This window comes from Lontra canadensis, unplaced genomic scaffold (assembly GCF_010015895.1).
Source record: "Lontra canadensis isolate GAN:19392208 unplaced genomic scaffold, GSC_riverotter_1.0 scaffold43, whole genome shotgun sequence".
NCBI classification, from domain to species: domain Eukaryota; kingdom Metazoa; phylum Chordata; class Mammalia; order Carnivora; family Mustelidae; genus Lontra; species Lontra canadensis.
The window spans coordinates 11,145,447-11,271,977 of record NW_022631037.1 but is presented as its reverse complement, the minus strand read 5'-3'; the positions used below and the strand labels follow the sequence as shown (position 1 = coordinate 11,271,977).

The 126,531-nt window shown below is 48.3% G+C and overlaps 4 protein-coding genes across 23 annotated transcripts; 1 reads left to right on the top strand and 3 right to left on the bottom strand.

The window, feature by feature from the left end:
• Window positions 1–4,712: 4,712 nt before the first annotated feature.
• On the bottom strand, window positions 4,713–8,478 carry GNGT2 (G protein subunit gamma transducin 2). Of its 3 annotated transcripts, none has more exons than XM_032871340.1 (5): window positions 8,364–8,478; window positions 7,936–8,056; window positions 6,837–6,926; window positions 6,023–6,122; window positions 4,713–5,651 (listed from the first exon to the last, which is right to left on the bottom strand). In XM_032871340.1, the coding sequence occupies exons 4-5, from the start codon at window positions 6,104–6,106 to the stop codon at window positions 5,526–5,528; spliced, it is 210 nt and encodes a 69-aa protein (XP_032727231.1). In that variant the 5' UTR covers window positions 6,107–6,122; window positions 6,837–6,926; window positions 7,936–8,056; window positions 8,364–8,478; the 3' UTR covers window positions 4,713–5,525. The 3 variants fall into 3 exon arrangements, with proteins under 3 accessions (XP_032727231.1, XP_032727232.1, XP_032727234.1); XM_032871341.1 differs by lacking the exon at window positions 8,364–8,478 and adding an exon at window positions 6,280–6,326 and having other exon boundaries at window positions 7,936–8,265; XM_032871343.1 differs by lacking the exon at window positions 8,364–8,478 and adding an exon at window positions 6,280–6,322 and having other exon boundaries at window positions 7,936–8,265.
• ABI3 (ABI family member 3) lies at window positions 7,472–18,065 on the top strand. 3 transcript variants are annotated; one of them, XM_032871323.1, is made up of 8 exons: window positions 7,472–7,598; window positions 13,159–13,326; window positions 14,371–14,547; window positions 15,904–15,989; window positions 16,137–16,232; window positions 16,431–16,585; window positions 17,094–17,231; window positions 17,533–18,065. In XM_032871323.1, exons 1-8 carry the CDS (start codon window positions 7,575–7,577, stop codon window positions 17,694–17,696), a joined length of 1,008 nt encoding a protein of 335 aa, XP_032727214.1. In that variant the 5' UTR covers window positions 7,472–7,574; the 3' UTR covers window positions 17,697–18,065. The 3 variants fall into 3 exon arrangements, with proteins under 3 accessions (XP_032727214.1, XP_032727212.1, XP_032727213.1); XM_032871321.1 differs by lacking the exon at window positions 7,472–7,598 and adding an exon at window positions 8,496–8,770; XM_032871322.1 differs by lacking the exon at window positions 7,472–7,598 and adding an exon at window positions 8,516–8,770 and having other exon boundaries at window positions 17,562–18,065.
• Window positions 18,066–18,321: 256 nt separating this feature from the next.
• PHOSPHO1 (phosphoethanolamine/phosphocholine phosphatase 1) lies at window positions 18,322–25,275 on the bottom strand. Of its 15 annotated transcripts, none has more exons than XM_032871328.1 (5): window positions 24,919–25,275; window positions 23,720–23,948; window positions 21,710–21,822; window positions 20,825–20,943; window positions 18,322–20,104 (listed from the first exon to the last, which is right to left on the bottom strand). In XM_032871328.1, exons 3-5 carry the CDS (start codon window positions 21,752–21,754, stop codon window positions 19,219–19,221), a joined length of 1,050 nt encoding a protein of 349 aa, XP_032727219.1. In that variant the 5' UTR covers window positions 21,755–21,822; window positions 23,720–23,948; window positions 24,919–25,275; the 3' UTR covers window positions 18,322–19,218. The 15 variants fall into 15 exon arrangements, with proteins under 15 accessions (XP_032727219.1, XP_032727225.1, XP_032727217.1 ...); XM_032871334.1 differs by having other exon boundaries at window positions 23,720–23,818; XM_032871326.1 differs by having other exon boundaries at window positions 23,720–23,962; window positions 24,940–25,275.
• Window positions 25,276–66,665: 41,390 nt separating this feature from the next.
• Window positions 66,666–119,820, bottom strand: ZNF652 (zinc finger protein 652). Of its 2 annotated transcripts, XM_032871319.1 has the most exons (6): window positions 119,507–119,820; window positions 79,157–80,353; window positions 76,329–76,476; window positions 75,866–75,981; window positions 75,275–75,419; window positions 66,708–67,219 (listed from the first exon to the last, which is right to left on the bottom strand). In XM_032871319.1, exons 2-6 carry the CDS (start codon window positions 80,063–80,065, stop codon window positions 66,708–66,710), a joined length of 1,830 nt encoding a protein of 609 aa, XP_032727210.1. In that variant the 5' UTR covers window positions 80,066–80,353; window positions 119,507–119,820. The 2 variants fall into 2 exon arrangements, with proteins under 2 accessions (XP_032727211.1, XP_032727210.1); XM_032871320.1 differs by lacking the exon at window positions 119,507–119,820 and having other exon boundaries at window positions 66,666–67,219; window positions 79,157–80,065.
• Window positions 119,821–126,531: the final 6,711 nt, after the last annotated feature.

The window sequence follows — 126,531 nt, the reverse complement described above, 5'->3', positions numbered from 1 at the left end:
CAGCAGAGCAAAAGGGGAGGGAGGAGAAGCCAAGGAGAATCACCGAGAATCATCTGGTGAGAAAGGCCTTCTGATGAGTGACACCACCATTCCCTCAGTCATCCCAGACAGAAACTTGAAGTCATGTGTGATATTTCCTTCCCATCCTGCCAACATTCAAGCAATCTCTAAGCCCTGAAAATGTTACCTCTTAATTATCTCTCCAACTCATCACCTCCTCTCCATCCTGACTCCACTTCCCCTGATCGTGTCTGAATGTCTGCATCCCGGTGATCCCCCTTTCTCTGGGAACTGCCCTTCTCGGGGTGACCTAAAAGTCAGCAGGGAAGGGAATTCCTTCCTCTCTGATCCTGGAAAGCAATTCAGCTTCTGGTCAGATGGTCAAGGTCTTAGAGGCCAACCGAAGGACTGGAAGAGACAAGGACATCTGGGGAGAGCTATGTGGCTGGTCCCCTTAGGGTGAGTTCAGAGACTGAAAATATTCAAGTGTCATGAACAGGTTTACCAGAAGGCTGCCCCCGGAAGAAGTAGTTCTTTTTTTTTTTTTTTTTCTTAACGATTTTATTTATTTATTTGACAGACAGAAATCACAAGTAGGCAGAGAGAGAGGGGGAAGCAGGGTCCCTGCCGAGCAGAAAGCCCCATGTGGGGCTCAATCCCAGGACTCTGGGATCATGACCCGAGCTGAAGGCAGAGGCTTTAACCCACTGAGCCACTCAGGCGCCCCAGCAAAAGTTCTTGATAAGACCTGGACAAGGTGACCCCTGGGCTGACTGGCAGTCATGAAAAAGCAACAGAGAGGCAGAAACAGAGGTTCTGCACAAGAGGAACAGTCAAGGCTTTCTTGACAGGTCTGTCTGTGAGCCAGTGATGGTGACAACCCTGAGCCCCTCATGCAATCCAGACCTCAAGGACAACCAGCCAGTTCTCTGGTGGCAGGTCAATAGAGGGGACAGAGTCACTGGAGTAGGGACTTACTCAGGAATCAGATTTGTATTCCTTGTCATGTTTCTGTCAGTGCTACTGTCTATGGACTCATGAAATGTCTTCTAGGTGGCCATGGTGTCCTAGACGTACTAACTCCACATAGAAGCCCTTCCCTGGGGACACCTGGGTGGCTCAGTCAGTTGAGTGTCTTACTTTGGCTCAGGTCATGGGTCACGATCTCAGGGTCTTGGGACTGGGCCCAGTGTGGTGGTCCCTGCTGAACATGGGGCTCCCCTCTGAGTGCGGGAATCCCCACTCAGCTTGTCTCTCTGCCCCTCCCCCTTCTTGTTCTCTCTCTTGTTATTTTTTTATTTTTTAAAATTTTTAAGACTTTATGTATTTATTATTTTTTCAATTTAATTTATTTATTTGACAGAGACAGAGACACAAGCAAGGGGAGCGGCAGGCAGAAGGAGAGGGAGAAGCAGGCTCCCGGCTGAGCAGGGAGCTCGATGAGGGACTCGATCCCAGGACCGCAGGATCATGACCTGAGCTGAAGGCAGATGCTTAACTGACTGATCCACCCAGGCGCCCAAACAAAATCTTTTTTTAAAAAAGAAGCCCTTCTCTGAAAAATAAGTAAGACACTAAGTGGAATGTGGGTCCTAGAACAGAACAGTGATGCCTAGTGAAAACATGAGGGAAATCCAAGTTGCAGTCTGGACTTGAGTTCCTGGTATCAGCCCAATGTTAATTTCCTCGCCTTACTACAAGGATGTGGTTTTATGAAACATTAACGTTGGGGGAAGCTGGGTGAGGGGGATACGGGAACCCCCTGTCCTAGCTTTGCAACTTCTCTGTAAATCTAAGGCAAGGGGTCAGTGCTGATGGGATTTGCGGACCTCACCATAAGTCCATCATCTGGGAGCCGCTGACAAAGGACTGGCCAGGCCAAGCCCCAGTGGGGTGCCGACTAGGAAACACTTTGCAAAGATGAGGGGCTATTGTCCAAGTGAAGCTGCTGCATGCTCCGTGCTCCATAGCGAAACGAACAACACATGGAGCTTCTCTTTGTCAGGTATGAACCCCCCCGGATCTCTGGGACAGGGGTGGGGCCGGGTGGCTTAGATGACACCTGGGACCTGCTCTCAGCGTCATCACTGGGGCCGCTGAACTGGCTGGGCACCCAGGGAGGGAATGTGGCCCCTGGGGCCATGATAATTCCTTTGGGGTAGAAGCTCAGGTTGCCTTCAGCCATTTGAGGCTCCTTCGGGCACGAGCAAAACAGAAGAGGGGTTCAGGGTGTTGGGCTGATGACTGACTTTGAGGCTTAGGGGTCCTGCGACTGTTACCCACCTTGGGGTGGACGGAAAGGGTATGGGAGGAGCCAACAGAACGCCCAGAGCATCTCTGGGTGCCGTGCACTGAGAAAAGGCAAGCAGAAGCTGTTCCTGTAAGCAGAGCCCCATCCAGGGTTCAGACCCCTCAGGAATAATGGTGTCCCCACAGGGTCAAGGGGTCCCACCAGCGCGATACCACCTGGAGGGAGCAGAACAAGAACTGGTGGGTGGGAGGAGAAAGGAAGCGGTAGCCTTGTGGCCTGTAGCCCACACCTGCTTTTCCTTTTTTTTTTTTTTTTTAAAGATTTTTATTTATTTGTGAGAGTGAGAGAGAGAGAGAGAGAGTGTGCACAAGGACAAGCAGGGGAAGCGGCAGTGGCAGTTCCTGGCTGGGTAAGGAGCCCCATGCAGGACTAGATCCCAGGATCCTGGGATCTTGACCTGAGCCACTAAGGCAGACGCTTAACCCACTGAGCCACCCAGGCGTCCCCTGGTTTTCCTTTCTTACAGCTAGAGCCATATGGAATGTTTACTATTTTATTTTTCAAAGATTTTATTTATTTATTTGAAAGAGAGAGCGCACAAGCAGGGGGAGAAGCAGCAGGCGGGAGGGAGAGACAGACTCCCCGCGCTGAGCAGGGAGCCGGAAGAGGGCTTGATTCCAAGACCCTGAGATCAGGACCTGAACTGAAAGCAGAAACTTAAGCGACTGAGCCACCCAGGTGCCCCACCCTTCCATCTTAAAAAAAAAAAAAAAAAAAAAAAAAAGAATTACTGTATTTAAATCTTCTCTTTCTCATTCCTCTTCTTTTCCCTCTCAAGTATATTGAGATTGGCTGAACCTATTTGAGGTTGCAGAAAGGTGAGTTGAGGGTCAGGATGGAATTTTTGGGAGGGAGTTGGGAAAGGAGCGGACACTTCCCCGGAGAGCCTGGATTCTGACCAGTGGCCCATGACCTCCCCAGCAGGCCCAGGGCATGCCCTCGGGCTGGGGCCTGCTGAGCTGGGCGAGTTTGCCAATCTAGGGGGGGTTCACTGTATTATGTTTAGTTTCACACACTTGCCATCTATCTAGTCATCTCCCAAGCCAGAAGCTCATCATCCCTGACAACTCCCCTCTCCCTCAGCCATCACTCAGTGAGATGTCAACATCTGAAAACTTCATTTCCCAAAGAACTCCTCACCCCACCTCCTGATCCAGACTTAAGACAGCCTCCCCCAAGCTAATGATCATCTCCTTAATTGTCTCTCTCTGCCTCCATTCTTTCTCCTTTCAATCTCCTCAAAAGCCAGTTTCCTTCTAGAATGCAAACATTGCCAACTGACTCCCAGCAGATGAAGGGGGATGACAGAAGACGCCTGTGCTTATCTCCAGCCCCACCTTCTCTACCAAGGATCTAGATCTGGCCCTCCAAAGATCTAGGTCTCTCCCTGGACAGTCCACTCTAACCTGGTTGGTGTTTGTATTCAAACCCTGGTTCCTACATCTTCCCCTTCTCCTATCTATACCTCTGTTGATATGACCACTTCAACCCGATTTGCCACACATCCATCCATTTACAACTTCAGTGTTTAGGATTTGGCTCTGGATATCACCTCCTTCTAGAGGCTTTTACTGGTTCTCCCTCCCAGGATGCAACTCACCCATCTGGTTGGTCGCTCTCCTCTCCCCCACAAGTCTTTGCCCTGAAAGCATTGTATCATGAGAGTCCTTCTGACTCGGTTTTTGAATGTAGGTGAGGTTTGGTGGGCTGAGGTCCGGAGCCAACGACCAAGAAAGAACTCTTGAGACGTCTTTGGTGCAAAATGGTGGTTTTATTAAAGCACGGGGACAGGGCCCGTGGGCAGAAAGAGCTGCTGGCCCAGGGTTGTGAGGGGTGGCGGGACTTGGGAGCTGGGGGTAAGGAAAAAACAAGGTTTTCAAAAGAATTTTTGTGTGCTAGAGAGGACCTACAAGATATGGGAGGCCTTGCCATTGTCAGGTAAATGTTGTTTTTCCCTCTAGGAAAGCATTGACAGTAAGACAGTTGGAGTTTCCTTCTGGAAGTTAGGTTTTTGGTAAGAATGCTTTTTTTTTTTTTTTTTTTTTTTTTTATACCCCTGGTAAATCGCTAAGATATTTGTAAACCAAGGGAGACTCCTATCTTGCAGGGCTGTGATCTCTAAGAAGGTTAACTATTTGTTTTTCCTTTTCTTTGCTTTAGGTCAGCGGGAATGTCACACAGATCCCACCTGGGGGAGGGGGGTGCGGGGTTACGGGGTGTCAGCTTATGCCCTGTTCTCAGCTTGCCCTTGCCTTCTGCGCCCTCATCACTTCTGTGGTTCCATAAGACTATAATCTCCTTGCTGACAAGGCCCAGGAATCCGTGTCCTCCTTAGCCAGGAGCCAGCCTCCCTCCTGCTCATCAAATCCTGTCCCTTGGCTGCTTCACGGGCAGATGGAGAACACAGTTCTTAACTGAGTTCACGGGGGTCCTTTAAGGCTTCGCGCATCTCCCTCTTGGGCCTCTGTGTGCCCCGTTCCTCCCCACGGCCCACTGGCCTGCAACAGTTCCCTTGGACCTTGCCCATGGCCCTGGGTGTCTGTCTGCCATGTGGCCCAGGCCGCTGATGGTCCTTTCTGCACAGAAGCTCTTACTGACCTCACTGCCAACTCTGTTCCCACTGTGTCAGCGCTGCTACTCTGCCCTCCCCAGTGCCCAGCACGGAACAGACACCCCACAACATTAAATAGAGCGTGACCTCATGACGTCACAAACTCTTTTTGTCCTCAGGCCCTCTGGGGCAATCTAAGTGACTAGGAGGAGGACCACAGGGTCAGACATAAGATGGGGAAGAAGGGCCTCCCCACTCTGGCCCTCCACCAAACGACTATGAATAGGAATGCTGGTTCCTAGGAAGAGAGTGGAGGGAAAGACGGGAGGGCTGTAGCGAGGGGTCAACGTCTCTAAGGATGCTGTCTGGGATCCCAGCGCGTGGCGGGCTCTTTGGACCCCACCATGGAATGTGCCACGACTGCTGAGCCAGAGGAGCTGTCCTCGAGAGCCTCCAAGGGGAGCCCGCAGTGACCCAGGTGTGGGGGTGGAGAGCTGAGGGCAGGAGTGGGGCAAGGCTCCCTAGTGCATGGGCTGGGGGTCTCCTCCTGCTGTGGCCGAGAGAGGGTGGAGAGTGTCCCCCCACCCCTGGGGCCCTGGGTTTCTGGGGAAGAGCGGGGTTGAGCAGGAACAGACGGTCAGGGTGGGGCGGCCTCCAGGGCCCTCAGCTTAGGGTGCAGCCACCTTTCTCCTTGAAGGGATTCTTGTCCTCAGGGATGCCTTTGAGGAGAGGGTCGTTTCCTGCTTCAGCCTCCACGTAATCCTTGATTTCCTTTCCCGTCTTGGAAATCTGTGAGAAAACAAAGGTTCCAGCCCTAGTTCATCTGTGGTCATCCACGATTTGCTCGGTGCAAGAAAACAGGTCCTGGACTGGGTGGGGACGGAGGCTGGAGAGGAGAGAGAGAGGCAGGTGGTGGGTGGGGGGTGAGGTCTCACCTCCGAGGGGCGCTGGGCTGGGCACGCTGTGGGGCTCGCTCCTGGCACCCCTGTGGGGCTTAACCCCAGCCTCCCTCTGCGGCCTCCCCTGGCCCAGAGGCAAACCTCCCTCTCCTGCCACTTGTGCTGCTCTCTCCAGCGGCCTCCCTCTCCCTTGGGGCCCTAACTCTGTGAGGACCCAGATGTGATGGAGAACAGAGGCAGGGAAGGGAAGAGGGGGCTCACCAGGCTCCTTGGGTTCTTGACTTCCTTCCTCAGCTGTTCTACCTCCATCTTCAGGAGCTCCTTCTCGCTGAGCTCCTGGGCCATCCTGCTCCAGAGAGACCTGCTTCTGGAAAGGATCCCACAGCTGGGATGGCAAATGCCCTGGGCTCCCCTGGGCTCCCTCCCACACGCTCCACACTTCAGCTTCCACCCACTTCCCTGCGCAGCCCCTCACTTCACACCACCATGAGACCTGGCTCTGGAGGAGAGGATGCCCCCAGTCTGATGGGGGAGGCACAGACTCTGCCCTCGGAGTAGTCTCTGTCTAGGGATGAAACAGGAATCAATGTGGAGAAGAAAGAGAAAAGTCTTTTTCAGTGAATAAGATTCGGGAAGCCAGGTTATTGTTCCACATAATGGCACAGGTAGAAGTTTTCAGGAAACAGCAGATCCTGTCAAGGGAGAGTGTACCCTAGTGGTTAAGAGAAAGGCTCTGGAGCTGTCAGATTCCACTTCTGATCCTGGTTCTGGCCCCTTCTAAGCTGTGAGGCTTAGGCAAGTCACTTAGCCTCCTTGAGTCTTAGTGTCTCTGTCTGTAAAATGGGTATAATAACAGTACCTACTTTGTGTGATTTTTGTGAATCCTAAGAAAATAATGCATATAAAATACTTTAACTTTCTGTATGGCACATAATGAATAATAATAATATTTTTATTGTTACAGTTACTGATATCATCATCATGAGGACAAGGTTATCAGGAAGGCCTGCCGGCTGCCCGATTTTAGTAATTCTGAGACTAAATCCCAACCCAGTGCAACCTCAGCCCCTCTCACCTGCCAAGAAAGAGTTTGCACTTCAAGTCTCTGGTCCCCGACTCAGGCAAGATGATGTCTGAGCTTCCCAGCTCCTCAGCTTCTGAAAGTCTTCAGATAAAGCAGATGGTTTAAAAGCCAAAATCTCTGATGCCTAAGCTGATCATGGGCTCAAGGTTCTAAGCCCATCCGCTGGCTTGAGCCTCCAAGTCCCCACTGCCACTGGAGCAGACACCCTGCCCCCTACAGCTGGCTCGCTCCTTTCAAGACCCCTCTGGCTTCTAGCCAGTTCTCACCCTCAACCTGACACGCTCTCCTCCCCGTGCCTTGTCTCGCAAGCCCTCCCCTCTGCTACCTCTGAGCCTGCGCTGAGACCGTTCTCCGTGAAGCAAGTCCTAGACCAGCTCCTAACTTCCCTCACCCAAGAAGCCTTGGTGTCTCCCACTGGAACCCCGTGATTACACCTTCCAAGCTTCTCCTGGTTCAATCTTTATTCAATAAAAATGGAGTCCTCGATAGGATGCTGGGCCTGTCAACCCTTGGGGCCATGGCCACCTCCAATGGCTGTGTCCATGCTTCTTGGCGTCAACGCCTCCGTATGAGCCTTGCCCTCACCAATCACCTAACACAGGGCCCGTATCCTCATATCTCTCTCCGTCTCCTTCCAGCCCCACCCATGGGCTCTGCTGTTTAATAGACACTGAGTTCCTGCTCAGGCTGACAGCTGCCCCATGGCAAGGGGACCCTCCCGAGAAGCAGATGCCTAAGAGATCAATACGGTTGGTAAGGGATCCTCTTTTTGTCCTGTCTCTAGGTTCACAGGAGGGGCTCTGGAAGAGGCTGGGAGGAGGCCTAGAGCCCACCCTGACTCCCCTGCTCCAGGGTCCAAGTCCCACTCACAACTGGAAGCGCTAAGAATTGAAGAGCCTGGAGGGTCCTAGTCCAGCTGTCCTGTAAAGGCAGGATAGGAGAGCTCAGACCTCTAGAGGCCAGCTTGGTGCTCTGTCCGCCGCTGTTTCCTAAGACCGGCCAGTTAACCTGGAACTTGAACCTGGTGCTTCTCAAAGCCAATTCCTTCCTGTTGTCTAATCCGAAACCCCCACGCTCTGGCTGGGCTTACCTCCATCAGGACAGAGCATGCGCACCGGGGCTTCTCCACGCACAGCCCCTCGGGTTTGCTAACACTTCTCAGGGGACCTCTGGATGTGTCTTCCTGGTGTCTGAGCCGATTCCTCTTGCGGCTGCATTGGCTGGTTTCCATTGTTGCTGGGCCACCCTCCAGTCCCCAGCGCCCCTGGTCTCCATATCCTATCCACCCTCCACTCCCCGGGCCCTGGGTGACTCATCCCTGAGCTTCCCAAGGAAGCCCCCACCCTCTGCCCTTTCCTCCCCTTCCATGAGTGGAAAATCCACCTCCCCCTCCCATCCCAAGCAGGCCAGCCCCCTTCCTCCTCAGTCTCCCAACCCATCCCCTGCCCCCCAACCCCGGCCCCCGCCCCACCAAACAGTTTCCTCTCCAGTCCCAGGGAGAAATCACAGCGCCCCGACCTTGACTTCCTCTGCTGGGAAGGGATTGGGGGGCCGGGCCCCCAGAGGGGCCCCTGGCTTCCCCCTTCCTCTGGGCAGGGGGCAGAGAGGCACGGGCCCAGGGAGCGGAGACTGACTTCCTCTTGTCCCGGAATGAGCCTGCCTGCCCTTTGCAAGCAGGTTTGGGTCTCTCACGGAGAGGAAACCAAAAGCAGTGGGGTGGGGTGGGGGGAGGCCAAGCGACCAATCAAGAGCAGGGTGAGGCACAAAACCGGCGGGATCCCTGGGGAGGCAGCCAGAGGCAGGGGGCCATGGCGGAGCTGCAGCAGCTACAGGAGTTCGAGATCCCCACGGGCCGGGAGGCCCTGCGGGGCAACCACAGCTCCCTGCTGCGGGTCGCAGACTACTGCGTGGACAACTATGTGCAGGTAGGCCAAGCGGCCCCCGCCATGACACCCTGGCCCCTGGGAGCCCACCTCCCAGGCAAGACCGTGGGAGCCATCCTGACAGGTGCTCATTCTGGGCCCACCTGGGAAATCCTTCACCCCAGGACTTGGCTTCATTCCGGTCCCTCCAGACTTCGGCCTCAACCCCATGCTACCCAGCCCCATCATGCCCCTTCCCTCTCCCAGAGCCTCAGAGACACCCAGGCACGCAGCGCTGTTCCATCCTGTTAGCGGGCCTCACACCACCTACATCTCCTTCCTGGGTCCCGCTCGGGTGCAGAGGCCCCTGATTTGTCTTACACAAATGCTGGCCTCATCATTCCATTTGCAGGCTGACCTCCCAAACAATGTCACAAACTGGAGAGGGACCAGGGAGAGAATTGTTTCCCTGACCTTTGCGCGACAGTGGGGAGACATCAGACGAGGCTGGGTCTGGCACAGAGGCAGGGGGATGGACTACATGATTGCTGAGAGCAGTCCACCAGCAAAAGATGGCAACCATGGCGTTTTAGAACCGTCTTCTAATTTTTTTTTTTAAAGGTTTTATTTGTTTGAGGGAGAGAGAGTGCAAGTGAGCGCAAACGGGACGGAGGGGCGGGGGAGAGGGAGAAGCAGACTCCCCGCTGAGCAGGGAGCCCCATGCGGACTCCATCCAGAACCTGGGATTGGGGAGCCTGGGATTGGGATTGTGACACGGGCTGAAGGCAGATGCTCAACCGAACGAGCCACCCAGGCACCCAGAACAGTCTCCTAAGTTGTATAGTTGTTCTAGGACCTTGAACACGATTTCTGGAACAAGGAAAGAGGGGAAAGGGAAACTTAGCAATGATTGAGCACCTCTGTTTTTTCATTAATCCTCATAAGCGCCTTATGAGGACAAGTATTATTATTCCTCGTTCGTAGAGGAAGAACCCACAGTGAGGGGAGGCCAGATGACTCGTCCAAGGTCACACGGCCTAGCCTTGGCAGAGCTGCTGCTGACTTCTTCTTTTTTTTAAAATGCTGGCTAAGTCAGCCCTTCTGGTTTTTTTTTTTTCTTTTTGTAAGATTTATTTATTTATTTATTTATTTATTTAGAGAGATCACAAGTAGGCAGAGAGGTAGGGGGAAGCAGGCCCTCTGCTGAGCAGAGAGCCCAATACAGGGCTTGATCCCAGGACCCTGAGATCATGACCTGAGCCTAAGGCAGAGTCTTAACCCACTGAGCCACCCAGGCACCCCAGCCTGCTGACTTCTGAAGCTAGGCTCTCTCCTCTCCACCTTTCCCCTTCCCTGACATGCCCTAGGACTTAAGGACAGTTTCTTTGCACTGGCATGCCCAGGGACCTCCTGGCTCAGTAAGAGCATTGAAAAAAATAATGAAAGTAGCAAGTGCTTCTGGGAAAATGACAGATGAAAGAGAGTCAGTGATGATACCAGTGAGAATGTTCTGCCCCCTTCCTTTGGGCAGGTATGTTGCCCAGATGGCCTCTTGTAGTGTTCCCCCAAGTCCTGAGAGGGGAGAACCACTCCCACTCCACAGCCAGGGAGCTGAAGTTCACCCAGACCCACTCCCTTTCCCAACGTCTCTGAGCTGGTGGCGGAATTGGGATTCGAACCCAGAACTCTGACTCTGGAGCCCATCCCCAAACCTCTAGTTGAATAACTGCTGTTCGTGTAGATGTTGAGTAACCCGCTTGTGGATGAGATGGACCTGGCTTGTAAGCCTGACGGGTTCTCTGGGCGCTGCAAAGCAGGCTTCTTCTACGGACAAAGAGAGAAGCGGTTCTGTGCACGCAGGATTTGGGGTCCCAAAGACCTGAGTCCGGTTGCCAACTTGGCCTCCTAGCAACTACAGGACCCACGGCAAGGAGGGTTACCTCACCTCTGATGCTTACACCTTCTCAGGGGGGTCATGTGGGTTAAACTCGAGAAGGTGTTAAAGCACTTAACCCAGTGCCTGTCCCTTAGGAGGGGCGGGATGCATGGAAACTATTACCGTTACTGCCATCATCATCATCACCATCATCTTCTGTCGGAAGGATGAAAGGCACATAGAGATAATGAAAGTCAATTCTAGCGAGGCGAGGCGGCCCTTGCAAAAACACGCAGGTCAGATTCCCTGGGCTCCTGCTTCCTTCATGTGGAAAACTAACTAATTGACCTTAGTTACCTTTCCCGGCCTCTCTGAGGATCTCCCTCTGGGGAGCAAATGCCTACAAAGGGTTTGGATGACTTCTCAGCACCATCCTTAAACAAGGCCTGGTTCCCACGCCCTCCGCCTCTCCCTCACCCCCTCCTTCCACCCCAACCAGGTGTCAGGAAACCTATGGGGAATGGGGGGAGGGCAGGCTGGGGTCGACAGCAGAGTTCACAGTCAGAGTCCATTGAGTTTACAGACAAGGTAATTTGCATGGCAAATAAGCAGTGAGCCATGACAATGGATCTCACACCTTTGTACCTCCCAACCTAACTCGGGGCCAAGCCCCAAACCAGGGGCCAGTAGGTACCCACCCGGCTCCAGCCTCCCCTGGCTGGGCCCAAGCAGACATGCAGACATTCTCCTGTCTGGGCTGACAGCTCCACATGGCAGGCCAAACAGGGGACAGTGATGGTGAGGTGAGCTGGGAAATCTGGGTGCAGACCAAAGGAGGAGTGAGTGGTCACTAGCCTGTTCTGGGCCTTCGTGTCCTTGCCTACTAAAGAAATATCTTGAGCTAGAACAAGACCTGCCTCTCCTTTCTGGTTTAAACATCCTGGGTTGATTTCTTTGCCTTTTCAAGGCTCTTGGTTACATATGCGGATGAGATGTAAATCGCATGCAAATGAGCATCCAGCTGTTGGAGCAGAAAGGCAAGGAAGGGCTGCCCAGAAGGTTCTGGGTCTGCCCTTTGACTCCAGCCTGGCTCAGGCTCCTTTGGAGGCACCCTGCCCTGAGAGGTTCCAGGTCTGCTCTCTGTAGGATAGGCTTTGGGGAGAACCTAGGGGCCTTTCACAAGGAGACCATGTGGTGCAGCCCTGACTGTCTATGTGTGGGCCTGGCCCAGACTTGCCCTGGACTCACCCCTATACCCCCAGAGAAGGCTACAGGCTAAATGGCAGCACCTCCATGATCCAACTTGAGATGAGGAAGCTGCCTGGGGAACCAAATGACCAGAGGAGCTTTGCTCTAGCCCCATGGTTTTATCTGGAACTGAAAAAACAAAAACCAAAAAAACAAAAAAAAAACTTCTTCTGTCTTCAGCCATTCCCTGCCCACCCTCCCACCGCTGACTGCCAGTGTGACTCTGGCCAGCATCTGGCACAGTGCCTGGTGTACAGTAGGGAGATGCCCAGCAAGTGTGTGGGTTCATATTCAATTCATTAATTAACTCACAAATGCATATTTATTAAATATTGTCTGTGTTTTGGGCACTCTTCCAGGGTAGATACAGAATAAGATAGGTTCTCTGCCCTCCCAGTGCTTACACGTTAGTCTGTGGGGAGAAATAGATAATGAAGTAAATAGATAATTTCCGATAGGTAGTGCTAAGTTCTATGAGGACAAGAGAACAGGGTAAACATGGTAGAGAGTCAATACAGAAGTAGGCTAGGAGAATCTTAGGGTGGTGATGAAATGTGTCTCTGAGGAGCTGAGACTTAATAATAAGGTTTCTAGAAAGAAGTACAGCAAGTGCAAAGGTCCTGAGGTAGAAACAATCTTAGCTTGATCCGACAACAGGAATCTAATGGCCACTGTGCCTGGAGGGGAATGAGAGGGAGTGGTAGAGGAGAGCCAGCCCTGTGGGGCCCTATATAGGTCATGGCTGAAGTCTGGATTATATTCTCAGCGTATTGGGAAGCTACTGGAAGGAATGAATCAAGTCACTCTTCTCTGGGCCTCAATTTCCTAATCTGGTAAAATGGACTAGACCATTGTTTCCTAAACACTGCTCTGCAGACTGGAGAAAGACAGGAGCACAAGAGTCCCCTGGGGGGCTTTTAAAGGCATAGATTCATCAACCTCACTCCCCAGGGGATTCTGGTTAGAGGGTCTCGGATAGGGGGGGCTGCCATCGATTGGTTTATTTTTAAGTTTGAAAGTACGCTCTTCTCTTTCCTTTCTACTATTCACCCTTTATTTCCAAAGGTCCCCTGGAGGTAGTGGGGTCAATCTGCAGCTTGAGTCTTGGAGCAGGGAGATCTTTCCCTCCCCTGGCACCCCCATTCCTCAGGGTAACAGATTTGCTCTCCTAATGTTCCCAGGTCCCTCTCAGGGAAACCACATCAAACATCTGGAGTTAGCGCTTTCTCCCAGTTCACCCCCCACGCTCTCCCTCTCCCATCCTACCCACCCAGCCTGCGATCTAGTGAGCCAGGCTGGCCTCCCACCAGAGCTGTGTGTATTTCAGGCCACAGACAAGCGGAAAGCGCTGGAGGAGACCATGGCCTTTACCACCCAGGCACTGGCCAGCGTGGCCTACCAAGTCGGCAGTCTGGCGGGACACACGCTGCGGATGCTGGACCTGCAGGCGGCCTCGCTGCGGCAGGTGGAAGCCCGTGTGAACACGTTGGGCCAGGTGAGGGCTGGAGGAGGGCTTCTTGCCCTGGCCGCCTGTCCTTCGTCCCCACTCCCCACTCGGTCGTGTCCTTGGGCAAAAAGTTCTTTCCTGCCTTCCTCCAAATGCTTGCACTTCCCAAGGGTTTTGAGCCTCCTTATCTCTGTGGCATGTCCCTGTGCTGAACCGTGCTGCCCTGCCAGACTAGGAACTCCTTGAAGGCAGTCCTTTTCCTTTCTGACTTCCATCTGAATTCTATCCTGCCTGATACAGCAGAATTTACCAACCGCCGAGGCTGCTAGAACAGGAAAGAGGCAAACGGATCTTGTTCCTTGCTAAACACAGGCAGTGACTTAATCAGTGTCCTCGTCCCAGAGCGTGTGTGTGTGCCTGGCAAGGTCATCTTCAGCCCTGAAGGCACCACGCCATGCCCTCCACCCCTGCTCGCTCCCCACCCATCTAGCGCACACACGCCCTCCTCCTTCCTTCCTGGATCCTTGGCTGAGGACTTGCCCCATCCACCACGTGCACCCGTCCCCAACACAGGGGCCTGGCCCGCACATCCCTGGCGTGTTCACTGTGGGCGGGGCCTTTTCCTCTCGCCCCAGCAGACCGGAGTTCCCACCCTCTCACGTGGGAGTCTCCCCACATGACATTCCAAGAGATGGTGAATTCACAGCTTTGTCCCTGCCAGAGAGATAGGCTCTCTGGCCACCAGGCTCTGCCACCCTCCACGTTATCCACCTCCGCTTCACAGCCAACCCAGTGCAGCCCCGGCAGCCCCAGGGAGCGGTGTTTTCTCTTTTCCTCTGGTTCCTGCTCAGCTAATAATAACCCTCATTCTCTTCCACGAGGAAGTTGCTCCAAAGTGGCCCCATCCTCCCCTGGCAATTCTTTTCCCAAACGCCGAGTGACCCTGGGGACAGCATTTACTCTTTCTCTGGACCTCACAGCCTCCCCTGGCCCCTAACCTCCCATCCCAAAGTCTCTATCCTCTTCATCTGGTTAGAGGAAGGGCGCGGTACAGAGCCTGGCCCACTTTCGCCTCAAACCCTGTCGTGGCAGATGGTGAACATGCACATGGAGAAGGTGGCCCGAAGGGAGATCGGCACCTTGGCCACGGTCCAGCGGCTGCCCCCTGGCCAGAAAGTCATTACTCCCGACAGCCTCCCACCCCTCACGCCCTACTATAGGAGACCCCTCAACTTTGGCTGCCTGGATGACATTGGCCATGGGATCAAGGTAGGGAGAGGGGCCCTCCTCCTGCCCACAACCCACCGTCGTCTCCTTTTCAAGGCTCCTTTCACCCCAGGTCCCCAGTTCTCTTCCCCATCTACATCCTTGTGTGTCCCAACCTGCCGCCCTCATCTTTTCTGACTCCCCGGAAGCCATCATCCTAAGCAGACCCCTCCTCCCCAAGCCTCCCTCCTTGAAGGTCCTTCCTGACCACCCCCCCTCCACAGCCAGCCTTGACCATGTCCTCGGGTGATCTGCTGAGGGTGCATCTGAGCAGCCCCTTCCGTGGGGGCTGGGTGCATGTGAAGGGGAAGAGGGGGAGGGGCGGTGTCAGGGTGTGCATGAGAATGGCTCCCCAGCCGCAGAAGGGCAACTTCCTCTGTCTGGAGGTTTGAGGTCACCGCACTGAGCGCTCACCCCAGAGCTGCTTGCTGTTGTGTGGGAACAGATGGGGGTGCAGCCACTCAAAGGGGGCCTGGTGAGGATAGGGGAGCAAGACACTGCCATTTCCTTCTCCCTGAGAGGTGGGAGAGGACACCCCCCCAACCCCATTTCCTCAGTTCCCCCTTGCCAACTTTCCAGATTAGATTAAAGCTCCCCTGGGTCTAACTGATCCCTGGAAACCCTTCCTGTCCGGCAACATCCAGACCACACCCCCTCCTTCAGGCACCAGTAAGTTCTCATTCCCCAGCTTCTATTCTTTATGACTCCACCGGGGTCCCTCTTATCTTGTGCCCAGTGGAGGTTAGTGGAGGACAGCATTCCCCATGTGCCCCACGCTGGGGGCACCCCACCAGTTACAGATGCGCTCCCTGCCTGTGGGCTTGGCCTGGCCATTTGCGCATTTTGAAAGCTCTGGCCCTCTCTGTCCAGAGCTGGTTCTGCAGGCCCATCAAAATGGCAGGTGGGGAAAAAAAATAAATGGCAGGTGGGCTCTTTCTAAGTGTGATGGTCCTCTCCCCCACCCCAACCTCCTCAGCCCCAAGTTCGGGTTGGGGTCTATCAGAATTAGAGATCACCAAGCTGGCCATGGAGATGCTTTGGGCGCGAGGTGACGCTGCTAGGCCCTGCAGAGGAAGTGGCCTTCAGACCGTGTCTGCTTCAGGTTTCCGCAGCGCCTGCGGCTGGGGACCAGAGGCTCCGGGGCCCGGGCGGAGGGCAGCCGGAGGGGGAGGCTGTGGGGTGGGGTGGGGTGGGGTGGGGTGGGAGAGGGGGCTGGGGAGTAGAAGTGGGAACTTGCTGTCCCTGCTCTCTCCCTCCCAGTTCTCCGCTGCCCCTCCCTTGTTTCCTTTGTGGGACCACGGGGGCTACGGGGGGAGGGGGGAGTCATAGACGTCACTCTAGCCCCCTGCTCCGCCGCAGGATCTGACCACGCAGCTGTCGCGGACCGGGACCCTCTCGCGAAAGAGCATCAAGGCGCCTGCCACGCCGGCCTCCGCCACCCTGGGGTGAGACCTCACGATCCTGAAACTTTCCTCCCCCACTCTCAACGCAGAGAAGCCAAACTTCCTCCTCCCCGCACCTGACCCCTGCTGCCGAAGCCTTACTTCCCCCAACTGACGACACCCCGCGCCTTTTCTCCCCTCCCTCCTCAGGAGGCCACCCCGGATCCCCGAGCCGGTGCTGCTCCCCGTGGTGCCCGAGGGCAAACTCTCCGCCGCCTCCTCTGCCTCTTCCCTGGCCTCAGCAGGGTGAGCCCCAAGAGTCCAAGTTGGGTGGGGGAGTGTTGAGGGGGCCTCCTGCCAGTTGTCAGGGTGACTGCTAGGGTCGGGAGGACTCTCATCACAGGCCTGGGGCGCACGACTGTGGGGGCGGGGCCAGTGGGGGGGATGCTGAGTTAGGGAAGGTGTCCCCCAACCTTGCCGAGCCCCGCTTTCTCTGGTCTTCAGCAGCGGCGAAGGCGTCGGTGGGCTCTCCACGACCAAGGGGCAGGCAGCACCCCCACCCCCACCTCTCCCCAGCCCCCCGGCCCCACCCCCTCCACTGGCCTCCGAGGTCTTCCTGCCGCCCCCTCTGCTGGAGGACGTGTCCCTGCCCCTGCCGGGTAAGGAGCTCCGCCCTCTCCTGGCTCTATCGCGGGGTCTCTTCTCACCTCCCTACCCTCTCCCTCTCCCTCCTATCGGCCCGCCTCATCCCAGGTAGGGGGTAACCGGAGAGGAAAGGGCCAAAGTGGGCTAACAACTTAGCACCTGCTTTCTGCCAGGTTCTGTGTTCAAGTTTCTCATCCATTTTCGCACTTGAACTTTAACAACCCTAAGAGGATCTTCACACACTGATTTAACAGCCGGAAGCAGAGGCTGGCAGGTTCAGTTGACTTGCCAGAGGGTCACCCAGCTAAGTGGCAGTGCCTCACTAGCCCACATTGCTCAACATTTGTGTGTTTGCTGAGAAGTTCTAGAAGCATCGTGGTGGAGGCCAGGATGGGCGGGGGCTGGAGAAAGATTACAGAAAACCGGTAGATGCCGGAGCGCCGACTGAACAGCAAAGTTTCTGGGGGGCCATTGGAGGGGGTCCCCTGTGCCACATCTGTAGGCTCTCCCTTTTCCCTCCAGCACCAGAGTTGCCTCCGCCCCTGGATCTGCCCCCTCCTCCGCCCCCAGATCTAGATGAATTGGGGCTGCCACCTCTGCCCCCACCAGACTTCGGCCCTGAAGAGCCTAGTTGGGTTCCTGCTTCCTACCTGGAGAAAGGTACTTGACTCCTGGGACTAGGGATGTCCCCCCGCCCTTCTACTCTAGAATCTGCAAAGGTATGAACCTGTTACACACACACCTATTTTCTGATGAACTGACCAAATATTCATCCAGGAGTGGTGAATCAAGCTGGAAAGACAGGCAGCTGACCTGGCAGAGTATTACTAAACTGGGGAGGGGGTCCCAAGAGCTTTGGAGCCCCACTCCCTGCAGCTGGGATTCCCCTTAGATGTTTCCTGGCATCCCCATGGTAGGGTGGGAGGCACGTCTCATGGAAACCCTTCCTCCCATCCCGCAGTGGTGACACTGTACCCATACACCCGCCAGAAGGACAACGAGCTCTCCTTCACCGAGGGGACCATCATCTGCATCACGCGCCGCTACTCAGATGGCTGGTGTGAGGGTGTCAGCTCGGAGGGGTCTGGATTCTTCCCAGGGAACTACGTGGAGCCCAGCTGCTGACAGCCTGCGGCTCTCTGAGCTCCCCACCCAGGCACAGCCCTCATCGAGCCCCTGGAGCTCCAGTACAAATCCAGTTCCACCGTCAAGGCTGGACTAGGCATGCCCACCTCTTGGCCTGGGAGCTGGGTCTGTCCCTTCCCCTCATTTTGGTGGGAAGGGGCCTCTGGGGAGAGGATGTACCCAAAGGCCTGCTGTGGACGGGAAAGAACTGGAGGCCAAAGAGTTTGGTGATCTTGTCCACAGAGGATCTCCCCCACCCCAATCCACGCAGGATGGGGTCTCCAGCTACAAATGTCCACTTCGAATAAAACTCTGATGACCTCCTTGGTGATTGCCCTGCAGGGCTAGGGGGCCAGAGAGAGAGTGAAAGGCTCCTGCTAATTATTGACCCCCTCTGCTCTGCCCAGAGCAGTTGTCTCTCCCCATCATTTTGGTCCTAAGTGCCCCCTGCACTAGACCCCTGACGCTGGGCAACTGCAACCTGTTCTTTTGCTTGTTGCTTGCTTTGTGTGTCCCAGACAGGGGGACCAACTCCCCCATTTATGTGGGGCTCTCTCAGGCCAGGGATCGCCTCACCCTCACCCTTCAGACATCGGCGGGCGGCGCGAGAGATCTCAGTCAGCTCTTCCCCCTTCACCTTCTTTATAGCTCGAGAACACCAAAGAGGGAGGAAGGGCTTGGCTTTCGCTGGCTCGGCTTTAAAACATCATGGCTTTCTGTTCCATACGGGAGGACGGAGGCGCAGACGGCCCAGCCCGCGGGGCGACTTTGGTAAAGTCCCTGGTCTCTTGCTGCATAGAAGAGGCTGGGGTGAGGGGAGCCACCGTCGCGCGCTTCGAGATCCCAGGCTGGACGGACCCGAGTCGGACAGTGTGCTACCTCGTTCCACCACAAGGCGGCGACTGTTCCCTCTGGCTTCCCCCCACCCCTTTGGGGATGCTGGTGGGGGTGGGAGAAGGGGATTGTGTGCGGGGAGGGAGGCCAGAAGAAAAAGGGTGTCGTGTGGAGACGCGCTAGGTGAAGCAAGATCTAGGCCTGAGGTCGTGGGTGCAGAGCTTCATCTCTCTCTGCTGGGATTCCGGCGCGACGGGGGAGGCTTTGGGGTCGCGAGTTCCCTTAGCAGAAGAAAGGGAGATGGGAAGGTTCCGCAGTTCAGGGGAGCAGTGAAAGCCGTGGGGACCGCTTCCTCTCAGTTCCGAGGACAAGGATCTTGGAAACACCGCTGCCTTCCCAGGGATGTGCACCAACCACCTCGGTGGGGCCGGACTACAGAATTTAACGTTGCAGTGAAACGGGGACGGGGAGGGGGGCAGAGAGGCAGCCGATTGGGGTTAACTGCATAGACAGGGACGGCTCCGAACTCCCTCTCCCAGCCCCCACGTGGACGAGCCCGGGATTCCCGGAATTTCCAGAGGGACATACCGAAGCGAGAGCGAGGGAAAGGGAGTAATAAAACTAGGTTTGTCTTTCCCGCGGTCCCCCACCCCCACCCCGCCCGGGCGCCCCCTGCAGGCCGCCGTCCTCAGCACGTCTTCAGCACCTGTTGCAGATGGAGGCGCACGTCGGTGGCCGTTTCCCAGGGCACCACGCTGGCGCGGAAGGAGCTGGGCTCGGCCTTCTGCGCCTCCTGGATAAGGCGGTGCATGGGGTAGCCGCGGCGCGGGAAGGCCACGTCGCCGCCCGCCAGCAGCCCCATGGGGCAGAAGTCGTTGGCGCCGTCGCCCACGTAGAAAAGGCGCTCGAAGTGCACGCCGTCGTGGGCCCGCTCGCGCAGGTAGTCGCTGAGCACCTTGTGCTTGCACATGTTGGCGGGGCAGCGCGCGCAGCTGTGCGTGTGGAAGGGCCGCAGCGCCAGCAGCCCCCGCGCGTCGGGCCCCGACGGGTTGCTGAGGATGCGACGGAACAGGCCATGGTGTCCCGCGGCGCGCAGCGCGCTCTCCACGCCGAAGGTGTTGGCATCCGAGATGAGGATCACCTCGAAGCAAGAGCCTTGCTTGGCCACAAACTGCAGCAGGTCGCTCATGCCCGGCGACAGGGGGATGGCCTCGTAGATGGCGCGCAGGTCCCGCGGTCGCACGCCCTGCTCGCCCAGGTACTGGAAGACTCGCTGCATGTACTCGTTGTAGAAGCCCTCGCGGTAGGTGGCCCGCAGGCTGTCGGGGAGCCGCTGGCCCGGCGCGGCACGCACGATGGAGTCGTCGCTGTTTTCGTCCACGATGGTCTCGTCGAAGTCGAAGGTCAGGAGGAAGCGCGGCGCGCCCTGCGCGGCCATCCCGCCGTCCTGGGAGCAGGGGGGAGAGGAGCAGGAGGAGGAGGAGGAGGGAGCAAGCGAGAGGGGGCGCGGCGCGAGCCGGCCCGGGAGAGGCTGGTTAGCGGGCCACGGCCAGAGGCGCTGGCACATCCAAGACCTGAGGAGGACCCAAGGCAGGTTAAGGTAGGCAGAGGACCCCACGCCGCCGCCCCAGCCCCAGCCTTCCCTGCCCACCCCCATGTTGGCACCTCTCAGTGAACTGTGCTGGGGTTTATCCCCGGAAGACCGCCCTCTTCCTGAACCCAGAAGGGCTTCCTTGGCACCTGTTTCTGCTAACTCCTCTGTGGGGCCACTGGGGCTTAACGGGGTCAGCTTAACGGAGGGGAGGAGCAGCTTCCAAGGGGTCACCCTTTTAGGGAGGTTTCTGGACCAGGCCGTTCTGGAGACTTCCAGTGACCCCCATTCTGGTTTGGAGCCCTCTCCACCCCCTTCTTCCCTAACATATGTAGGCAAGGGAAACCAGGCATTCACCCAGATGAAGCAGCCTCCTCATTCCCTTTTTGGGCCATGCCCAGCTGATAGGACTATGGACAATAAGGAGCCAGGCTCCAGGGAACACTCGTTGGTGTGAATGCCAGGTCTTCGGGCCTGGATCATGGCTAAGGGCTGGGCCTGGAGAGTTACGCGTCTGGACCTCTGCTCTGGCCAGAGAACTGGGTTTTAGCTCTTGGAATAACCAGGTCACTGGGTTGACCCAGAAAGGCTCTCTGGGAGCTGCTTCCAGCCAGATGGCACTGGGCAAGGGTCCCAGGATGGGACACGGCTTCTCCAGGGAGTTTTAGGGCCCTGTGCGGACAGCTCATCACTAATCACTTGCCAGTTCCCTGGGAGGAACACGTCAGCGGGTGGGGTTTCTGCCAGAGTCCGAAGGAAGCGGGCAGCAGAAGCAGTGGGACTTGGGGAGATAGAAGCTTCCCGTGCCAGGCCGCGACATACCTGGGAGACAGGTGAGGGAGAGGAGAGAGAGCAGCGTGGCTGTAAAGGCAGAGCAGGAGGGAGCAAAGAGTGGGCACAGGGCGGGGAAAAAGAAGGCTAGGAGGTGGTCATGCCAGGGGAGCCTGGAGACAGCACAGTGGGGATGCAGGGCTCCAGGAAGCAGAGACCTCGGGCCACAGTCCCACCTACAGAGGACGTGGGAGAGGATGGAGGCCAAGAGTGCAAGTGCGAGGCACAAAGGCAAGCGAGTGGAGGCCCCTTTTGCTTGGCAGAGGGCCAGAGAGCCAATCACGGACAATTCCAGAATACCCACCACACTGCCTTTCACCCTCCCGGCTTCCCACCTCAGTCAGTCCAGACGGAACCACTCCTCCTCCTGGCTTCTTCCTAACTAGCTCTCCGACACTCCTGTGAGGTTTGTGGCCTGGCCCAGCTTGTGAAATGAAGTCCAAGATCCCAGTGTCAGAGCTGGGGTGTGGACCTAGCTCTCTGCCTCCCTAATAGCACTGTCCCTTCAAGCTCATCCCTAAGAGTCACGCTCTGGTCTCATGGACATCCATCTGGGAGTCTTAGCTGCTCAGGATCCCTGGAGTTGAGGTTGTAAAAGCATCAGGACCCCACACCTGGGATGGAAGCTTCCAGAGATTAGTGGAGGCCCAGTAGAGATGAGGTAGGACTAAAAGGGGCTGGAGAGGGCTCCTTCCACCCCGTGATGGGAAGGCGGTTGAGGCCTTAGCCTCAGAGACCCCTGGAGGTACCCACTTACCCTAGACAGGCATCGGAGACCAGTGACTGGAAAACACCCGCTCATTGTCACTGCATCACCCTGGGCACCAACTGCAGAAGACTCCGTTGGCCTACAGCCGTCGTCCAGAGCTCCTGACAACCACACAAGGTCTGTTGGAGGGCGCCAGCAGCTAGCCTTGTGTCCATCACTAATGCCCACCTGATTCTGTCTCCTCAGCTGAGCCCCCGGAGCCACTCCCAGGGGCTAAGTAAAAACCCCTCAGATAAGCACTGGGCTCACAGAGGGCAAAACCCTTGCGAGGTATCCCCCTACCAATCCCCTGTGTCATTTGAGAGGTTATAGTAACTGGAGACCCAGTGAGGTCAGCCGACTTACTCAAAGGTAAGTGGCAAAGACAGATCTCAAAACTGGAACTTAGGGTCTGAGACCAGTGCTTTTTCTCTCCAGTATGATCCTGGCCCCTTTCCTGTGTCAGGGTTTACATGTCACCAGCACACATGTTCTCCCACTGCTTGTCACAGTTGCATGAATTCAGCAGATAAGAAGGGCCCAGAGAGGTTAAGGAGGCTGTACAGTGTCCCCGGGGAGACCTGGTTCATGAGCACCTGGCCACAGCCTTGGATGCTCTCTGCCCTTAAAGGGACAAGGGCAAATGTCGGGCTTACTGTACCACAGCTGGGGGCCGGGACCCCTGAGCATCCCAGATGATTTGGGACTGGCCTTCCTGGTGATTTCAGAGACCAGCAACTGGCCAGAAGTCAGTTTGAAATTTCTGCGGGGCTTTGCTATGTGGCTTTGGGGACAGGGATTGCCTTCATGGGGGTTTCACCCACTCAGCTACAGAGGGCACCACCTACAGCTCCCAGGGCCTCCCCATACCCCATCCCTGGCCCTCACCTTGGGGTTGAATGAGAGACTAGAAGCATCTGGGACAGCTCTGGAAAGATACTGAGAACCAGGAGACTAGATGGGGAATCGAGCAAAGTCCTGGCTGGTTGCTGCCCTCTGGTGGTCATAGCAGATGACACTGGAAACCCCTGACTTTGTCAAGGTGACACTCTTCCCAGACCATCCCAGACCCTCAAGGAGCAGTTGTGGGGCCAGGAGATAGAGATTGGGACCTCCCAGGAACAGGGCACAGGTGAGAGGGTGGGCCTCTGTCAACTCGGAGCTACCACGCCCTAACCACAAGTGTGTTGAGCCCTTTTGATATGGATGGAAGTGGGTCTCAGGCTCTTCCCGGAAGAACTTTTCATCTAGAATTGGGAAGGGCAGCCAAAGCTGAATGGGGAGAGGGGACAGAAGAAGGTGGGGGCTAGGGGAGAGGTCAAGGAGCCGATGGGTGAGAAAGCATGGGGACACTGGAATGGCATGTTTTGGAGGATGGGAAGGCTCTTCCCAGGCCCTATCTGGAGGGAGTTCCAAAGTCCCAGGATCCTGCCTGATAGCCCCTGTCTGCTCCTAGGCCCAGCGAATTTGAGGGGAAAGGCCAGCGGATGCCACTTCTGTGATAAAAGCAAGCAGCCCCTCGGCACACACAGACTAGAGCAGGGCTCCGGGAAAAGGGAGTGGGAGATGGAAAGATACACAGGCTCTTCAAGCAGCCACCCAGAGACCAACTTTCATCCCACAGAAAAGGGTCACTCAGAGACCAACTTTCATCCCACAGAAAAGGGCCTCCTGGTTTTGCCCTTGTTTCTTTTTTTCTTTTCTTTTCTAAAAATTTGGTGGAATCATCTACTGACTTTCAATCATATCCCAAACTTCTCAATCATTAGAGCAAAAAACATAATTATGGTTTTTTTTTAATCTAATAATACTATTGAGGGAAATCGGTTCAACATTTGTTGTTTAGTGAGTTGCCCTTGTTTCTTTTAGGCCCCAGAGCAGAAAGCCTGGCATCCTGAGTTTCTTCCCCCAGAAAGAGAAGGCTGTGCTGCTACCCCGCCCTTACCCCAAGAGTAATCAGTGGCCCCCCCCAGGCCCAACTGGCATCTGGGACTCATGACATTTAGTAAGTTTACTCACCTCTGGCAGCTTTGTCCTAAGTGACCAAATTCTTTTGTGGTCACCAAAAAGAGTCCCTCAGAGAAAAGGGGGACAGGATGTCTGAGCTTCTCTAGATGGCTAGAGCATAGAGAGGAGAGAGGAGTTTCTCTGGGGCGGCAGGGAGTCCATATTCTAGTCCCACTTAAAAGCGGTGCTTGCCTCCCTGATGCCACGTCAGATCACCGGATTACTCCTTGTTTCCTCCTGCCTTTGACAAAAATGCTTTAGATGACATTTGTGGGAATGCAGTTGGGGGAGGGAAAAACAGTTTGAAAGTCCTCCTCCCCTCCCCCGCCCCCATGAGGTGATGGGGAGCCCACAGGACAGTTCGGGGACAGTTTTCCCCAGGAAACATGGAGGGTAAGGATTGAGGTGGGGAGGGAGGGCCCTGCAGATACCATAGTTACAAGCCCCTGCCCAAGACCAGATCTTCTCTATCAATCACTAGGAACTGGATCCCACAACTAAACTGAAGTTTTCTCCATCTCCAAGACTGTATTCCCAGCTTCACCATGGTCTCTTCCTTCTAACCACCACCAGCAGCAAATAGGAAAAGTGGAGGCCCAGAGAGGTCAAGCTAACATCCTTGGAGGTCACAGAACATCAGTTGCAGAATTAGAACTTAGGAGTCCCTGGTGCCCCTTGGTGGAGTTGCAGCCAGAGCTCCCCCTCTTGTCCTGGAGACCCCCTTGGGCTGTGAGTAAGCTGGCCCTGAGGACCTGAATCCCTGGTGTCAGTGAAGAAGCTGGGACCAGGAGTCCCCTCTGGGCCCGCCCTGCCTGAGTGGACAAGCTGGAAGGGGATCCTCCGTGGACAGGGAGGTGGCAGCTGCCGGTAGATTGGGGGGGGGGAGAGATATTTTTAGAGGTGGCTGGAAAGCAGGCGTCCTGGCACACCCCCAGCTGGCGGGTGCTTCGCTCCAATGCGGGGCAGTGGGGGGGGGGCGCAGCTCGGGGAGCCCAGGGGACTGGTGGGTGGCAGTGAGCAAGGGGGCACAGATTCCTTCGCTTTGCCTGAGTCAGGGACAGAGGGATATCCCGGCACCTCGTTCCTGGGGTAGGAGAAAGGAGAAAGGCTCATTTCTCCGCTCCAGGGACTCCCCCACTGACACACGTGAAGGAGCGCCCTCAAACTCCACACAGCCCCCACCCCACACTGGGACCCCAGCCCTCCCCTACCTCGGGGAGCCCAGGACTCACGTGGGGAGCGGCAGCGGCAGAGGTCTGTCCCGGCTTAGTTTGGAGTGTAAAGTGAGGAGAGGGGCTAGCTAAGGTATTTGGGCGCAGGATGGGGCAAGGGGTGCTTACGGGAATTGGAGGGGACGCGGTGTCTTATCCACCCCTGGATTTCTGGGCTCCGGCTCACGAGTCCCTCCAGTTCCGAGGGGCCGTGGATGATGTGCGTCTGGGCCGTCCCCTCCACCTGCCCCCCATCCCCCCGGGCCGCCGCCGCGTCCCCTTTAAATGCCCGGGAGCCGGAGCCCGAGCCGCGGCCGGTGCTGCGGCAGCCGCAGCACCCGGGCCCACCGCAGTCCCCTCACGTCACAAGCGACTGTCCAATCACAGCGGCGCCGGCTCACATCAAAGGGGCGGGCCGCCTGCGGGACACGCCTCCAGGCCGCCCCGCAAGCTACCAGAGCGCTAGCGAAGGTGGGGTTGCGCGCAGGGAGAGAGGGGAGGAGAGGGGAGATGGAGCGCATCCCTCCGGAGGAGCGTGGGTGGGGGGCACCCTTGCTGGAGCGGCTGCGGGGCTCTGCGTGAGTCCCCGCCCACACACCCAGAAGTGTCAGGGCTGTGCCTTCAGGGCGCCGAGCCCTGAAATTTGCAGAAATGCACTCCTACCGCCAGCCCCCATTCCCTTTTTCGCTCCTAAGCCAAGCGGTAGGCACCGTTGGACCCAGACCAGGGAAAGCAGTGCCTCCCCTCACGTACGCCTGGCCCGGCCCTCCGCGAGGAGTCGCGGCACCTCGCCTCTTGGGACCCTTCCTCGTTTACGGGTTACAGGGGATCGAAGGGGAAGGGGCCCGTCCACACCCCACCCCGTAAACACTGATTTAAGGACCCAACTGTTTGCCCTTTGCAAGTGGTGTTGTAAATAAAAAACCCACTTTCTCTCCTGCTTCGTAAGAGTCAGTGCCTAGCCACACTCCCCTGCGTCCCCCCTTCCCCCAACCCAGTCCCCCCCACCCCGCCCCCGCCCAACTCCGTCCGCCCTGCAGCCGGATGGTTGGGGAGAAGCTTCTGTTTCTACAGGAGAGACCCGAAACTTATATATACTGAGAGCGTACTATGAACAGGGCACTGTACGAGGTTGCTACACTTGCCGTTGAATATTCACAACCGGAGAAATTATTTGCCTGAGTTCAAACATAGGCGCGCCTGGCCCTCGGGGTCACAAAGGAGCTGTGTGGGTGCAGAGCGCAGGCGCCCCCAGGCCTGGGTCTGAATCTCGCCCTGCTCCACTCCTCCAGGAGAGCCGGCGGGTGGGAAGGCCCTGTGTGATCTGGCAGCCGGTGGCGCTGGAAACCAGCGATGGAACAAGGGTCCATAAAGAATTACCCTGTGCGGGGCACTAGTGTGGACAGGACAAGGGTGTGCTGCGTTTCTGCATGTACAAAGGAGAACGAAGGCCTTGAAGCTGCTTAAAAACCTTTGAACTTAACTTCCAGCGCCCCAGTTCCTTCACTGGCTTGCTGCTCATGTCCCTGTCAACACTGCCCACCCTCTCTTCTGGCATTGCAGCACCCCTGATGTTTTTCAGGGACTTCCCTCCTCAGGAACACACCTGCCGCACTTGCTGGGGGAGTCCAGCCTCTGTTGAGGTCTTGAAGCTCCTTTGATTATACTGATCCCCCGTGTGCCACCAGAGCACGTGGGAAATGCTGTTGGTATATTTCCGTGGGTCAGCTCACGGAATCCTCACCACTCTGTGAGATGGTGCATGGCTTCTTTTGCTGATGGGAAATCAAGGCACAAAGAAGGGAGCTTGGCCAGGGTCATCCAGCAGGTGAATGGTAGAGCTGGGCTTCCAGCCTGGTTAGCCTTTTTTTTTTTTTTTTTTTTTTTAATTTGTCAGAGATAGAGCACCTGCACAAGCAGGGGGAGTGGTAGGCAGAGGGAGAAGCAGGCTCCCCACTGAGCAGGGAGCCCAAAGAGGGACTCGATCCCAGCACTTTGGGATCATAACCTGAGACATGATCATGACACCCAGGTGTCCCCCAGCCTGGTCTCCTTAACCTTTACCCCACACGGGTCCCCTTCTTCAGCATCTGCCACCCCTTCTCTCCTGTCACCAACAGGAGGGCAGAGACCACGCTTGCCTTATGCATTAGTGTCCTGCCGCACACAGTGGGCTTTGGATGTTTGTTATTGAATGAAACATGTCTTCTGCTGTGTTGGGCTGGACCTATCACTCCGTTTGTGTCTCCTCATTTCATCTTCTCACTAACTGGTCGCTCCAGGATTATCCCCCTTTTCCAGCAGGGAAACTGAGGCTCAGAGAGATCAAGTGACTTGCCCAGAGTCCCATGCCCCCAAGGCGGCACCAGATTCAGATTCTGACCCTGATGATTAGATTAACATCCTTTCAGCTGATTCCAAAATCACCACGGGGGCTGAGGGTGCGGCGGGCGGGTAACTTTCTGTTGTGGCCAAAGCCAGTCCTTACTGGCCACCTTTGCCTTCCAGCCCTGGGGGTATTAGAGCCCCAGGAGCTCTCCGCAAGGTGCATCTGTGGAATAAATCTAGAAACTCCCCGTTCACTCTGCGCTCAAGGTTTCTGGACACAATCCTGTCTCTTAAACCCGTGCGTCTCATTGTGCCAATGAGCACAGCTGGGCAGTGGGACAAGTTGGAATGATCAGCTGTGTGTCTAAAGAGGTGGACAGAAAGGGAAGGGGAATCCTACCTCCCACCTCACCCCCTCCCCGTGCCCAGCAGGGTGAGGCTCTGCCCAGCATCAGCTGCAGAGCTTCTCCCTTTCCTGCAGGGTTCACCTGAGAATTCCCGTCAGTCAGTCTGGCCCAGAGCTTGCGGGGACGGGGGTCATCTGAGGCGACAGAGACAGGAGTGTCAGGGAAAGCCTGATTCAGGTGGCCAGGGATGGGGCTCTCCAGTTGGCCTTGACAAAGAGGGTGTGACTCTCTCCTAAGGTTTTGGCAATAGAGCCTGGGAGGCCAGGAATCAGGATGGGGGACTCTGGCTCTCCGACAGGCCTGGTAGAGGGAGAGGCAGTGGCGGAAGGGGAGGGGCACATGGTCTGGTTCCTCCCAACTGGGCATCTTGGGGAGGGAGAGAGGACGTCAGTGCCGGGAACATCATCCCTATAGCAGCCCTGGCCAGTGGATTTTAGTATTCTCATTTTTACATGTAAGAAAGCAGAAGGTTGGGGACATTAAGAAAGTGCCTTGCCCAAGGCTGCTGTTTAGCAAGTGGCGGTCATCAGCTCCACTGTGGAGGCCTGCACTTCTCTGTCTGGAGGAGGCTGAGGGCCTTCAGTGACCTGGCGACCTGGGCAGGTGGGCTCAGCGCCAGAGCCACCAGGAGGACCCCGTTACAGTCTGACTCTAATCCCACTTGCTGGGATAGTTCCTCTCCTTTGGTTTCTAAGGCACCCTCCTTCTATGTAACGGCTTCCTGAGACTTGAAATCCGTCATGCCATTTCCTCCGTTTTTTTTGCAAATGTCCCATTAAAGACGACAAGGTGAATTTGGTCTCTGCCTGCCTCGTGACTGTCCCTGGTTACTTCTTGCATCCCTCTCCCACTCACTGTGTAATAGACTTCTTTCAGACTTTCAAATGTGCTACCACCGGCCCTTTGCACTCGCCATGGGCTCTTTCCAGAGTACTTCCCACTGCATCCATCCCACTGAGTTCAGGGCTCAGCTCATCTGTCACTTCTAAAAGGAAACTTGTCCTGCCCAGGCACCCTCCCTCTCTTACTACACACCTCCACAGCACCCTGGGCTCTTCCTGGATGATTGATTAAAATCTTTTTCCCTCAGACTATCAGCTCCACGATGATGGGGACCAGAGCGGGTTTGCTCCCATGATGTCCCCGGCACCTGGCGCAGGCGCTGGTCTGGAGTAGCTGCTCAAAAACATTTGTTGCCTGAATGATTGTAAGACTCAGTCTCAGCTACTTAGGTGGGGGGTGGCCTTAGGCTGGGAATGACCCCATACAAGCTATCTCCCTTAACCTGGGCCATCTGACTGGAGATATGCTAAACGAAGGAAGGGCTGGCAGCTCAGCTTCTCCTGAGCAACCCGCCCCAAGGAGGAACCTTCCCATCCCCCAGGCAGTTCTGTGCTGTTGGGAGCTGGAGAAAATGCACCCTTAGAATAAGAATCCAACCAAAGGGAGAGTCCCTGGTATGTTCAGTAGGCTTTGTAATTTACAAAACACTGTCCGTAATTCACATTATTTTCCTGATGAGGAAGGTGAAGCAGAGAGAGGTCAGGGGACAAGTGCAAGGTGGCTAAGGCAACGCTTGAATGCAGGTCTTTCGAAACCAGCCAGTTTTTCTGAGGTTGCACCAGGAGGGAGAAGATGCACTGCCCGCCAGCAAAGCTGCCAAGAGCCTGGGGCTTTTGTTCTTTTTTATTCGTCCATTCATGTAGGCACACATGCACTCATTTCTTCAGGAGACGCAGGCTCCGGTCTTGCCTCCGTGGGGGCCCCAGTCGAGCGTTCTGGAACAGTGGTCCCCCTGTGAATGGCCTGAGCTTGCTGGAAATACTTTTTTGTGTTTACATATAAATGTGCGTTTTTCATGTCAACTTTCAAAAGGTTCTCTGACACCACTTATCCTTCCCTCCCCCCTCTGCGAAATGTTTAAGAACCACCGGTGTCATACAGGCTAACTCCGTATAAATGGACAGCAGTCTGCGGGCTCATCAGCCTGTCCTGCCCGTTCGGGTGACTGAGGCCCCAGCACGTGACCATCTCTGGCTCCCAAGAGATGAACCTGGTGTCTGGACCACATGAGTCATCCACTGGCCCTGCCAACCTGGGACAGATGCTCTCAGCCACGGCTCTGGGGAGAGAACCCCACGGAAACACACACACATGCGCACACACAGGTACCCAACATCCCCAGCTCTACAACTCCTGACTCCGGGAAGCTACTTTGGTTTTGGTTCTTTCCCTCCAATATGAGTAACAAACAACACCGCCCACAGGGGTGACATTTGCTGAGGGCTTGAGTGTGTCAGACTCTGTGATGCCTCCCTCCTCGCCCCCCCCCTTTTTAAAAAATTTGTATTTAAATTCTAGCTGGTTAACATCCTCCTAGTCTTTTTAAATCCCCACAACAGGCCTCTGAGTGGAGGAACTTGCTCAAGGCCTGGAAGAGGCAGACATGGACGTGGGATGGGGGTCGAGGAGAGCTCAGTGTGTTTAAGATCCTTTGGGATGGGGCTCCTGCTAGCCCCTTTTGGGAACGAAGCCTAGACGCATTCTGTGGGAGTCAGTCTTTCTTCCTTCCTTTCTTTCTTTCTTTCTATTTCTTTCCTTTCTACAATTTCTTGAGCATCTTCTATATGCTGGGGATGTGTGGGGGCTTAGTAGCCGGCCTCCAAAATGGCTCTGATGAGGACCCCATCCCAGTGTCCACACCCTCTGGCAGCCCCCAGCTCCAAATACTGTGCCGGGGTGAGTGTGCGTGGCCCATGGCATGGGGCAGGGCTCTTCCAGTGTGGGTTATGACAGACTGTGCTTGGTTAAGACACAGGAGCGCTCTCTCACTCTCTTGTTCCCCCTCAGCTGCCCTGCTGTGGACAGCCCTGGCCCTGTGGGGGAAGCTCACAAGGCAAGGAGCTCAAGCCTCCAGCCAGCAGCCAAGGCAGACCCGAGGCCCGTCAACAACCACAGGAGTGAGTCTGGGTGCAGCCCCCGAGCCCGGGTCAGGCTCTGAGATGACAATAATCTTTTTTTTTTTTTTTTTTTTTTTTAGATTTTATTTATTTATTTGACAGAGATCACAAGTAGGCAGAGAAGCAGGCAGAGAGAGAGAGAGGAGGAAGCAGGATCCCTGCCGAGCAGAGATCCCGATGCGGGGCTCGATCCCAGGACCCTGAGATCATGCCCTGAGCCGAAGGCAGAGGCTTTAACCCACTGAGCCACCCAGGCGCCCCGAGATGACAATAATCTTGACAGGACTCTTGGCTCCCAGACACTGTGGAGATAATACACACTAGTTTGAGGCTGCTGAATTTTTAGGGTCATCCGTTACACAGCAAAAGAGAACCAGAGATACATCTGCAAACACAATTGCCATGGTTCTCGCATTCTATTAAAGGAGGCAGCCAGTGGAAGGAAGGAAGGAAGGAAGGGAGTGGGGGGAGAGGGAAAGAACCCAGTATGTCAGATAGCAGGAAGTGCTATGGAGACAAATAAAGTAGGGAAATGGTAGGGGGAGCGGGGGAGGAGCTTTGCTTTAAAAAGGGTGGCTAGGGAAAGTCTGACTGATAAGGGGCCAGTTAAGCAAAGACCTGAGGAAGTGAGCCTTGTAGAAATCTGAGGGGAAGGAACTTCAGGCAGCACGAACAGCACGTTCAAAGGCCCTGGGGTGGAAGCACATCTAGATCATGTCACCTACCCAGTGCACAGACTTTGTCTGTTTGGCTACTAGATTGACTGCCTTCACCAGGCCTGTCTTTGACCATCTCATCCCATGGCCTCCAGGAGTGGGGAAGTGGGCATGCTGGGCCCCCACTGCTCTCTGGTTTTCTCCCTAAAAGGCTTGGGCCCTCGACCTTGGCTCTGTGGCTGTATTCCTAGGACTGGGTCTCATGTTCTCAGGAGGTGGAAGTAACTGCAGCGACAGATCTTCCCAGCCTTCAGTCAGGGCAGGTGATCTGGGGCAAATCCAAGTGAGACTGCAGGATGAGAGAAGTGATAGAGGAAATGCAGTTGGGACACAGAAATACTCCAGTTTCAGAAGTCCTCCAATAATGCATGGGGCTAACTGGTAGAATCATCTAGTTCCGTCCTGTTGCTGTAATTGTGGGTTATTCTTTGCCATTTACCTGTTTGGAGCAAGCAAGATACGAAGGGTGTCTCTGTGTCCTAGCAGAAGTGCCCAAAGCTGCTGATTTGATACGCACACCCGCTTTGCCTCTTGGTAACAGATGTATTGCTTGGTAAGACCTGAGGGCTGCCTCTTTCTGTGCCCTCCTCCCGCTCAACCCAGGGATGCCTGCCTTGTCCTATAGTGCGTCCTCAGAGCCTCTCAGGGCTTCCCAAGCAGGCCCATGGCCATAGCAACCGTATTTTCCAGAGATCAGGGCAGTGAGCCTGAGGTGATAGGTAGAGGACACAAACACAGGAGCTGAAGATGGGGATTTCTGGGAGAATGAAGGGCACAAGTAGCAATGAGCTCTCCAAGAGACCCACTCATCCCCCAAGGGGCAGAGAAACTGTTCATTTATTCATTCGTGCATTCTTTCAACAAATTTTTCTTAAATCTATTGTATGTCAGGACTGGGCTTGGTGCTGGAGAAACAATGTAAGCAAGACAGAGTTCCTGCCATGGGATGCTTCTAGTCTCCTGGGGAGACAGACAGGTGCATCAGCGGGGGACTGGTGATTCTGGTAAACATGGGAGGGATACCCATCACAGTTCAAGGGGAGGAAGAGAGAGGAGTGTATAGGTGTGTTGATGTCAGGGGAAGGTTCCATGAAAAGTGACAATGACTTCTTCTTCTTCTTTTTTTAAGATTTTATGTATTTGTAAGAGACAGAAAGAAACAGAGAGCACAGGGCGGGTAGGGGCAGAGGCAAAGGGAGAGGGAGAAGCAGGCTCCCCACTAAGCAGGGAGCCCTACCCAGCGCTCCATCCCAAGCATGACACGAGTCAAGGGCAAACGCTTAGCCAAGGGAGCCACCCAGGTGCCCCAAGAAGTGACTTCTAAGCCAAGACCTGCAGCATGAGTAGGAGTTAGAGGAAGAGGAAAACTATATCCAGGCAGAGAGAGAGCTTATGCAAAGGTCCTGAGGCGAGAGAGGTGGTAGAAAGAGCAGAAGGTGGAGGGTCTCGTGAGCTTCATCCCTAAGGCCATGGGGAACCACGGAAGGTTTGGAGCTTAGGACGGACACAATCACATCTGTGTTTTAGAGAGATCACTTTCGTTGCTGTTACTGACTGCTCCTCCTCCTTCTCGTGGCCCTGTGGCCAAGCAGGGGCTTTGGGGGAGAGTGCAGACTAGGCCAGACCAGTTCTCAGAGTGCTGGGGGCATAATGGCAGGCTCTTCTCTCTTCGGCATCCCTACCGCACCTCAGCAGACTTCGGGGTCAGGTTCTGAGGGCTGCTATATTGGGCTCTTGTGGGAGAGGGTTCTATTCCGCCGCTGTCCACAGTGGGCCGGCTGCCCCCCAGATTGAGGGGTTATTTGTATCTTCTGGGTGGCGGGGCCTCCTCCCCAGAGCCATGGAACCCAAGATAACAGGGCAGCCTGGGAGCTGTTTATGAAAAGGCGGTCTAGGAGGGGGTGGGCAGAGCCCACGGGGACGGGGACGGCTGCCACAGATAGCAACTGGGGCGGGGAAGGCTGTGTAAATTACAGCTCCCGGAATAGAAGGGCCCAGAGGGAGTGGCGGGGCATCGTACCAGGGAAGCACTGGCGGCCTGCCAGGCCTGACCGGGCTCCGGGCCCCACCGCAGGCAGAGGTGGGGTGGCCCCAGGGCTGGTGGCAGGGAGGCCCCCGGGATTTGGGAGAGAACCCACCTGGGGTGACCTTCTGGGAGGGGTGAGGGCCATGAGCGGAGGGCAAGGCTGGGCTAAGGGAGGGGGTCTTGCCTGCCCCTGAAAGAGAGGATATTTCACAAGTGAGCCAGAGACCCTGTAAAAAGAACTAGGATGGGGATGCCTGGGTGGCTCAGTCTGTTAAGCATCTGCCTTCAGTTCAGGTCATGATCTCAGGGTCCTGGGATCGAGCCCCGCCTCGGGCTCCTTGCTCTGTGGAGAGCCTGCTTCTCCCTCTGCTTGAGCTCTGTCTCTCTCTCTGACAAATAAATAAATAAAATCTTAAAAAAAAAATAACAAGAATGGCAGGCATCATCACAGCAGCTAGGTTAGGCAGTGCTCTGAGTGGCAGTGTACATCAGGTCTCCCTCATGGCTCTCCGTGACGTACGTATCATGAGACTCACTTTATAGATGAGGACACTGAGGCCCATTGAGGTCAAGTATGGGCCAACTAGGGCTAGTGAGTGATAGACTTAAGATGCAAGCCCAGGTTTGTATGACTTCAAAGCTCGGGCTGAGTCAGGGAGGCTGTTGGAAACCTTTGTCTCCCGGGCTCAGTTTTCTCCTCTTTCTCACGGACCACAGCTTCTTGCTCTGGACCAGCCTCCAGAGCTGTAGGGATCACACGGGGACAGCGTGGTGTGCTGGGGAGAGCTGCAGGTTGGAAGGCCTGATTGAAGTGTGTGACCTACCCACCGCCTCCGTTTCTTTATCTGTAAAATGGGGATCATTGTAGGTAACTCAGAGGGTCCTCAGCGAAGCTAATGAGAATATCTACATGTGAAAATATTTGTATTTTTGAAGGCAGATTGTAAACTGGAAGGAGCCACATTTCAAGTGATTAGGATGTGAAAGCCCAGTACTTACAAAGGCAATGATTTCCAGTTCACTAGGGGAGCTCACAACATCTTCCTTTGCTTAATTTTTTATTTTATTTTTTATTTTGTTTTATTTAAAAGTTTTTATTTATTTGTTTGACACAGAGGGAGTCAGCGAGAAAGGGGAACACAAACAGGGGGAGTAGGAGAGGGAGAAGCAGGGTCCCCACTGAGCAGGGAGCTTGATGCAGGACTAGATACCGGGACCCCGGGACTGTGACCTGAGCCGAAGGCAGATGCCAAACTACTGAGCCACCCAGGTGCTGCCCCTTTACTTAATTTTTAATTTTTTAAAAGATTTTATTTTATTATTTATTTGACAGACAGAGATCACAGTAGGCAGGGTGGGGGGGAAGCAGGCTCCCCGCTGAGCAGAGAACCCCCACGTGGGGGGCTCGATCCCAGGACCCTGGGATTATGACCTGAGCCGAAGGCAGAGTCTTTAACCCACTGAGCCACCCAGGCGCGCCCCCCTTTACTTAATTTTTAAAAAGATTTTATTTATTTATTGGGGGGGAAGGGCAGAAGGAGAGGAAGAGAGAAAATCTCAAGCAGACACCGCACTGAGCATGGAGCCCAATGCAGGGCTTGATCTCATGACCCTGAGATTATGCCCTGAGCTGAAATCAAGAGTTGGATGCTTAATGCACTGAGCCACCCCAGTGACCCCTGGAACATCCTCCTTTAAAATGAGGATTCAGGGATGCCTGCCTGGTTAGCTCAGTTGGTAGAGCATGTGACTTTTGGTCTCAAGGTCATTAGTTCAAGCCCTACCTTGGGTGTAGAGATCATACAGATAAAAACTTAAAAAAAAAATTTAAAGTAAAATGAGGAATCGCCCCTTTGTTTATCCTTGGTAGATATTCAGTTTTCCTATAGGTTGTGGCTTAAAGCAAGGCACACCTGCATTTAAAAAAATTTATTATTATTTATTTATGTATTTACTGGTGAAGGTTTGGTGCCTTGAAACTGTATTCCTCTACTGCTATACCCAAGGTGCTGATGCTGAGGACTATCCCCTCCCCCCAACCCCCAAGTTTCCAGCACCACCAGCAGTTTCCTGGGCTAGGGGGTCTCCAAACGGAGACATAGGTTTGGGCTGGATGACGCTTGTCCCCAGGCTACTACTGTTGGCTTTCTGAGCCTCCTGCCCTGCCCCGTGGGTTACTTAATGTCATGTAAGATCCAGGGGAAGTGCTGCAAGGAACCTCAGAGACTAGAACTTGCTGAATCATCTGCAGAGCCAAGGGCAGGTTAAGGGGACTGAGTCCCGGAAAAGGAGGTGACACCTGTCTGGCATCCTCACCAACGCTCCCCTCAGGCCTGACTACCTCCTCTCTCTTTCTCCCAAGCACCTTTCTGGGAGTGGGGAACCACACCTTCCACCTGCCGATAGCTCATCACTAGCCCTGGGCAGTCTCTTTCCAAGGTCAGGTCTTCCCCTCCCCCGCCTCCCGGGGCCTGGGAGCTTCAACATCTACTTGGCCGCTGTCCTGGTAAGGGTTATGATTGAGCTGTTAGGACTGCTCGTGGCTCGGTGAAATTGCACCAGATGTGGCTGGCTCCTACCGCTGTCCACAAAATCACAGCTCCTGGCCAGCATGAGCACCGGGTCTATCCTAGGGAGCATTCCATGGAGAATAACCAAGATGGAATCCCTCCTGCACTTACTTGTTCCTGTGTGAATGTTTATTGCATACCTACTATGTATCTGGAACTATTCTATGCTCCAGGGGCACAGTTTTGCCCTCATGGAGCTCACATCTAATGGGAGAGGCAACCAACAAGTAAATATACCGAGTTCCAGAAGGCGATGTGTGTTACAGGGATAGAGAGAGCGGGAAGGGTACTGAGAGGGAGGGAGAGGTGATCCTTAATCAAGGGCAGTTGGAAGCCTCACTGATGAGGTGTGGGAACCATGAGGGATCCAGTGGTGCAGACAGCTGGGGAAGAGCCTTCCAGCAGAGGAAACAAGCAGCAGGAGGCCAGGGGTTGAGTGGGGGCAGTGGCTGGAAAGATAGAGGTATTCTCCAGAGAGAAGCAGGTTTGAAGGATGGAAGTTGAATGCTGTGAAGATTTTCCTAAATTCTTTTTTTTTTTTTAAGATTTTATTTATTTGCAGCTCCTGGGTGGTTCAGTGGGTTAAAGCCTCTGCCTTCGGCTCAGGTCATGATCTTGGGGTCCTGGGATTGAGCCCCACATCGGGCTCTCTGCTCAGTAGGGAGCCTGCTTCCCCCTCTCCTTCTACCTGCCTCTCTGCCTACTTGTAGTCTTCTCTGTCAAATGGATAAATTAAAAAATCTTTTAAAAAAAAGATTTTATGTATTTATTTGACAGAGAGAGAGAGAGAGAGAGCACAACCAGCGGGGAGTGGCAAGCAGAGGAAGAGGGAGAAGCAGGCTCCCCGCTGAGCAGAGAGCCCAACATGGGGCTTGATCCCAGGACTCGGAGATCATGACCTGAGCCAAAAGCAGATGCTCAACTGACTGAGCCACCCAGGCACCCAGATTTTCCTAAATTCTAACTCAAGTCCCTCAAGCCAGTTAGTTTAATTAAACTGGATTAAGGGTTCAGGTCCCGATTTGCTGTTTCTTTGACTCTGACTTCATCTCACATCTCCAGGAAGAGTGGCTGAGCTTCCCTTGGAAGGCAGTGTTTCCTGAGTTCCTGCACAGCCCCAGCCTACCCTCTGCCTCTCCACACCGCCCTGTCCTTTCCCACTCCCCCTCGTCCTAAGAAGACTGGCCTGCCTGACCACCTGCCTTTACCCCTCCCCAGCACAGCCCTGCCTAATGTCTTTATCACCTTCTTCTGTGTCTTCTCTCTCCAGCTAGACTGAGAGCCCCAGTGAGCAGGACTCGACTCATTTTCAACTGCTTGGAGTTTATTGCCCTGGGCCCCACACAGGTCTCCGTAAATACGCTTGAATTGATTCAGATGTGGATGCTCAAAATGGGCCAGCTCTCTTCCTGGGGACGCATGGGCTCCAAGCAGCCTTCTGTGCACACCAGCCCTCCCATGGGCTTGAGGTATATGAGGAGGGCTGGAGGTGATCAAGCATGGGGCAGAGGGAAAGCAATCCGGGGCTCACATTAGGAGAGTTGAGCTGGAATTTCTGATCCCTTTCCCCCACTCTGGACTTGACCATCTGCATGCTAAAATCCTGTCACCTCTAGGATGTCCCACAAGATGAGACTGTGGTCTTTCAACCCCTGGGTCCCAAGGAGGTGTCCCAGAAGCTACTGTAAGGCGGGGGAGGCTCAGTGAGTTCCCTCTGCCCCACTCCCATTCCAACAGGGGGAGGAACTTGCTTTATTTATTTTACATGTGTGTTTCCAGGGATGGTTTCATTTCAAAAGAGGATTTCCTTCTAAGGACACACACACACACAAGAAGCGTACGCACACACTCAATACAGCTGAAAGTGATAGAAACCTTGTTTCTGGGGCACCTGGGTGGCTCAGTGGGTTAAGCCTCTGCCTTTGGCTCAGGTCATGGTCTCAGGGTCCTGGGAGCGAGCCCCGCATCGGGCTCTCTGCTCACCAGGGAGCCTGCTTCTTCCTCTATCTCTGCCTGCCTCTCTGCCTACTTGTGATCTCTCTCTCTCTCTGTGTCAAATAAATGAATAAAATCTTAAAAAAAAAAAGAAAAGAAAAGAAACCTTGTTTCTAGGGGCACCTGGGTGGCTCAGTCGGTAAAGCGTCTGCCTTTGGCTCAGGTCATGATCCCAGAGTCCTGGGATCGAGCCCTACACCACTGCTTCTCCCTCTGCCTGAAGCTCCCCCGACTTGTACTCTCTCTCACAAATAAATAAATATGATCTTAAAAAAAAAAAAAAGAAAAAAAGAAACCTTTGCTCCAGAGTTGGCATTATCTGACCAGGTCTGGCCTCAGCCTCCTCATCTAGAAATAGGAGGCACATATGGAAATATTTCTCCAACCACAGTTTGGTAGCTATCCCGTCCCTCAAAGCAGTATTTTCTGACTATAATGTTTGTGACTGGGGAGCAGCTATTTTGGTGATTCTGACTCTGCACACCAGGTATTGACAAACACTACTTTAAAAAAAAACTCTTACCAGGGAATGATTTCTGGAAGGATATGTAAGGAACCAGTAAGGGCGTTCAGCTCTGGGGCCGGGAGCTGGGAGGTTTGACGTTGGGGCAGGCAGGAAGATTTACTCCCACTGTATTCTCAAATTTTGTACCATGTGCCTGTGTAGTTGCACCACATACTTGGATAAATAAATGTGAGCGGGGGCACCTGGGTGGCTCAGTGGGTTAAGCTGCTGCCTTTGGCTCAGGTCATGATCTCAGGGTCCTGAGATCAAGTCCCGCATCGGGTTCTCTGCTCAGCGGGGAGCCTGCTTCCCCCTCTCTCTCTCTGCTTGCCTCTCTGCCTACTTGTGATCTCTACCTGTCAAATAAATAAATAAATAAATAAAATCTTAAAAACATAAATAAATGTGAGTGTATTTGGAAAACACATTTAAAACTCTGAAAGCGTGGTTCAAGTACAAGTTAAGCAACCGACACCACTGCAGACTGGAGCTGAAGCACAGGGAAAGCCAGCAAACTTGTTTCCGAGGCCTCTGGGAGGACAGAGTGACCCACGGATCTTGAGAGAAGGGGCGGGGGAGTCACCCAACCAACCTCTCCCTCAGGCAAAGCAAAAGGTGGGCGAGAGGAGTGGCACATGTTTCCCTGCAAGGAGCTGCCAACAATGGCAGAGGTGTCAAAGCAGCAGAACACACAAGCCCACGAACAAGTACACCTGCATGGGCGGCCCCGGCCTGCCCAGCTCTGGAGACAGACACTTTATAACAACTGCCTCCAGGCTTGGTGCTAATCTTTGGGCTGGGCTGTTCCCACCCTCCAATGTCAATCCCTCCAAGGCAAAACCCTGGTCTCGCTTCTCCAGTGTGTCTCCGCCCCTGTGCCCCAGATGCACCCGCTTGAGAAGACTCCCCGCTGCCCCCCGCCAGGCAGAGGAGCGCTGCCACAGCCACAGCACCTGGCCACCAACACCTGACAGCTTAGACTCCGCCTTTTCCATTCTAGCTGGGCTCTGGATCCCCTTATCGGGGCAACGTTAGGATCATCTAGGTCTTCTGCCACCCCATCAGCCTGGGGAGGTGGCCCGCAGCTCCTTATCACACAAGCAGATGCGGAGAGACTTGGAAAGGGTTGATAACCCCACTTATTTTCTCCTGTTGCTTTGGTCATTATTAGGAATTTGTTAGGAGAGAGGGACGGACAAAGGTATACCTTTAAGCTTATTTAATAACCTTTTATTGTGTACTCCTATGGGACAGGAGCAGGGCAGGCAAGTATAATTGTGATGCAGAGAAAAGGAAGAACACAACTTCTATGGGAGGCTGTTGCTTGCAGAGAAAGTATCCAGGAATATCAGGGCTGGAAGGCTTCTCTCTTACATAGATGGGAAACTAAGGCCCAAGGTCCACAAGGCTCAGGCCATCTTTAATAAGATATATTAAGGAGAAAATAGGAGTGTTTGCTCTTAGCCTCCAATCCTAATTGAGTGAAGCAGGGAAAGGTGGAGCCTGGGGGACAGATGGGGGTGGTGGTGTCCTCCTACCAAAGGAGGGCGGGGAGCCCAGAACAGGATCCAGGACCTCGGTCCTCCCTCCCTCGTGCTTGGTGATCCTTAAGATTGTCCTTTCCTCCCCAGACCACGAAGACAGAAAGAGGGAGATTGGCCTGAACTCTTCTGGGCCCAGAGCCTCACCCCGGAGAATAACAGTGAGGGACCGGAGTTCTCTAGTTCCTGTTAGTTCTGTTCCTTTAAGTTCTGGTGATATGCTGGCCAAGTCCCTTCTCCCCTCAGTTTTGCCACCTGCGAAATGGGGTCGCTGTCCCTGCCACACTGCGCCGGCCAGGATGGCCCAGGAGGATCAAAGGAGAGGAGGGCAGAGGCCAGGTTCTGTGTCTGGCTGCCCGGAAACAGGTTCCTCCCCCCCCCTCCCCCCAGGGCGGGTCCCAAAGAGGCGTCTGGAAATTGCACCGAGCCAGCCAGTCTGGGAGGGAAACAATCGGCAGCCCGGACGCCGGGATCCGCGGACACAGAGCAGCTTTGCGGACGGCGGGGGCGGGGGGCCGGGCGGAGAAGGCGCGTGTCGCACGCACTCCGGGTCCCCACGGGTGGCCGCGGCCGCCCTTCCTCCCGGCGCTCGGGGCTCGGCGCGCTGCCCGCACCGCCCCACTCGGCCCGGGCGCCCGCCGGGCGTTCCCCCCCCCCCCCCCCCCCCCCCCCCCCCCCCCCGGCGGGGGCCCCCGGGGGGCGCCCCCCCCCCCCCCCGCCGCCACCCCCCGCTGCCTGGCGTGTGGCCCGGGGCGCCGAGCCGGTCACGTCCGGGAAGGACCAGCCGGGCCGCCGCGGGGACCCGGCGTCCCGCGGGCAGCGGTCCCCGCCCAGCTCCGGGCACGCCTCTGCGGGCGCCACGTCCGCGCGCGGGTGCGGTCCCCCGGCGCGACGCCCTCTCTGGGGGCCCTGAGGTTGGGGGGTGCGGAGCCCCGCCCCCGCCGCGCTCCTGTCCCCAAGACGGGGCGTTTCCAGGACCCCTTTCACCGCCCCGACACTCGGTCAGCTGAGAGCTGGCAACTTGGGGGCCAGAAACAAAGCCAACCGGGAAGAAGGGGCGCCCTCCTCCGCGGCCCCTCCGCTCGGGACCGCCGCTCCTGCCCCTGAACAAGCCAGAGCTAGCCCTTGAACGGTAGGACGACCTCCCACGCGGAGGAGGGTGGAGAGAACCTCCGGGTCTACCTTGTGGCTTGCGGGGTGAGGGAACCCAGGTCCCGAGAAAGGCCCTGACTTGCTCCAGGTCCCCACTCTAAGTGAGCGCCTCGCCCACGTCTGTGTCGCCCAGTCCAGGGCCCTTTCTCCGACACCCTGTACCCTATTTCAAATTAAATCAAATCCACCCTTGGGCTAAGGACAGCCAGACTTTTTGCCAAGAGTGGTTTGGCTAAATTAGTGAAATGCCAGACAAAAAAAAAATGGAAGGTTTCTAATAAAAGCTGTCGCCCCCGGCGTGGGTGTTCTCGGGGCTCACCCACTGTCTCCACGGATCACCTGTGCAGCCTTGACATACGCAGGCAGCTCGCTGCCGCTGCCGCAACACCCCCGCCGCGCCCCGCTCCTTTCTTGCTTCATCCCCTCCCCACACACAATGGCATTTTCTTCTCTGGTACCTGGAAGGGGCAGAAATGCCCAGCGGCCTGATCTGACTCCTTGCCTGTGTTTTTTGTTTGTTTGTTTTCTCCCCCCCCCCCCACTTTTCTCTACCTTTAGAAGCTGGCCAGGGCTGGGCAAGTGGGGATAGGAGAGGGATTTGGATCTTCTACTGTCTTATACCTCTAGCTAGGGTTCTTGCGTTCTACCCATTGCAGATCTCAAACTGTGATTACATGTAGAGGTCCCTTGGTTCCCAGTCTTTACCAAGGGCTAATTTAACTATTGTCCAAACACACCAAGGCACAGTTTCAAACCACACCAAGGATGACCCTTTGCTTAAAAGTCCCACATCAAAAGTAGCTCCTCCTAGATCCCAGGCCCGCCCCCCTGACTTTCAGTGAGGAAATGGCCAGCTGCCCTGTGGTGGTAGATTATAATACTTGGCTCCGTCAAGGCTGTCTGGGTCAGGGTAACCCAGAAGGGCAACCAAGAACCCCAGTTCAAAGTCTAGATCACCCTCAACATGTGTGGGATTGAGCAAATTATTCAACCCCTCTAAGACTTTGCCTCCATCCCCACTCCCTCTTGGAGAACCACTCTAGGAAAACAGCATCTCATCTCACAGCGTGATGACTGACCTCAAGACACTTTTGGGTGATTGATCTACACTCACAGAAGGAAGAGAGGCACTTCTATCCTCCTAGTCCTTGTCATACCTGTGTGTATAATGTATGTAAGAAATTCTGTGTCCCTGATACCAGTTCTGTTGAGGGTTTAGGAATCCTCGGTTTTCTGCCTCTCTGTGTTTCTCAGCCATTAGGGCCCAGTCCTGGAAGAGAGACTGATGTCATCACAGACTTTTAAATAGGGAAGCCACCTTCAAGATCATGCATCCTCTCTCTCTCTTTTTTTAAGATTTCATTTATTGGGCGCCTGGGTGGCTCAGTCCTTAAGCAGCTGCCTTCGGCTCAGGTCATGATCCCCCAGTCCTGGGATCGAGTCCCGCATCGGGCTCTCTGCTCAGCGGGAAGCCTGCTTCTTCTTCTCCCATTCCCTCTGCTTGTGTTCTCTCTCTCACTCTCTCTGTCAAATAAATAAATAACATCTAACAAAAACCCCACAAAGATTTCATTTATTTATTTGAGAGTGAGCAAGAGAAAGAGATCGCAAGCGTGCACAAGCGGTGGGAGGGGAGGTGCAGAGGCAGAGGGAGAAGTACGTTCCCCACCGAGCGGGGAGCCCGATACAGGACTTGATCCCAGGATCCTGAGATCATGACCTGAGCCGAAGGCAGGTGCTTAACCGACTGAGCCACCCAGGCGCTTCCACTCACTCATTTTGAAGCCATTCCATAGTTATTAATATGAATATCGAGTACCTGACATGTGTTACAGCTGAAGACTGTTCTCTTCGCTCAGGCTTACAGCGGGACTAGGAGACAAGTCAGACACTAGTTATAAACAGTGTGAGAAGAAGTGTGACGGTCATGTGCAGGGCATAGTAGCGACCAAGGAGGGACCAGCTCTGCTGGGGGAAGAATCCAATATACAGAGAAGGTGATAGCTGAGCTGGATTTTGAAGGACAAATGGTTGGCCCAGAAAAGTGGGTTGGGATAGAAGCTGAGTTGGGACTCCAACCCTGTTTCCTAGGCTGGCTGGTGCTCTTTCCTTGAATGGCCACTCTTTCTATCACCCTGAGACGACTCCCTAGGGAATCTGAAGACCTGAATTCCCAGCTGCCTGGCTTAGGGCACCCATGGTGCCCCATAGTCTGGGAAAGGTCATGATGCTATTCAGCCTTGACCCTGCATCCATGGGCAAGACCAGACCAGCCTGGGCAACAGAGGGAGGAAATAAGAGCCAACCCATCCATCAGACAGGCCATGCCAGGCAGCAGGGAAAATCTGAATCTTTCAAATTCTTGGCATAGCCTGGAGGGAACCCAGGGTCTTGTTCTGTTGTGCCTGGGCAAGGAGAGGAAGGAAAGGGAGGTTCCATTTCTTTCTCTACTTGTAGGCACCAGAAGTATAGCCTGGTGAATCGAACAGTGGATTCTTGTTGTCTGTGTGTGGCTTTTCCACCAGAGGGGAAACTGTTTCCCAGACTTCCTAGTCCTTGCCATCCGGCAGGGGGTGCTCAGAGGAGGCAAGTGTCTTGGTTCAGGACAAACCCAACTCAGAACGGCAACTGGCTGGGTTAAACGTGCAATTATAGAACAAAAATCCAATAAAAATGAAGTTGGAACCGACTGCTCTTTTTGGATTAGTCTCTATATTGCTTCCTTTCCTTTAAAATATGAATGAATTGGAATTTTTACATTATTTTAAAAGACCGGAATATGAGCACTGGGTGTTATACACAGCTGATGAATCACTCAACTCTACCTCTGAAACTACTAATACACTCTCTGTTAATTAATCAGTTTTAAATTAAAAAAAAAAAAGCCTGGAATAAGAGAAATATGCAAGCGAAAGGATGAGAGGAGTGTTACAGGGAGGTCTTGGGACTGACTTCCTGAGGGGCAGAGCCACAGCAAGGCCATGAACGTGCAGGCTGGCTTCATGGACACTTCGCTCCGAGGGGAGTCAGTTTCCTTACCTAGAACATGAGAGCTGAGGACCCAGGACCCTGAGATCATGACCTGAGCCGAAGGCAGATGCTTAACCAATGGGGCCACCCAGGCATCCCTACAGAATTCTGACTCTTAAACCTTCTGCTCACCTGCCTGATTTCATCTCTGCCTGGTGGAAAACAGTGTATCCTGGTGACCATCTCATACATCAATCTAGAACGCCAGACTGAAGGAATATGGCCAAGGTGGAGAAGCAGAATTGTGTGCCCAGAACCCAGACCTGAGTGAGTGCTTGCAGAGTGGGAACAGGGAGGATGGTCTCAGGGACAGGCAGAGGGGCTGTTGGCTGTGGGTGGGGGGGTGGCCAGAGGGAAGCAGAGGAGGCAGAAGAAGGGCTGTGGACAGGTCTGCCCGTGGCTGGTCAGGAGGCCTTGATGGAACCTGCTTTCCTGTCATTCCCACAAACTGTGGTTCAACTCATGTTCAACTCATGGGGCAGCTCTTGAGATCCACCAAAGTGGGTCCCCCACTTCCGGGAAGGGTTCAGATTCTCCATCATTGGTGTCCTGAGCTGAAGTTCCCAGCTCTCTCCGGGACCTGTCCCCAGGATCTAAAAACTTGGATCCTAAAGAAGTGGAAAAACCCAAAACCCTTGAAAAGGGTTCTGTTCTTTCACTCAAGACAGTGGGTGTGAGTCCTAATAGACCCAACCCAAACATGTCACATCATCCCCAAATACATAATTCTGCTCATTCTCCTTGTGGTGGGGATCTGGGCAGAAAGACGGGGCTCCCCCACAACGAGGAAGGTAAATAAAGAAGTCTTAATTTGTAACCAGCTCTTGTTTGAAGTTCTAATTTTGTAGCTTGCCAGGGTGAGCATTATTTTGTGGTCTAAGATTGGCTGGCATCTTATTTGCTAACCCAAGCCGCTGTCATTCACCTCAGCCAGCCTACATTCCTGTTCTTTAAACGTTCTGTGGCTCCAGCGCTGCACTGGGCTACCATTTTCCCGATGAGTTTGCTGGATTTTAATCCACCACCAAGATGGCCGCCGGGAATGGGTGTCCTGTCACGTGGGCCCCGAGGGAGACCTCTCAAAACCCAGCTGTGAAGTCGCAGCCCCAGTCAGAGAGCAGCTCGGTGCCATCCTAAACTAATTGTCATAAAGTCACAACCAGAAAGCAAGGAAAGTCCTTTCCACACACAGAATACCCACGGTTCTCATTTTTCAGGTCAACATGCCTGACTCCAGGGGAGTGTCCCTCAGTCCTCCGACAGGCGAATCTCGCATTTGTCTGCTTCTGGCCCCCTGACTGCGGTCACTTCACCCCTGAGGGGCTGCTGCGGACTGTGTTTCTGCATTCACCCTATGGGGACCCCTACTCCCCTGCCCCCTGCCCCAAACATCAACACCTATCCCTTTCCCCAAGGTGGTATGTGTGTGTGTATATGGGGGGTTACTTCCCAGTGAAAGTCTTCTTTGGCTTGATCTGTGCCCACCCACTCAGGCTGGCCACGCTCTATGGTTATCATTGCTGCCATCCACGCACAACGTTACAGAACATGACTTACCTCCATTAACCCCACACACCAGTGGGCAGCATGGAATCCTGGTCTGCGGGGTTGTGGTCCTGAATGGTTTTCTCTTTCCTGGTCTCCTGTTTCCCATCAAGTCCATATTAGTGCCTACCACACAACAGGGGCCTGGGACAGGTTAGTGGTGGCCTTAAATTGGGTTCCCTGGAAACTGTGATTTGGGAGCTGGAGGCTTACCGGTCACTCCATTGCTCCTTTTTTTTTTTTTTTTTTAATTTTTAAAGATTTTATTTATTTGAGAGATTGAGGGAGTGAACGAGAGAGAGAGAGCACAAGCCAGGGGGAGAGACGGAGGGAGAAGCAGACTCCCTGTGGAGCAGGGAGCTTGATGCGGGGCTCAATCCCAGGACTCCAGGATCATTACCCAAGCTGACAGCAGATGCCTAACTGACTGAGCCACTCAGGCGCACCTCTCTCTCTCTCTCTCTCTCTCTTTTTTGTTAAATAAGCCCTCAGATAGTGACGTTGGCACAGGCCCCGTCTTAGGGCTTTACTGGAGGAGACAGGAGGACAGGAGGAGGTATCTCCCTCTCTAGCTGCGCCGTTACTTCATATCCATCTGGATCATCTATCCGGAGATTTACCACAACAAATCGGCTTGCACAATTGCAGGGACCAGCCAGATGAATCCAAAGTTCAGCAGTCAGGCCCACAGGCTGAAGCTCCACGGCAGGAGCAAGCACGGAATTTCTTCTTCTTCAGGGAAACCTCGGTGTTGATCTTAAGGCCTTTCAACTGATGATCTCCTTACTTAAAATTAACTGACTGTGGATGTTAAATCGCATCATAGCAACACCTAGATTAGCATTTGGCTGAATAAGGGCACTCTAACCTAGCCAAGTTGGCACACAGAACTAACCATCCCGGGCCCTGTGGCAGGAAGGGCAAACCCATTCTCGGAATATGTGTTGATTCCAATCATGATTAATTGTTGCTTCATCAATTGGAAGGCATCCAATCTAATCAACTTGTCATCAAGTGGCTGGTTGATCCTTTTGAGAGATGGTGATGCCATGTTAGGGGCGTGGCATTAGTCTCTGAGAGATTTGTTGATAGCAGCAGGATGAATCTTGGGAGTGGGAGCCCTTGCTAGCTGGCCCACTTATAGCTTTCATTAGGTACTCCCATGGGTCTCCATTCATGCACCTGTTGAGTGAGGACTGGGCTGACCAATGTCAGGGTCTGGTTTATGTTGTACTGGCCCGGTATTGGGTCTACTTAGTCGTGCAAATGCATCAGTCATGGAGGAAGCCCAGTGATGGGCGTTAATGTGTAACGTGAAGATCTTCACATCTCATGCTCCTTCCCACAGGCCTGCCCCCCCATCTCATTACCATGCCTCTTTGTCACTGATCTTTCAAACTTCTTCTCTCAAGCCCATGGCCAACCAGTCAAGCCATTTGCGGCTATCCATGTCTCTGGTATATTCTTACCTTGGGCTATTTTTCTTGCCACACGGATTGAACGCCCAGGTCCTTTGCCAAAGCTCTGCCTACTGGGAGTTTCCTTCGCTGCTGTTTTTCAGGATCGCCCAGAGTAGGACCGTCCATAGCGCAGGCAATGTCTATTCCCAGCTTACATCCCGCAAGCCAGCTGATCTGTGAACCAAGATCTGTGCTTCCCCCTCTACCTTCTGATGATCATAAAGGACCCTCCAGCCCCACACCTTCTCCCAAATAGCCACCACACATGTGAGCTGAAGGCGAGGTACCAGTGTCAATAGTGGTGGCTTGCATGGGGGGCTGGGCCACATGCCTGTGTAGCTTGCTCCCACATCTTACCCATGTCCCCTGTTTTTGCCCAAGTGCACTCCTGGATATATATTCTTTGCATCTTAGAGTGCTGCTAGGCCTGTGTGACTTTATGCACTGGTGGGTCTGACAGCACTGAGCTCATGAGAGAAGGTTCTGGCTGAGAGAAGGTTCTGGCTGCATGAACATTGATGGGTATGGTCAGGTGTTCTGTTTCTACCAGGATCCAGCAGCCTTCCAGAAGCTGTTCTGCAAAAGGTTTCTAATAATCTTACACAGATGGCACGGGCCCGTGTCTACATAATTCTCCTAACGGGGCTTGCCATAAGCTCTGCATTTCTTCATAGATGCCTCTAATGTTACAGCTGTAAGGCCCTTACCTGGCAAGGGGCAGGCCCACTTGTGCCATGGCCTGGACCTGCTGAAGAACCCTTTCCTATTCCGGACCCCACTTGAAGTTGGTGTCGCTCTGTGCCATCAGTGTCATGAGCTGAAGCAGGATGACTAAAGTATGGAAAGATGCCTCCAGAATCCAGAAGGGCCTAGTAGGCATTACACTTGTTTTTGGGGGGTAAGAAGTGCAGGAGGAAGTAATGTGCCCTTTATTTCAGACACCCTGGATCGCTGGGCCTCTAGACATATCACTGGTCCTGCAGGTATATAAATCTTAAGGCTTCTTGCTCACCCTCTGGAGTATACATGTCTTAGCAAAGCCTCAATGTACTTGCCGCTTCTAGCCCATCGGTCTGGTTAACATGATGTCACCAAGAGTAGGTCACTGTGATGCTCTCCAGGATGTCAGGTAGGTCACTTTGGACCATATTACATCAGAGGGAAGGGGAGGTAACACAGGTAGTGGGGAGGGGGAATTAGACCATAATGTACACGTTTATCCATCTAAATGAATGTAAATTTTTCCTGATTCCCTTTGGCAGGGAGGGAGAAGAAAGCATTCAGTAGATCAGGGGCCATAAAGCAGGTGCCCGAGGCCATGTCAATCAGCTTTAGCCAAAATACCGCATTTGGAGCCCCCATTTTCTTTTTTTTTCTTTGGCATCCCCATTTTCTAGCAGGTCTACTACCTGGTCCATTTGAGTCCCCTAGGCTCTGTCTGGTTTTTGCAGGGACAGACTGGTGAATTTAATGAGGCGATCGTCAAGACGGCCGCTCCTGACATGTTCTGTTAATTCCTTCTCTGCAGATCACTGCCCCTCCCCCACCCCCAGATCTGACCCAGCCCTTCATTATGATCATTGAACTCACCTCCTTCTGATGTTTGCTGCCATCTGGCCTCTGTAACCTAAGGATCCCATCATCCCCATTGCTGTTGGGGAGTCTAGTCCAACCTTATAGCACGCTGCAGCCCTTGACCCCAGCCCAGAAGCCTGGTGCAGCTCCTATCCATACGTGGCAGCTGGATTGTGCAACTTCACGATGCGGAGCTTGGGTCATGAGAGTCTCCAGTCCATGTGGTCATCTGAAGGGGGACGTTTCATAGGTAAGTACTGGAGTCTAACAGGGACCGGAGTAATGAAGCACTGGTAAGTAAAAAACAAAAACAAAAACAAAAAAACCCACAAAAATACAAAGAGAAATCAAAAGTATCTAAGAATAGCAGATAAAAGGACCAGCCACTTCCCCTAATGCTGAGATAGAGCCCTTAAGTGGGCTCCCCAGGGCTGAGACCTTTATCTCATCAAGAGGACGCAGTCCTGGCTCATCGAATGGCAGGAAAGTCGTCGTGCTGAGCAGATGGGTCTTGCGGAAAATTTGCCCTGCAGAATTCACCAAGATCTGCCCTCCGGAATGCCTGGTTTCGCAGGCGCAAGGAGGTCAGTCACTGGAGGCAATCCATGCTCTAGTGTCTGAGGGGGTTGCTGGGGAAGCTGCTGGCCACTGGGTGTATTGATGGCCAGGTCTTAGAACCAGACACTGGGGAAGCTGCCTGGAGCCACGGAAGTCAGAGGCTAGAGAGACTGCGGGAACCTGCCAAGAGATTCACCCTAGAACCAGGAAGAGAACCCCTTTCTCCTGCAATGGATCAAAAATCGACAACTGGCCCAGGCCTTTTCTCCCTTTAGCAAGGCCAGTGCTTCCCTAGCTGGGTTGTGACTTGACCCTCATTACTGGGCTGGAGGCCAGGGGAAGGGGGTGTCAATCTAGGCGGGGAGAGATCCACATTAGCTTTCACCAAGAGGGGGACGTCATCCTCTTGCCGGGAGGGGTGGACCACTTCTGCGCTCCCAGAGGGTGAGAGGAAATCTGGAACTTACTGGACCCAGATGTTCCCAACACAAATGTCAGAGTCCCACCCCTTCCCAACCAGGGTCCGGACCTTGTCATAGTGGGTTCTCCGTGGATAAGAATTCAACTTTATCTGGAGCTCTGCTGCTTTTATAAGTCAGTCTTGGGCCTGATCTTCAGCTTTTCTGCTTGCTGGCCACAAGAGACGAGAATTGCTCCTTATGACCCCAAGGCAGTTAGTTTTCTATTGCTGCATAAAAATTACCAGAAGCCGGGGTGCCTGGTGGCGTAGTCAGTTAAGTGCCTGACTCTGGGTTTTGGCTCAGGTCAAGATCTCAGGGTGGTGGGATCAAGCCCCGTGTGGGGCTCTGTGCTCAGTGAGGAGTCTGCTGGAGATCTCTCTCTCTCTCTCCCCATCTCCCTCTGCTCCTCCCCCTGCTCTCCCTCTTTCTCAAATAAATAAATAATTTTTTTTTTTTTTTTAAATTACCACTAGTGGGGCGCCTGGGTGGCTCAATGGGTTAAAGCCTCTGCCTTCGGCTCGGGTCATGATCCCAGAGTCCTGGGATTGAGCCCCACATCGGGCTCTCTGCTCAGCAGGGACCCTGCTTCCTCCTCTCTCTCTGCCTGCCTCTCTGCCTACTTGTGATCTCTGTCTGTCAAATAAATAAATAAAATCTTTAAAAAAAAATTACCACTAGCAGCCGCTTAAAACCCCATCCATTGATTATCACACAATTCTGTAGGAGTCTGGGTGGGCCGGACAGGGTTTTGCTCAGGGCATGAGGTCAGCTATGCCACGAAACACAACATGATTGTAGGAGTAAGATTTCATCATAGTGACATGACAGGTTTTGGGGATTAGGACGCGGAATCCTGTGGGGCCACTTGTAGACTTCTGCTCATTACGTTCCTGCAGAGTCACAGCCCTCCCAAATACAAGATACATTCACCTCTCCTCCAGGTTTCCAAGGGTCTCATCCTATTACAGCATCAATTCAAAGTCCAAAACCTCATCTAAGTATCATCAGCGACAAAGTCCAAACTTGCATGGTCCACATCAGACACAGATGAGGTCCCCGAGTAGAACCCATTCAGAGCAGCTCCTGGGCACAGTTCCTCTCCCACTATGGCCCCATGCAACTGAAGAATGAAGTTTCATGCCCCCAACGCTCCCAGCTTACAGGGCGAGACAGGCATCGAACAACAGTCATCATCCGGTGCCAAAAGGGGGAAATGTCTCCAGTCCCAAGAAGTTTTAGAATCGAGTCAAGCAAACTCTGTTAGGTTTCAGGCCCGGGAATAATTCTTCACAGCTCAGGACTCTGCTCTCTGGGCTCTGGGGTCCGCCCTCTGAGTCACTCTTCCTCATGAAAGAGAGCACGTGTTTGTGGCATATTTTACCGAACTGCTTTCCGTCAGTAAAATTGGGGGAAGCCAAAAGCTTCTTTCGTTTTCTGTCTCTTCCAGTCCATCCTCATGCTGTTTCTCCAGGCATAAAGTTTTCAAGAACCTGTGGGCTTTGCCCGGAATGCCCAGGGATCCGCTCCGCTCTGTTAGACCAAAGGCTCTCCCCACCCATCTTTCTGGGATGATCCCCTCTGTTCGACTTCTGCTGGGAAGGCTAAGGGGCGACACTCCCTAAGCTTCCTAGAGCTCCCCCGACCCTAGTTTGGTTGAGACTATGAAGCATACCCTTGATAGAGACTGAATTGTGTCCCCCTGAAATTCATATGTTGAAATCCTAGCCCTTGAGAAGGTGACTTTATTTGGAAATAGGGCTGTTGTAGAGGCGATTCTCAAAGATGAGTCGACCTGGAATAGGGTGGGCTTTTATTTTATTTTATTTTATTTTTTTAAAGATTTTTATTTATTTATTTGAGAGAGAGACAGTGAGAGAGAGCATGAGTGAGGAGAAGGTCAGAGAGAGAAACAGACTCCCCGCGGAGCCGGGAGCCCGATGCGGGACTCGATCCCGGAACTCCAGGATCATGACCCGAGCCGAAGGCAGTCGTCCAACCAACTGAGCCACCCAGGCGTCCCTAGGGTGGGCTTTTAATCCAATATGCCTGGTGTCCTTATAAAAGTGGGAAAGTTGGACACACACACAGGGGACCTCCACATAGAGGACATGGGTGATGCTTCTACAAGCCAAGGAAAGCCAAAGATGGCCAGCAGCCGGCCAGAAGTGGAAGAGAGTCACAGGACGGATGCTTGGCTTCGGAAGGAACCATCCGAGGACACTTTGATCTTGGTTTTGTGGCAGAGACGGTGCATTTTTATTACCTAAGCTGCCCAGTTTGTAGTCCTTCATCGCGGCAGCCTGGTACGCTGAAGCCACCCTTGCTCTCCTGTGACTGGCCTTTGGGTCCTTCTCAAGTTTCAGCAAAAGGCTGTGGGGTCACGTACCTGAACTTCCCTCCTCGCCAGTGTTGGGCGGCCACTTCTGAATGTTCCTATCGTCTGCGCTCTGGATAGGCTGAGCATTTCCCAGATTGCCAATCCTGGCTCCTTTTTAAGTTTTCCCCTTAGTTTCTTTCTCTCCTCTTGCACTTTAATACAAGCAGCAAAAAGAGATAGGACTTGGTCTAGAAAATCTCACTGAAAACACTCAGGTTTATTGCTTGTAAGTTCTGCTTTCTGTATAGCTTCAAGACACAGTCCTGCTAAGCTTTCTGCCGCTACAGGACAAGAATTGACCTTCCTTCATTTCCAGTGATATACTCCTCACCTCCTCCTGAGCCCTGGTCATCAGTGTCCTAGCGGCCAGGTTTCAGGATGCTGCCCAGGGAACACGGTCTGCAGGACTGTAGTAGCGTCGTGGTGTGGGGGGAGGTCAGTGTACCTACACTCGTGATAAGCACAGCACAGCGGGGAGACTTGTGGAATCACTGTGTTGCACACCTGAGACCAACGTAAACCGTGTGTAAGCTACAATTCAGTTAAAAACACAACAGAACACCAGCCGTGGCAGAAGCTGCTGCCTCAGCGCTGGGTGTGGAGTTATCCTTTAGCACACGGGGTGGAAGAGATAAGTTCATGCATGGTCATCACGGGAAGTCATGGCAGGGAAAAGGGAGACACTGAACAGATCTACTGTTGTTTGGACAAAATAATTGTAATTTGTAATTATATATCCTGCAATCGCGTTTGCCATGAAGCTTTTTTTTTTTTTTTAAGATTTTATTTGTTTATTTGACAGACAGAGATCACAAGTAGGCAGAGAGGCAGGCAGAGAGAGAGAGCGGGGGAAGCAGGCTCCCTGCCGAGCAGAGATCCCTAATGCGGGGCTCGATCCCAGGACTCTGGGATCATGACCTGAGCCGAAGGCAGAGGTTCAACCCACTGAGCCACCCAGGCACCCCTGCCATGAAGCTTTTTATTACACACTTTTATCAAAGATTAAAAAGAAAAAAAAGAGCCCAGGTTTTACAGAGATTGAGCCTTTCTCTCTCTAAGGCAGCTCAGGCTTGGACTTTTCCTCCTGTTTTTCTGACCAGCAGTGTCTTTAACATACGTATTTTTACTAAGAGTCTGTCCAGAGCAATCTAGGCTTTTTCTAGAAGCCCTATTCCAGGGCCAGTCCCGTATTTTTAGATATTTTTGTCATGGCACTCTGCTTCCAAGTACCCACATCTGTTTTGCTTTTTACTGCTGTGTAACAAATATCACAATGGATTTAAACAAGCCAACCTTGACTCTTTCCTGTTTGCCTTTCACTGATGATTAAGTACCTCAGCCATCCATTATGTTTCCCTGCTCCGTGAGCACACTCACCAATAACCTTCAGCTTCTACTGTCCTTAGAACGAGCGCTCCCCCAACCTCCCGAAAGCCTGCGGCATCGCCCTCTCCCCACACCAAGTGCCCCCCTTTTCCCAGCTCGCCACTAGTGACAGTTGGAACAATTGCACCACTTGCGCAGGAGAGCATGTCAGTTCCACCTACCCCTGGTGATGGGGTCTTCAGCACCGGCTCCCCAGCGAGGGTCCCAAGTCCCAGTTTAGGCTCTGCTTCCCCCAGTCAATCCTGGCACCAACTCTGTCCGATCAGGCTCCTTAGGAACGGACTTGAACGCTGAGAATCGAAACCTGGAAAGTCGTCCGTGAAGTGGGCTTGGGCCAGGGTCAAGTTGGACCCAGAGGTGAACTGTTTCTGAAAGGGGGAGAATCTGGATGGTGCCCCACAGCATCTGTTATGATTATTGTCTTCTGTACCTCCTAATAGCTAATATTTGTATTTTGTATTGTCTATCACTGCTTCGTAAATTACTCCCAAGCTCAGGAGTGAAGAGTAGCAACTCATCATCTCATGGTCTCTGTTGGTCACGACTCTGAGCTCAGCTTAGAAGAGCATCTCTGGCTCAGGTCTCTCGTTAGGTCATCAAGCTGCTGGCTTGGGCTACAGTCACCTCTCAAGACTGCTGTGGCTAGCGAGCCCACTTCCAAGCTCACTCATGTGGCTGTTGGCAGGCCTCGGAAGACCACTTCCAAGTTCACTCACGTGGTTGCTAGCAAGCTTCTGTTCCCAGCCACGTCCTCCTTAGGCGGCCTGTGTTTTCATGACAGAGCCGCTGGTGATTGGAACGACAGAGGCCACACCCAGTCCTTCGGTAACTAATCTTGAAAGTGACATCTGTCCCTTTGGTCATATTCTATTCTGTAAAGGCAAGTCACTGAATCCAGCCCAACCAAAGGGGAGAGGACCACACAAGGGCATGGACATCAGGAGGTGGGGATCACTGGCGCCATCTTGGAGCTGCCTGTCACAGGCACGACCTGCCAAACACTGAGCTAAGCTGCATTGCTTCATTTAATCCTCACCATGACCTCGAGGGAGCTGCTTTTAATATCCTCTTTTAGCAGATGTGGAAACAGGCTCAGAATGGTTAAACAGCTTGTTCACAGCCGCACAGATTATTGTGTGGGAGAGCAAAGATTGAGTCCCGATTTGTCTGTGAACAAGCCTGTGGTTCTCTTGTACTACAAGGTCTCCCTCAATAACATCTCTGGAAGGATCTCCAGAAGGATGCAGGAAGATGAAGCTAGATAAGGTGTCACCATGCTGTCAGTGCTGGGACTGAGGCTGACAGGTACCAGTCAGGGCTCTCCAGCCAGGCATCGCCTAACTCGGGAAGTTCAGCAATAAGGCTGGGAACACAGAGGAGCAGGCCAGAGGCCTGGCTGGAGGGGATCTCTGAAAATCAGTTGTGGATGTGAGGAGACCCGCTTTCCCTTCCAGTTGGCAGCTACTCTAAGTATGGGCTGGAAACAGAGGGAGCAAGAACCTAAAAACAAATGAGCTATAACCCTTATTCAGATATGGCCAGAAAAGGTAAAGCTTCTTGCATAAGAACTATGCAAACTTATAAGCTCTTAATAACTGCTTGACCTAAATCCAAAGGCTGTTCCAAGTTATCCACTGCCGTGTAACAAACCACCCCAAATGTTAGTGGCTTACTGCAATAATAATTTACTGCTGGTGATTCTTTGGATAGGCGGGGCAGTTATTCTGCTGGTCTCACCTGGGCTCCTAAGCATGCATTAGACTGGAGGGTCAGCTGAGCTGAAGGCTCTGTGATGTCCTCACCCACGTGTCTGGTGCCTTGCCAGGGACCGCTGGCACCTCTCTCTCCACACAGGCGTCATTGAGTGGTCCAGCCTGGGCTTCTGGTCTCACTGGGCAGACATGTTCCAGGCAAATAAAGGCAGAAGCTACAAGACAGCTTGAAGCATAGGTTCCAGGCCTGGCACCCCATTTTTCCCATCCTACTGGTCAAAGCAACCACAAGACAATCCCAGATTCGTGAGGGTGGAGAATGGCCACACTACTAACTGGGAGCTTACTGGGAGAAGTTGGGGGACACACCAAGACAGGGTGGGAACACTAGGGCGTGAGACCCATTCAGGGTCATTATTAATTCCATTTACAACGGAGGCCTTGAAAGGGAGTTCATGTTTGAATCGCATTGAAGTACAGTTGACCCTTGACCCACATGGGTTTGAACTATGAGTGTCCACACATAATGTGGATTTGGGGGAAACAGCACAGTACCGTAAAGGTATTTTCTCTTCCCCCCCCTTTTTTTTTTTTGTTATTTATTTGACAGATAGAGATCACAAGTAGGCAGAGAGGCAGGCAGAGAGAGGAGGAAGCAGGCTCCCCGCTGAGCAGAGAGCCCGATGCGGGGCTCGATCCCAGGACCCTGAGATCATGACCAGATCCGAAGGCAGAGGCTTTAACCCACTGAGCCACCCAGGCACCCTGTATCTTCTCTTCTTTATGATTTTCTTAATAACATTTTTTCTTTAGCTTATTTTATTGTAAGTATACAGTAAAAATGAGTATATAAAATATGTGTGAATTGACTCGTATGGGTCCGCCTTCCTGTCCACAGAAGGCTGTTAATAGTTAAGTCTGGTGCTGGTGGGGGCAGGGGGTGGAGTCCAAAGTTATACACAGGTTTGTGACTGCACAGGGGGTCAGCACCCACAACCCCCATGCTGTTCAAGGGTCAACCGTGGTCCTAGTTACCCTGATTCCGGTAGCGAGTCACAAGCCCCATGAGAAAGGACTGCACTGTCTGTGCCTGCGATTTGAACCGTGTCCACTGCAAGGTGCTGGAATGAGCAGTGGGCTAAGCTATAGGAAGCTTTAGAGCTGGGACTTAGAAATAGAAACCCGTCAGACTTAAGATGTTGGATGTTCCAGTTACAACAGATTTTATATGAAGTGAATGCAGGCTGCCCCGTTGGAATAAAATAATACACATATACACTGCCTTAGAACAGGATTCTTCAAACCACAGGTAGGACTTAGGAAAGATATTTGCCTTGAATTTTTTTTTTAATATTTCATTTACTTGACACACAGAGAGAGATCACAACTAGACAGAGAGGCAGGCAGAGGAGGGGGGAAGCAGGCTTCCCACTGAGCAGAGAGCCCGATGTGGGGCTCGATCCCAGGATCCTGAGATCATGACCTGAGCCGAAGGCAGAGGCATTAACCTACTGAGCCACCCACGTGCCCCTTGCCTTGAATTTTTAATTCATTTATATAAATAAGCTTATAGATCTGCATATGGATTAGCTGAGTAATGAGAAGATACGTTTCTTGCCATGGGTCACAGTCAAAGTTTTGAAAGTCACAGATTTAGCATCTACCTGGGGTGTGTGTGTATCTAGTCTATATCCAGGGGGGGAAAAGTGTGTTAACCTCACTTGTCCACGTAATAAGATGATAGAAAGTGAGAGTGGTATTCCGTGATTTGGACCTCTCTGTTCCATTCTAAGAAGGTTTAAACAAAGGGAACTTGAGCAGTCAGAGTGCTTTCCCATATCCTTCACTCCCGGGCTGGAATCCTCAGCCTCCTCAGCCGGAATGAAACAGGGTGGATCCCGAGCTGAAATGGCCTCAGGCTACGGCGGCAGCTCCCAGGGCCAGCCTCGCCCAGCATCTCACCACCTGACAGTATATCAGCGCATTATTTGTTTCTTGTTGAGTTTCCTCCACTTGGGACAGAAGCTCCATGGTCTCGTTCACCGTGTGAATCCCCACTGGCCAGATCAGTGCCCAGTGCATACTAGGCACTCAACAAACATTCGAACATTCGTGGGCTAAACGAATGAGGGAGTGAACAGGGGTGGGTGTAGGAAGAGAAGCCTCAGTCCCAGGGGCCCCAGGGCCATATCTTATGATCCTTGCTTTTCTTCTTTCCTTCCTTTCTTTTTTTAAGATTTTAATTTTTTTTTTTAATTTGTCAGAGAGAAAGAGCACAAGCAGGCAAAGGCAGAGGGAGAAGCAGACTCCCCGCTGAGCAAGGATCCCGATGTGGGACTCGATTCCAGGACTCTGGGATCATGACCTGAGCTGAAGGCAGCGGCTTAACCAACGGAGCCACCCAGGTGCCCCTGATCCTCGTTTTTCACTGAAGGTTCTCTGCTAAGCTGCTTCCATCCAGGCTTTCTGTTCTTCAGTAGTGATCTTTTGCTCAAACACCGTTTCCTTGGACATGTTCAGATCGCGGCTCAGCTGGCCAGAGTGGCATTGCTGAAATCCACCACCACGGAGCCCAGCGGCGCCAGCCGATGAGAACCCTTCCCGCTGACTCTGGCCAGCGGCCCTGAAAACGGGTCTGCCTTTAGACGGAGGCCGTCGGCTTTGTGAGCTGGTCAGGCCCAAAGGCCACAAACAACAACAGATCAGGACTGTCCACCTTGCAAAAAAAAAAAAAACAAACAAACAAAAGGGCAATTCATTGAGCAAGGAGACCTCAAAACGCTGCTGTCAGAGGGTGAGGAAGAAAGACACACAACCGATGTGGATACTTTTTTTTTTTTTTACTTTGAACATTAGCATTAAGTTTTGTTACCGTACACATCCAAAGGCCCAGCATGTCAGAAATAATCATGAAGTGGCACACCTTGTACCAGAGTCTCACGAGAATAAAATAGACAATGCTACATCGAGTGGTTAAAAATACACAAAAAAGTAGTTTTAACAGTCTATAAATTTTTTATACTTAAAATCATGATTGAGTTGAAATTAAAAAAGTGCATTTCAATTGCTAAAAAAATAATATTGGTATAGTTAACACGGGGGGAGGGGGGTAAGTCAGTAGGTTGAGGGACCTGACAGGATGCTGGAAGAGATGACTCAGGGAAGCGAGGCTAGCTAGGAGATGTGGGGGCGGGGAGCTTGGTTCTGCCTCACTGCAGCTCCCTGGGGCCAAGAGCTCTCCTCTCCCCACTATCTTCCCCATCTGAAGAGATCCTGCTTATCTACTTGTCACCTCCCCAACTGAAAGACTCCTCTACACTTTGCAGCAAGAGAGGTACCTGCCCTATGCGAGCGTCCAACTTGACCTTCAATTGAGTCTTCACAGAGGTAGGAGAGGGACGCTGCCCCCTTCTGGACTTGACACAAGTACCCCAGCTGCGTGGCCTGAATCCTTGGGACCTAGAGGGCGGAACAGGGACCAAGCAGCTTCTGCTTTTGTCAAACTCCTTTGGACAAATGTTCAACATTCAACACGAGCTTTGTAAACCTAACGCTAAACAATTCCTGGCAAGCAAATGGGATTTTCTTTCCTTTAAGAAATGAGGAAAAGTGCAAGTGATTTCAGTACTGTTGGGGAGAACGAAAAGAAAAATGAACAAGTTACACACCTGGCCGCCTGTTCCCTCAACCAATCACAGCTTCGGTTTTGCTCTTTGTCACGTGTGGGAGTGGGTCGGACTTGGCTGGGGCTGGGGGTGGTGGGGAAGGAGCCAGGCAGGGATCTGGTAAAGAAGCCCATTCCGGGTGCCGATGCCCCCTGCCTCTAGGGGGCAAACAGTGAGGACCAGCAGGCTCACTGTGAGGAAGATGTTGCCGGGAGTACAGCAAACCTCGTGGTCAGAGTGGCCATGAAGGTCAGGAGCTGCAGGACAAAGTCCCAGACAGAGAGGGAACCACACACTGAATTCCAGCCTGGAGAAGCAGCTGGAGCTGGGGACCTCCCATGTGTCAGGATGCAGGGTTGGACCCCCCGAGGACTTGCTCCCTGGCCTACCAGACCTGCCCTGGAGCGGAGGGGAAAAGCATTTCCTCTTTCCTACTCTGGAGTCGGCCCCGCTGCTTGTCCCTCTGAGATGTGGTCATCCCGCGCTGCTGGTGGGGTGTGTGAGAAAGAAGCAATCAGGGCTGCAACCGAGCCCCCAAAGAGGGTCCTAAGCTTTCCAACTCGGGGCACTGTAGTTTAAAGCAGCTCATTAAGATGCCTGACCCACAAGGACCTGTGACCCACTCGCCTGTCTTTATTTGCATCCTGAAGGCTGAGCAACTACTGGACTTAGCAATAAGAGAGAATGTCTTAAAAATGCACCAAGCCCAGAGCCCGGAGAGAATATTCGACTTAAAAGCGGGCTCTTCCTAAGTTTGAGAATAAAGAAGCTAAAGGACTTTGTTGCTCTCTTGTGGACAGAGCCAGTACTGCGGATGGAAGAGAATCACACCGCCCATGCCCAGACAGGAAAAAAATGCAGACTGAGACCGATGGAAGATGGAGAGGCATTCAGCCGATTTTCAGAGGCTGCAGATCTGTCCTTTGGGATACATCTTTAGGAGTAAACACCTAAATCATGCCACAGTCTCTTTCTTTTTCCCTTTAGAAAAAAAACTAACAAGTTGGGTCATCATGCACAGAAAGGGAGTGTTAAGAGATTCTAAAAGAGTAAAATATTTCCCAACTTTCAAATGCAGTTAAGCACAGCCTTGAGTCCTCTGCAGGATGTGATGTGACATGACGTTTCTGCCCTTCTGGTCACATGATCCCTGCTCCCTGTGAAAGACAGGCAGGGAAGATGCCGGGTTCGCTCAGGGCGGGCAGGAGATTCAGAAACAACTGGGCTCTTTGGCACATCCGAGTCAGAGAGAGGCTCTCCAGCTGACCCAAACCAGCAAATGCGAGGATTAAATTTCCTTCTGAAGTGAAGCAAAATGCGGCTTCCGCCCCTTCTTGCCCCGTTCCCATTTCCTACGTGTCCCCCAAATTGTTAGGTAGGCTGTAACATCCCTGATATCTCACTGGAGAAGCTTGAATAGCATGAAAGGAATGTGGAACTAGAAAGTAGAGGGGACACTTCTCAGGGCCCTTTGATACCAAGCACACCTGATCCTAGAAGATATGGAACAAGCCAACAGTCTGTCTCAGGGATGTGGCTCCCCTGAGTGTGAGGCCACCACGCCTCTCCCCAACCTGTTGAACTGCCTGTGACTTCAGGGAGAAGCCACATGTTTCAAAGTAGTTACTTTAGGGAGCCAGTTCCAAGAAAAGAGGCAAACTTCTAGGTCAGTAACAGGGACCATCAAGGCAAAGGAAAGTGGAAAGGATTTAAGCCACGAAACTCTTGTTACTTATTTCTGTAGTCTGGTTTTTTTTTTTTTTTTTTTTGCATTCTGTAGACTGGCCTTTCGATTTCAAATGGGCAGGGAGGCCTTCGGACGTCTTGAATTTATTCATCATCAAGCATAACCAATTCTCACAATTTTGCACTATCTCGCCAATTAACATACTGTCGCCAGGCAAAAAGGGTTAGGAATTTATTAACAGCTGCCTTCATGGACTCCCACTTTGTGTGGTTATTAGTCTTGAAAACCTGAGTATTAGTATTATTAACGTTAAGAAGAAGGGACATGGCATTTTGGGTGAGAAAGGAACAATTATTGAATAAGACCCAAATACTCAACTTCATAGCTTTCATTCACGTGAAGAAAAGAAAATGCAACCCAAGTTCCTCATTTTAAAGAGTTCTATTTGTCTTCAGTGTTGGAGGAGAACCGAACAGGAGCAAGGAACCCGCACGACACCACACATGTCAGTTCTGACCGTGAAAGATGAGCCGAGTGCTACAACGGTTTATCAAGAAGGTGTTCCTGTCACACGGAGAACACGCACTGCAACCCCCTTTTTATTACATCCTTCATATATCATGTATCAATCACACTTTAAAAATTAATGAGATGAGAACAAGTAGAGAAGAAGGTAACTGGAAGTTTCTGAGGGACAGGCGGATGAGAGAGGCAGGTCGACAACCAGTAAAGGTCTTCTGATTAACCCAGAGAGCAATTTCAGATTCATCTGACTCCACTAGAATTATGGGTATAATCTTCCGGAATGTTTCTGGAAGAGAGAGGGCATGCAGGAGCAGCGCACGGCAACAGCAGCATTCGGGGTCCCTTCATCAGGAAGGGGAGGCATTCAGGGAGATCCACCATGAGAAGAAGGTGTTCAAAAGAGGTGCTCAGTGACCTTTCATTTTTAAAGGAGCATCTCGTTTCTGGTGAAAGGAAAGAGAATGAGGAATAAGGATAAAATCTTGCGTCATTAGCGATGGAGTAGGTCCAGAAATAAGATCGGAGCAAAAGCATAAAATGTCATTTAAAAGTGACATGGGGAAACAGAATGGGAATAGGTCCAGAATTCCCATCCAAGGGTCTAGCTACTTTGTAGAGCCAAACCAACGGGAATAATAAGGGAGACTTCCAATACTCGGGAGAATGAAATAATCAGAGGTAGGATTCAGACCAGGGAAAGAATGTTCCGGGATGCTGGCTTTTTGAAGGCACTCAAGAACAGAGTGAAAGACTGAGCTGCAGTGAGCTAACAGGGGCGTCAGTGGGGTGGGGGGGAGTGTGGACTCACTTATCTGTCACAAGGAAATAAACACAACTCCAGGAACGTTGTGACAATACATATATTATCGAGGAATACATAGAGTAACAAGGTAGTAGAAATCCACTTTATAAGTAGTTTCTCACAACAAATATAGTTTCTGCTTAGGGAATAAGAAAGAGAAGTCTGTTTTCCGGATATGCCACTCTGCAAAACAGCTGTGACTTCAAATCAAGAATTGGATAAATGGCACATTATCTGGTTCTTTAGACAAATTTACTGAAGCTAAGGCTTCAAAGTTGGGACAACCAGGGAGTTTGCTTTTCCTTTGAATCTTGCAAAACCTATCCTCTAAGACAAAAAGATCTGATCATAGAGTCTATAAAAAGTCTAGAGAGTATAAAAGTAGAGAACTACGAAAGTGGACATATTGATGGCAACTTTTATGGCTTCCATAGAAAGTGTGGGGAGGATCTCTGGTTTGCTTTATCGAGGTAGTGTCCAGGGCTGGAAGGCCATTGTCATTGAGTACACGTGCTACAGATGACAGGAGCAGGGGAGTTCGGTTGTTCTTATTGCATAAAAATGCCACTCTCTCCAGTGGCTTAATGACCTTTCGTTCCTGAAAAGAAATGGTCTTTTGGGAAATTTCCTATCTTGGTTTAGGCAAAAAGAAATTAAAACCCGTTATCTATTTGCTCAATTTTATCGTCTGAAGGATTCCAAGAGAGCAGGTTTTTGTCACGGTAGAATAGTTGCTAAAATTCCTAAGTGAAACTTATCCCCCTTTTTAGGAGCCACTTCCCGTACCGTCTAGAACAGCACGGAAATGTTCACCATGTGGCTCAGCAATGTCATACAAGTTGTCTCTTCTATACAGTAGCTCAAACGGAAGGGTTTCCCCTAACTTTTGTTTTCTCCCTTCTTCTTCCTCTTCTCTTTCACAGTAACATCCCACCTACCACTCTGTTTCACTGACTGAAATCTGCAAGATGGGGAAAATAAATAACCATCGGCAATGGATTTCTTTTTCTGCCCGATCTTCTCAAAATGTTAAACCTCCAGTGATGTAAAAGAGAAACACACATATCCATTCGACAAACAGAAGAACTGAAAATAATTTCAAGAACTAGAAAATTCAAAGTCGACAAGCATCTCTTCAGCGTGCTTTTGCCTTCAGTTAGTTTCCTAGGGACAATCAAATTACAGGGAGCCTTCTAACCACAAATGAAAAGGTACTTCCAACAAAGGTAGTTTTTAAAAAAATCGTACAACCACAGTCATGGCATGCTCAGTCAATAATTTAGACCAATTCACGTAAACGGTAGACTGTGGAAGTAAAATAACTGATTTGCAAAGATTTCTCGGAACTCCCATAAAGTCTTATGTGGAGCCTCCCTGCTTGCTAAAAAGTAAGAATCAAATCACAAATATACACGGAAATGAAGCCACATGCCTTTAAACTGCTCGTCTTATTTTCTTCATTCAAATAAAAAAAAATCTAACTCAGGATGAGCCTACTTCACTCGATTTGAGAAAGCAGCAAGCAGCCTTTCGTTAAGGCTAAGGAAGAGTTTATATCTGAATGCTAAATCTATGAGAAAAGAATAGGACAAGGAAAAGAAAAAAAAAAAAAAAGTAATGTCAACTCAAGAAAGTCCTTGGGGAATTTTCCTCCAGTAAGCCTTAACCCTACCAACAATAGAAGCCTTTGGAGACAGTAAAATTAAATAATGAGAAAAGAGCCTCAATTGGATATCTATATAACACTGAAATGTGGCCTTGGTTTGTCTTTAAAAGACAAAGGTCAGGTAAGGGCTGGGAACTCAAACCCCTCCATGGTTCTTTTTTTCATGAACAGATAGCAAGCAGGCATGAAGTTCTCAAGTCACAGGGAGCTGTGCTCGCTGTTGGAGGGAACACACCAGAATGCAACTCTCATCTTAGTGAAGGACCCTAATCAGATTTCCAACCCTGAGTTTGAGTCTTAAGCACGTTCAACCTGATGCACATATATGTTTAAGGCTTAATCCTGCAGTTCTTGGGTTCAGAAGCATGAATGTTGCAAATATTCTTAATGCATTTCATTATTTATATGTGATATGACACTGATGAGGAGTCATTGTGTTCTGAGCAGTGTTCTTGAAGACCACAAACCCCAGGTCAGGGAAGGTATACTTATCTAGGGTTAAAAAAAAAAAAAAAAAATTAGAAGCTTCCAGATTGTTCCACAATACATTTCACTGTGAAATGTATTATGTGATGATGCTGATTAAAAAAAAAAATTTTATTTTTTTTTTTGCTTCTGTTAAGGGTGGTGGTGATTATTTAATACTGGTTTTCCTATGTAGCAGGCATTTTCTTATGGCTATATTCACTTGGGTGAAAAAAATCAAATATGACTACCTGAATTTTCCAGTGTATAATGATAGCACACTTCATAAAATAGTTGATTCAATGGTCTCAAGTCTAGAATTCAGAATTGTTGCCCAAAACGGTAAACGTATGTAGAACAAAATAAGGTACTGTAACCAATTAACACTTTAAAAAAAACTATCTTAATATCATAGGCTTGGCCATTTAGTAATGACATGTCTACATGAAGGTGTAGATCCATCCACAAACCTGTCAATGGAGTGGGAAGGAGAGTGTGAAGTAAAGGGAGGCAACCACTTTATAATTGTCACAAACAAGAAATTAACTTTCCTTACTGGTTTGGGTACCTGGGTGTCCAAAAACCATATACAAAGATTTAAAATAACATTCTTTAGAAATTACATCCACAAACAGGAAGAAAAGTAGGTCTTTGGATACTTTTCTGCCTCATTCCAAAATTTTCCTATGCTCATCATAGAACGAAAGGCAATAATCAGAAGGAAAAAGTGAGGAAATTTAAAACCAAAAACCTAGTAGAGAATGTGGTATTTACAAAATAGGGTCTTGACCTCACTTGAGAGTTCCATTTTTTCCTACCACAGAGCTAATCAGCCAGAAAAGTGCTTGAGGCATATCTGCACATTTAATATTAAAAATAAATAAAAGCCAGGGTTCTGATTTAGGCAATGATCTAAGCACCTGAGGAAAGAAAAATGAAGAAATGTCCAGATTAAAAACACAGAGGGAGAGAGAGAGAGAGAGAGAAAGCAGACCTAGCTTTGGAACTCAGTTCTCTGAGATTAAAACAAACAAACAAACAAACAAACAACAACAACAAAAAACCCAAAACCAAAAAACACAATTTTCAGCTATATTGACTGAGTCTAGAGAAATCGGATCAGTTAAAGACGAGCAATAGGTTAGCCCTTCTCTCCCTCTCCTATACAAGCTCCTGATCGATCGTGCTCTCGAGGAGCTTCCCAAACCTGGAAAAATAGCCTGTCTTACAGGCAGTAGAGACGCTGCCCTCACCACCTGTGGACACTGCTGTCACATAATTGTCTGCAGAGAACAGGGCAGCAAAATGCAGGAGTTTTCTTTCCCTCGCTACAATTTAAACTGTGAGAGAACAGCTCGAAGTTGTGGATAGAGCCGGTGAAGAGACATATTTGAAAACTCACAGTCAATTTGTTCTCATCCCAACTTCTCAGCTCCCGTCAGCAACATCACGTTTGTGATTTTAGTGTACTATTTTTATCTTGCCACAACAATTCTAGAAAAACACAGCAACCTCAAAACGAGCAGTGTATCGTGAGACTTCCATTCGTCCTCGCCACAGGTGGAACACGGGCAAGCCCCGGGGACAGTGAGAAACAGACAGGACTCGGGACACACAACCCCACTGCTTCCTCCTCCTGATGGCGAACAGCTTGACTTGGGTTTTTAAAACCCGCAAAAGCTTTGGGTGACTTCCCCGGGGAAAGAGGCGACTCCCTGCAAATCGTTCCCTTTAACGTGGTGACCCCACCAAGTGAAACGCGGAGGACGGGAAGGGGCATGTCAGCGAGCCTAACGCACTGACACTTGAGTGTGGGCCGGAGATCTGAAAGCAGAACGTCCTCGGGCAGAGACCTGGTGTCTGGAGACCCTCCCGGATACAGCTCGTCTCTGAAGCACCTTTGAGTCGTACGGATGTAAGAAGAACTTGGAACTATAGAAGTTATACGCATCTTTAAGAATCACATTTTGCTGATTATAAAAATTTTTTTTTCTATTTTACAACATAGGCCCAGCTACACTGAAAAAATTACAGCGCTTATTGAAATACATTTCATTTTAGAAACAGACCGCTAAAGAAGTCTATACAAAAACTCTAAAATAATTTCTGTAGTAAAATAAAGAGTGCGTTAGGAGAGCTACACAAAGAAGAAACTTCCCGTCTTTCTCTCTAATGCTGGATAGACTGGGAAAGACGGCCGGCTCCGTGGCGAAGCCGGCACCAAAAGCTGAAAAGAATTTGTTCGGATACACAGTGATACAATTAATGCTCTGGGTTAATCTCACAGCCTTCCCGATTAGTACAAAGGAAACCAGGCCTGTCCCCTCTTTGAGGAGAAGTCCGGGATATAAAAGCAGGCATACCTCATCAGCTGATAGGAAATTATAAAATTCCACAAGTCTGGGTATTTGAAATTTCTAACAGTCACCAGAAAATGCCAGCAAAGCGGCCTTTAGTTCGGTGGTTCCCCTGGTCCGGATGACCGCTCCCTCCGCGGGCTCAAGGTAGGCTTGGTGCTCACCCCCTCGCCCGGACCGCGAGCGGCTCTCCGCGGGGGCCGGGGACTCGGACAGCTCCGGAAGAGCCCGCCAGCCCCGTCTCCGCGGACGCGCACGCGCACGCGGACGCGCACGCGGGCGCTCGGCTCGCGGACAACGCACGCGGGGAGACGGGCGTTAGTGATGCTGCGCGGAGCTGTTCTTCTCCGCCAGGTGCCGCAGGAAGTTGTCCTCACCCTGGCCTCTGTGATTTAAGGGCTCGCTCTTAAAGAGAGCTGGAGGCGGGGGGAGGTGGGGGACCGGAGGGATGGGGAGGTGGTGTGGGTGGTGGGGGTGTGGGTGGATGTGGAGGTGCGAGAAGGGGTGGGGGATGGGCCGCGGGGGGAGAGTGCTCACGGGAGTCATACTGATCGGAGGGGTGGGGGTGGCGGGGGTGTTCACCACAGACGGAACTGGGGTGGCCGGGGACGTCGTAAGTGGGATCTGGACAGCAGGCGGCACGTTCACGGGGCTGGTCACCCGAAAGCACTTCTCCTTGTGGGCCTTGAGCATGTTGGAGAAGCGGAACCGCTGGCCACACACGTCGCACGGATAGGGCTTCTCGCCTGTGTGAGTTCGGCGGTGCCTCTTCATGTTGGGGCGGCTGGTGAAGCTTTTGCCACAGATTTCACAGATAAAGGGTTTCTCTCCTGAGGTGAACACAGACACACAAAAAGGATTAACACAGTGCGCGGTGATTAGGCGCTCGTGCTATTCCTCATCCTTAATGGGGAGATTAGCACTCCTCTCCCTTAGGCCATGTTATGGTCCCCAAAGTGTTTCCTGAAGTTGGGAATTAACAGGTAAGAGCAGACAGGAGTAAAATTCACATACAACCGACTATCGGGGCACAGTTTAACAACAACATCAAAAAACAAAGAGGCATCTAGGTAGTGATCCTTCACATCCTACAGGAAGAACCCTTCAAATCACCTTCCTACACTTAAGGCGGCTCAGACTGGGGGCCTGTCTCTACCTCTGAAACTTAGGCAAAGTCCATCTGTTAGCCGTTTCTGAATTCCAAACAAAAGAAGGACTGCTAGAAATGTCCTGTGGGGCAAGCAAGTCTCTTCCGGTCAACTTGCACATAAGCCTTAGAATGTGGCATACTTTCTGGTGTTGGACTTGGACGTGCTGGATGCCTCACCTGCCACCAGGCCTCCCATGCCGTGGTGGCTCCCTGTGGGAGAGCCTGCGGGCATTTCTGCAGACAAGTCCTTCATTCTGTGGGACTAGCTGGCCCATCTGAAGAGCACCCGGTGTTCCAGGTGCCAGCCTACTCCCTGCCCCCAAGAGATTCTGGCAACGCGACCTGTCCCCTCACCACGCCTAAATGTCCACGGGTGTGGGGAGGGCAGGGACGGGGCCTGCTGGCCCTGGTTGAGAAACGGGACCGAGAAGCCACAAAGGAAACGAAATTCCAGAATTCTAAAGGCACTGAGGGAGGAAATAAGGGCTTCATTTTTAGGGCTCCTAACTTTTCTTTGGACCGTGACATGGTTCCACGGCCGACCTGCTTCTCTACCTGGGCCACAGTGGGAAAAGAGGATTTTTTTTGTTTTTTAAATTTTATTAACCAAGTTTTTTTTTTCTTTTTTTAAAGCTTTATTTATTTATTTATTTATTTGAAAGACAGAGATCACAAGGAGGCAGAGAGGCAGGCAGACAGAGAGGAGGAAGCAGGCTCCCCGCCGAGCAGAGAGCCCGATGCGGGGCTCGATCCCAGGACCCTGGGATCATGACCCGAGCTGAAGGCAGAGGCTTTAACCCACTGAGCCACTCAGGCACCGCATGAGATGGTTTTTGAACATGAACTTCATACGGAATGCTGCGGTGAGCACCTGTGTACATGTGTGTTAGGGACCACACACCTGTACTGATTAATTCCTTCGTCAATTCTCCGTGCATGGCGCTTGTGCCTTTATCGTAGCTCCTGCCGCGAGAGGCTGTTCTTGCCCCCGTGGAGGCTCCCTGTCCTTCCCATGGTACCCTTGCTCTACTCCGCACAGTAACAGCTGTGCCTGTGTGCCTGGTACCCTTTTGCCCACTTTCCAGCTGTGAATTCTGGTGATTCTCACAGTGACAGCCCGTATGAGGCCGCTGTTCCCACTTCTATTTACTGATAGGAAACTGAGGAACGCGCCTGAGTTCTACAGCTGGAGGAGAGCTGGGATTTCAAGCTGCCGTCTCATTCCATCCGGAGTGTGCTTCTGGAACATCAAACACTGCGCTTCACACCTTGATGCTTTGGGCGCCCCGCGTGCACGAGGGAAAATGAGATTCCTACTGTTCTCTGCTCAGGGACCCCTTCAGACACGCTGCACACGAGCAGAGAACACCTCTTCACCCATGTCGTAGTCCCTGTTCTCCCTGCCTTTGGAAACGGACAGCTCCTGCTGCCCTCCTTCTCTGAAAGCCAGAATTTTCCTCACTTCCTCAAGAGACTGGACGGTGCAGTCAGGAGGGGTCAGTCTCGTCTGTAATCACCAATACGAGTTCCTGACATATTTCTGTTCTCTTTCGGCTTTTCTTTATTCAATCACTACCACTGCCAGGCTCTTCACTGTGATTCATACGCAACTTCCTAGATAACTTCAGAGCCCACCTGGTTTTCCACCTTTTTAATCTGTTTCCTCCAATTACCTAAGAACTTCAAATCTCAGGGTGCCTGGGTGGCTCAGTGGGTTAAAGCTTCTGCCTTCAGCTCAGGTCATGATCCCAGGGTCCTGGGATTGAGCCCCAAATCGGGCTCTCTGCTCAGCAGGAGGCCTGCTTCCACCTCTCCCTCTGCCCGCCTTTCTGCTCATTAGTGATCTCTGTCTTCTGTCAAATAAATAAAATCTTAAAAAAAAAAAAACCCAAAACTTCAAATCTCTGGTTAAACAGAATTAATTAAATCAATATGGCATTCCCATCTGATGGAAAGCACCATTGAAAACAGTATTACAAAGGTACAGAAATCTAACTACTAACATGAAAATCCATAATCTATTAAGCTTATAGTCTATTAAATAAAATGAGCAAGTTATGAAAATGCACACATGGTATTATCCACTTTAAGTTAAAAATAGGTATAGAAAAAACATAGAAAGAACTACAACAAATAGTGATTCTCTCTAGGTAATGGGATGATGACTGATGTTTTAACACTTTTTTCGGCTTACATGCACTTTCTGTTTCTCTCAAATAAACACACTTTACTTGGATAATACAATGTTTTAAAAGCATACTTGTTTGACAACCTCTCAACTCTCCTCCCCCACCCTGGGCTCTCCAGGGTTAGTACTCTTTACTCCCAACAGCTATATGGAAACCGAGTCAAAGGACTCACTCTCTGAATTAGCCTAAGTGGAGCAAACACTCTCACCTGACTCACTAACCACCTCTCGGCACACCAGGCCCTGCGTCCACAAACAGGATTCACTAAGCTTGCTGAAATATATGGACATTAACTCTCTGTTGCGTGTTCTACCCTGGATCAAATTTGGGATCTCTCTAACCATCGCCCCATTTGTAGTCTTCTAGGCTAATGATGATTTGCCACAGAAAGGCCAAAAACTATTAGAACCCACCTACCACAAACCCATGGGTTCAAATTAAAAATGGATTTTTTTCTATTGCTTAGTCATCTTTTATTCATTTCCTGAAGTCCTACCAAATTTCCCACATTTATTGTTCCAGATGTAAGCCTACAATCCCACTTACCTCCTCTAACTCTCACTACTCATTCGGCCCCATCCCCTGATTGTACTAATGAGTGATGTTACGGTCTCCTCGAGACCTCCAGGTAAGCTTATAACGAGGCTGAAATAAGGAAAAATAAAGACATAACATTTGCAATCCATCACCTGCATGACATCCCACTTTAAGGAAGAGTTTGTAACGGGGTGGCTGGAGGATACACTAAAGCTAAGTCCATCAGGGTAACTAGAAAAGGACTTCGATCACCATCAATACACCTAAGGACATGACCTAGTTGCCACATATAAAGCTAAGCTGACTGTAAGAAGCAGGAATGTAATGAGTCTGAAGAGTGAACATCACACATGAAGGCAGAGACGCTACAGGAAGACAGGAAAGAACAAGAATCTGTCTGGCTACCTAGCTGTCTTTTGCACTGTTCAAAGGAACAAGCGATCTGGCTTCCAGTCTACTTAGTAGGAATATCCGTGAGCAGCGATCCGAAATCTGTGTATGTATACACGCAGCCGAAGTCTCTCTAAAGTCTTTAGCTTTAAACCCATTTTGCAAACTGCCTACTGGGTATTTCCACATGAATGTCCCGTAGAGGTCCCAAAACTAGCAAGTGCAACATTAAATTCATTATCCTACTTGGCAAACCAGCTCCTCCCTCTACCGTTCTCTGTCTCGACAAATGGCATTCGAGAGCCAAATCTGGGACTATCCCTTAATTCTTCCCTTTCGCACCACCTTTATCTAATCAGTCCCCACACTCACCTGACCCCATCATGTGTATCGCTTTCACTGTACCTGCTGCCGTCACCTCAGTCCACGCCATCACCCCCATTCCCCCAGATTACTGCCATGCCCACCTGACTGGTGTTGCCATCTCTTTTCTTGCTCCCCACCTTCTGGCCCACTCTCTACCCTGCAGCCAGAGTGAACTTTCAGACTCAGGTTATAACCTGCTCAAAACCATTCAAGAACCTCCCACTATCCTTAGAATAAAGTCCAGACTTTTTTACGTGGCTTATGGGTTATTTTGGGGACCCGGCACCTGCTTACTGCTCTCCAGTATCAGGTCTCATCAGACTTCCTGCCCAGCCGCCCCCATCCACCAAACTCTAGCCAACTTCATTTAGCTTCATGTACTTGCTCTGGGCTCTTCAGGGAACCTTGCGTGTCTACCCAGCCTGACTGTGAGCCCTGTGAACCTGGGGACACATCGGTCCCGTTCACTACAAGAGCCAAAGTTAGTAAGTTCTTACTTAATGTTTATAAATCAGTATTTGTTGATTCTGAGACACGCGTTCCCGGGTCTCTGACACGGCCATCTGTCTCACACTCGACGGGGCGCTGTGTTTGTTGGCAGCATCTCCTCGGCAGTGTACAAATTAAGTCTGTCTCACAAGGGATGGCTTCTTGGATTTGAGGATGGACGGTACTCACCACTAAGATCACTCAAGTACTTTCTTCTGCTGTAATGCCCTGGCCCTTCCAAACTTCTGATGATAATTTAGCTTCTAACATAGATTTTTATTCAGGCAAAGAACATGATGACCAAAGAAATAAGAGTTCTGAACCATCTGCCACTCAGCCTTCCCACTGTAAATTAATCACTCAGCAATTTCATCTATAGGTCATTGAGACGATTTAACACAGATCGATCCCTCTGAGCCTGATCGCTGGAGTGCACTGCCTCGTCCTGGAAGCTAAGACCCAGGCTCTAGAATGGTGCATTCTGCCCTCCTGATGTCCTGCATATCCCTCCATTAACTTGCTATGTTAAATTATGTCAGAATCATTAAAATATGTGGTTCTGGAGTCAGGCTGCCTTGGACAAGTTATTTAATCTCTGAGCCTTAGTTTCCTCGTCTGATAAACAAAGCTCACAGTAGTAGGCGACTGTGAGAAGTTGAAAATACAAGGAAAGCACTCAGCGCAGTGTCTGGCACACAGCAGACACTCGATGCATTGTAGTGTTTCTGTGATCATGACTAGGGTTATTACCACCACTGTCCCTGTCTCTGGAGCAGAAGCTCCTCGAGGGCAAAAACCAGGTCTGAATTCATCCAGGCACTTAGCACTGTACCTGGTGCGAGGAAAATCAGCAATTACTCTATGCAGAACTCACCCCACATCCACAACGTCCTGGGAAACCCTGGCTGAGTGCTGGGCAGCCTCCCTAGACAGGGTCTGCCTCACTTCTCCTTGACTGCAAAGAAACAGCCCAAACAAGGGCAGTTCCTGCAATGGCCTTCATCGCCAACAAAAATATGTAAAGGTGGTTACTTCCAGCCTCAAAAGAGCTATCTCTTTTCTTCTTCAGGGCTAACCCTTCTCTTTGTATTTTCCCAAGTACTCCCGTCATCCTTCTGTAACACCAAGGGACCAGAGACCCAAAGAGGCCACAGTGAACGGGAGAGCCAGGTGTGCCCAACCCCACTGGCCGGCCACTTTCCCAATGTATCACGAGCAATATGAAAAGGCAGTTGACAAACCAGGGGAAAGTACCTTAATATTGGTGTGGAGCGAGGTCCAGCGTATGTAAATATATATAAGGAGGTATTAGAAACAAAACAAAACAAAACAAAAAGCCAAACACTGTAATGGCAAGGTGAACACGAAAAAGGCACAGGTGATTCCAGAAGGAAAATACACGGACACTCGGTAAGCGCAGGAGAGAACGTCCGATCTCACTTAGCAATGAATTAAATGCCAATGAACACAGTAAGAAGCCATTTCCTACCTAGCAAACCAGCAAGGGTATTATTTAGCATTGGAAAGGGTTGGGAAGATAGGTGCTTTCGTGCACAGCGGGTAAGAGTGTATGTGGATGCCTATTTTGCAATATATACCACCAAGTCGTAAAAACATACGCCTCTCCTTGCCCTAATAATTCCATTTCCAGGAATTCATCCTAAGTGAATCATCATGGATGTGTTAACCTCAAAGCTGTTTATCCAGTACTATTTGTAACAGTAGAAAAACTGGAAACAGGAATCATCTGAATGTCTAGTAGAGAACTGGATTTATAAAGTGGAAACAACATCCTTTACTGTACAGGACTATTGTAAAGGTGACGTTGACTGTAGGAGGTAACGTATGTAAAGCACTTAAGGTAGGGCCTGGCATATATGTGCATAATAAACGATGGCTATTATTACAGCAAATTTACCAGAAGGAATATTATATAACCATTAAAATGATATTGCTATTAATGACAAAATACAGTCAAAAGGAAAAGCCAGTTACAATAAAGACCCAATTTTTGTTTTATGTCTATATACATTAATATACATTTATGTATAGTATCTATTTATATGTGTTAAGAAACTACAGAATTTTCTTAAAATGTATGCTGTTAACAGTAAAGATCTTTCAGTGATGATCATTTTTGTTATTAACTTTCGCATTTTCTAATATATTTTTTAGTAAGTACGTACTACTCTCTTAATGAGAAGGGTGTTAGGAGGCTATATTTCTTTGGAAGAAATAGGAAATACTGAGCTTGCCTCTTTGGTCAAAGAAGAACATTTAACATAAAATTTTATTCAACAAACACGTCAGTCACAAGATACTCTGGTTTCACATTATGGCCATTTCAGGGTCTACAGAGAGAAGGACGAAGGGGAAGGAAGAGAAAGAAACGCAGAAGGAGAGAAGAGAGAACCGGGAGAAAGCCGTCCAGGAGAGGTGCAGAGAAGAGGAGGGCGGGACGGGGGTGTCAGGGCTCCCGGTTCCTTCCAATTTCCTGATGTGGCCAACACCTTGGGGGCGCCCACTGCGTCCCAAGCATCATGTGTGAAAGCAACACAACTTGCCTTCAGCAAAGCTTATTTTTCACCTAGTTCCACAGCTTCCTGCTTTACAACAAAAAACCGAATCCTAAAAGCGACTCAGAACTAAGAGCCTGTCCAAGAGCCACCAAGTTGTAAGAGGAGAATTTGTTAATTACTCTGCTATACCCTGCTGTCCATCCACTTAGGCTTCCGAGTTCTCATTACCCTTTAGGGTGTAGCTGATTTCACTGAGCTCCTCTCAGGACTCTTCATCTACAGGAATCCTTAAAGTCGGAGGGTGCTCTGCTCTGAATGGGAAAGAAGCCCACCGGGCAGGCACTTTTCTCTGGACTTCAACAGAAAAATGGGAACCAGAGCGATCCAGCCAAGGCAGAGTCTTCTCACCTCTGGCTGAGCAAAGACGAGCAAGGGCTAAGCACGCTCACCTCCCGTGGTTCTTTCTTGCTCTGCCACTCTGCGGACTGACACGATGTAGAATCCTGTGATTAGATTTTACTCAGAAACCTGAAAACGGGTCATACTGTTCCATTTGTACCAAGACAGCTAAGCCCAGAACACCAAGTCAAGGCTGAGATGCAATGATGCAGTGTTTGCCTGGCGGCGGGGTCGTGGGGGCAGGGGCCGCTACTACTTTGGCCGGGCCCCTGCAAGCTGGGCAGCCAAAGGCTTACAAGGGCCCCATCCACGCTAGGAAGCAGAACCCCCCAGAAATGAACAAAATGGTGAAAGTGTGATTTAACTTCATTTGACGGGAGTTGTTCCAGAAAAGTGGTAATGTGAGGGAAATCCAATCCAATCAAACTTTAAACAAACTGAGAGGGTATTCTGTTTAAAGCCGTCAGTGTCCTTCAACTCTGAGAGGTCCAGAAGCCTTTCCTTTAAAAAATACCAAATGCATCGTGCACAGTGCACATACACAAGACAACGGGCACACAATTTTAGGAGATCCTGGGCCCTAAGGATCCAGCGTCTTGAAGGGACCCCCCCCCCCAGTTAAAAGGCACTCACAAATAATCCTTTTTTTTTTTTTTTTTTAATGAACAGAGGGATGAAAACCCAATTTTTCAGGCTAATCAATCTGGATTTTTATACACCAGGTTTACTTCAAGTCGAATTTGCCCTTAGAACGCATGTTTGTGCTTTCAGTTTTCACATGAACAGACTCACAGGCGATGGTGGACAAGTGCTGGAGACCCGGTGGCGCCGCCCCCAGATTCTTACCAGTGTGTGTCTTCATGTGCTCGTCGAAGTACTGCTTCATGTTGAAGTCCTTGCCGCACCACTGGCACATGAACTGCTTGTGGCCGATGTGGATGCTCATGTGGGAGCGCAGCTGGTACTTGTACTGGAACCTCTCGTCACAGTTCTGCACGGGACACAGGGGGGACTCCTTAGGGCCAAGCACAGCAGCTTCCCTGGAGCCCCCCCCTACAAAGCCTCCAAGACCAGGCTTCTCTTTCATCCTTCAAACAGAACCTGCTGTGGCAGCTCTGGCTCTGCTCTCTTTCTGCCGCTCGGTTATTCGTAAAAGGGGAATTTTCCCCAATAATTAGCACTGTAGTCACACCCAACTTCTTCGGATTCCTGAGGGAAGGAGAGTAACTCCTCGTGTGTCTCTCCTGGGCTCGAGCTCGTCTGAGAGGGTTGATGGCGTGGTAACGATGACCCTCCTCTACCTGGCAGTGAGGGGACACAGGGTGCTCGGAACGCACGTCTGGAGGGCCTCACACCTGTCCTACACACGCCTCTCCCGCACTGCTCGCCACGAATACTATGAGCTCGCCCCGGGCCTGGGGGGGCAGTGCTCCTTACCTCGCATCTGAAGGGCTTCTCTCCAGAATGCTGCAAGGAGTGCACCTTGAGAGACATGCTGCGTTTGAACGATTTTCCACAGGTTTCGCATGTAAATGGCATGTCTTTCGTGTGTGCTGCAACACAGAATGCACTGTATTCAGAATAAGGCCCCCGAAAAGCCCAAGCCGGGAAAGACTCATGTACCACTGCAGGGGACTCATGCCATCTGGACTTTCTAACTTTAACCTGTGAGGCCTTAATAGCAATGTTCTGAAGAGAAACAGAAATAACAAGGTTGGAAAGGAACCTGTCCCGGGCCAGTCGGTAGTGCGGACGGAGGACAAGCCGCAGTTAGTTTTGACAAGTTGGAACGGGTTAGAGGAAGGCCCTTCCTCAGATCCTGCCCCATCCGAAGCATAAAACACACCAAAGAACAAGGACAAATTATAGGCGTGAGAGAAAAGCAGCAGAAGAAACTTACCAACCATGTGTTTCCGCACATGAGCCATGGTATAGAATTTCTTCTCACAAATTTCACAGGAAAACTTCTTTTCTGCATATCCATGGACAATCTTGATGTGCTCATGAAGGGACCAGAGTTTCTTGAATGATTTGTTACAGGAAACACACTGAGCAGGATAAATAGAAATAATCTTTATTTACAGGGGCTTGCAGAAAGCCATTGCTGCCTACTGGCTGACGAAACGGTGTGCTTGCGATTCGCGGCATGAGGCCCGAATCCAAACAGATGTCAGTCCTCCGAGGAGTCCAGATGCCAACACCAACATCTGTACATTCTATTTTCCAAGACACATCTTTTAGAGACGCTCTGGGAGTACGAAAACAACGGCCAAAAGTAAGACAAAAAAGAAATGGCAAGTTCTGCTAATGTAAAAGACTTGATTGCTTTCATCAAATTAATACCGTACCCGTGGAGAAGAACTAAGTTTTGAAAAATAAATGGATTACCCAGAGCAGCTGCCTCCTCTACACAGGTCACTATGCAGTTAACAGGTGTTCACCAGGGAATACAAACTAATTTTAAACGAGCACAAATAAAAGCGAGATAAAACACATATTAATGGTTATAGATCTGTGGAAGTAGAACAATGTTTCTGTACCTTAAAGAATGCATTTGAAGCCTTCCTTAACATGCATTATTGAGATTTTATTATATTTTCCCATATCTAATTTACTCTATGGAACACATCCCTCTGGCAGAATTTCCTGTAACTTCTCAGCCGTCAGTGTCCTCCTCCCCTTCCCTGGTAGCTAGCCCCAGATCTTCTGTCCACGCATCTACAGGAAACACACGCAACAGTGCCTAGAGTTCCTTGTATTATGAATCAGTCATAGTCTGGGATACCAGGCACAAAGTGTATCAAATTAAAGTGCTTCTGGTTAAAGCAAAATGATACTAGAAAGTTCTGGGTAACAACTGCCTTGGAGATATTTAGGGGAACAAGTTATTCACGGGAAATAAAAATCTCTGAACATCAGTCACTTCAAGAAACAAGGACTCTGAGAAGAGTGAAAAAATAAATCAGCCTCTGGTTGGACCTGCTTGAGAGGACAGACCTACCCCTACCAGCAGGCAGGGTTTCAGTTTTTCCTTGTTACTGGATCACCAGGATCATAAGGAGCCATAAATGTATGAACACAGCAGTGTTCTTTAGGAATGTAAAGGGAGCTCTTTCAGCAGAATCCACAAAACCTGAATGTGAGCTAAAGTGCCTTATGGTGAGCAACCGTGAGGAAAGTCACAGAATGAGGATGTATTAAATGTTTTCTTTCTGTAACTTAATAAAGCAAATTTAAGTTTAAAAAACAAAAACAAAAACTGGGGCGCCTGGGTGGCTCAGCCGTTAAGCAGCTGCCTTTGGCTCAGGTCGTGATCCCAGGGTCCAGCTCCTTGCCCAGCGGGAAGCCTGCTTCTCTTTCTCCCACTCCCCCTGCTTGTGTTCCCTCTGTCGCTGTGTCTCTCTCTGTCAAATAAATAAATAAAATATTTAAAAAAACAGAAAAACCCCAAAACCCCACAATATGGAAAGGAGCTATCCCTCTCATCATCAGGGCCCCAGTCTCACCCCTAGGGTGCAGCACTGCACCACACTCCCCTCGGCCTGCACTGTCACAACCAAGTCCTAACCAAGCAAGGGAGCGGGAGTTTCTGGAGGGTCTGGGCGCTGTGACTCAGCCTTTTTTTTTTTTTTTTTTTTAAATATCCAGCATGTAAGAGACCACGCCGCAACTGACGAATCAAAAAGCGGTGAATTTTTAGGTAACATAATTTATACTGAAGAAATCTCTTTAAAGTAAAGCAACGATCTCAGCTGTTGATGAAAAGCGAGAGGTAAAGTGAGAAGGAAGGAGGGCACTCCAGGTCAGGCGCACTCCAAGAAACAAACCAAAACAAAACAACTGCATTTTTCAAAAGAAGTTTGGCTTAAATACGGCACAACACATGTGTATTTTACACATCTTACGGAGACAGTAATAGACTTACCTTTTATGAATATTCATTAACAGGCATTCACAGGTATAAAGCAATGCAGCTCAACGTAATATAATTCACTCAACATCATGTAATTAGCGCACCTCTTACCCTACCGCAATATAGTCCTTTCGAGACATCAGCCTGGTTTGAAAACCACATTCTGTTACCTTAATAATACTGCACAGAAGCATTACGTAACCCTAGCGCCAGGTGGGCAACATTTCCAACCAGCTCAGCCTCGTTTTAAAGTTTGCATACTCCCATGGGCTCAGCCTCTTGATAAATTTAATGTTGTCATCTCTCCACTGGTAAGAGCAACTCACTCCCGGAGATCTTCCATTTTCACCGGTCTGAGTCATTACGGTTTTTGTCCCCAGCCGCTGCACTAGAATCTGGCATCCTTTCAGACCTAGAAGGGGACCTCTCTCTATTCCTGACCTTCACTCAGTATCTCCCACCTTGACACAGAAGATGCCAGAATGAACTCTACATTACACGTCTCACGACAGTGAATCTCAGTGCAAAGCCGGTGTTGACTTTACCTCCCGGGCCATCAATCACCTACGACAGACTCCCCCTTCCAATGGACCTGCGTTCCCACTAGTCCAGCGTCAGGTAAATGCAATGCTTTTGAAAGAAAACGTTAAGCCTGGGTTTTCAAAAGACCCAAAGCAGGAGCTTTGAAAAAAGATAAATCGGTGACCACTGTCCCTTCAGCCTCTACGGTATTTATTCTCTTGGGCCGACGCCTGGTGCGTCTGAACAGCCAGGTGCTATCCTGGGAAGTTTGCCCTCTCGGTGGTGAGACCTACCTGAATATTTTTTTCACAGTCTGTTTGCTGGTGAAGGGACAGCTCACTTTCCAGGACAAACTTCTTGCCACACTTATCACAAATCTGCATGCGCCTGTGAGTAACGTTCATGTGCTTCTCCAGGTACCAGCGTGTATTAAACACCCTGGGGCACTTCTCACAGGTCAGAGTCTCTTTCTCTTCGCACTTAGCTTTCTGGACGGGCGCTCTGGGCTCCTTGGCGGCCCGCTTCTTACGCTTGGGCGGCTCTGCACTCTTCCTCCTCCCTCTCGTAGTCCTGGGAGTCGGGGACGTGGTCGCCGCAGCCACGGAGCCGGCTCTCCTGGTTCTCCTTTGGGTGACGCTGGCCTTCTCCGCCGTCTTCTCCTTCTTCTTCTGCCTTCCGTTCTCACCGTAGTCATTGCTGTCATCGGTGGCCTCTTCCTCACTCTCCTCCTCCTCCTCCTCACTGCTTGTCTTAAGAACAGGAGTCTCTTTGGACTGAGAAGAGACACCCTTTTCCCCTTTAGATACATTTAATGTTTGATTATTAAGGTTTACCTCCACTATGATCTGCTCCCTTTTGTAAGAGACTTCCTCCTCCTCCTCCTCCTCCTCTTCCGTGTCATCAGAATTCTCCCGGTCTTCTTTGACAGCGCGCACGTCAGACACTGCCCTTGGTTCCCTGAAATACGGCTGTTCCTCCGCTTCGTGGAGATGCGGCGTGCTCATCTTGGTGTCCACTAACACCGAGTAAGGACTTCCTGACTCCCTTTTGTACACTTTGGTGGACAGGTCAAGTTCTTGGTTGGCACCATGATAAAAGGTAGGCGGCACTGGAGCACGACGGCTGTCTTCCTGTGCCATTCCTGCTGCAGGCACGGCGCAGCTGTCCCCCAGCCCCTGACGAGAGCTGGCTGTGTGGCTCATGGGTCAGGGGCCCGAGGGAGGACGCAGTTCAGACTGTAGAGAAATCGCTTCAAAACAGGGTAATTATTAAGACTCCAATTTTTTTCCATCCACAAAGAATCACTCAAATGAAAAAAAAAAAAAAAAAAAAAAAAAAAAAAAAAAAAAAAGGTGTTTCTGGAGGCTGTATGCAATTCTTCCAGTGTGGCAGCACCAAAGCATAAGTCAGAAGGTTTGGTATGACGGCAAGAGCAGAGCACTAGTGACTTTTCTTTTGAGGAGAGCTGCAGATGACTTGGACCATCTTATCTACAAAGCAAAGCAAAGAGGAAAAAAGGTCAGATACCACGATTTCCTTCCCACAGCATGCACGTTACATCATACGACACGGCTGAAAAGGGCGCAACTCTTTACAGAGGCAATTCCTGATCCTTGCTTAAATGGTTCAGCGCGGACCACTGTTTTACCGGGCTGCTGGTTTACTACATTCAACACCATTTTGTCAGAGTGTAGACTGCAAGATAGCAGGAGTCTGTCTGTCCCGCACCCTGGGCCACCCTTAGAGCTTAGCACAGTGCCAAGCACTTTGTAGGTGTTTGGTATGAATCTGATGACAAAACCGACAGGTACTGTCCCATGGCATTCATTATGCTAGAGGCTACGGGACGTGCTGATATGGCAGAATATGTGGTCTCTGTCCACAGGAAGTCTATAGTCTTGTCATCTAAACAGGTGTCCTAGGTGATACACGCAAGAGCTTTCTGCTGGCTGGCTTTGTTTTCTTTCTTTAATTTATTTGACAGAGATCACAAGTAGGCAGAGAAGCAGTCAGAGAAAGAGGAGGAAGCAGGTTCCCCGCTGAGCAGAGAGCCTGATGCGGGGCTTGATCCCAGGACCCTGGGATCATGATCTGAGCCGAAGGCAGAGGCTTTAGCCCACTGAGCCACCCAGGCACCCCCTGGCTTTGTTTTCAACATCAGTCACCACTGTCCACCAGTTAGGGCTCAAAGAACCAAGCTGGCTGTGAGCTAGGCACTGTGGACCAGGGAGACACAACAGCTAGTTGACGTAACTACAGAAGAGACAGAGACTGTCCGTGGCCTGAAGTAATGTATAATCTCGGGGGAGGTATTATTATAGATATTACTGGGTTCAGGCTCATCAGAGTAATTTCAAAGCTGCTAAGTATTTTTAAGTTTGTCCCATGCGTGGCTCGCTAAATCCACTCAATAGCCGGGGAATTCTTCATGTGTCAGTTGCACAGAAGTCTAATGAATTCTAAGAAACAGTAACCATCAGGTTGATACGGTTCCAAGAAAAATGAAACCATCCATTAAATAAAAAAAGAGAGAGAGAGAGAGAGAAGGGTGCCTAACGTGCTTTGTGCCGCGGCTCACATTGCTGTTTGGCCAAAGACCTCATCCCTGAGTCATGACTAGCGCTGCGAGTGCCTCCCCCATCCAGCCAACAGAAGGAAGGCAACCAGCACTCACTGGGCCTGCCGCATGCACCAGCAGGCAAAGCGGCCTCTCCTTAGTCCTATTTAACAGGTGTTTAAACTCATTTTTGATTTTTATTTATTTATTTTTTACCAAAGTAATCACTAAAAAAAAATAGCAAAGCACACGTCATTTAAGTCACGTACCTGGCAAGGATTGTAACAAAAAGAGTAGCCCTCTGCCGACTCCATCCTATCTGATCCCGTGGCCCAGAGATGAAAATGTTCAACTACTTTAGCTCCTCCTCCCCAGTATTTCTTTCCACGGTTCTTTTTTTTTTTTTTTAAGATTTTTATTTATTTGACACAGAGAGAGAGTGTGAGAAAAAGTGTACAAACAGTGGGGAGAGGCAGGGGGAGAGGGAGAGGGAGAAGCAGACCCCCTGCTGAGCAGGGATTCCCAATGCAGGACTTGATCCCAGGACTTTGGGATCATGACCTGAGCTGAAGGCAGAGGCTTAGCTGACTGAGCCACCCAGGCGCCCCCTCCTTCCATATTCCTAAACATGATTATATTTCTATTTCTTGAGTTTTTTCATTTTAAGATGTTACTGTTTGTCTCCCACTAGTTTTTCTCACCTGACTGCCCCCAGTCCTCCCTCCATCCTCCTGCGATAGTTCTATCATAGCTTTTCGTTAAGTCAATACTTATTCTTACATTATGACGACTCTAATATGTGGTCCACAAATACTTTGTCATTTCTTGTTACTATCTTCTGTTTTATTCATCCTTATGGATTTGCCCTTTTAAAAAAGTGATTTGGGGCACCTGGGCAGCTCAGTTGGTTGAGCGTCCAACTCTTGGTTTTGGGTCGGGCCATGATCTCAGGGTCAAGAGACCAAGTGTCAGGCTCCATGCTGTGTGTGGAACCTGCTTGGGATTCTCTCTCTCTCTCTCCCCCGCCCTTCCCCCTACTTCTACCTCCTCTTTATAAAAAATAAATTAAAAATTAAAAAAAAATAAAAAATAGGGGTGCCTGGGTGCCTCAGTGGATTAAACGTCTGCTTTAGATTCAGGTCATGATCTCAGGGTTGTGGGATCAAGTCCCACATCAGGCTCCTTGCTCCACGGGGAGTCTGCTTCTCCCTCTGCCTGCTGCTCTCCTTGCCTGCATGCTTGCTCTCTGACAAAATTAAAAAAAAAAAATTAAAAATAGAAAAATTAAGAAGTGATTTTATACTTTCATTTCAGTGAAAGTTCAGAAAGTCCGGGTGATAAACACCGCCATGCTTTACTTGACATCTGCAGATATATTTGTACTTACTTGTATTTATAAATAAGAAACTCATGCCTCTAAGAGGCTAAATAATTTGTCTGATATTACATATCTATTAAATGACCGAAGCAGTGCCCAACCCAGGCCTGCCTGACTCCACAGCTCATGGTCTATTGCTACTCTGGCAAATGACACTCCAAAATAACTTAAACTTGGTTGTCCCTATAACCACGTATCTTTCTGCACATATCAAAATTTCCCGCCTCACACTTTCAGTAGGAAGATCTCAGTGGCTTTCAGTTCTGCTTAGTCTTATTTTTGCCTGTGCCAAAACTTCTGACCTGTGGAACTAAACTACTACAAATACCATTAAACTTACTCACATTAATTATCTCAAATTAAGCAAGGGAGGAGAGACGGTAAAATTCAATTAACCAGCAAAAGCTAGGAATTAAACAAAAAGCAGGAAGACAAAGAAAAATAATTGAGGGGAAATCCTCTGTGGTCATAATGAATGTGTTCTTCCCAAAGACCTCTGGGCTCTTAGACTTCAGGGCACGTGGTAGGACTGTGTGTTCTGACCCTGTCCCCTCCCTGCAGCTGGGTGGGGCCATGTGACTACTTCTGGACAGGACTACCTCCTGAGCAGGAGGGGCGCGCAGAACACGGCATTTTCTCACCAATGAGACCCTCTAGCTCTCCCTCTGTGACAGGGACCACCCATCTTCAAGATGACAACTGCTGTCACTGCTCTCCACCCAGGTCCCAGAGTGACAAAATTGACCTATGGGCTATGTGCGGTACAGTGGATTTTTTTTTCTTTTTCATTTAATTTTACCCAGAGTGTGTTTTTAAAATCTCTGAGATCTTATGTTGGTTAGTACTGGCTTCTCCTAGCTGATACAGACAGAGCCCAGGAGTGGGTGTTGCCTCATCCAGAAAACTCAAACACATGGCAAAGGCTTAGGAGCTGGTGAAAAGGGGCCAAGAAACGGGTACAGGAGGCTAACAGGACAGCAGCGGTGAAATTCTCGGGGAGACTATCCCCTATTTCTCTCGGAAGCTAGAGAGCTCACGGCTCTAACAGGAAAACGCACTATGACGGCAGCATGTCGGTTACTATTGGCTGTATCTGACAAATCATTACACGAAAAGGACGAATTCAGAAAAGAACTGATCGGTCAATAATCAGGATTAAAGGAGTTCAGAAAGTTAGCGATTTGTAGAGCTTAGAAGCAGATGCTTAATAAAAATAGAGAAGATCTGGAGCTACAAATGCTGACTAGAATTTGGTCCTGAGGCAGGACCCAGCCAAAGATGTGCTTCCGCAGCCACGGGTAAAAACCGCCCGGTGGATTAAGGCGGCACCTGGTAAAGTAGCTTTTCTCAAAGAGGCATGAGGAGGTTCTCTCACCAAAGCAGTTTCTTAGTGTGTTTGGCTACAAAGCCCATTTCTCTAATGTGAATTAGTCCAAATGCTATTAGGAAGTGGGGAAATGATGTCAGTGTAATAGCAAAGTCCCGTCGGTTAATATGAGATTTCCCCCTGCAAGTTAATGTTTCAAGGGATCAAGAAAAAGCTTTCTCACAATGAACAAGACAGCCTTAGCAATACATGAAGGCTGGGAGAAGAAAGCTGAACATCCTATTTCTGTACCTTCCTTTAACACAAGTAGTGGCTGGTTCACCTGCTTCATGAACCACTGATGCAAGCCCCGGGACTGGGGAGTGGTTTGTCACCCCAGCATCATCTAGCTAACGGGGTTCTTCATGAATATGTACATGCATACATAGTACATGTGTCAGCTATCTCAGTCCTCAGCTAGACAGCATACACAGCATTACTAAGTGAAAAGTTAAAAAAAAAAAGTAAGAAAAAGTTTAAAAAAAGATAAAAAATTACTAAGTAAAAAGGGCTCAATTCACAGGGGAATTCTCTATTTAATAAGTTAGAAAATAAGACTATTCTTTCTTTTAAAAAATTGCAGTTAGAACACTTTATTCTATTTTAAATGATACACACATATATGCCTTCCCATATAAAACTGAGACTGTCTCCCACTGTCGCAAACGGGGAAACTCACGGAGACATCGACAAACCACACGGTCACAATAGGACATGCAGTCTAACTGTTCACTTTGAAACACACGTAGGCTTTCTGCCCACTTTCTACTTTCTTCATTCCATCTTGGCACCTTTTCCCTTATCTCAGTTTTGATGATAATCTTCCTTTAATCTTCTTCCAGAAGATTTAAACTATCTCCTAAGAGCACAATCGAGTAACCTGTACAAAACCAAAAGCACATTAGGGAAATCAGAACGTTCCATGTTTCATTATCCAACTCTTAATGTGTCCCCTCAGTTCTAACTGACTTATTACTGCTCATCTTAACTTCCTTTTTCAGGGTACTCTCCAGGTGAGTACACAGAGCTCAAAGAACCTGGAAGTGGACGGAAGCAGCAAATAAGAAATAACCCTCACTGATATCTGAAGTTGCTCAAATTCATTTCTCTTTGGTATTAAGTTCTTAGAGATCATTTTCTCCTGCTTCTGAAAATAAATTCCAAACCGAAGCAGGTCATTCCTTAGTGCCTTGCTATAATTAACGTTATACAACTTGGGGAAAAACTGGCATGTTTGTTAAGGGCTATACAAATTGAGAAGTGACCGGGCCTGGCACTCTACATGCCTGACCAGCTACTGGGAAGAAAATATAATCTTAAGAAAAAATTTAGAGGCGCCTGGGTGGCTCAGTTGGTTAAGCTTCTGACTTCAGCTCAGGTCACGATCGCAGGATCCTGGGATTGAGCGCCACGTTGGGCTCCTTGCTGAGCAGGGAGTCTGCTTCTCCCTGTGCCCTTCCCTCTGCCCTTCCCTCCCTCTGCTTTCTCTCTCTCTCTCTCAAATTAATAGATATAACCTTTAAAATAAATAAGTAAATCTTAAAAAAAGAAAAAAAACTAGAAAACATAATAGCATATTATAGATAGTAGTAAAGTGCAACTTCCAGAAAGTGCTTCTTTCTCATGCCATTTTTTTTCCCCCAACGTGAACAAATAAGTTTACGCAGTCTTCCAGAATGTGTATTTACATTTGTCTTAAAAGAAAAACAACTTTGTTCCCTGGAACATTTTAACAGTTAATTTTTGACAAGTCCAGCAGTTTTCTATTAAAATATACCTATACATCCTCCTCGTATGTTAAGAAGATTGTATTTGGGGCGAGCCTCCTCCCGTTGAAAGGACAGCTCTGGAAAGCGTATCACTCTGCTGCCTATGTGCATCCCACTTCCACCAGGCTGTTGGCCAAGCTCGAAATACTCGTGCATGGCCAGACAGCGGTCTTGCTGAGGGTAGAAGTTTCCAAAGTGCACAACTGTCCATGAAGATCAGGCCAGAAGTACAACTACCAAAAGAGGGAAAGGAACAAGGAGGGAAAGAGAAATGCATATCGGCAAAAATCCCCCCAAAAAGATCCACTAGGAAGAAGGGGAAGGATGACAACTGGCTCTGTGATAATAATGGCCTGATACTTTACTCAAAGCTTTACAACTTTTGCAGAAGGCTACTCACTTCTTTCTAATTAGGAAAGTACGTTAGTGACACATCTGCAAGTAACAACTAACCTCAGAGTCTTTGGACAGTCACATAACTATTTAACAATTACTATACACTCAAAAGTAAAAAAAAAAGCAGGAATTTAAAAGTTGAGAAGAGAAAAATCACATCTAGTTGGAGAAATTGGGAAAAGTCTGTGAAGGACAGTGTATTTCAGAAAAGTGTGAAGGACAAATGTATATATGTATATTATATTACATGTAATAAAGTAAACACACAAGATAAAATAAATTAAAAATAAGTAAAAAAAAATTGAAGTAGGGAAGATAATACTGAGAATTAAGATAAAATCAGCACAAACCATTTTATACTAAATATTCTATCAGTACTGACAAAGACAAAAATTTAAATATCTGAATTATAATACAAATTTTAAAAAAGAGTATTTATTTGACAGAGAGATACCAGGCTTCCCACTGAGCAGGGAGCCTGATGCAGGGCTCAATCTCAGGACCCTGGGATCATGACCTGAGCTGAAGGCAGATGCTTAACGACTGAGCCACACCAGCACCCTAATTTAAAAATTTTTTTTAAAAGAATGTGTTCCTTGGGGCGCCTGGGGGGTGGCTCAGTGGGTTAAGCCTCTGCCTTCGGCCCAGGTCATGATCTCAGGGTCCTGGGATCGAGCCCCGCATTGGGCTCTCTGCTCAGTGGAGAGCCTGTTTCCCCCTCTCTCTCTGCCTGCCTCTCTGCCTACTTGTGATCTCTCAAATAAATAAATAAAATATTTAAAAAAAAAGAATGTGTTCCTTATGAAATAATTATTTTACTTCTCTACCTGGTAATTAAGGAGTTTAAAACTCATAACCACACTAAAATCTTAATTTTTTTAAAGATTTATTTGAGAGAGTGAAAGAGAGTGAGTGAGTGGGGCGTGAGGGGCAGAGGGAAAATGTGAGAGAAAATCTTCAAGCAGATTCCCTGTAGAGTGCGGAGCCTGACCTGGGGCTGGATCCCAGGATCCTGAGATCATGACCTGAGCTGAAATCAAGAGTCAACCACAACCAACTGAGCCACCCGGGTGCCCCTAACTTTTTTTTTTTTTTTCTTAAGATTTTATTCATTTATTTGAGAGGAGGAGAAGTGGAGGGAGAGAGAGAAGCAGACTCCCCACTGAGCAGGGAGCCGGATGCAGAACTCAGTGCCAGGACCCCAGGATCATGACCTGAGCCAGAGGCAGACACTTAACTGACTGAGCCACCCAGGCGCCCGTAAGTTTCTTCTTAATACAGCAGGTTCTACTTGTCTGAAATGAATGAAATCTCACTGTGTCCTTGTCTTTTTCTTAAAAAGAGCCTCTAAGAGTAAGACAACTTTCAAGATATCGACACTGGAAGTCGGACTACTTAAGATCCTAAACTGCTCCGTAATTTTAACAAGTATAGTAAGAATCACTCAGACCTCTCTGATCTCATTCTTGTATAGAAAACGAGCTATATTATTCTGGCAAAGAATGTGCGACCAAACATGCTTAACGATGGGAACAATAACTATAGTTCATTTTTCAGCCCAAGTTCTGGTAATGTCAACCCTTAAATTTTACCGATCTGTACTCAGTCTGCCAAGTTGAAAAGTGGGAGCCAAGAAAACCAACTGCCAAACCGGAAGCTCAGTAAACCGTACTCTCTGATGTGCCAAGTGCATACGGCAGTGGTGGTAATAATTTGCATTTACATGATGCCACGCAGTCTGCACAGAGCACACCTACCACACATCTGTTAAACATTTATTAAGTGCCTACTATGTGTTCGGCATTGTAGGAGCTGGAGCCATCAAGGTGTGCACAGGTCTAACGAGGGAGGCAGACACAAAAACCAGCAATCACAGCACAGTGCAGTCAGGACCACTACTGAAGAGCACAGCCCAAGGGTGAAGGACACACACTGGAGCCCGACCACCTGCCCTGGAAATCTGGCTCAGACACGTACCAGAGCTAGGTGGCCTTGGGCGAATTATTTAAGCTCTCTACGCCTCATTTTCTGCATCTGTAAAATGGGGATAATAATTGTGTCTGCCTCATGGTGTGTTACTGGGATTAAATGACTGATAAGTATAAATGCTCACAAGAGCACTGTTAGGTTTCTTCATTAAACACACTCGCCTCTACATATCAGGTACAGATGCAGGGCGGAAAACGGAGAACGGAAGACTGGTGTAAAAGGTGGCAGAGCTATCAGAGGAAGTTTCACAGATGAATTAAAACTGGATGGAGCTGGTTTTGAAGGACAAGCAGAAGTCAGAGAGATGGAGAAGGGAAGTAGGCAAGTTGCATGCAAGAAACTCAACATGAAAAAGACAGGAATGAAACCACATGGGGTTTTGTTTATCTCGCTTAAGCATCACCGCCCTACAAAGACTTGGGACTGTTATTCCTATTTCAAAGCTGAGGCTCAGTTTGTTAACTTTGCCCCTGTCATTGCTGGTTAAGCGTTGGAGTAAGGGCTGGAATTCTGGTTTTTTAACTCCTTGTCCTAATTTACCAACCGTCTTCTATTGAGCTAACATAGTAAATAACAACTACTTCAAACAATCTACTGAGGCCTTGAACAGAAAAATATCTCTAATGACACAAAGTAAAAAAAATTCTAGGCTAGGGTTCAAGGGTCTAAGTTTTAACCTTAGCTAGTGAATGCCCACCTCCCTCCACAAAGCCTGGAATGTTGGATTAATTCACATGGGGAGGGCGCCTGGGTGGCACAGCTGGTTAAGCATCTGTGGTTTAGCTCATGATCTCAGGGTCCTGGGATGGAGCCCTCCCTTGGGCTCTGCCATCAGCAGGGACCCAGTTTGTCCCTCTGTCTTGGTCCCTGCTGTGTTCGTTCTCTCTCTCTCATAAGTAAATAAATCTTAAATGAAATTCACATGGATACATTTCAGTTTCCAGAGTGACTCATCGCACTCTGTGTTTCACAGTAACCAGTCTGACCAAGTAAAGATTTAAATTATGTTCCTGTTCATTTTCTTGCAACAAAATTGTTAGTTTTCAACGGATGAAACCTAAATAAAATCTGTGGACTTTAAACTCGAGGTGTAAAGTGCAAGCACAGATACAAAATTTACCCCAAGAAAAGTTGTGTCACAAGATCAGTAGCATAAAACGTCCTTCGTTCCCAAGGGTGAGCACAAAATCAACCTGGGTTGCACTAGAAAAGCTACCAACACAACACGTGGGAGTCAACTCTACAATAAGCAAAACCTCAGATGACACACATCACTGCACCATATTTTAGATAAATATTATAAAATATTCTCAGATGCCTATACTTTATATAGAGAAAAATACAACTAATTTTAATGCAATCTCACCTAATACAATTTCATACAACAATTATTTTTTTAAGCAGTCCATCTAATCCATTATCTATAAGAAATGGAACTGAGAAATGCCTGTCACCTTCAGTTTTAGACAAAGCTATTATAAAAATAGAATTCAACTGTATTTTTTTTTTTACACATGCATTTAAATGAGACTGCTATTGTGTTTCCTCACTAATACATAGGAGAAGCTAGGAAAACGAGGACAAAGAGGTACTACTCCTCCTAAGGTACTACCTAATTACCTTCAAGCATCAACAGTCCCCACATTTCCATAGAAGACAATAAAAACGAATACACATTACTCATCACAGTGGTTTAAGCAACCTTAACTTTCACCCCTAATCCCCTAGGGCCAAAGAAGAAATCAAATACTTAAGCAGGCTACACTGCTGGGCCTCGATGATCACGCAGTATATTCAGAACACCTTTCCATTATTCAATTCACAAACGTCATCTACAGATAGAATATAATTTAAACAAAGGAGTTCTTTTTAAAAGAGTAAGAATTTTGTATTACTGCTCTCTTTTCCATTAAAATCTGACAAAGTCCTGGCTGCAGGAATGCTCAGATGAAATTCTGTGCCCTTAAAAACAGTCAGAACATACTCAGGAGATACATAATCTTGGAAAGTTTCAGTCTGGCCTTGACTGAAGTTGCTTTATGGAATGCAACTAGTTAATGCACTAGTCTGTTTTCAGAATGGCTATCTACGTGAGTACCTTGATCATTATTTAGTGATACTTTGCTCATTAGCTTTATTAAGAAAAACCGGAGACTTAAAAGGCCTTGTGAATCTTTCTTCACACTGTGGCTACCTATAATGTAAGCCATTAGAAGAGGCCTATCTATATGGCAACTGACAAGATCATCATGAACATGAATAAAAAAATTCATTCAGAAAATGACAATAACTGAGAAAGGCCCTCATTACATTCTTATATTTTACAGAAATAAAAATCACAAATATTTCAGACATGTAAACATCAGGATGCTATAATTTACATATTAGACCTACCAAACGACTGTTACTGTTTTCTAATTAACAGAAAATTTTTTACACTTCAAAAATTAACACTCAGAGGGTTCCTGGGTGGCTCAGTCAGTTAAGTTTCTGACTTTCACTCAGGTAATGATCCCAGGGTCATGGAACCGAGCCCGAGTCTGGCTCCCTGCTAAGAAGGGAGTCTGCTTCTCCTTCTCCCTCTGTCTCTCCTCCTGCTCATGCCCTCGCGCTCTCTCAAATAAATAAATAAAATCTTAAAAAAAAATTAACACTTGGGAAAAAAGTTTAACCAAGAGAGTCTTCAACCAGCAAAAATATGTGACAGCAGATGAGAAGATTTAACCCAAACCATAACCCACCCAAAACATAGTCAATGGGAAAGAACAAAAGCTAACATACCGCCCGCCTTTTCCTTCCCGTAAGTCATACTGTATGTTACTCTTCTTAGCAGCAATTCTTGAACTTTTGAGAATCTTTGGAAAATTAAAAATCTTCTCCCCCAGAAAAATGAACACACAAAATTTTACATGCAATTTCAAGGAGTTTGCCTATTTCCAGAAACCCATCCATGGAACCTTTAGGGATCCCAAAACCCCAAGCTAAGACCTCGTATCAGAGAGCAGATTTTGCTCTTCCTTATTTGTAATGTATATTTAGATGAAGTTTATAAATTAAGTTTTTATCCTCTTCCTAACCTCCTTCCTCTCAATCTTTACAGCATATCCATGATCACAAGTGAATTAACAGTTGAATGAGAAAACAGTGATGAATAACATTAAATGTAAAATAAAAGATCTTGTATGAACCCCAATATGCTAATTAACCAGGTATAAGACTTTGGACAAAGCAACTGATTTCACCTAGTTTCCCCCTGTAAAACTAGAACAACAGTGCCCACACTGATATAATCTGATAACAGGCAAAGCTCCCAGTAGTTGGGGGAGGGGTTCACTGCTGGCTCCTTTCTCCTTCTTATTTGAGAAACTCTTTCTTAAAGAAGTTACAAATTATGGGTGGCAGAGCAGAGATTTATGTAATTTTAGGGTTTGTTGCACCCATTTTTCCATAGTGAACATGACGTAATGAAGATGAAAAAAGGCAAAAGATAGGGAAGGGAAAGTAAGTTTGAAAAATGAAATGGGCAGGGCCGCCCAGTTGGCTCAGTCCCTTAAATGTCCAACTCTTGATTTCAGCTCAGGTCATGCATGATCTCAGGGTTGTGAGATCGAGCCCGGCATCGGGCTCTGCACGGAGCATGGAGCCTGATTAATATTCTCTCTCTCCCTCTGCCCCCGATTCACTCTTTCTCTTCCCTGCCCCATAAATAAATATACAGAATGAAATGGGCTAAACAGACACATGAAAAGATGCTCAACATCTGTCATCATCAGGGAAATGCAAATCAAAACCACAATGAGAGATCACCTCACACCTGTCAAAAGCACTAAAATAAAAAACACAGGAAACAACACGTGTTGGCGGCAATGTGGAGAGAGAGGAACCCTTGTGCACTGCTGATGGGAATATGAACTGGTGCGGCCGCTGTGGAAAACAGTGTGACAGTTCCTCAAAAAGTTAAACATAGAGTTACCATATGACCCAGCGATTTCACTCTTCAGTACATGCTCAAGAGAACTGAAAATAAATGTTCATACAAAAACTTGCATATAAATGTTCATAGCATTACTCATAATGGCTCCAAATGGAATGCATGAGTAAAATGTGTATCCATGCAACAGAATATTATCAAAAAAAGGAAGGAAGTACTGGTACAAAGTACAACATGGGTGAATCCTGAAAACATTATGCTAAATGAGAAAAGCCAGACCCAAAAGGCTACATGTTGTATGCTTCCATTTCTATGAAACGGTCACAATAAGCAAATGCACGGAGACAGGGGTAGGCAGGAGAGGACGGCTAATGGATTCCAGGTTTCTTTTCGGGGGAATAAACATGTTTTGGAATTAGACACTGGTGATCGTTGCACAACCTTGTGAATATACTAAAAACTACAGAACTGTACATTTTGAAAATGCGAGTTATGGGGTAGATGAGTTCTATCTCAATAAAGACAGAGAAAATAGGCCATCCAGACACTAACAGTCTCAAGGTGGTCTGAAAAAGTAAGATTATCTGAAAATTATGATAGTTTACATAAAAATGATATTACTGGATGGTGAGGCAGGCCAGAAACTCAGAGCTGGGCTCTAATAGCAGGGATACAGTGACACTGAGCCGAACTGCGACCGTACTCCACACGGCAAGCCAGGCTCCTCTGCACCGCTGGCCAGGCTCCGTCCCCTTGCCAGCCCTGGGTTTCTGCACCCATACAGTTCAGGGGCTCCCTTCCAGCACTGACATTTACTGTTTGTGTTATTTTTTTTTTTCATTCTTTTGCCGAAATCATCTGCTCACCTACTGCCACGTAGTCCTTCACAACCTTTTCATTTTTTTTTTTTTTCCCAATCTTTTCAACAAGAAGGGCTGTTATACACTCCCATCTCCACCCTGGCTCCCCTGCCACATTCCCAGGGAGCACTGCTTTTAAAATATTGTCTCAGAATTTGCATTAGATCATACTTTTTTATTTCTTACTAACCAAATATTAAAAAAAAAACAACAGCCATCTAACTTTTTGGTTAGACTGTCCAGCTTTACCATAATTTCAATTTGACTTTTGAACATTAAAATGAGCTTATTGGGGTGCCTGGGCAGCTCAGTCAGTTAAGTGTCTGCCTCTGGCTTAGGTTATGATCTCAGGATCCTGGGATTGAGCCCTGTGTTGGGCTCCCTGCTCAGCGGGGAGTCTGTTTCTCCCTCTCCCTTTGCCCCTCCCCCTGCTCGTGCTTGCTCTCTCTCTCTCAAATAAATAAATAAAATCTTTAAAATCAGCTTATGAATCTCAGGTTGGGGATGCCCGGATTAAGGGAATATATTATGTATGGTCTTGAAATAAATATGATACAAATGAGATCAAGCCCACAACCTTACCAATGGTATAGGTCAGGTTTTTCCAGAAACAGTTTTTCCAGAACTGGGTCCACCCCACTTTCTCTGCGGGGAGACACATGACCACACTTAACACCATTCCTTGGATAATTCTACTCAGTCCTTTGCCTTAGTAAGAAAGCATTTAAGGCAAGATGCCCAACAGGATGTGGAAGAAATCCATGAAGCCTCAGATACTGGCCAATATCCATTACTGCCTTTTCCTCTTTCTAATGGTCCTTTTTTTTTTTTTTTTTTAAACATACTTGCAAGCTGAAAGAAATAAGAGCAGGTGACCATGCCACAACTACATCAACATTAAAGGCAAAAGTGATGGCACTGAGCACAACTTTACTTAGTAGAGGTGCTCCACACTGGGTGCCGGCAAACGGACCCAATGGATCCTCTCTCCCTTTTGGAAATAGAGCTGAGCACAGAGAAGTGGGTGACTAGGGCTGGGGCTGTGACGCTCACCGCACTGAGTTACAGTTATGAATCTCACACGACCGTACATCTAGCATCTCACAGTCTTGGAAGTGACTGGACTCTGTTCACTAACCCTGTTAATTCAAACACAAGGTTTATTTATGAAAGCCCAGATCTCCTTTTTTCCTCCAAACAGAGAAATAGCCTTTGATTTTTTTCTGATTATAAAGGTGACATTTACAGTTAAAAGGGGTTTATACATTAAGCATTTTTAGAGACTTATCTATTTATTTCAGAGAAAGAGAGTTGGGGAGGGGGAGAGGGAGAGAGTATCACGCAGACTCAGCACTGACCATGGAGCTTCATGCAGAGCTTGATCTCATGACCCTGAGATCATGACCGGAGCCAAAACCAAGAGTCGATGTTTAACTGAATGTGCCACCCAGGGGACCCCATGAAGCATTTTCTGTCCAATTCTCACACTCTACTTTTTATTCATAAGCTTTGATAGTCTATCACCTACATACAAAGCACCAAGAATCTAATGTAAGAAGATATTAACTACTCATTCCTTCAAATAATTATAGTGTTGGCCTTAATCTTCACAAGCTTCAAATGTATTTGGAGAGCAAGCAACAGTACAGAAAAAATAAGTCACAATTGCCAAATAAAACAAATGCTATTTCTTTTAAAGGTGCCATATGATTATTTAAAAGGGCAAGAAGATGTCGGATGCACAGGCTATGGAAGGCCCTGTGCAGGGCATGAGAGCTGAGCTAGGTCCTGACAAATGGTAGGGATGTGAAAAGGCAGAGAGGAAATTAAAAGGCACGTGGAGGAGAGGGCTGTGTGAGTGAAGCTGTCATCAAGAATAAGCAGAATATATTCTGGGGGGTGATGAAGACAAAGGCCTAGCCAAAGGAGTCCAGCCAGGGATTAGGAGGTGATATAGCCTTGTAAATACAGAGTAGGGACAGAAAATGGAGGGCTCTTATGGGTCGCTTGGGTGGCTCAGTGGGTTAAGCCGCTGCCTTCGGCTCAGGTCATGATCTCGGGGTCCTGGGATCGAGCCCCACATCGGGCTCTCTGCTCAGCGGGGAGCCTGCTTCTCTCTTTCTGCCTGCCTCTCTGCCTACCTGTGATCTTTCTCTGTCACATAAATAAATAAATAATCTTAAAGAAAAAAAATGGAGGGCTCTGATTGCAGGGCTGAGAAAAACACGCAACACCAAAGGTAGATGGGCAAAAAAAGGAGAAGTCAACAGAATTTGCTTATTAGATGTGATGGATAAAGAAAGAACTAGAACAAAGATGATGTACACAATTTGAATTTCCATTCCTACAGCTAAGAGGAAAACACAGGTAGGAGAGGCGAAATGAAAAATATAAATAAGACAATCAGCCTCAAATTCAAAGAGAACATCTCTTTCGCACAGTGGCTAGAGAAGCCTTTTGCTAAATACTGCTAAAATTCCTTTACAGTGACAACCACTGCCGAAAAATTAAGGTCAAACCTCCTTCAAGGTTAGACCCCTCACCTTACCTCTTTACTCTCATGTCCTTCCACATCCCCCCACAAACCCTATGTATCAGCTTTAGAGTCTACTCAGAGTTCCTGAGCATCCTAGAATTTCTCTATGCTGGCCATTAGTGTATCCTGCCCCATCAGCCAAGAATGCCCTTATCTCCCTCCCCAACAAGTGAACCTAATTTTTCATTATTCAGTTCAAACACTACTTATTCTTCCTGAAATTCCCAGCCCTATTACTTCTCCTGTATTTGTAACTACTACCTCTAGTATCATTATTCATTCTATTTTGTATAACAATTGTTTCCATGTCCATATTCCCATTGCCAGTGATTGGTGTAGAGGCAGGCCCATGACCAAGTTTTGGTTAGTGAGATTTACATGGAAGTCAGCTGGGAGGCTTCTGAGAAAGACTTCCAAACTCTTAAAAGGCAAAAGAAAGCAATAACCACCCCCTGCTGGATGCCCTCTTGTCTGGATATGATGCCTAGAATGGAGGCGCCATCTTGCACACAGGATGGGAGATAGCCAAAGGACAAAGTAGACATCTCCAAGACGGCAGAGGAGAACGGTGGAAAGAATGTGGGTCCTTGATGATGTCACTAAACCAGACTTTAACCAATCCTAGACCGAGGCTTCTTGCTACTTTTAATGATACATTTTCTCTATTTTGAGATTATTTTGAATTGGATTTTCTATCAGTTGAAAGTGAAAGCCTCCTACTTGATACAGTCACATTTAAGATGCAAACTAGACATCTAAGTACAGCTGTCAAGTAATCAGTTGGCTAGAAGAGTGTGGAGATCAAGGGGAAGTCAGGCCTGGAGGTGCATATTTGGAAGACAGCGGCATACAGAAAGAATTTAAATTTGGGGGCTGGGACAACAGGGTAAGTAAAGTAGAGAAAGCTCTGGGGCACCCTCAGGGCAGAGGAGAACGAGCCAACAAAGAGAAGAGAAATGAACACAGAGGAAAAAGGAAACACTAAACTGCGGGGCACAGAAGGCAGGATATAAACACATTTTCTCAAGAAAGAAGAGCTGGTCAGCTGTAGCAAATGCTGCACAGCGCTGAGTAAGACAGAAAACTGACCACTTAGTCGTTCCCTCACCTGCAGTCCCCTTTGTCCTTCGGGAAGCCTCGTGTTCCCTGAAAAACCAGCAGTCTTGAGTTAATTACAATACTGGCTCAGGGCTCAGGTTTGGGCTGGGTTCTGGAGCTCTCACTCCCTAGTGGGGAGTGGGGCCTCCTCAACCAGCGGGCGAGGGTGTGACCAGGAGGGAATGGAAGCTGAGGAAAAGAAGCCAGAGGAGTCGGGAGTCAAAAGAAGGAAAAGGTCTGAGTTTGGTTTTTGAAAGATGGGAGAGACCTTGAGTGTGTTTGAATGCTGATGGGAAGGAACACGTCTTGGCACAAAGAATCCATCACAAGAAAACGTTCTGCAGTTCATTATAGTGGGAGGTTAGTTCGTCAGGCTTTTAAAAAATTGTTTATCGGAGGAGAGGTATGATAAAGCCACAATCTTAAGCTCCACCTCATTTCAGAACCTATCAACCCAAAGAAAAAAAGATGGTATGTTACAAAAAGTAGTAATAGTAAATGAAAAGCGCCTAATTTTCTCTTGGTTATACTTTAAAGATGGTCCTAACATTAAAACACAAACTCTAAGTACTAAACCACAAAGGTATCAAAAGCAAAGGAAATCTGTTACAGAGCTACCTAAAACCATTTGGCATACCATCCTAAAACACTGTCCATCTTCGCTACTTTCTCAAATCTTAAGAATTTTTTTCTTTGGGTCTTACTGAAGAAATGTGTTGTCTGGAGATAAGCTTTCTATACACTTGTGTACAACAACCACATAAGAAAATAATAAAACATTTTTATGTTCACTTCAGGAAATTCTTAAATTTAAAACCACTCCAAGTTAAAATATGACCACTTCAAAGAATACGGGATAATCTCAAAGTTAAGACCAAAACAGCTTTTGATACAAACCACTGCGTGTTACAGAAACAGTAACCTAGTTTCATTTTGAGTGTAGTGTTTGTTGCCCTCAAGGGACCGGCAACTTTCGAGCAAGTTTTTTTCATTAAATGCCAGGTAACAGGTAAAGTATAGGGGGGACAATTTCAACACATCTTCATGCGACAACTCATCTTAACTCTTCAGGTTAAGGCAAGAAAGGGCCAATCATTATGAACACACACACACCCCATACCAACAAACCTCTGTTAGTTACTGGTGACATAACACTAAAATTTTAACTCCAGGCTAACCTACAGAACATGTAGCAATTTAACAATTTGCTTGTTAGGAGGGGGGAAAAAAAACCCCAAAAAACAAAAACACACTCAGCATCACACAAAATTATTCACATCACACAAAATTATTCTCAGCTATTTGCTTCCTGACCCAAGAGCTGGTCAGTAATAACCTGAGCAGGAAAAGCTGATGGAAGATGTTCAAATCCAAGTTATTTTTCCCACACAGAATTCTTAATTACCTTTTCCCAAAATAATGGTTCTCTATATTGAATTGTCAATGACTTTGCATGTTTCAGTAAGACAAAAATCCCAAACATCCAGGTTTCTGGATGAACAACCTGTTTTAAGACACTATCTGCCCAGAAACTTCAGAGAAGTTACTTTTAAGGTATGAAATAAATTAATTAGTAACAATACACACTTTGGAGATTTATATTTTAACTGCACTGGAACGTCTAAAAAAATGAGCCTATGAACAGCAAAGGCACCGAGCTCAAGAGGAAGTGAACAGACTCTTGGCTTGTAGACAAATGAGTAGGTGGAGGAAACATTTATGTGGGGAGGATGATTTTTATATAATGTTTCTTAATCTAAGGAAAACCACAGCTCTTCACAATATATGTGCTATAAATAGATGTAATAAAAAACCTGAACAAATACTTATTTGCTCACTTGTTTTGTTTTCTAAATAACTTTTGACATTATCGAATCCAATGAGTGGTCAAGATCACCAAGCCAACATGACCAAGCAGGTTGCCCAGTCAGAGGCCTGAGGACATACGACTAAATTTAATTCCCCTTCATCTATTTATGTTGGAGAAAACATTTCAGTCAGCAACGTGGACTCTGACTCCACATATACTGCCCTTACCACTATCAAATAATTTTCACAGTAGTTCACATCAATGCAAATATTCTATCCCGACTTTTGGCAATTTCTTTAAGAAATGTGGCTAGAGCGATCAAAGCTAGTACTGATCACAGAAACATTGTTCAAGCAATCACTCCCTCCTTCCTCAGCTCCTCCCCCCGAAGAAACCACATTTATCTAAGAGTCACAAAGTTCCTGTCAGATAAGTACTAGTGTCTTTTATAAATGGAAGAAACTAAGGCCCACTGGCTAAAAGGTGAGTCAGAGGGATTCTGAAAGAGCGAGAACTAGTTCAATATGTAACTTCTGTGCTCTTTTCTCCCTTAAAATCCAACCAGAAGACAGATGACTTTTTTTTTTTTTTAAGATTTTATTTACTTATTTATTTATCAGAGAGAGAGAGGGAGAACACAAGCAGGCAGAGTGGCAGGCAGAGGCAGAGAGAGAAGCAGGCTCCCCGCTGAGCAAGGAGCCCGATGTGGGACTCGATCCCAGGACCCTGGGATCATGACCCAAGCTGAAGGCAGCGGCTTAACCAACTGAGCCACCCAGGTGTCCCGACCTTTTTTTTTTTTTTTAAGTGGAGTGGAGAGGTGGTGGTAAGGAGATTACCTAGATTTTCTCATATTTTTATAATGAACATGTATTATTTCTATAATAAACAAAACATCTAATTCTAAACTAAAAAAATAAATGATTTCATCATATCCCTTCAGATTCAATATACAGGATCATTTAGATGCAAGTGTAAATGAAAGTTGGAAAAAAGTGCAATCATAATTTAACTAAACACAAAAAAACACCTAAAATCTACACCAAGCCTCCAAGTATCAGCAGGCTTTTAGTAACAGTCAACCATTACTTACTGAGCACCGACAATACATGAGGTACCACAGACATTACTGTGGATGTAACAGATAGGATCCCTGGTCTCAGGAAACTTACAGATATTGTCAATTAGTTTGTAAGTAGGGTGAGCATATGTTCTACTTTGCTGGGCAAAGTCCTGAATTATACCTGATTCCTCCAAAGTAATTACTAATAATGCCCCTCTCACGTATCTCCCAGTCTGCACAATAAATTATATGATTACCTACTTATGCAAAAACAAATTACTTTCCCACAGGGTAACATGTTCGTAAAATGTATATCATTTCAAGATGTTATCTTTCTTCTTAAATTCATTTTATTCCTGGGATGCCTGGGTGGCTCTGAGCTCAGGTCATGATCCCAGGGTCCTGGAATTGAGACCCACGAGGGGCTCCCTGCTCAGTGGAACCACTCTCCCTGCTTGCGTTGTCTCTATCATTCTAACATGGAAATAAAATCTTTTAAAAAATAAAATAAATAAAATAAATAAATTCATTTTATTTCTTTTTATGACACATTAAATTTTCTTTTTTTTTAAAAAAAGATTTTATTATTTGACAGAGAGAGAGATCACAAGTAGGCAGAGCAGCAAGCAGAGATAGAGGGGAAAGCAGGCTCCCTGCTGAGCAGAGACCTCCCCCCCCGCCCCAATGCGGGGCTTGATCCCAGAACCCTGAGATCATGACCTGGGCCAAAGGCAGAGGCCCAACCCACTGAGCCACCCAGGCAACCCCATTAAATTTTCTTAAATTAGGGCACCTGGGTGGCTCAGTGGGTTGGGGCCTCTGCCTTCGACTTGGGTCATGGTCCAGGGTTCTGGGATAGAGCCCTGCATCGGGCTTTCTGCTCTGCGGGGAGCCTGCTTCCCCCTCTCTCTCTGCCTGCCTCTCTGCCTACTTGTGATCTCTGTCTGTCAAATAAATAAATAAATAAAATCTTTTTTAAAAATGTCTTAAATTATAAAAAGTTATGGGGTACCTGGGTGGCTCAGCCATTAAGCACCTGCCTTCAGCTCAGGTCATGATCCCTGCATTGGGCTGCTTGCTCAGCGGGAAGCCTGCTTCCCCCCTCTACTCCTCCTGCTTGTGTTCCCTCTCTCCCTGTTTGCTGTGTCTGTCAAATAAGTAAATAAAATCTTAAAATTATAAAAAGTTATTTATTTTAAACATACATCTCACTTTGCTAGATGTACCTATTATACAATGAAATCAAAGCTTTGCTATAATAAAGTAAGAGGAAATCAAAATCTGATTTTATCACATCAAAAATGTACACAAATAAATCAAATGAATAAAAAAACCCCCAAAACTTTAAAGACTATGAACCCCTGAGGGCAGGTAGTTCTTTTCAAAATATTACTTCAACATTCTAACCTATGTTTAGCTCAATACTGAGAACTTACTGTGGTTTTCAGATATTTCCTATTACAAGGAAAGAGGACAGAAAAATGCCCAAGATGAGTGTGGAACATCTTGTCATAATGGAAAGCAAGGAAGCTATCAAAGACAGGAGCTGTTTCAAAAGACTCAGGGGATGCCTGGGTGGTTCAGATGGTTGAGTGGTTGGGCGTCTGACTCTTGATCTCAGCTCAGGTCTTGATCACAGGGTGGTTGAGTTCAAGTCCCATGTTGGGCTCCATACTGGGCATAGAGACAACTTCAAAAATAATAAAAAAAAAATAAAATAAAATGCAACTCTGTGATAACTGAACATTAAAAAACAAAACAAAACAAAAAGCTTGTAGCTCTAAAAACTAATTTATAAAAAATAAAAGGGACTGAGGAACATGTTAAATAACCCCACATGGATGCAATCGGCAAAATCCAGACTGAGAAATTATACAACAAATGATCCAGATTCTTCAACTAAAACTGTAAGGAAAAAAAAAAGAGAGAGAGAGAGAGAGAACAAAGGAAGGAGCACCTACAAGATTAAAGAGACTTAACAGACATATTAACTAATCACTCTTCTTTGGACCCCAATTCAACATCCTAGCCAGTGTCTGTTAAAAAAAAAAAAAGATTGAAAAAACAATTATGAGTTCACTGGGAAACATAAACACTGACTGAATACTTAATGATGTTCAGAAAGTTTTTTAGTGTAATAATGGTATGGCAGTTGTCTTATAAAGAAAGAATTCTTATGTTTATAAATAATATGCTATGATGTCTAGAATGTTAAGTAATTTCTATACCAAACATGGGGCTCGAACTCACAAACCAGAGATCATGAGTCAGATGCTCTACCAACTAGCCAGGCAGCTACGTGCTCCTAGAATTGCTTCAAAGTAATTGGAAAGGTGAGTACAGTGAGGGTGGCTATATATGAAACAGACTGGCTATGGGAAATGGGCATATTAGGTTTGTCACACTTTTTATTTTTTACATTTGAGAATTTCTATAATATAAAAAGGTTTTCTTTTTCAAAAGCAGCATTATCTCCTTTGAGAGACCAAAAACAGTACCATAATTTAGAAACATAATAGGACCCTAACCTGACAATGGAGAAAAAAATATTGTAACAACCAGAATTAAATCTAAATTAATTTTTGGTATGATGAAGGAACTGGGGAGCACATAAAATATAGTGCGAAAATCCCTTCATATTAGGACTATTGCCTATTTTATACAACTTAAATTCCTCTCTCTCAAAACTGTAATGCAGGCAATATGATATATTTCTGATTTAATAAAACCTTAATCCCAAATATGCTCACACATAATGATCAAAAATAAAGGAAAAATGGGGGCACCTGGGTGGCTCAGTGGGTTAAGGCCTCTGCCTTTGGCTCAGGTCATAATCCCAGGGTCCTGGAATCGAGTCCCACATCGGGCTCTCTGCTCAGCAGGGAGCCTGCTTCCCCCCGCCACTCCCCGCTTGCCTCTCTGCCTACTTATGACCTCTGTCAAATAAATAAACAAAATAAAATAAAATAAAGGAAAAATGAAACATGTTAGAAGTAAGACATTTTACCTAGGAAGGTCATTGCTCAGTCAAGGTTAGAATCCAACCTTCTAGACAGTAGCCACCACCGCATCTTGCTTTTAATTTATCAAGGACAGAACAATAAAACCAAGCCAAAACCTAGGTCTTTAAGTGTAACTAAGCAGATCTGGCTGCAGGTGAGGCTGCAGATTTATATGGCTCAAGGGCATGGCCAGTGCTCCCGCAGGAACTGGCACTGAGGCCGCCCTGTGTGTGTTCTCGAGCTGGTACCCTCGACGGCAGTTCTGCTACCTCCGTACAAACAGGTCTACCTGAGAGACTTATGCAAACACGGCACACACGTTTACAGACACACAGGTGCGAGCAGATGATCGTTTTAGATGGTTTTCTATCTCTGCCACACCGTGAGATGACCACAATTCCCTTTTTATTCAGTCCGTGCTGTGGCGTCACCGTGAGTGAGCACAACGGTTTGAAGCATTTCACTGCACAAAAACTGAACGTCAACACAGGTGATAACCACAGCTCTCACCGTTAAATAGAAAGCCACCTTCTTCCCTTCCTGGTTTGCTCCCTCCATCCTAAGTCAGCAGTTTTCGTGCATCCTCAGTTCTAAGCCACATACTCTATTGTTTCTAGAATAAGACTGCTACACATTTCCCCTCAGTTCTAGGATGCTATTGATTTTAAGGTTTTATTTTATGGTCAAGTCTGGGAAGATCAGACAAATCCGCTCTAATCTCTGACTGAGGCTCTAAACTCTTGTTCATTTTTGGCTGTTCCCTCTACCTTGCCCCACAATGTAATGAACCAGTAAGTCCTAGGTTTACAAATTGCCCTGTCTTCCCTGTCCCAATGGCTAACACAACCTCCCAGTTCAGGCCCTGATCACCTCATACACAGCTTAGAACAATCTCTGATTCCCTCTTTTAAATCACTTTACACAGAGATCTTCTAAACTGCATTTCCCTAAAGAATGTGGATCACGGGGGCGCCTGGGTGGCTCAGTGGGTTAAGCCGCTGCCTTCGGCTCAGGTCATGATCCCAGGGTCCTGGGATCGAGCCCCACATCGGGCTCTCTGCTCAGCGGGGAGCCTGCTTCCTCCTCTCTCTCTGTCCGCCTCTCTGCCTACTTGTGATCTCTGTCTGTCAAACAAATAAATAAAAAAATCTTTAAAAAAAAAAAAAAAAAAAAGAATGTGGATCACGTAATTTCCTAGCTACAAAACCTTTACTGGTTTCTAAAGCCTTGGAAGAAAATACAACTCCTCAGCAGACCATTCCAAAAGCCCTCCACCATCTGAGCCCCACTTTTTTAGTCTTGGCTCCCAAAGGCCTCCTGTCCTACCTAACCTCCTCATGCTATTTTTCAAATACACCTTGATTTTTTTCCACCTCTAAACCTTTGACTATGTCATCCTTTCCTTCTGCCTAAAACACTGCTTCCTGCCATTCAATTATAAAATCCTAGCCATCTTTCAAGACCTGGCTCAAATGCACCTTCTTCTTGAAGCTTGTCTTGACCACGTTTTTTGTTTCCTAGAATGCTTAAGAGGACTTTTTGGTTGTTTAGAAAAAAAAAAGTGGCATGTTAATGGGGGGAACACTTAAAGAGTTCCACTTATTCTGGGGGGAAAGTGATTTTTAAAAACCCACATCTGTTTGACGTTGCCAATTCCTTCCTCCTCTTCCATAGCTTCAAGGAACAATTCAAATTAGTATCATGAGCTGAGATGCCATGGTTTGCCTTAGGGGGGATTCTTTGCATTAGCAAGTGTGGAGTGAAAGATACCCACTGTATTTCCCTATCTATAATAGTATTCTGCCTCAAGGCCAGCACCTTTTCTTCAAGAGCCACCTAATACTTAAATTCTCTCAGAACCAGTCTTCACAGAGTGTGTGAAACCATCCGGCATAGTAAACTGGTGACTACTGCTCCCGATTAACAGACAAGTTAATTTTCTCGTAGACAAAAGATGGTTGCGTCCCCTGTGCTCTGGGAGACAGTGGCTTCTAAGTATACCGGAATGCATAGTTCCACTGTGAATGAGCTACACTCCTCCACATTATAGATCGTGTTTTTATATGGAACACAGAGGGGTGGGGAAAAAACCTTCAAGCATACCCTAAAATGGCCTTGGGCAGAACTGTCTGAAAATGCCAAAAGATAACTTTCAAGGCATCAATGTTAAAGAGAACTGAAATTTATCTGAGTGGAGATCAGACTCATTATATATGACGCATACCATGTATGACTCAAATTAATCTATGAACAGATATTTGAGCTCATTTAAGCATAGAGTTTATGATACTGACGAGCTACCTACTGCGCTAACGAGTTACCTAAGCATAGGGTTTAAAAACCTGATTTAGGAGGTTTCCAAATTGAAAAGGGATATTAGTTGAAAACCTAGTGAAATCTGAATTAACTCTGGAGTTGACAGTAATATAACAATGGTGGTTCCTCAGTTTATGTAATATTTTAACATGGTTAGGTAAGAATTTAACAATTGGGAACTGGATGAGGGGTATACAAATACTCTTTCTGCAACTTTTCTGTCAACCTCAAGCTATTCCAAAATTAAAAACTTATTTTAAAAAATTTAAAAAGAGGGGCACCTGACAGGCTCAGTGCACGGAGTGTGCAACGCTTTACCTTGGGGTTGTGAGTTCAAGCCCCACGCGGGGTGTAGAGATTATTTAAAAATAAAACCTAAAAAATTTTAAAAGAGACTTACTGGGATTACAAAAATTGAGTTATAATCACCTTAATTAAGATTGTCTTTGGGGCGCCTGGGTGGCTCAGTCATTAAGTGGCTGCCTTCAGCTCAGGTCATGATCCCAGGGTCTTGGGACTGAGGCCCACATTGGGCTCTCTGCTCAGCAGGAAGCCTGCTTCTCCCTCTCCCACTCTGCCTGTTTGTGTTCCTTCTCTCTCTGTGTCTCTGTCAGATAAATAAATAAAATCTTAAAAAAAAAAAAAGATTATCTTTGAATTTAAAAAAGCACGTTGCTTTATCTGTTTATTTTTCTCCAAAGTGAGGTTTTTTAAAACTGACTTTGCCTTTTTAAGCTTTGATATTTTTAAACATTCTCAGGTTTACTTGGTAAAGACTATCCATTAGCAAATGGGCTGGGTTTTTTCAACAGGATCCATGTACAAACATGCGTACACACGTTTTGTGGCTTGAATCCCAAACCAGCTAATGCCAGGGGAGCCTGACTGATATGTGACATTACTGGGCACAGCCAATTACCAAAGTACGGTGTAACCTTCCTTAGAGGGGGTCAGTGCTATTTTCCTAAGTGTGAAGTGTGCATACTTTTGGACCCAGCCATCCAAGAATTCACCATTAGAAGATAATGCCACAAGCATAAAAGATGTGTATACAAGGGCAATCGCTGTAGCATTATTTATTATAACAAAAAACTTGAAGCCTAAGTAATGGTATGCACAGACACTGGCATACTACGGAGCCATCCAAATTATGATATAGATTTATATTAATTAACACAAAAAGAAGTCCACATCAGAAAAAAGACTAAAGGGCAGGATCATGCCATCTCATTAATGTAGAAGCTATGACCTTACAGTACGCATATGTACAGTCACAACTAGAGACATCCTAGGATGGGGTGAGGGTGGGGAAGGAGATACTTTCTTTCTTTATACTTTTCTGTAATCCTTAAATAATTGTAAATAAGCATGTATAATTTTTTTAGAAAAATAATAAACCTATTCTTTTTTATGCTATATAGAAGCAATTTGTCTCAGACTCAAAAAAGTCATTAAGGGCAAGTTCCTAAATATGTAATCTTTTAAAAAAATGATCCCCCATTCATGACAGGAAATAGCAAAATATTTGTGATTAAACCTTATAAACTGTAACCTCAGAAAGCTGAGAAAGTTATATTATAAAAACATCAGACATTAGCCAAAAGATTATAGGTTGTCAGTGCTAACAGTTAACATTAGCTATGTAATTTTTGCTTCTAGATGTGACACACACCATCACAATATTATGTTTAGCTCCAAAAGATAAACTATAGTTATAAATATCAAGTAATTTCATAAGGATTCCAATTATAAATATGTATACTGCTTCTAGTGTTTTTACTTTAGCTCAGAAGATCAGTCAAGATACTTTTGGTGCATAAGCAAACATAAATCTGTCCTCTTGCCAAGGATTTCTCTTTCCACATCAATGAATTTAGGAATTGCAGGAGAACTCACAGGACATTCAGTCAATACTCCCTGTCATATGAGAGACGAGGAAACAAGAAGCTCAGAAAAGTTAAAGGGCTCCTTTAAAGTAAATAGCTAGATGCCAGCAGAGCTGGGCCTACCACCCAGATTCTGGTCATAAGGCCCAAAATAAATTATTTCTATACACCTGTTAGAACAGCTAAAATTAAAAAAAAAAAAAGAAAAATACCAACAATATCAGGCGCTGACAAAGATCCAGAATAACTGGAACTTTCATATGTTTCCGGTGTCAATGCAGAAGAAAACATTGGCTCTGGAAAACAGATCGACCCACACAGCACAGTATGACCCAGAGGGGCCGTTCCCTGAGAGTCACTCTAGAGAAGTGAAAACTCACCATTCATCCCGAAACCTGTCCATGAATATTTATGGAGGCTCTGTTCATAATCAGCCAAAAATGGAAATAATCCAAATGTCCTTCAACAGGTGAATGGAAAAACAATCTGTAATCCATTCACATCAATGGAATATTACTTGGCAATAAAAAAGGAACAGCTGAGCCACACAAAAACTGGGATGTATCTCAAAGGCATTATGCCAAAAGAAATCAGTCTCAAAGGTTACATATGGTATGATCCCATTTGTAGAACATTCTCCAGAAGAGAAAAGGATAGGGATGAGCAAGAGGTCATGGCAGGGGGCGGGGGGCACAGTGGTGTATGAAGGCCAAGGTGCTGCAGCAGGGAGTATTTTCAGGTGACAGAATTGTTCTGTATCCTGACTGTGGTGGAGGTTACATGAATCTCTAACACGTACGGGCATTCACATAAGGGCACACACCACAGTGTCAATTTTACTGTACCTTACTTTTAAAGTTAAAACAAGGGACTTATTCAGTCTCTGGTTTCTAAAAGCCAGAAATACTGAGCTCCTGGGTGGCTCAGTTGTTAAGCAGCTGCCTTTGGCTCAGGTCATGATCCTGGGGTCCTGGGATCGAGCCCCACATCAGGCTCCCCACTCGGCTGGGAGTCTGCCTCTCTCTCTCTTCCACTCCTCCTGCTTGTGTTTCCTCTCTTATTGTGTCTCTGTCAAATAAATAAATAAAATCTTTTAAAAAAATTAAAGCCAGAAATATTTATGGGTTTTTAAATTCTAGTTTTTAAACCTCAGGGTTTTTTTTAAGGTTTTTATTTATTTATTTGACAGACAGAGATTACAAGTAGGCAGAGCAGCGAGCAGAGAGAGGGGGGAAGCATGCTCCCTGCTGAGCAGAGAGCCTGATGCGGGGCTTAATCCCAGGACCCTGGGATCATGACCCGAGCCTAAGGCAGAGGCTTTAACCCACTGAGCCACCCAGGCGCCCCAGTTTTTTTTTTTTTTAAGATTTATTTATTTGAGAGAAAGAGCGTGTACATGTGCAAGTGAGCAGGAGGAAGGGGCAGAAGGAGAAGGAGAGAGAATCTTTAAGCAGACACCCCACTGTGTCAGAGCCTGACGTGGGGCTCGATTCCACAACCCTGAGATCATGACGAAGTGAAATCAAGAGTCAGACATTTAAATGAGACTGAGCTGCCCAGGCACCTCTAAACTTCAGTTTTTAATCAGCAAAATAGAATGATTTAACAGGTCCTTTCTCATAAAATCTCACTGCCAAGAAAAGAACATATTTAACTTGGCAAGTTACATAACCTCACTTTGTCTCAACTTCCCTGCTGGTAAAATGGAGTAATAATAATATACTACCTCAAAGGGTTATATGAGGATTAAATGGCAAATGCTTTGTAAAGGTTGATAAATAACAAAAATACAGACAGTATATATAACTCTGGGGACAGAAATCAAAGACAGTGTCAACAAAGTGACTTTAAAGTGTTATCCTTCTGGAGAACTAGGTTCCGATGAGTGCTTTTCTGACAGAGCTGTCTCTGAATGCAGTCCAACACTGGAACTGGATTTTTACAGAGAAGTGAACACTCACTGCTGAGTCCTTGGGAGATTTTTATTCTGTAACCATTCTACATAAGCAAATTATTGTCTAAACCAGCTCTGTGTTAAAGAAAGTCATGTTATGGAGTTAAAAAATCTTTCCACATATTCGTTAATCCCCTCAGTTCCATGTAACTTAGTAAACAACAGGTAGACTGTGTGTGTGTGTGTGTGTGTGTCTATTAAGCAACAGCAGGTGTACTACCTCTTGGAATACCATAGCTTAAAACACTAGGCAAAATGAGGATCCAACCATAACCCTTCTAGAGTTTTTGATCTTTAAGAATTGCCTTTCTAGGGGCACCTGGGTGGCTCGTGGGTTAAAGCCTCTGCCTTAGGCTCGGGTCGTGATCCCAGGGTCCTGGGATAGAGCCCCACATCGGGCTCTCTGCTCAGCGGGGAGCCTGCTTCCCCTTCTCTCTCTGCCTGCCTCTCTGCCTACCTGTGATCTCTGTCAAATAAATAAATTTTTTAAAAATCTTTAAAAAAATTACTTTCTACATGGAATAAGGTCATAAATAAAATGGTTTCTCCATGCCACATTACTTGGATTTCTACTTCAAACTTATACCTCTAAGCATAGCTTTTAATTTTAGCACTCTCCCAACCCCCATTTAATCCAGTAAGTCTCTGCTTAGGATCGACTTCAAGAAAATGATTTTTGTTAAGCACAAAACGGTGATTTTCACATAGGGTGATTTTCAAACTGCCTGACCCACCCCAGTTTTGAAAAATGAATTGGAATAAAAAAACAACAGACTGCCTCACAACCAGTAAGAGTAAGTACTGTTTTCTGAAGGTTTCGTTTCAGTTGTGGGTGGGGTATGAATATGAGAGAACACATGGGACCACACGTGCACTGCTGCTTACTAGGGGTCATGGTCAAAAAGCTTAAGAAAGAGTGCTATGGGGAATTCAGTAAACAGTTCTGGAGTGAGAAGAGTGCAATTCTGCACTCTCTGGCTTCTGTGGACAAGTCTTTCAGTGCTCACTGCAGCACCTGACCTTAGAGACAGAAGTCATCTTCAAAGAAAAAGAAAATCTAACTTTCCATTTGAACTGACGAAAAGGTTGGAGACTGGGAGGCTGAACAAACTGTCTTTTGGATATCGTTGTAATACCTACAAGGTGGAATAGATGCCTAAGTGTATACGTTCTTTTTTTTTTTTTTTTTTTTTGAGAGAGAGCACACGCATGCCGGGGTGGGGGCAGAGGAAGAAGGGGAGAAAGAATCTTTGCTCACCACCTAAGTCAAAACCAAGAGCCGGAGACTTAACCGACTGAGTCACCCAGGTGCCCCAGAATTGTATACATTCTTTACCATAACCTGACAGAAAGAAACTAGCCACTTGAAAGCAGAAAATTTTTTACTATGCATGTATTTTCCAAATTTAATTTAAACATTGGGTCCCTTTCCAATATTAAGTTTAATTTACCACATTATACAAGATTTAAATATACTTTATGTCGAACAACCAAGTATTTTCTTTTAGAGCAGAACAAGATACACTTTAAAATGTATCTGCTTTTGAAAAAGAAGTTGGGGTGCTGGGTTGCTCAGTCCTTAAGGGTCTGCCTTCAGCTCGGGTCATGATCTCAGGATCCTGGGATTGAGTCCCACCTCAGACTCCCTGCTCCGTAGGGAGCCTGCTTCTCCCTCTCCCACTCCCCCGGCTTGTGTTCCCTCTCTCCCTATCTCTCTCTGTCATAAATAAATAAAATCTTTAAAAAAAAGAAGTCTTCACACTGTGTAATATATACAAAGACTCTTTCTCTTTGTGAATAATCTTATAGATAAGAACAATCTTCCAAAATAATCTGGTTTTACCCACTAGGAGACTATAAATAGCCTATTTTCTTAAAGGATGACTAGGAGCACCTGGCTGGCTCATTCAATAGGGCACGTGATTCTTAGACTTGGGGTCATGAGTTCAAGGCCCAGGTTGAGGGTAAAACTTACTTAAGAATAGTAAAAAATTGGGGCGCCTGGGTGGCTCAGTGGGTTAAAGCCTCTGCCTTAGGCTCGGGTCATGATCCCAGGGTCCTGGGATTAAGCCCCACATCGGGCTCTCTGCTCAATGGGGAGCCTGCTTCCCCCTCTCTCTCTGCCTGCTGCTCTGCCTACTTGTAATCTCTGTCAAATAAATACATAAAATCTTAAAAAAAAAATAGTAAAAAATTTTTAAGATGACTTATTCACTAAAACTTATACTTAAATCAGTTTTCATATTTAAAACCTTATTACAATTTAGGCAATTTCCTAGCGTATCTCTTCTCTACACTACATAAGCTAAATAGGACTTTCGTGTGCTAAATCTAACAAAGTCAATGCTAAAATTGCTCCCTGCCTTGTAGCATCACCTTAGCGAGTGAGTTGTGGTAGAGCAGGGGTTCTCAACCTCAGCACAGCTGACATTTGGGACTAGACCACTCTTTGTTGTGAGGGGCTGTGCTGTGCCCTGTAGGATGGTCCACAGCCTCCCTGGCCTCTGTCCTCTGGATGCCAGTAGCACCCCCCAGGTTCCACTTGTGGCAGAGATCTCTCCAGCCATCACCCAACATCTCCTGGAGGCAAAATTGCCCTTGGCTGAGAACCACTGCTTTACAGGTTTTTTAATCATTATTTCCATGTTTGGACAAGAAGGAGAAAATGACAATAGTGCAATTACAGCAAAAAAATGTAACCAAATGCACTTTTCAACAGAAATGATGGCGCCCCAGCAGGGATTATGGGCCAGGCCCAGGCGGCCAGCAGAAGCACCTACCCCACCCCCTAACCCCCACACCTCCACAGGGCTTTGGGGGCAGGCCCACTGCATTTCACAACATTCCAAACCAGGTTAACTATACTGAAGTACGTTTCTCCTGTTGCTATTTGTTTAAAACCTTGGGTTTCCAAAAAGTTTAAATATATCACAGTTATAAAAATATTAAATAAACATTTTAAATAATTTACAATGCAAGAACAATTATTATGTTATTATTATGAAATGAGGCAATGAAGGAAATATTTAGCAGTTACAAAGACAAATCTTTCAAGAGATGTAACTATTTTCAAGATATATTCTGTCATATTTAACCCCTCTTTAAGGATAAAAGTATACAGGGTTTACTCTCAGGTAGATTTGGGGATTCTTTTAATATTGTAAAAATCCAAGCTAGGCCTTTGAGAATGTTTAAAAAAAAAAAAAAAGGTTTGTAAATATTTCAATATTTAATTTAAAATAGGACATTATAATTTTCCTATGGATAGCTGAAGGATGCTTTTTAAATGAAAAAATTATTTAGTGGGTATACATTCACATGGATCAAAAATTTTAAGTACAGGGAGTCTGGCTGGCTCAGTGGGTTAAGCCTCTGCCTTCAGCTCAGGTCATGATCTCAGGGTTCTAGGATTGAGCCCTGCATCCGCATCGGTCTCTCTGCTCAGCAGGGAGCCTACTTCCCCCTCTCTCTTTGCCTGCCTTTCTGCCTACTTGTGATCTCTGTCAAACAAATAAATAAAATCTTTAAAAAGAAATTTTAAGTACAGAAGAAAATATAGTGAACAGAGCACCATTACTCATAACAGTCAAAACCAGAAATAATCCAAATGTCCATCAAAGGCAGAATGGACAAATAAATTATAACATATTCATACAACTAAATATTACATGAGGAAAAACTAATTGTTGTGACACATGAAAACATGAGTGAATTTTATAAACATAATTTTGAGCTAAGGACACTATATACACATGAGTACACACTGTATTTCACCTATGTACAGCTTAGAGATTTTCCACAGCAATACATAGAGTTTCCTCATTCTTTTTTGCAGCTGAAAAATTTATTCTATTGCATGAATATACCCAAATTTATTTACCAAGTCTCCACTGACAGACATTTAGGTTTTACCCAAACTTTTGCTGAGTTTATTTAGATGAATTTGTATGCTAGAAAGAAAACCGTAGGGCTCTCTATAAGGAGGATCTTTTAGGCAAGGGAACTTCAAATCCCAGCTCTAAGAGTATATTAATACAGGAAAAGTCTCTGGGCAGCTGCGTCACAGTCTTAAGAGGAACTGGGGAAAAAACATAGACTTACCTCTACAACTAAGATCACATACACTCTCCTCTTCCCCTCATAACAAAAAAACAAACAAACCAAAAAACCCTCAAAAAACCCAACACCTCACCATGTGTTTCAATGTTCACAGGCCACAGATAATACTTTAGAGACATTAAAATGGTACTTGTGAAAGGATGAAAACAATTCATAAGGGCCTAGTTATAAATCTCATTTTGTAGGCCACACAGGGTAATTAAGAAGTCATACTCCAGGGGTGCCGGGGTGGCTCAGTGGGTTAAAGCCTCTGCCTTCGACTCAGGTCATGATCCTGGGGTCCTGGGATTGAGCCCTGCATCAGGCTCTCTGCTCAGCAGGGAGCCTGCTTCTCCCCCTCTCTCTGCCTGCTTGTGATTTCTGTGAAATAAATAAATAAATAAAATCTTTAAAAAAAAAAAAAAATCTCCAAAACTGAATCAAAACTCCAAAGCTGAAAAGTCTAAATTCCAAAGCGGTTAAAGCCTCTATCCTTCACTAGCATTAAAAAACAAAAGGAATCACCCAACACTGTCTTTGTGAAATCCAGCTAAGAGTAAGAACCCTCTGATACCACATGCATAGCAAGATCAAGAAATCAGGCTCTGGGGCCATACTCCCACCATGTCTCTTCCTCTTTCTGCTCCCTTCCAGCAATCCCTTCTCGCCACACACTGATTGGTTTATCAAGAAACTGACACAAGCAACTACAGCTTGGCTAGGCCTTTGACTCTATTACACCAGAAAAAATAATAGTTAAAAAAAAAAAAAAAATAGCACCCTCCTCCCCAGAAAAAGTTTACTTAGCAAAATGTCTTAGAGTTGAGAAAAAAAATATGTAACTTGATCATCTCAATTTCATTTGTTTAGTCAGTCTGGGCTCACATAGCGTAAGTGCTCTTATTATTATTATTATACATCTGGCTGAGATTAAATTTTTTCAAGTATTCTGCAAAATCTAAGGCAAGTCTAAGACCATTATTTGCCAATCCCTCTTTATCAGCAATCCAATACTAGTGACTGATTTCATTGATGGGAAAGCCCTACGTGGCTCAGTAATAAAGAAAATAAGGATTAGCAGGGTCCCTTGAGGGAAAGCCTAATGCATTACCAATGTGTCTACCTTATCAGAAAAGTCTCGAGGTAACTCTTGTGGGTTCACAGACTTATCACAATGGTATCCTGCAAAAATGACAGAATAATTTAATTCTACATAAGCCAAGAAATTCTATTTTAAAAGCTCTATGCAGGGACGCCTGGGTGGCTCAGTAGGTTAAAGCCTCTGCCTTCAGCTCAGGTCATGGTCCCAGGGTCCTGGGATCAAGCCCCGCATCGGGCTCCCTGCTCAGCAGGGAGCCTGCTTCCTCCTCTCTCTGCCTGCCTCTCTGCCTACTTGTGATCTTTGTCTGTCAGATAAATAAATTAGAAAAAAAAAAAAAAAAAAAGCTCTATGCACTGATTAAAACTGTATACATGCCCCTGAATCTACTTTCCAAAGGACTCCATCTCTTAAACTAGGTTTTAAAGAGAAAAAAAAAAAGTCATATTTTACCGTAAGGTTACCTTTTGGCCTAAAAACAAGGCTAGGGATACACACCCACATTCTGTAGGTATAGACCTAAAGCGGAGAGTCCATAAAATTTGACAGGTAGGGGGACTTGACTTTTCTTTCCTTCACCCACCAAAGCAAAAATGCCTAAGGCACTCAAACTTATAACCCAAATAACAGTTTATGATCAAAACCTCAGATGAGGGGCGCCTGGGTGGCTCAGTGGGTTAAAACTTCTGCCTTCGGCCCAGGGCATGATCCCAGGGTCCTGGGATCAAGCCCTGCATCAGGCTCTCTGCTCGGCGGGGAGCCTGCTTCCCCTTCTCTCTCTGCCCGCCCGTCTGCCTACTTGTGACCTGTCTGTCTGTCAAATAAATAAATAAAATCTTAAAAAAAAAAAAAAACAAAACCAACCCTCAGATGAGCGATGGGAATTCTTTAGGAGAAAAAGTTCATAAGCGGTTTTTTTTAAAAATCAAACATAACTGCTATATAAACAAACAGATTAACTAAAATAAGCCTCTGATGTCTTCACAATTCTGTCAAGCACTTTACGGCTTGCGCTAACCATGAAAATTTACACAAGGCTTTGCACGTGATTCAACTCTGGACACAGAACTCATTGAGACACGTTAATGTCCTAAGTAAGACACCCCTTTCAACCACACAAGCTCTGAATAGGCTTAAAACAAGCACAGCCCGTGGGTAGCACTGCAGAATTTGGGGCCAAGTTTTGTCGTCTTCACCACATTCAGCCAGCCATAGAGCAACAAACCAAAGTTCCAATCATCGCACTGCACCTGCAAGGCTTAGGTATGCTCCAAGTCAAATATTTGCCGTTTTTTCATCCCAAATCTGCACAAATGAAAGTATGCAGATCGTCGCGCCAGGCCTCTTGCCAGCCAAAATGATCTCTCTTTCCTGCAGCCGCTGTGTCCTGCCATTTACTGAGTCCTTACTAAGGACATGGACATGCGGCAGAACTGTGCTAGCAGCTTGCATATCTTAGCTCTAAACCCTTAAAACAAATCCCATTCTACTGCTGAGGAAACTGAGGCCAGAGAGGTCAAGGTGATTTGCCCCATGCCGCCCGCAAAGCTGGTAACTGGTGGAGCCGATTCAAATCCTGCTCTGCCGGGCCGCAAAGGACCATCTCCCTGATCTTCCTTCAGCTAAATTCACTACCTGCAGCGTAGTTTCCCTCTATCAAAGTAAATTCAAGTGCTGTCAGACATGGTGACAATACGGGCGCCTGGGTGGCTCAGTGGGTTAAAGCCTCTGCCTTCGGGCTCAGGTCATGATCTCAGGCTCCCGGGATCAAGCCCTGCATGGGGCTCTCTGCTCAGCAGGGAGCCTGCTTCCCCCACCCCTGCTCTCCCTGCCTGCCTACTTGTGATCTCTGCCTGTCAAATAAATAGAATCTTTAAAAAAAAAAAAAAAAGAAAGAAAAGAAAAGAAAAGAAAAGAAAAGTAATGGTGACAGTAGCTGAGAAGACGACCATACCTACAGCTGGAGGACAAGATCCAAGAGTTCCCTGCAAGGAAACGCAGTCACCGCCTGTAGCATACCTAGCTCCAGAGGCTATGGCTCAAAATATAAGAGACTCCACAGGGGTTTTTGTTGTTGTTGCTATTGGCGGTCTCTCCACTGACTTTTTACAACAAGGGAAATGAAACTCAAGAGTATATTCACATTTTTGGTGAAATTATCTAAAACCCTTGAGTAAAGGGTGATTTTTTTTTTTTTTTTTTTAACAGTTCACTTTTACAGTTTACTGCTTTGCTAGGCTCTGGACACTTTCAAAAGCAAGATCGCATCAGCAGCATTACTAATCAACTTTCTTCTACAGACTTGAAAAGTATTTTCTTACCACGCTACAAGATTACTTCCCATACTTTGAGCAGAAATGGAAACAGCTCTGGGCGTCACGAATCAGATCTGGAGACCACAGTTGCAGAAAGGAGGTAGGTGCTGTTTCCCCTGAGTAGGAGCCGCTGATCTGAAACCTCCTAAGGGAAGGGTGTCTGAGGAAGAGTGTTGAAGAAACTAAAGCAAGCTGTTTGTATTAATGAGGGAGCTGCTGGCACTACTGCTTCTTAAGTGTTTCTCTGCCGTGCAATTGTTTCCCGGCTTCCAAGCTCTGAATCTGGCAGACAGAATGCTGTTCTCACAGCCATACGTGTTCTGCGATCAGCTGCTTAGTGGTGTGTGGGTGTTTAACTAGGTAAGTGACTGGTAAGAAGAGGCTCTGCAATTTTAAATCAAGGAAGCACACCGTCCCCTGAGATTTTAGTGATCTGTCACTATAGGACGACGCTGACAAAGTAACATTATTTGCAACTTTGAAATGGTTTGGGGTTAGGATAGGCAAATAATTTCCAACAGTAATGCTCCAGGCGTGACACGAACAAAAAATATAACCTGTAATCCAAGCCACTTCAAGCATGTTTATTAGATAATAAAAAACTCAATATTTGCCATCTCAGCATGCTTTCAAACTTCATAGGGTACGCTGCATAATTATTAGAATAAATGCTGTTCTTCGGGCATGTGGAACAGGTTCTGTGCAAGATTCCAAGGCCCTCCTGCCTTCCAAAGAAATGTTAAAACCATGAATTGCTTAGCCTCTCAGAACCCCAAAAATGTAAAAAAAATAAATAAATAAAGGAAAGAAAGAAAGAAAGAGTCTCAAAGGATTCCTTCCTTAAGTAAAAAATGTCAGAACTGTAAGCTCCTGGAGACCTGGGGACTATGTTTTTTTAATGTCACTGACCATCACAACACTATCACAAGTGGAATAAATCCCCCTTGGTTGAAATATAATCAAAAGGGCAAAGCTGGATGCAGAGTGATTTAGAAAGAATAGCTGATATTTATCCCCTGTTTGTTGATAGAAAAGGGCATGTTCATCCCTTGTTCTAAATTCTAAACATGGAGACTGAATTCCAAAACTGCAACCAAGATCCCTTCCATTAAAACAAAACTTTAAAATCGATGATTCTGGTGACAATGTCATCCTGAATTATGACATGAAATCATATCTAATAAAGTCAAAATAATCTGCACGGAACAGGTGCTCTACTATGGGAAGGATAAAGCCTTCTTTTAAGATATCAAATCAACCTCCATAAGCACATTGTGGACAGGCATCATGAAACAGACCACTGACTTTGCTTTTGAAATCTGCTACCTTTAGAAAACAGTGCAAGGAATGTACATCATCAACTGGTCAAATTCAGACAAATTATCTTGACTCCAGTCTGAACTTTTTCTGAAATTCTCTCACACATCTCCTTTTTACAGGAAAACAGGGAATGATACCTTACAGACCCCTAACCCGCTGTAGTCAAAGAACAAAACACAAGGATACACACACATCATCTACTTTGTTGCTCAGGACCAAAGTACTGTAATGTCGATCCTTAAGAAACAAAACAAAACACAAAACTCAAGTTCCTTTCACTTTTGCATAATACAAATCTCAACCTGACTGTCCCAGGACTAGCTTCAAGAGGACTGTAATGCACACAAAAATTAGGAGTGTCTCTTTCACCAAGAAGAGGACCCTGAAGGCTTCCATGATCCCAAAGAAAGGTTAAGAACCACTGAAGAAGACATTTCCGGAATTGCTGAAACTCAGAAGTGAACATTTTAAACAAAATTATACTAAAGGAATTATCTATCTGAATGCATGGGCACAGTCCCCACACAGGCAACCAAGCTGCCTGCCAGTCCTGACCATCTCTGTGCAGCTGACCCCTCTCAAATGAGCCCGAGGGGGAACATCTCCCCGCATTCAGCCCGCACACACATGCCAGCCCCAGCAGCTCTTCATTCCTTAAGCATACACATGTTGTCAACAAAGCATGTGCTAGTTGTCATTCCCAGAACAATACAGGCCTGACCATCTCTGGAAAAAAAAAAAAAAATACACATTCTTCCCAAAACATGACCCTGTTTATTTACTATGCCATGACGATCGATCTTACATACTGAGACAAAATAAATGAAATGCTCACACACATGTATCTAATCAACTGAGGGGAAAAAAGCATCACTCAGGTGTTGCTGAGGGTACACAGGCAATGCAGATCAGGAAAACACTAGGATAACGATGCTTGAACATGGGGACAATCAAAGACACACTCAAGCAGGAACATCCTGAGACCATGGTTGTGGAAAGAACCCTTCTCCAAAAGCAAAAGCACATTCCTTTGATTGGCACAAGCCCTTCCTGACAATGGATCCGCAATGACAGGGGCTGCTCTGGCAATCAGGAAGTGTGTGTGTGTGTGTGTGTGTGTGTGTGTGTGTGTGTTGTGGGGGAGGGATGTACTAAATGTGATCAAAGACTGGCCCTCTTCAAAGAAGAACATATGGGATCTCAAATCGTCAAGACAGACTTCGAGGGTGAGGCAGGGGCATTTATCATTTCTATAGAAGACATCCCTCGACAATGAGCATGTTATGTGCAGATGTAACGGGGGTGTCACTACCTTTAGTGTCTCCCATCTAAGAATCTTAAGTACAGGCTGATTGGAGAGGAGGAGGAGGTAGGGGTGGAGAAAGGTCTGCATTACCCTCTGGAGTGAGTGTCGGACGGGTATACACCGATGCATTTTATCTCGGGCGGCACAATACTCCCAGGGGTTGGAGGTTTGGGCGCAACCGCAGGGCCGGGGAGGCAACGGGTGCAAGCTGCCAGCTGCAGGGCAGGGGAATGCTCGCAGGAGGACTGGTGCAAATCTCCCTCGGCCCGCTAACCCAGGCAACCCCAGCTTCCCCTCGGGCCTCTGGGCGAGCGGGCTCTCTGCAAAACTGGAGCCCTGCCCGGGTCCGGGAGCGAGGGGACGAAGGAGCAGAAGCAGGCGCCCCCGGCCCGAGCTCGCGACCAGGGGAGCGCAGCGCCCCGGGCCTCCCCGCCGGATGGGGGCTGCTCCGGCCTAGTGCACGCAGCTGCCTCGGCGAAGGGTTAACCCGGCGCCCGAACCCCGGCCGGCCCGGCGGGCAGCGGAGGAAGGGCTGTTGCAAGGGGCGCAGCCGCAACTGTGGCGTGTGCGTGGGGGGCAGGGGCCCCTACTCACCCTGGCCGGCCGCCTCCGCCTCCGCCGCCCCGACCGCCGCCTCGGCGGTCCATCCCTGCGGCGGGGGGCCTGTAGCCGCGGCGCTCGAGTAACAACCGCCGGCCGGGCCGGCCCCTCCCCCCCGCCCAACGTCTGTCCTCAGGGCCGCTCCACAGACCCGGCCTCGGCCGCCGCCGCCGCCGCCGCCGCCGCCGCCGCAGCGCTACGTGGCCGCCGCTCCGACGTCTCGCGACTCCCTTCCGAGCGCGCGAGGGCGAGCGGGGCCGGCGGGGCGGGCGGCGCGCGGGGAGGGAGGCAGGGGAGGGGGTGTGCGTGTGTGGTTGTGTGTGCGGAGCCGGGGGCAGGGAGGGAAGGCGAGCGGCGGCGAGAGCGCGCGCGCGCCCGCGTCCCGTCCCTCGCCCGCCTCCCCCCGCCCCCCCCCCCCGCCCAACGGGGAGCCGACACCTCCCTCCGCCCGCCCCCCTGGCATCCCGGCCGCTGGGCGCGGCGGCGCGCATGCGCAGCCCCTGGGGCCGGCCCTGGCGCACCTTTTCTCCCCGCTGCCACAATGTGAGCGCCCCGCCGCCCAGATAACCGCCGACTCCCGCTCCACCCCCGCCCTCCCCCACTCCGCCCACTGCTGAGCGCCCAGGTAAAGGCGTGGACTGCGCGTGCGCACCGCTCTCCCTGGGTCTGGGGGCGTGGTTGCTGAAAGGAAGCCAGAACGCAGAGTGGGAGGGAGCTGGGGGCGGAGGGTGTGAGCCGCCCCGAAGTAGGGGCGGGTTAAGATTAAGGAAAGGTAAAAGTGGAGAAAGGGGGCTGAAATAGGAAAGTGGGACCAAGTGAGATTTAGAAGTAAAGGAGCCTTTGGTTTATGAAATAAAATGTTTTAAGAAATCTTGACTGTAGCCTCTGTTACTGGAGGGTAGGGTGAGTGACAGAGGACAGAAATAAAGGAGACAAAATATAAGCAGTAGCGGTCATTCACCAGATAAATGGGACAGCTAATAAAACCTGGGGAAATTTAGAGATTGCCGGAACGGCCAGAAAAATTTAGAGCCGCGTTTGTTCTGTAGCCAGGAATAGGGAAGGGGATGTGTGTGTGCTTGAGACACCGAATTGCTGTAAGAAAGGAAGCCTCCATTGAAAGTATTACAACAATATGACTAATTAGCTATTAATCATTAATATAATTAATGGTACTATTAGCTAACAAGGTAGCATTTATGTGAGTTCCGAGCCAAGAGAGGGTGTCCGTAATTGTAAGTGCTTGGCGTTCGGAGAGAGGAAGTGAGGCAGGCAAGGTAAAGACCTGGGGAGGAGAGGACCCAAGACAGCAACTTGGAGGGTCAGGATGACCCTTTCCCACTAGAAACCAAACTTCCCCGATGTTTCCCAAATCTTGTCTCCATTGAAACTCCTCATCCTCCTTCCATTATGGAAAAAAACACACTTAATAAATATCTTTGCATTAAGACCTACCTCTTGACACATTTTCAATATGGATGCAACTACTTCTTTCCCAAATAACCATTCCTTCCTTTGCCCCCCAACCCCCCCCCAGAAAAAAAAAAAAATCCCTATAGCAAGTAAAATGACCTGAATCTGGGATAGGGTTAGGGGAGAGATTGAAACTTGATACACAAAATTGTTCCGGGGCTAGCTCTGTCCTTGGCCCCTTTTCTGAAAACAGATGCTTGGTCTTTATTATCCTTGGACTCCACACTCCAGGGAGTGTAATTTGGCACCTTTGGGTTGTGTTCCTCAGTAGTGAGTGCCTTCAGTGGATAAACACTAAAAATGACATCATAATACAGCAGGTAGAGAGAAAATCTTCAGGCAGAGCAGGAGGAAATACACATGCATAAATAATAAAAGGAAACACTTAGGGGCACCTGGTTGGCCCAGTTGGTGGGGCATGTGACTCTTGATCTCAGGGTTGTAAGTTTGAGCCCACTTTGGGTGTAGAGATTATTAAATAAATAAGTAAAATAAAATCTTAAAAAAAAAAAAGGACTTAGATTTAATGCAAGAAAGAACTTGGCCTCCACAAGGGCTGATGAGCTCAGAACATCCAACTGAGATGTCTAGCGTTGCCCTTCTAGGACATTTAACCCATTCCCTACTCTGCCTGTCAGGGCAATCCAGCTTAGAAGACCGGAGTTCATAGCAATGGCTAAAGAAGCAACGTAACCTTCCAAGTGTCTGTGACTCTCCACCCACAGGCCAGCCCCCCGAAGGGCTCCTAGTAATTAGAATAGTAATATTATTACCTTCTACTCGAGGAGTGCTTTATGGTTTCTGAAGGGAGATTATGTTCATTATCTCATGAGATCCTCTATATCTCATGAGATCCTGCCTGTGAGGCAGGCAAGACAGGTATTATTACCAGTGAAGGAAATTTGGGCCAAGGAATGTTTAATGGCCCAGTCAATCACTCAACCCAGAAAACAATGGAGGGTTTGACTCTGAAAGACTGCTACATATTCCTGTGGGTAAAAATACGTAGCCTTGGCACGTGATAGAGAATAATTTTAATGGGCAATTCTATACCTGTGTCTCCTCTCTTCCACATGTCTTCCCCCTTTTCTTCTCTTCAGGACCCTAGAGTTGGACCCTGTGTTTCTGAAGCCTTGGTGACCAGTACTTTGGAAGGTTTTGGGGCCACAGGGCTGGCAAGGAGATCCCAGTTGCTCCGCTCTCTCTTAATTCTTCCCTTTCATATATCTACCCACAGCAGGTAGCTGCCAAACAGTGTCCTCTGTCAACGTGTCACAAGAAGGCATCTGCTCTCAGCCCAACTGCTAAGCCCATGCTCCCCTTCTTCAGCGGCTGACACTACAGCCGACAGTCAATGCAAGCACCATTTAGTACCCACATCTGGCCTCCCTGGAAGATCGGGCTTCTGTCATCCTGGTTTCCTGGTCTTGGATAGTTCTTCACTGACCTCTTCATTAAGGCAGTGGACAAAACCCAGAAGAAGCCATTTTTTTAAAAAAGATTTTATTTATTTATTTAACAGAGAGAGAGAGCATGAGCCAGAGGGAGTGGCAGAGAGAGAAGGAGAAACAGACTCCTCATTGAGCAAGGAACCCAACACGGGCTTGATCCAGGAACCCTGTGATTGTGACCTGAGCTGAAGGCAGCTGCATAACTGACTGAGCCACCCAGGCACCCCGATAGAAGCCAATTTAAAAAAAAAAAAAAGGTTTAATAGACACACACACACATGAATATTACTCAGCCATAAAAAAGGATGAGATCTTGCCATTTACAACAAGGAGGGACCTACAGTATTATGCTAAGTGAACTAAGAGAAAAACAAATACCATATGATATCTGTTAGAAGTGGAATCTAAAAAAAACAAATGAACAAACAAAAAGCAGAATCAGGCCTACAAATGCAGAGACCAAAGTGATGGTTGTCAGAGGGGGAGAAAGGTGGGGTTGGACAAAATGGGGTGGGGGGAGTGGGAGGTACAGGCTCCCAGTCATAGAATGAATAAGTCACAGGAATAAAAGGCACAGTGGAGGGAATATAGTCAATGATATCGTAATGGGGGCTCCTGGGTGGCTCAGTGGGTTGAGCCTCTGCCTTCGGCTCGGTCATGATCTCGGGGTCCTGGAATCAAGCCCCGCATCTGGCTCTCTGCTCAGTGGGGAGCCTGCTTCCCCTTCTCTCTCTCTGCCTACTTGTGATCTCCGTCAAATAAATGAAATCTTTTAAAAAAATGATATTGTAACAGGATTGTATGGTGACAGGTGATAGCTACACTCGTGGTAAGTACAGGATATGGTAGAGGGCAGCTGAACCTCTATGCTGTACACCTGGAACTAATGAAACACTGTTTGCCAGTTATACTCAAATAAACAAAGACATAATTTTAGTACAGTTCTGCACACTTTGACAGTTCTGAAAACCTTCAGAGATTTCACTGAAACAGCAAACAGACATATCTGGTTCCTAAACGGCCTCCTACAAGCTCCCAGTTCACTGCATTTCCACACTCCCCAAGCTTCCAAGAACGTACCCGCAGTTACCGCTAGTTCTTACCATCACTACTTACATAGGGGCAGTGGCTGGGGCTCCCTGTCCACTTATTAATATAACCCAGTCCTAGCACACCAGACTTGGGGCCAGGGCCCTGGTCATGGGCTCCGAGGTTCTCATAGTCACCGTGCTGCAACCTTTGCTCATTCCCTTCACATTTTAGACTCTGTAAAAAGACGGGATTATCTGGCTCTTACAGCCTTCCAGATCCAATACCTAGGAATCTATTCTAGAAAGTTGACTTTGTTCGCTAATGTCTTACGATGCCATTCCTTCGCTAAGAATCACTATCCAGTTCCTATCTCCGAGCCCTTCCTACAAAACTGCCCCCTTCACAGAATGAATAAAGCTGGCCTGGGCTCTCCTGTTTTATTTGCTTCTTCTCTAAGTGACGGTGTTTAGAGATAGCTCAGAAAGCTGGACTTTTGGCTTTTCTGCCATAGGGCTTACATGCATATGCTTATGTATATGTCCAGTATTAAAGGGATATGGGTCAAGGGCACTTTCACTCCGTGCCCCCTCACCTCCTACCACACCTGCTTGAATTCTAGTGAAGAGGTGAAATAAAGGCCAGGATGTCTTGGAAGAAAAAGAAAGGACACCCCAAAAGGCCAGACCCATGAATGCAGCTGTTTTGTACTGCGGATAGAGGTGAGGGAGGCTATGGGGAGAGCCAGTGTCCCTTCAGGCAAAGCTTAGTTCAGCTGCAACATGACCTGGGGCCAACATTTGACTCACAGTCCCCCAGCTAGGGTCTCTATATGCCAAAATGCATTTTATAATTATTTCTAAAATATATAGATATTTATAAGATTTTATTTTTTTATTCATTTGTCAGAGAGAATGCATATGCACAAGAGAATGCATAAACAGGGGGAGAAGCAGGCTCCCCACTGAACAAGGACCCCAATTTGGGACTTGATGCCAGGACGCTGGGATCGTGACCTGAGCCACCCAGGCGCCCCCCCCCCCCCCCCCCCCCCCCCCCTTTTTTTTTTTTTTTTTTAACAGCAAATAAGAAGGAGATCTGGATGTTAAGGGTCACATGGCCGGAACTTGGGTCTCCAGGATCCAAGTTCCGGACTTTGTGACACTGTGCTGCGGTCCTTTGCTGGATGCCATACAAAGCAAATTAAACAGATGTGGTCTCTGCTCTCTGGAAGTTTGGACTTAAATGGACAGCCACAGTTCCAGCAAACATAACAGGACAAAGTGATTCACAATCAGTTCCCAATAAATAAATGAGTTGAATAGATAAGGAAAGCCAGGTTTACTGGGTCTACTAATTTTTTTTAAGGCAATATATTTTTTGAAGATTTTATTTACTTATTTGGGAGAGAAAGAGAGCACAAGCAGGGGGAACGGGACATAGGACTTGATCCCAGGACCCTGGGATCATGACCTGAGCCTGACCTGAAGGCAGACGCTTAGCCAGCTGAGCCACCCAGGCACCCCAGGGAGAGGGCACTATTAATGAGGCTAAGGTCTTCAGCCAGTCCCACCTCTGCCTACTTGCTTTGCACATGGAAAAACACTGTAGCTGTGCTGCATGCTCTTTCACTCTTTTTGCTCCCTGTCTTCAAAGTTGTGTCAATGTTCCTGGAAACATCTACCAAGTGTCACCCAAGAGGGAATCAAGAACCATCATTATGAAATCATTTCTGCCCTTAAGTGACATCTTCAACCCTTTTCCTAAAAGCAAACCGCTGCAAAAGCTTCCATTCATCCTGCCTCTACCACCTCTGCTGATGGGAAAAGGACAGATGGATTCAGTGCCTATCCTATCCATAGAGAGCCTGAGATTCATCCTTATCCATGCAAGACAGCAGGTTAGGACAGCACAGAGGTGGATTTGGAATCTGAGGGACATTAGTACTATTCCAGAAAAGCCAGGCCAGCGCCCCACCTGCAACAGCTTAGCTTCCGAGTATCTAGGCAAAGGCAGAGAGGACCCTGGGGTTAGGGATGTGGGCAGCGGAGGGCAGCTTCACCCAGCAGAACATCCTTCTGTCCCAACTATGGCATCCCGATACCTCTTCTGGGGGTTCTGCCTCAGGGTCTTTCGCCAGCAGAGTGATCTAAAGCTGTTAAGTCCGAATTGTGTTTGAGTCTTAAAGAGGCTCACGGATTCATCTAGACAGCATGCTTGATTGTTGTCTGTAATTGATGTGACATATACCCCAGAGGCATGCACCGAGGTCCAATTGAAGTGATGGTTTTTCAAAAATTGGAATTAATTAATTAAAGAAGGCAGCTCTACATGGGCTGTGAGTTAGTGCCAAACTCCGTAACCCTAAACCAGCTAACCCACCCAACCGGCCTCACCACTCGAGGAGCAATCCTGAGGTTCTCAGGGAAGTGGGACGGGAGACCCAGGAGGCAGTGCAGGAGGCAAGGGCTCCAAGGGGGATGTTTTTTTTTGCTGGGGGGGGGGGTTGTGCATGTGCGTGTGGCGGGCGAGTCAGGGGACACTCTCCTAACTTTCAGAATCCCCCAGAATCTTGGCTCTTGAGAACTGTTTGGGTGCCAAAATAAGTGTGTTGGGCGGGGGTAGGCAACTGCGGGAAAGGGAAGGCAAGGTCCAAGGAGGTATGCAAGACTATGGGGAGGGGCTGTCAAGGGGCAAGAGGGTGTTCGGGGCTGAGGTGGGATGGGAGGAGGAGCTGTTGTCCGCAGCAGAAGCAAGATGGACCTGCTCAGGTGAGGACCACGAAGACTGGGGGCGGAGAGGACCCTGTGGGCGGAGCTCAGAGGAGATGGAGCCCGCATGTGGGGGTGGGAACATGGCACCCTGGGCCTCTGGCATTCAGAGGAGGCATTAATTAAACCCCTGACCTGAGGGGTGGTTAACAAAGCTGTGGCAGCTTTTCATACGGGTTGAGTTAATAACAATAATAACAATAATAATAACAATTAAAGATAATGAGACCTTATCTGCAGCAAGTTATTCTTAGAGCTTTGTAGGCATTAAGTCATTAATTCCCCTGGCCCCTCA

What these genes read in the sequence shown, in the direction of transcription:
- PHOSPHO1 (XM_032871328.1), bottom strand. Translation starts at nt 21,754, where the DNA reads ATGAGCGGGTGTTTTCCAGTCACTGGTCTCCGATGCCTGTCTAGG. An exon ending in GTCTCCGATGCCTGTCTAGG is followed by an intron (nt 20,944 to 21,709) that starts GTAAGTGGGTAC and finishes CCTGTCTCCCAG; the next exon opens with GTATGTCGCGGCCTGGCACG. An exon ending in GTGTTCCTCCCAGGGAACTG is followed by an intron (nt 20,105 to 20,824) that starts GCAAGTGATTAG and finishes GGTCCTCCTCAG; the next exon opens with GTCTTGGATGTGCCAGCGCC.
- ABI3 (XM_032871321.1), top strand. Translation starts at nt 8,654, where the DNA reads ATGGCGGAGCTGCAGCAGCTACAGGAGTTCGAGATCCCCACGGGCCGG. An exon ending in CCGGCCTCCGCCACCCTGGG is followed by an intron (nt 15,990 to 16,136) that starts GTGAGACCTCAC and finishes CTCCCTCCTCAG; the next exon opens with GAGGCCACCCCGGATCCCCG. An exon ending in TCTTCCCTGGCCTCAGCAGG is followed by an intron (nt 16,233 to 16,430) that starts GTGAGCCCCAAG and finishes TCTGGTCTTCAG; the next exon opens with CAGCGGCGAAGGCGTCGGTG.
- GNGT2 (XM_032871340.1), bottom strand. Translation starts at nt 6,106, where the DNA reads ATGGCCCAGGAGCTCAGCGAGAAGGAGCTCCTGAAGATGGAGGTAGAA. An exon ending in TCAAGAACCCAAGGAGCCTG is followed by an intron (nt 5,652 to 6,022) that starts GTGAGCCCCCTC and finishes GTTTTCTCACAG; the next exon opens with ATTTCCAAGACGGGAAAGGA.
- ZNF652 (XM_032871319.1), bottom strand. Translation starts at nt 80,065, where the DNA reads ATGAGCCACACAGCCAGCTCTCGTCAGGGGCTGGGGGACAGCTGCGCC. An exon ending in ACTGTGAAAAAAATATTCAG is followed by an intron (nt 76,477 to 79,156) that starts GTAGGTCTCACC and finishes TATCCTGCTCAG; the next exon opens with TGTGTTTCCTGTAACAAATC. An exon ending in AGAAGCCCTTCAGATGCGAG is followed by an intron (nt 75,420 to 75,865) that starts GTAAGGAGCACT and finishes TGTCCCGTGCAG; the next exon opens with AACTGTGACGAGAGGTTCCA.